The sequence below is a fragment of the Diplotaxodon limnothrissa genome, linkage group LG3 (genome assembly GCF_057381915.1).
Source record: "Diplotaxodon limnothrissa isolate DT_005_m linkage group LG3, D_limnothrissa_male_GT1.1, whole genome shotgun sequence".
In the NCBI taxonomy this organism is placed as follows: Eukaryota; Metazoa; Chordata; class Actinopteri; order Cichliformes; family Cichlidae; genus Diplotaxodon; species Diplotaxodon limnothrissa.
In genome coordinates this window covers 11,469,490-11,613,668 of record NC_140598.1, presented here as the reverse complement: position 1 = coordinate 11,613,668, position 144,179 = coordinate 11,469,490, and the positions used below count along the sequence as shown (strand labels likewise).

General features: G+C 41.4%; 2 protein-coding genes, 1 non-coding gene and 2 pseudogenes across 3 annotated transcripts; 1 reads left to right on the top strand and 4 right to left on the bottom strand.

Annotated features, from left to right (window-relative positions):
• Positions 1-25,766: 25,766 nt before the first annotated feature.
• LOC146634530 (protein NLRC3-like) lies at positions 25,767-105,771 on the bottom strand. Its single transcript, XM_085377456.1, has 6 exons — positions 105,736-105,771; positions 39,405-39,536; positions 39,143-39,292; positions 28,312-28,390; positions 27,683-27,911; positions 25,767-27,541 (listed from the first exon to the last, which is right to left on the bottom strand). Exons 2-6 carry the CDS (start codon positions 39,491-39,493, stop codon positions 25,767-25,769), a joined length of 2,322 nt encoding a protein of 773 aa, XP_085233582.1. The 5' UTR covers positions 39,494-39,536; positions 105,736-105,771.
• Positions 30,891-36,260, bottom strand: LOC146634531 (uncharacterized; annotated as a pseudogene).
• LOC146634529 (protein NLRC3-like) lies at positions 82,100-107,501 on the bottom strand. Its single transcript, XM_085349905.1, has 8 exons — positions 107,482-107,501; positions 103,953-104,040; positions 103,820-103,835; positions 102,130-102,166; positions 101,264-101,365; positions 85,768-86,003; positions 83,872-85,651; positions 82,100-82,280 (listed from the first exon to the last, which is right to left on the bottom strand). The coding sequence occupies exons 1-8, from the start codon at positions 107,499-107,501 to the stop codon at positions 82,100-82,102; spliced, it is 2,460 nt and encodes an 819-aa protein (XP_085206031.1).
• Positions 107,502-121,317: 13,816 nt separating this feature from the next.
• On the bottom strand, positions 121,318-121,426 carry LOC146634528 (5S ribosomal RNA; annotated as a pseudogene).
• Positions 121,427-121,784: 358 nt separating this feature from the next.
• On the top strand, positions 121,785-121,903 carry LOC146634527 (5S ribosomal RNA). Its single transcript, XR_014905715.1, has one exon. It is a non-coding gene; the product is annotated as a 5S ribosomal RNA (ribosomal RNA).
• The last annotated feature ends 22,276 nt before the right edge of the window (positions 121,904-144,179 follow it).

Genomic DNA, 144,179 nt, shown 5'->3' with positions numbered 1-144,179 from the left:
AGTGACAAACTGCAACTCTACAGTACATCTACAGTATATATCAAATATATTCTGTATTCAAATCTATTGAGTGATGTTTGAAAGTCTTTCCAGGTGAGTTTGATCCAGGAGGGTCTGAAGCCAGAGTCAGACAGAGACTGTGCAGAGACTGTAGAAGGACAGAGCAGCAGCAGAGCAGTCCAGATACACTGATGATCCTCTGTCAGATCCAGAGGGACACACAGGGATGATGCTGGACTCTACATTGTGTCTGACAGTGGAGCTGTTCTCAGAGCAGTTCACTCTGCAGCACTGACAGTCATCTGCACTTCTTCTCATTCCTCTGTCAGTCACTGCTGGATGAAGCTCTCCTCTCCACCTCCCAGTAACATGGCCCAGTCAGAGCGTCTCTACACACAAGCTGCTGCTGCTTCAACCTCTCTGGATCATCAGGACACAGCTCCTCCTCTCTCAGCACACACACCGTCCTGTTTACCATCATCAGCTCCACCTGCAGAGAGAAGAAGGAAGAGCAGAGGAGATAAACGAGTGTTTCCAGAGACTCTTCATCAGCTGTCAGTCAGTGATGCAGCACATCCAGTATAAAGAGCAGCAGGGACTTCAGTGCTGGGACTGTACTAGGACTCATTGTTGCTTCACTTTTTCTAATCTTTGGATTTTTATTGAAGTTGATGAAAATGTTTTTCCCTCCTAGTTTGAGTTTGGACTTTCATTCATTAGAAGAACCTTGGTGTGTCCACTCTGAGCTCTGTAGGAACCCCAACAACAAGCCCAACAATCCAGATGGACGGTTCCAGCTGTTAACTGGAGGAATTCCATCCAAACATCTGTTCTCACTAAATTCTTCCTCACCTACAGACTGTGTTCTTCACTGCTTTAAACTTGGAAATGAATGCAGTCATTGGTCTGCGTGCTGCTTTGTTCAGAGAGCTGATTGGCTGTTGACAGCGTTTGATCAGAGCGTGTCAGTTGTTACTATGGTGACCATAATGGTCAGAAACAGGAAGTGTTTGTTTCCAATCCTGAAGCCTGTCACCATTCTCCTCTCACAGCTTCACTGAGAAGCTGCAGCTTTACAGGAAACACTGGATCTTTGTTTCATACTGACTGTGTTTAGTACAATACTGCTGACAGCACCACCCACTCACTCCATCACTCTACTTACAGCAGAGTCTCCAGTCTGTAGTCTGGACTCTGCTGAAGATCAGACAGCTGCTTCACATCTGGATCCTTCAGGTAGTTTCCTCTCAGCTCCAGCTCTGTCAGATGGGAGGGGTTGGACTTCAGTGCTGCTGCCAGATAATCACAGCTGATCTTTGACAAACCACAGCTCATCAATCTGTATAAAGAATGAAAGATGTAAGTTTATTAGACAAAGTGTGAGCTTGAAATCATTCAGTGTTTCATTATCTGTTCAGAGCTGAAGAAGGTTCAGCATGTAGAAGTTTAGAAAATGGAAACTCCAAACAGCTGAAGCCAACAGGAAGCAGCTTCAAACAGGAAACTGTGCAGAGTTTCAGACTATATGTCCTGATGCAGCCAGTTGGATTTTGGAGATTTGAATCTCTGTTCTGTGACTAAGTCCTTGAATCATTTCTTCCAGTTGGTCCAACAAGACAGACTAAGTATTGGACATGTGTTGTGGCTCCATTAGGGGAGCTTCTAAATGTGATGTGATGGCCCCTCTGGGTCAGGTGTAAGCCATAGGTGTCAAACTCTGGCCAGCGGGACAAATTTGGCCCGCAGCCTAATCACATTTGGCCCGCGAAGCCACAAAAAATTACTATTAGAGCTGACCTGCCAGTATTATACAGTGCCTGTACTGCTAATACTACAATTCCCAGAATGCTCTGTTGGTGTTTTGGCGCGTCAGTCATGACAGGACCCATTAGCACCCTCTCCCCTGTTGACCATAGTCATAGCAACCATGCAAATACTGCCATGCTACCTATCCCAAAATGGGAAAAAAAGAAATGCAGAAAACAGGAGCTTTCTGGACAGGTGGGAGAATATGATGAAAATTTGATAAATGATAAAATTTAATTCAGAAGGCTGCAAATACATTTTTTATTTAAGAAATGAATTCCACTGATGTGTTATTTAATGTGTGTAATATTAAGTTATATATATGGTTATATAAGTTATATATATTGTTTAGTATTAAGCTTTGCTTGTTCCATATTCAGTTTTTCAGCAAAACTTGTTTGAGTCCATAAGAAAAGATTCCTTGTTATATTTGGAGGAAGATTTTTTTTGTCAATGAATATTAATGTTAGCCCGCGACTTTGATCCAGTTTTGAATTTTGGCCCACTGTGTATTTGAGTTTGACGCCCCTGATGTAAGCTTTCTAATACAGCTTTGATCTTCACAGTCTGCTTCATGAAACTCATTCTAACCCTGAATGTCAGAGTGTTCCTCCTTCTCTTTCCCATCATTCATGCTGGCAGTGGAGGAGATTTGGATGTTGGACTGTGTTTTGGATGATGTGTGTATGTTTGTGTTGGACTGCTGTCTGTAAAGCAAACACACATTTTGCTTTGGATTTCAGTGTCAGACAGACTTTAAGGTGGAATGAAGAGTTTGAGTTTCACAGTGAATTATCCAGTGGAGGAATTTTCTTCTTCTTTGAAGGTTTGAAATGTGAACATTGTTCTGCTGCAGTCAATGGACTAAACCAGAGAAGAAGAAAACAGACTTTACCATGAAGATCCTCAGTGTGGATCAGTATAATATCAGCCTGATCTCTGCAGTTTAGTGTCAGCACAACTTTCACATCATATTCATCTCAGCACAACTAAAACATGCTGACTGACCTCAGAGTTTCAAGTCCACATCCTGGACTCTCCAGGAAACCACACAGATGCTTCACTCCTGAATCCTGCAGCTTGTTGTTCAGGCTCAGGTCCAGCTGTCTCAGATGGGAGGGGTTGGACTTCAGTACTGCTGCCAGATAATCACAGCTGATCTCTGACAAACCACAGCCCATCAATCTGTATAAAGAATGAAAGATGTAAGTTTATTAGACAAAGCTAGCTTGCATGACAGCGTTAATATACTGCTGGGCGGGTGCTATGAAGTTACTGATAGTAAATTTTATTTTATGCTTAAGGTTAGTTTCTCAAACTCCTCAAAATCTTAACAAATTGTGCCAATCCTTACATGTTGCACCAGGCTGATTTATCATCAAAAGTGGAGAAGTCCATGACAGGAGACAGAAGAGCAGCAGAGAGAGATGGAGAGATGACTTTATGTCATCCATGAGGGATGCATTTGACATATGTTTCACATATTATAGCCCAACAAGTTACTCATAGCAATTTAAATACGAGCAATCACTTTTTGGCACAACACCGGCTATTGCAGTTAATAATACAACAGCTTCTTGCCATTTTTTGTGTTTCTTTTTACAGCTGTGTAACTGAGTTCAATTGAAAGCCTGCATGCACTAGTACCTCTTGCCACAAGTTCCCAGAATCCTTTGCGGTTTTACCCCTGAATGACGTCACATTTTTGGTGGGCCGGTCTCTAGTCAAAATGCCCGGGCCGATTTTTTGTCCCAGTCCAGCCCTGCGTTCACTCGACGGCACGTACACGGACACGCCGTCGGGGCTGAAAGTGGACAGCTCACAGATCCTGAAGCTTCAGGTTTCATCAGTGTTACGACTGTTGTCGTAATTATATGTAAATTTGAGTGTGCAGGTGCTCCTCCATGATTGGTGCATCCAGGGTGGATGGCTTGCAGCAGATAAGAAGATACAGCCAGGGACTGCCATGTCATTCATCCTTGGCCCAACCCAACCGGCAGACCGTTAACTGTGGCACTATGTTGGTTAATGTAAGAGCATGTAGGGGTGGACCGCCTTTTTGTTTGATCAGTTTTCTCCTGTTTTTGTTAGGCAGGGAGGAAAGTGATTGTCGTTTGAGTTAGTTATTTTGCGTAGGCAAGTTGTATTTATTCCTGAGATAGGCTACCTTATGTCTGTTGTTTTGGCCTTGGGTTCACCCTGAAGTTATGATATGCTCCCTTCCTTTGTTTAACTGCACTCATTGTAAATAAATCACTGTTACAAAGTATTAAGTGTGTGACGTGCTGCTTGGGGTTGGACGGGGATGGATCACCCTTTATGTTGTGGTCTGGCCGCGCCTATACGGGCCATAACAATCTGTCTCCAACCAAAACTGAGTGAACCAGCAGCAGAAGAAGATCCAAACTACGCTTTACGTTTGATGAACATCGTCATGAATTCTCTCTGACTTTGACGTTTACTTCCTGCACAGCTCTCTCTCTCTCAGTGTACTTCAAGAACAGTTTACCTTCAAAAATCTGTTTCCTGCATTATTCATTGCTTATTACGCACCAGTCTGCTGTTGTGTTCACTGCTGTCGGCCTCCGAAAACAAAGCCTCATTTCTGCTGTTCAATACTGAAGAAATTTTAACCTTTTAAAATGATGACAGATTACAAACTCTCAGCTGTGTCTGTAATCAAACCTCTGTAACTTTGCTTTCACTTCAGCAGCATCAGCTCATGTTCACATGTTGATTCATGGTTTGCTTCAGTTTTTGATGGACTGCAGACTATTTTGAAGGTTATCTGCTATAAAAAGCCAGAACAGGAAAATCTGCTTCATGTGTTTCTGTTTGATCCTCAGTGACTTTGACACAAAGGCCTCTGCTGTGATGATCACACCTCTGATCAAGTCTCACAGTGTCAGCTTTGTTTTTATACATATGGATATGTGCTGATAAATGATCAGAATTATAATATTTCCCACTGTCTGCTGTGTGCCGTGACCTTTGACCTGCTAAAGACAGTCAGCTGTGGATTATTCATTGTTGTGTCTGATACTTAGAACTGTGAGGAAGAACACTACACAGTTAATCAGGGTCCCCTCTCTCTGAATCAGGAAAGGTGGGCAGGCCGCGTGTGGGCCGCGGGCCATACGTTGAGTCTCACTGTTTGAAATGTGAACATTGTTCTGCTGCAGTCAATGGACTAAAGCAGAGAAGAAGAAAACAGACTTTACCATGAAGATCCCCAGTGTGGATCAGTATAATATCAGCCTGATGTCTGCAGTTTAGTGTCAGCACAACTTTCACATCATATTCATCTCAGCACAACTAAAACATGCTGACTGACCTCAGAGTTTCAAGTCCACATCCTGGACTCTCCAGGAAACCACACAGATGTTTCACTCCTGGATCCCGCAGCTTGTTGTTCCTGCTCAGGTCCAGCTGTCTTAGATGGGAGGGGTTGGACTTCAGTGCTGCTGCCAGATAATCACAGCTGATCTCTGACAAACCACAGCGACTCAATCTGTATAAAGAATGAAAGATGTAAGTTTATTAGACAAAGTGTGAGCTTGAAATCATTCAGTGTTTCATCATCTGTTCAGAGCTGAAGAAGGTTCAGAATGTAGAAGTTTAGAAAATGGAAACTCCAAACAGCTGAAGCCAACAGGAAGCAGCTTCAAACAAACACAACAAGAGAAAAAACTCTGAATGTTTCACATTAAAGTCGTACATTTATCATAAAAACAGGACAAAGACTTGAAAAAGTCGTGTTTTTCCTTCCAGGAACCACAAGGCTTCACTTTTAAAGGTGTTAGATTATAATATTATTTTATGCCATGTTATACCCCTAATTAAAGATTGTGAATTATTATGTAGTTTTAGTTTGCATTATTCTCCTGAATTAGAAGAAGCTGATAACTATTACATTAGTTAAACTGATTTGCATTACATTAAATTGCTGACTTGTTGTGAATGAATGATATTGTTTTATGATGCATTATATTGCTGAGTTATAAGAAATACTGTTCGCAGAAGGTTATTGTCTAATTTGTCTGAGTAGAAGAGAACAGAGTGTGCTGGAGTTTTCTGCCCCATTTCAGCAGGAGCAGATAAACAGGGAGCCAAGGTCGTAGCTCAGGCGCTGTGTGAGAGAGAGCATGTGAATGTTTAGGCTTTTTATGATAAGGTGGAGGCACCAGAGGCTATAAAAGTTTGAGCAATGCTCCACCATTTTGAGATTTGAGGCTGTCTGCATCAGTGTCCATCTCCCACGTGTGTGATCATTAAATCATCGTTTGACTCAACCCGACCGGACCAGTGTTGTTATTGTGGTTTTTCTCTTGTCTCCATCCCCAATATTTTGAACCTTAACATTTTGGGGGCTCGTCCTGTGGTATTGGGGTGGAATTTAAAAGTTTGGACGGTCCGAGGTTGTCGAACGGACAGGCACGAGCCAGTGGTCTGATTTGAGTGGACAAAAGCCGGCTTATCTAAAGGTAAGGCACTACCTGTTGAATTATTTCCAAAATGTGCCAAATTGGATATGACTAAATTAAAGTCTACTCACTGAAATTACTGGTAGAGTGTCTGTTTTGATTTTGATGAGAATCACCGTGTGTTATGCAGTTAAAGTTGTTTAAGAGTATTTAATGAAGTTGAAGAAATATGAAAGTAATAATGTTGGGTTTGAGTCCCTGGATATTGAGCTGAAGGCTCAGGTAGTTTGGTAGGGAAATTAGGACAGAAACTGTTCCCAGAAGTAACAGAGACTGGTTAATAGTTTTACAAATTAGGACAGAAACTGTTCCCAGAAGTAACAGAGACTGTTTAATTGGTCGTAAAAAAGTTATCTTTCTTCGGTGAGACCCGTTATGGTAAAATTTGTCAAAATCGGTTAGGTGAAAATTATTATAGGACGGCAGCCCAGAAGTCTGCTAAGAAGCACATAGCCCGGGGGTTACGCCCCCTCCTAGTCGTGGACGCGCGGCTTTGACCTGTCGGCGAACAGGGTTAGTTCAGTTTGGCTTATCTGTGGGGTACAGGGCATCCTGAAATAAGCTAGGAGTTACCGAGTCTCCTCACCGTTTTAAACGGTGTCATGTGCTTGTTTGGATACTGTTAAATTGAGTTAGGGATTTAGAAGTTAGGTCAGAAACTGTTCCCAGAAGTAACAGATACTGTTTGATTGATTACAAAAAAGTGAGACTTTCTTCGGTGAGACCCGTTATTTTAAATTTGTCGAAATTGTATAGGCGCTCTTTAGAAGTTAGGTCAGAAACTGTTCCCAGAAGTAACAGATACTGTTTGATTGACTACAAAAAAGTTGGACTTTCTTCGGTGAGACCCGTTATTTTAAATTTGTCGAAATTCGTTAGGTGCTGAATCTGTCAGGCCTGTCAGTGATTGTAAATATAAGACGTCTTTGTAACATAAAATAATAGAGTTTTGCCTGAGCTTTGTGTGAGACTCTGTGTGACGTGCAGCTGCAGCGCTGCGAGCTATTTTTAGACGGTGTGTTAACATGCAAATGAGCGGTGACGCGCACAGAGGACTTTTGTTGCTGTTTAGCGTGTTTTTGAGTTTTATAATTTTGATTTGCAAACAATGATACATGCCTGTAAGTAAAACGCTGATTTTGCTGATTATGATACTACAAATAAGGTGTTGAATGACTAGGGTGTGAATGACGTTGGGTTTTAAAGCTGAAACTCAGAGAGGAGTGTGTTGGGAGACTGGCATGTAGTCTGCAGTGCAAAAGTGGGCGTCTTGCCTGCTGGTCTATTTAACAGTGATGAAAATGATATTAAATAAATCTCTCAGTGTGTTGATACAGGTGGCTACGGGGCTGGACCAACTGCCCCCACAAGCACGGCGGCCGAAGCAAAATTATAGTAATGGAAACCAAACTCAGCAAAAATCAGCAGCTGTGGAAAAGACAGCAGCTAGCAGAGAATTAAAGGAGAAGTTAAGAGAAGTTTTTACACATAAAATTGCGGCCAACAGACTTGTGGAGGTTGGGAAGGCGCCTGGAGCATCACAACAAAAAGGTGAAATAAAAACACACACAAGCAGAGAAATGTGAGAGAGAGGCACATGCAAGAGGAATGCCTCGTTTGAGAAAAAAAAACGTTAAATTAGCCCATCTACAAACGCACATACACGCAATGAAGAAACAGCTTACACCCATGAACACGTGAAGATTTTCCAGCAAGTAAAGCAGTGAAACTTAACATACACCCGCCGTTAAATAATAAAGTTTATCCACTACTAACAAATAAACCCTCTGGGTTGCAGGACAACAACTTAACTTCAAAAAAAAAAAAAAAAATCACAACCAGTGATAACACGACAAATTTAGTGGTTAATAAAAGTCAAATTGTGACATGTTTTCTTCCGATTGATTAATACAAGTGATTACTGAATGAAAAAAAATTCCATTTTTGTGCTTTAAACATGATCTTAAGAATTTTAACATGTACCTGTGTTGTCCTGTCAGCTTAGTGGGCCATGAGAGGATTATATGGAGAGAAAAAACAAAAAAAGGGGGAGAGAAGGCTGACACAGGGCCTGGTCCCGTTGTTTCTCCCCTCTCTGAATAACACAGCCAATACAACATCATTTTCCTGTTCCTTTGTTTTTGTTTTGTTTTGTTTTGTTTTTTCTCTTTATGCTTGATTACAGGCTGCTTTGTCGGCCCGGAAAAGCCGAGGCTGACCCTGGACTCCTGCTCTCCTCTCTACCATCTTTGCTCTCTCCTCTACCATCTTTGATGTGACCCTGACCAAATGCTAAAGCAGCTGAACCCGCAACAACAACTTGAAAATGTCAACAGTGCTGCAGGAAAATGATCTCATGCAGCAGAGACGGAGAGCGGTAATCCAAGGCCCGTTTCACTACACGGGGAGATTTCTGTCAGCGTCTTTTCTTTCTGAGAAGACTGAGAAAGGCCCGGCTCCCACCACCGATTCTGACCACCTTATATAAAGGAACTATTGAGAGCATCCTGAGCAGCTATATCACTGTCTGGTTCGGGAACAGCACCATGCCGGACAGACAAGCTCTACAGAGGGTTGTGCAATCAGCTGAGCGCACCATTCGCTCCGAGCACCCTGACCTGCACTCAATCTACAGCAGGCGGTGCTGGACCAAGACCAGGAAGATCGTGAAAGACCTCAGCCATCCCAACAACAGACTGTTCTCTCTGTTGCTGTGTACGTGACAAATAAACATCTGGATTTGGAAAACGAGGCACTCGCAAAGCCACCAGCATTGTGCCTGATCGGACACACCGCTCACACACACTCTTCACACTCTTGCCATATGGAAAAAGACAGCTTCAGCTGCATTAAAACTGTGCAGGACAGTGACGGACCAAAAATGATCGTCGGGCAGCAAAAAGGGCGTGCCAGAAACAGGAGGAGTAACTGAGGTCAGGAGGCACCTCAGAATGGACAAAACACCAGGAGAAAATAAGCTGAAGGCACAGGTGTCGGGGCTCGGCCAGGAGCTGACCTCTGAGAAGAGCCGAACAGCAGAGCCGCAAAAGGACGTGGAGCAAAGCAAGGAAAACATCGATGTACTTCAATCTGAAGTGGACGGAAAAGATTGTGAGGTTTCTGCCCCTCAGTAAGAACTCAAGACATCAGAGCAGAAACTGAGCATGGCTCAAGAGGAGCTGGCTGATAATGGAACCCATCAGACTTGCAGTCCCAGACGCTGGACGTGAAGTCAGGCCGGAGCTTGCCGGGGCCAGATGAGCATCCCAGAAACGTCCTTGAGGCCTTTGTTAAGCTAACAGAACAAACACTGAGGTCTTCCACTGGTGAAGTTGCTGCTGCAGACTCTCATTTACACCCTCTGGATGTCAGCCGTTTCTGCCTGCAACAAATGGACAGCAGCTGCAATTGTACAGGCATAGAAACGGACTCCTCATACATGTGATATCTGCGACTGAGGGGCGAGTGTCGTGGAGGTATTGACACGGTGAGGAGGAAGAGGAGACGGTGTCTGGACTGGCAGATCCCAGCAGCTCAGACCCCCAGACTTCAGGAGTGATGGAGCACTGGGAGCTTCTGCAGGCTCAGGACCTCAGCAAGGAGATGACAACAAAGCAGAACGAGCAGCAGTGACAGCAGCTGAACTTTGACCTGAACAAAATCTTGACTTGGCTGGGAGAAACAGAGGAAGAGCTGGAGCAGCAGCGTAGACTGGAGCTTGACACTGACATCCAGACGATTGAGCTGCGTATCAAAACCCTGAAGGAGCTACAGAAGCAAAAGGGTCAAGCTAAGGAGGAGTGGAATAAGGAGAAGATGCAGGATACTGGAGAAAAGCACTGCCCTAATTGGGGCAAGAACCAGTATGGACAGAACTTTGAGCAGCAGCACCAACAGATGCAAACGGACTGAAAAGGAGGAGGGCAGGACCCCAGGGCACGCTTCAGGCCGTGGTTTACCCAGAACACCAGAACAGGAAAGTGATGAACACAGACACCCACACAAACACACACATCTACATGCATTGACTCAGAATGAAGAGAAACACATACGAACATATGCACTCGTTGATTGAGTGAGAAATGACACACACACCTGCAAAAATCAATATGCTGATTCACTTCACTGAAAAGTGATCCACACACACACATCTACAAGCTTGTGCAATAAAGAGTGACACACACACACGCTGATGCAATGAAGAATGCTTTACTAACAAATGCTGCACACAAACATCCGAATATGGAGTCGGTTACAACAATAAGAAGCCATTGATTGTTTATGGGTTAAATGCATTTCATGCCACACAGAGGGCATCTGTGTAGATTTAGGGGACAAGGTTTAAAGTAGTTTGGTTGTGAAAACAATGTCTGTGCGTGATGTCTGTTTATGGCTTGAGGCCTCCACTGAATTGTGTACTGTGCTTCACACACCCCGATAAGGAGCAGTGGTACAGAGTGAAAATGATGAGTGAATGATGTGAGTTTTATTTCGGAGAGAATATCAAAAGGTTGTGTTGATTTGACTCAGTTGTTTAAGTTTCCGCCAAAGCAAAACATTTGTGTGTAACCAGTGTCTACTATTGAATCAAGTCAATCCAACATGTTTTTGTCAGTGAAAAAAAAAAGGAGTTACGGTGCCTGTAGGCCTACACAATACAGTGTGTGAAGTTTTGGTTGATTTTTGGGTTTTGTTTGACACTAGGTTGATTCTATCAGTGAGGTTTGGATTGTTCTCTTTCTCTAAGAGAGAGAAAGATGGTTTGAACTTTGGACATGTTTGCAATGGGCCCCAGTATCTGTTATTATATGAGTGTTTTATTGTTTACGTTTCTTTTTGCTTTTGTTACAGTGCACTGAGATAAGAACATCTGAGAGGTGTGATCCACCGGTGGTGATATTTTGGTATTTTGTGAGTTCCTGATTTAACAAATCAGCTCTTTAATCCAGGCCTGAGAGATTGAACTTTAAAGCGCTATAAAATATTCTTACCGAAAACAGTCGCAAAGTGTTTTTCTCCATGATTATAATGAGCTTGGGAGAAATTCACTTATATGGGACACTGGTCGGATGAGAAGTCCTGAGCCTAAAAGGATTGCAGCGAGCCAATCCGGTCCAAAAAACAAGTAACTGTTTTCCTTTAAAATGATGACGTCATCTTGCTGGTGATGGAGCCTTGAATAGGCTGCGCGTGAGACTCCATTATCAGCAACTTCTGGTATGAATGTGTGTGGATGTATGCATATGACTGACGACTAAAAGTCATGGACTGACGACTAAAAGTTTAACTGACTTGATACTGAGACAAAAACGGTGCTGACTTTAGGATTATTGAATGTCCACAGACAATTCACCCAGCCTGTAAAAGAAGGGTGGATGTTTTGTTTTGCTTTGTTTTGTCTGCAAGAACAGAAGAATGACAGAGACTAAAGAGCTGTAGCTTCACAGCAGTGTGAACTGCAGACTGAACCCTTTGGTTGCTAATTTTGAGCTACTGATGTTTGCATTAAGGAAATTGTGTTTTAGTAGCTGTGTTTTAGTTAAGGTATCACATTATATTGTTGGGAATATTAAATGCTAAAGTGAAGAAAAGGTTTGATTCCACTCATGACTGAGCATATTATAATTAACCATAGTGGGTCACTGTAAAGAGTCAATTAATTGTATAAAGAAAAAACAAACAAAAAGCCCTCCACCGAGGTCTATGAATAATAGGGGAATGATAGACAGCCACACTCAAAATGGAGATATGTAATGATAAACACTGGTCCCCGTCTTTTGGGCGCTCTCTTGAAGTAGTCAACAATTTAAAAGTAAGATAAAATAACAGGGGCATGTGCTGAGGGGTGGTGCTGCACAAGAACAAGAGTAAAATAAAGAAAATATTGTTTTTAGGTTTGAGAAGTGCAAATTAAAATGTACCATTACACTCAGAGGATCAATATGAAGCTTGATATTTGTTAATTTTGAATGAAGTACATGACTGGTGACTGTTCTGTCCTGAGCTTTTGTTTTTACAGCACCCGCTTGATCACACCAATGGTTTCTCGCCACCGAGGAGGGGTACTTGCAAAGAATAAAGAACGGGGAGGAATATCATCAAAACTGGAAAAAGGTCATCCCCAAAGGGGGTGATAACGCCATAACTTTCACTTATGGTCAAATTCTCAAAATCTGACCCCGAACTCGAAAAATTCCTCAAACATTTAGAGACAAAGTGGAGATTTAGATAAATATAATGTCGTAAACCACATAAGGATGAAGTATTTGATTCAATAAGATGGTGAAATAACAAGCAGCAAAATGTTGATCATGTTGATTAGGTTTATTCAAGGGTGCAGAGAAGATTATTATTAAAGACAACAAATGAAATAACGAAAACTAGAAGTGGAAAAAAATTTTGCGTTAATGGTAATAAAATCAAAACAAAAAGGAATACTAACTAAAACTGTACTGAATGTTTACAAAACTAACTAAAATTAACTAGATTTATAGCAAAATGTGTTTGGTTGCATTGATGTGTGCGTGCCCTGCAATAGTAAAGTTGAGGCAGTACGTTAGTCGAGTCGTCTGTGTTGCTGCTCCGTCCACGCGCAGAATCAGGTCAGGAAAAGTCGGGAAACAGCGCCAGAATAGAATTGAGGATGATTTTAATATGACTGTTTTGTAGACATGACAAGAGTCTTGTAGTGGAGAGGGACGTAATGTCCTCCTGAGACCCAGAGAATAAGAAAAAACAGGGAGAAAATATTTTCGTTTTTTCTTTTTTCTTTTTTTTTCTTTTTTCTTTTAAATGAATCAAGTGTTATTAAAATAACAATCTCATAAGATGAAGATCAGGGACCAACCCAGAAGTCACTGACACTTCACTAGCTGTAAACTATTGGTTTAGGAATAAGTGATGGCACTGAACTTTCTATTTCACAAAAGTCAATTTATTTAGGATATCTGAGGAAGTACTGATTTTATTTGGAGACACAAAGGAACATTTGGCACTTCCCTCATCTCACATCTGTTTCATTGTTGTACCCAATCATTCTACAACTGAAATGCCTTGGACTGCTAACCATTTCAGGCAAGTGGAGTGAACCATATTTTGCTAGACTCTCATCAGATTGGGGCTTCCTTTTATTGATCTTTGGAGAGAAGTCTTCATTACTGGTATTATTCAGGTCTTGTTCACATGTTTGTCCCAGGTTTCTCAGCTAAGAGGAGCTTAAACCCCAGATACTGTGAGTTCTTTTCACACATTGAGATCACTGATAACTCTCAGCAACGACGTGATCTCGTAGAAACAATTAGGTGTCATGGATTCAACTATAATTGCGACTCTTATTTTTTACTTTACTGGAAAAGATTTCTGCATTTTACCCATATTTTAGTTTTAACTCAAAATCAAAATTCCAGATTCTACTACATGTTGGTTTTGCACCAGATAGGATGACAGATTTCAGGTGGCCCTGTGTCTTTCTCTATTACATCTGCCACTGCATCTCGATAATCTTTGTGTGGCTTCTAGTGGGTCCTGACCCTCTCATATTTTGAAAAATCTATGTTTGAATCTCCCTTAATAATTGTGTTAAGAATTCTCTCCGCCTTGGTCAAAAGTTGGGTATTAGGAAAAAGTGAAATAAATATAAATATAAAGTCCCAATGTGTAGAGCACACATTAATAAATTAGTCATGTTCCCTGTGAAAGTAAATGAGCCTAATTCTTAAAGACCCCTGAAATTATTTACTAGATGTTTATTTTTTGAATAAAATAAGAATCTGAGTTTAACAAAACATTTTAAATGTAAATATCAAGCTTACCTTTCTCTCTTCCATAAAATGTGCTTGTGGGCACGCCAGCCATTTTGAAAAGGTGGGAAAAACAATTGGCAAGGCCACACCCCCACACATGTGACATAATTTTAAAGGTACTGTTGTCCTCTCTAAGAAACATCAGGACTTAGAGGAGTGGCAAGTAGAGTATGAGAGCTACAAGCAAAAAACTAAATGTGTACTACAGTGCGCAAAAAATGAATTACTGGGCCATCAGGGGGTCTTGAGGGACATTTATAAAAAAAAAAAAAAAAATCCCACAAACCTTAAAAGTGCACTTGAAAAGCTCACACAAGAAGGTTAACCTAGCTTACCTAGAAGACCTCATCAGGGGGAGCACACTCCCCCTCTTTGAAGAGCTCACCCACTTAACTCGCATTCCAAGAAAATAGCTAACCCCAGATAAGGCAGCGTGATGTATCCCGAGATAACAGGACTGGGACATCTAAATAAAGGTGTGAAACAATCGCATGGAAAAGGTTATCAATTGACTTCAACCAAAATTAGGAACACTCGGTGCGGCAAGAATTAATAGCTATTAGTCTCAACACCCAAGGATAAGCAGAAGAGCATGATTGATATGATGGAACTGAGAGTTTGTTACACTTAACTTTTGCAAAACACAAATAAAACTAAATTGAAACTAAGGATTTTCAGAAAATAAAAACTAGACTAAACTAGCAAAGAATTGGTAAAAACTAATTACAACTGGCAAAAAATTGAAAATCTGGAGTCGAAACTAAATAAAAAATAAAACCTAATGAAAATGGCGAAACGTTTAAAACCCTGGTGCAGAGATTGGCAAATCTGACCAGGAACGTTATAAAATGGATTGTCAGAACAGTCAGCGTTAAAGCCACATTGGACAGTCCATACTAGGATGGCATTGGACATCTTGGGGGTGGAAAGGGGTTGGTGTGACCAAGGTGTGGTTTGGCTTGTCGTATGTATATTTGAGATCATATGGCTCTGGATGGACCAGTTACCAGGGCATGGAAGGAGGACAGACTCATTAAAGGAGGAGAAGGCATTTCCTGGGATTGGAGATCCTCTGGGTGAGTGGTTGATTAAAAGCATGCATAAAATAGAAGTTATCTGTTGTTATTGATTGGTAATAGATTGATAATTGGCCACATTTACAGCTGTATTGACTTGTTGTGGACGTAGTCGACTTCAGGTTTAAACACTCTCATTAACAGGTTGAAAATAGTGACATTAAAGGAAGAGTATGCAGCGCCACCCTGTCAGACGCCAGTGATGGTGGAGCTCACTGATGAATCAGGTGAGCTGGATTCATGGCTGATTCAAAACTAAGATCCCCCTGCTGTGGTCAGTAAGGGGAGAAAAGGGGGAAATAAAATCAAGAATAAAAGAGGCATTTATAAACGTTTAGGTGTCAAGTGAAACGGGACAAAAGGGGGTGTTTTACTGTTATTTTAATGTCAGCATTATTATTGTATGAGAATCATGCGACAAGCATTGCATCGATGATCATTTATTGAAGCTTTTGACCTTATACTAACATCTGTGTTCCTGTGATTGTTATAACCTCTGATGAATCTTCTATTTACAGGTGTTAGGATAATGATATAATTTTTCATTGCAGGTGTAACCATGATCATTTTCATACATATTGCAACTTGTTGCTCATTGTAGAGTTGTGCTCAAGTTAATAAGGGTTAAAAGCTACAGTCAGCGCGAATGTCTGACTGATCTATTGAGGGGAAAGGCTTCGAGCATAGAAGGCCACACGCGCTTACATAACATTGATATCATGTTATTCTTTGTGATCTTTTCTTCAATTATGTCTTTAAGGTTAGTTTAAATAGTGGCAGTTAATTAAACGACATTTATTAAAATATTAAATACCTGAGTCAGAACGTTACACGCGGATCACCTTAAGAGTCTGGGAAACTTTGTAGCTGCCTAACTTTTTTTTTGAATGTTCTAGCTCCGTTGATTTGACACATTGGAATGTGTCAAAAAAGGGGGGGAAGGTTGAGCTTTAACATCAAACAAGGATTATTTGAACAATTTATAACTTCATTTGTGTCTTTAATAATTTAGGAATGGTAAAGCTTAAGCTAATAGCGGTCCGAGAAGACGGACCTTTTAGAGAATCAGTGAAAAAGCATAAACTATCACTTTCATGTTTAATCATTACTCATTGAAATGAACTGAATAGCGCTTAGAAGATTTGTTAATTTCTTTGTCTTTTGTTAAAAAGAGGGGTTTCAATAATTTTCAGACACACCTTGCAAATGTGCTTATAACGAGTTGGCACTCGGCCTTTTGAAGGTCAGAAGCTTCGTTCGGCGTGACTGTCCGGACTGATAAAGTGTAGGAAATGCCTTGAGTGCAGAGGGCTAAATGCAAACACGCTTACACACACATAAGATATGATTAGAATAAGTCCCTGGGACATTCTGAATGTTTAGACCAATTCTGAATCACTAGAAGGTCAGTACATAACAACATTAGATTATTAGGGTTAGGAAGAGGGGTGTTTTGGTTTTCTGTCTCTTACAGAGAAAGGAACAGACACCAGACGAGGTCACAGAGATGCGAGGATCCTCCGTAGTAGAGTCAGACACAGTGACTGCCGAGACATCAACTGGGTCCAAGGGTCATGGCGTTTGGGCTCCAGCTAGTCACCACAAAAGGATGGATCCCATAAACACAGCAATAACCATGAAGGGGTTGGCGGAAATCCGGGAACACCAGACCAATGAAGTTCGAGAGGCTTTTGGGCAAAAAGGGGACACCTTCCTGTTCCTTTTTCTGGAGAATACACAGATCGTTGTTTGAAATCGGGGCAGAATAATCCCCTGATCTGTGTTACGACTGAAGGGTTGTCTAACCCCTAAGGTTGAAGAATGAAGAGCAGAGGATCACCCAACTGGACGACACTGGTAGCTGCAGCAATAGAATAAAGGCTGAAAGCAGTGGGAGACAAGGAGAGTGTCATCTGGACCTGCTACTGTTGGAATCATAGTTTTTCTTGCATCTGAATTGCGCAAACACAGAGGTCATCCCACATATGGTTCGCCCCTCAGGGGGACAAAGGACCTCAGGAGTGAGGAGAGATGAACCCGGCCACACTGAATTGAAGGGTGTTTGTGAGGTCATTATTCTAATGACCTCATCAGGGGGAATTGTTAGATTATAATATTATTTTATGCCATGTTATACCCCTAATTAAAGATTGTGAATTATTATGTAGTTTTAGTTTGCATTATTCTCCTGAATTAGAAGAAGCTGATAACTATTACATTAGTTAAACTGATTTGCATTACATTAAATTGCTGACTTGTTGTGAATGAATGATATTGTTTTATGATGCATTATATTGCTGAGTTATAAGAAATACTGTTCGCAGAAGGTTATTGTCTAATTTGTCTGAGTAGAAGAGAACAGAGTGTGCTGGAGTTTTCTGCCCCATTTCAGCAGGAGCAGATAAACAGGGAGCCAAGGTCGTAGCTCAGGCGCTGTGTGAGAGAGAGCATGTGAATGTTTAGGCTTTTTATGATAAGGTGGAGGCACCAGAGGCTATAAAAGTTTGAGCAATGCTCCACCATTTTGAGATTTGAGGCTGTCTGCATCAGTGTCCATCTCCCACGTGTGTGATCATTAAATCATCGTTTGACTCAACCCGACCGGACCAGTGTTGTTATTGTGGTTTTTCTCTTGTCTCCATCCCCAATATTTTGAACCTTAACAAAGGTGAAGTGTGAAAGAAATGGACATATTTGAAGTCCAACACCTTTTTCCAGTCACATTATTAAAGCAGACAAACTACAAGCTCATTTTCATTCCAACAAGTCATCTTCTGACCAGGGCCCTGTTTCAGGAAGCCGGTTTGGAAAACTCAGAGTGAAAAACGACACTCACGGTTGAGTAACCCCGAACTGTCCAACTCGGAATATTCCGTTTCAGAAAGGCTGATAACAATTAGTTCAGTCAACGCGGAGTTGCTTTAACCCCAAGTGAAGCGCGCGGACGAGGATACATAAAGCCCTGATAAGCGGAGCACAGATTAAGCGAGTCACCATGGAGACGGAGGGAAAGAAGGCGCGGTCAATGTATTTCACAGCGCTTGAGGCCGAAATTCTGATGGCAGCATATGCCGATAACATGCAAATTCCGCGGAAAAAAGTAACACAGCCACAGCTGCAAAAGCATGCATGGCAAAACATAGCCGACAGAGTCAATGCGTGAGTGTTAATTTAAACATTGATCGAGGGATTTCCACCCATTTAACACGTTATTTTATCATATGTTATTTTATTTGTTATTTTATACATTTTATTTTGTGATGTGATGTGAGCGCAGGTGCAACCCAACAGGCCCCAAACGTGCCTGGCAGCAAGTAAAAATGAAATATAAAAATATAGTCCAAACAGGTAAGGTGTAATTGTATTATGAGCCATAGTGCTTGGTCTGTTTGTCCCATGTAAATCAATTGCAGTTAGAGGCTACATTAATTTTCTTTCTGTAAGCACTTATTGAAATTATCTGAGCACATTACAAGTACATATTTGCTTACTCTGTATGCTCAAATGTGGCCCGTTATAGCCAACAGAAAAAAAGCGGAGGCCCGAAAAACAGGTGGGGGTCCTCCACCACCACCACTCACAGAGGCTGAGCAGTTGGCCCTCAGCCAAAACAGTGGGCGCCCTGTGGCCGAAGGCATCTCTGCAGGGACATCCTCTGAGGCAATAACCCCGCAAGACACAAGTGCCTACATAAGGGGTAAATTCAAAATAATACATGATGTGCATACATCCTTTCTTCACAGTCACCTTTGCAGTGCGACACATTCATTTGATAAACTCTTTACCATAATGAATTATTTTGTAGTGAAGTTATTTTCCGACTGATTTTGCCTTCCCTCAGCCTTGGTTGTCTTTGAGAGCATAATGACAATGAAGTGTAAGGTGCTTGGTATGTTTGTTAATTGCCATTTGGTCCCTTGTAAGTTATAAGTGACCTGTATAAACCTCATATTCTATCAGTTGATGGTGATGGTGTACTGCATCTGGTGCAGCCTCCTGTTGAGCCAGACCAACATGCAGTTGTGAGTAATACTCCACAGATTATATGAGTTTACAGTAGAACAGCAATGTTGTCTATTTCTTTACTACAGGAAAATAATGAAGAAACATTGACAGCTGTTACAGAGGAGGAAGCAACAGAGACACTTTATGAGGTTTACATCTTTTAATACTTTGTGTACAGGAAATACAGGCGACCAATAAAGCCAGTTGAACAAAAAATCTGTTTATTCTTCTTTCAACATGTTGAGGTGATGGGTCAAAAGAAATGATTGTGACATATGGTGTCTCTGACTGCTCTTCCATCTTGTATGTCCGTGGGAGGGTCAGGATGTTCATGGTTTGGATCACTGCTGATGTTTGGTTCAGAAGGACAGTGTTCTCCTCTAATTGTGGCAATGTTGTGAAGAATCACACATGCCACAATAATGTCACATGCCGTTTCTGGGGTGACCCTGAGTCTTTGCAGGCACTGGAACCGGGCCTTAAGCATTCCGATAGTCATTTCAATTCTGGCTCTTGTCCTGCAATTAGCCAGATTATATCGCTGCTGTGGGCCCGGTTCAGGGTCAGGGTAAGGGGTAAGCAAATAGGGTAAACATGGATACCCCCTATCACCAAGCAAGTAGCCAGTGAACTCTCCTAAGACAGAAGGGTACACTTCAGTTCAAATGTCCCTGAAGCAATTGGTCTTTATATATTTTAAAGTATTCTCAACTCACCATGTCCAAATTTTGTGCTCAGTGTACATTCACGGAATATTTGTGAGTCATGGACAGAGCCTGGCCACTTGGCTTCCACATTTGTGATAATGTTGGCAGCATCACATATGATCTTCACAGTGCAGAGAACACAAATTAGCATCCATTACTATAATGAAATAATTTGTTAGTTTGAAATGCTACAGGGAACTATGTACCTGCACATTAATGCTGTGGAAAGACTTCCTGTTCACATAGTCTCCTTCATTTACTGAAGGAGCAATGATTGGAATGTGAGTGCCATCTGTACAGCCAATCACGCCTGGGAACCCTGAAAATAAATGTGCAATTTAAGTAGTAGTCCAAGTATCACCACATCATACATTAAGTTTTGGTCATCCTGATACCTGCAATTTTGTGGCATCCCTCTTTGATAAATCTTGTGGGTCTGTGACCGGGGAACACCACAGACGAGTACAGGAGACGTTTCAGTGCAACTGTAACATTCCTGACTGCCCGACAGACGGTAGCCTTGGAAACGTGCTCAGCGTCACCAATATTATACAGAAAGCTCCCGTTTGCAAGAAACCGAAGTGCAATACAAATAATATGCAATGAACTGAGAGCATGTCCGCGATGTGTCACATGCGTAATATATGGCCTGAGGATGTTATCCAAATAAATTATAGATTGTGCTGAGAAACGGTAACGTTCGCACAGAAAATCATCAGGAAATGATAAAATGTCCAAACGCGCTCTGATCACTCTCTCCCGGCGGAGAGCTCTGCGGAGAATTTGGGCTTCACGATCTACTGGCTCTTCAAGGAAGTGGCACGCCATGTCCGACACTTCCTACTGTCAGGTTTCCGACAAAGGGGCGGAGACAGTCAGGGTTAGTTGTAGTAAACCTGCTAGGGGGCAGGTTAGCTTCACGGAGTGTGTCGTCATAGTGACTCACTCAGGCTGCAGCTGAACTCGCTTTGTGAAACCGAAAACCCAGAGTTTTCGTTAACTCAGGGTATACTTACTCAGTTTTTCCACTAAACCGGCTTCCTGAAACAGGGCCCTGGACTAACAACCCTGGTCTCTACGTGCAGCTGGCTGTGAGACCAGTGCTCAGGGAGCGTCTACAAAGTGGAAGGTGGAGGAAGAGGAGAAGAAGAGGAGAGGGAGGCCACCCTGACCATTACTCCAGCTGAAAACATCACACTTCCATTAAAGTTGGTGAGAAAATGTTGAGCAGGATGAGCTGCTGGCTAATCTGGAGGCTGTAGCAGCAGCTCACAGTCACAGTGGATTTCCACTCATGAAAAAGCTCTGGCTGCTTCATTTCTCATCTCATATCAGAGACTTTAATGCTTCACTGAAACTGTACTGTGATGCTTCCATATTCCAGTGAGGCCTCCATAATGATTTCAGCTGTTCTGTACCAGTGTTAGTCAAGCTACTTGAAAAAAGTAATCAGTAACGAATTACTGATTACTTCCCCCAAAAATTAATCCCGTTACTTTACTGATTACTTATTTTCAAAAGTAATTAATTACTTAGTTACTTAGTTACATTTTAAAAAGACGATTTACAACCTGAATAGGTGATAAAGCGATACATCTTTCAGCCCAATTCTACTTTTACTGCATAATCCATCATACAAAATGTAATCAAATGGAAAAGTCTCTTTTTTTTTTAACTTGTTTTATCAGTTTTAATCTTTTAACTTTATGCATCAAGCAAAAATTTAATTATATGCAACATTCTCTGACTTGAATAAATTAGTTTAACATTTAAACCTATTTTCTACACATTCCAGCACATAAAATAAAATATTTGTTGTGTTTACACTCAGTCTTTCAAATAGATGCAAGTAAAACACCGCAGAAAATAAATAAAGTCAAAGACTCAGCGGTCCTGTTGCTCTATTTTCACCTGTAAAGCAGGACTGGGGAAGGCGGAGGTTTACCCTGGTGCAGGTGTGCAGCGGTCAATGGAAGAATCCGCGAGTTTCTCTGTGAATTTCCCATTACGTCATTGCGCACTCGGTGCTTGCTTGGAAGTTTAGGGGGTTTTTTTGCTGTAAAAAGTTTTCTTCCCATGCACAACGGACGCTAATGCTTTTGTCACTTTTTATGGAATCAAACTCAAAGTAAGGTCAGTACTTCCACGCTTTAAACGCCCACAATCGATATGTGATCCATTGTTGATCTGCACACAGCTGTTGTCACGAACGTCGCACTTGCTTACGTCACTGTCACGAGACATTCTCGCAAAAAAACCACGGTTTTAGTAACGCAGTAACGGGAAAGTAACGGTAATCTAATTACCGATTTTGCAATAGTAATCCCTTACTTTACTCGTTACTTGAAAAAAGTAATCAGATTACAGTAACGCGTTACAAGTAACGATCGATTATAAAAACCCACCCCTAATATAAAGGTACAGTGATTATATTACAGTGATTTTGACAAAAACAAAACAGAAGTTGATGGCAGTGTGTTTTTCCATAACATACCAACCAAATTAGTGCGCATGCGCCAACCAGCGTGCAGCCTGTTACAGTCGCTCCTGCTTTTCTCTTAGTTTAGCTCTTTTTTCTTACGTATTCTTTTTTTTTTTCTGACTTGTATTTTCCTCCGTTTTCTATCTCTTACTCAATCATGTGGATTGAGAGAGTTTTTGTTCTTCTGGTGGCCGTGGAACTGTTACTTTTATCATGGAACGGGACCGCGGCACATCTCCTACAAGCACGGACTGTTTACTCCAGAGATCAGCTGATCGCCCTGATGCCGGCCGGCTCGCTGGCCAGGCCCGCAGAAGTGCCCGCAGAAGTACCAGCTGAAATTTGGAGGAAAACACATCGGGGATGCAGAGGTCAAGGACAGAAGAGAAGAAAAAAGGTGACGGTGAGACAGCGGAGGCTCGAAGCGAGGAGGAGGTTTAAACCGTGTCTGCCGTCTATCGTGATGGGAAATGTGCGATCGTTGGCAAGTAAAATCGACGAGCTCTCAGCACTGGTACGGAGTCAGAGGGAATACCGAGAGTGTAGCCTGATGTGTTTCACCGAATCATGGCTGCACCAGGTCATTCCCGATGAGAATGCTTCCGTGGAAGGCTTCCACACTGTTCGGGCGGACAGGGACAGCATCGCTAGCGGTAAGCGTAAAGGAGGTGGGCTTGCTGTTTTAGTTAACAACCGGTGGTGTAACCCTGCCAACATAACAATCAAAGAAAGGATTTGTTGCCCGGACACTGAACTGTGTGCTGTTGGACTCAGGCCGTATTATTTACCCAGGGAATTCTCTCACGTCATCTTGGTGGCTGTTTATGTTCCCCCCTCTGCTAACCCCACAGCTGCATGTGACACTATCCACTCTGCCATAGCTCGGCTACAGACTCAGCACCCGAGTGCCTTTATTGTGATCTCGGGTGACTTCAACCATGTATCACTGGACAATACACTACCAACATTCAAACAATATGTGGACTGTCCCACCAGGGGAGAGAAAACTTTAGACTTACTGTATGCTAACGTCAAGGATGCATACAGCTCCTCCTCCCTCCCCCCACTTGGTAGGTCAGATCATAACCTGATTCACCTCACCCCCCGCTATGTGCCAATTGTGAGGAGGGAACCTGTGACCACCAGGACTGTTAGGAGGTGGTCAGAGGAGGCAATAGCGGAACTACAGGGCTGTTTCGAGGTGACCGACTGGGAAACACTCTGTGAGCCTCACGCCGAGGACATCAATGGGCTTACTGAGTGTATCACAGACTACATAACTTTCTGCACCGACTCCATTGTTCCAGCTCAGACTGTTCATTGTTACCCAAATAACAAGCCGTGGGTGACTAAGGACATCAAAGCCCTCCTCAACAACAAGAAGAGGGCTTTCAGAGGGGGCAACAAAGAGGAGGTGAGGAAGGTCCAGGTGTTACTAAAGGACAAGATCAGAGAGGCTAAGGACAATTACAGGAGGAAGCTGGAGTGGAAACTCCAGCAGAACAGCATGAGAGAGGTGTGGAGGGGCATGAAGACCATCACTGGATTCAGGCCAACCAACAGCAGGGGAGCTGAGGGAGGTGAGAATAGAGCCGACGAGTTGAATCTGTTTTTCAATAGATTCGACACCACAGTGTCTGCTCCCACCCCCACAACCTCACCTGCAGTCAGCCTGGAATCCAGAGCCACACCACTGTGCCAGCCTCTCTCTTCACATGTTGCCTCCTGTGAGATTCCTGACACCCCTCCCCCACCCATCACCTTCACTCAATACCAGGTTGAGATGCAAATGAGGAGACTTCACTCAGGCAAGTCTGCTGGACCAGACGGAGTGAGTCCCCTTGTCCTCAAGGCCTGTGCCCCCCAGCTGTGTGGAGTCTTTCATAAACTGTTTATGCTGAGTCTGAGTCTGCAGAGGGTCCCGGTGATGTGGAAGACATCATGCCTCGTCCCTGTACCAAAGACGCCTCGTCCCAGTGGCCCCCAGGATTACAGGCCCGTGGCACTGACCTCCCACATCATGAAGACCCTGGAAAGGCTCATCCTGGACCAGCTGCGACCCATAGTAAGACCACATCTGGATCCCCTTCAGTTCGCTTATCAGCCTCGTCTCGGAACAGAGGACGCCATCATCTACCTGCTCAATCGTGTCTACACCCATCTGGACCAGCCGGTGAGCACTGTGAGGGTCATGTTTTTTGACTTTTCCAGTGCTTTCAACACCATCAGGCCGACCCTCCTGGGTGATAAGTTAGCAGCGATGCAGGTGGATGCTTCTCTGGTGTCCTGGATTGTTGATTACCTGACAGGAAGACCACAATATGTACGTCTCCCACAGTGTGTGTCTGACAAGGTGATTAGCAACACAGGGGCACCACAGGGGACTGTCCTCTCCCCCTTCCTCTTCACCCTCTACACCACAGACTTCAGCCACTGCACAGAGACCTGCCATCTTCAGAAGTTTTCTGATGACTCTGCGGTGGTTGGATGCATCAGCAGGGATGATGAGACAGAGTACCGGGCTGTGGTCGACTCCTTTGTCACGTGGTGTGAGCAGAATCATCTGCAGCTCAACGTGGCAAAGACCAAGGAACTGATCGTGGACTTCAGGAAGACCAGGAAACACTTGACCCCTGTTTCAATCCAGGGGGTCAGTGTTGACATTGTGGAGGACTATAAATACCTTGGAGTACACATTGACAATAAACTGGACTGGGCTAAAAACACCACAGCACTTTACAGGAAGGGCCAGAGTCGTCTCTATTTTTTGAGGCGACTGAGGTCCTTCAACATCTGCCAGAAAATGCTGAGGATTTTCTATGAGTCTGTGGTGGCCAGTGCGATCCTCTATGCTGTTGCATGCTGGGGGAGCAGGCTGAGGGTCGCAGATGCCAACAGACTTAATAAACTGATCCGTAAGGCCAGCAATGTTGTGGGGATGGAGCTGGACTCCCTCAAGGTGGTGTCGGAGAGGCGGATGCTGTCCAAGATAAAGACAATGTTGGATAACACCTCCCACCCACTCCATGACATGTTGGTCAGTCACAGGAGCTCGTTCAGTGAGAGACTGAGATTACCGAAAAGCACCACTGAACGACACAGGAAATCATTCCTGCCTGTGGCCATCTCCCTGTACAACGCATCCACTTAACACACTGTTTGCTGCTACAACTACACATGTTTCTTTTCCAAATATTTATTTATAAGTGACTTATGTATGTATGTATGTATGTATATATATGTATATATTGTACTATTCTTAGTTAGCGTATTGTCTGTCTTGTCTTAATGTTGGTTTAAAATGGAGCACTGTAACAAAAAATAATTTCCCCCAGGGATCAATAAAGTATTCTGATTCTGATTCTGATTCTGATTCTGAAATTAAATAATAAAAACTTTATAACTTACAGAACTTTTTTAGAGACTTTGACCACTGGCAGCAGCCTCAGAAGAGCCTCCTCTGAAGCAGAGTATTTCTTCAGGTCAAACACATCCAGATCTTTTTCTGATGACAGTAAGATGAAGACCAGAGCTGACCACTGAGCAGGAGACAGTTTATCTGTGGAGAGACGTCCTGAACTCAGGGACTGTTGGATCTCCTCCACTAGAGAACGATCATTCTGTTCATTCAGACAGTGAAACAGATTGATGCTTTTCTCTGCAGACAGATTCTCACTGAGCTTCTCCTTGATGTACTGAACTGCTTCTTGATTGGTCTGTGAGCTACTTCCTGTTTGTGTCATCAGGCCTTGCAAACGAGTTTGATTAGTCTTCAGACCCAAGAGAAAACGAAGGAACAAGTCCAGGTGTCCATTGGGGCTCTGTAAGGCCTTGTCCACAGCACACTGGTAGAAGTATTTCTCTGTCTGAGAGCTTGTTTGTTGCTCTTCCAGCAGATTGAGTCCAGAGTTGATGAAGGTCAGGTGGACATGAAGAGCAGCCAGAAACTCCTGAACACTGAGATGAACAAAGGAGAACACCTTGTTCTGGTACAGTTGTTTCTCCTCTTTAAAGATCTGTGTGAACACTCCTGAGTACACTGAGGCTCCTCCGATATCGATGCCACACTCTGTCAGGTCTGGTTCATAGAAGATCAGGTTTCCTTTCTGCAGCTGATCAAAAGCCAGTTTTCCCAGTGACTCAATCATCTTCCTGCTCTCTGGACTCCAGTGTGGATCTGTCTCAGCTCCTCCATCATATTTGATCCTCTTGACTTTGGCCTGAACCACCAGGAAGTGGATGTACATCTCAGTCAGGGTGTTGGGCAGCTCTCCTCCCTCTCTGGTTTCCAGCACATCCTCCAGAACTGTAGCAGTGATCCAGCAGAAGACTGGGATGTGACACATGATGTGGAGGCTTCGAGCTTTCTTGATGTGGGAGATGATCCTGCTGGCCTGCTCCTCATCTCTGAATCTCTTCCTGAAGTACTCCTCCTTCTGTGGGTCAGTGAACCCTCTGACCTCTGTCACCATGTCGACACACTGAGGAGGGATCTGATTGGCTGCTGCAGGTCGTGTTGTTATCCAAAGGCGAGCAGAAGGGAGCAGGTTCCCTCTGATGAGGTTTGTCAGCAGCTCATCCAATGAGGTGGACTTTCTGGTTTCAGTCAGGATTTTAGTTTTGTTGAAGTCCAAATTAAGTCGACACTCATCCAGACCATCAAGTATGAACACAACCTGGAAGTCTTCAAGCCTGCAGATTCCTGATTCGTTAGTTTGATTAAAGAAGTGATGAACAAGTTCCACCAAGCTGAACTTTTCCTCTTTCAGCACATTCAGCTCTCTGAAAGTGAATGGAAATATGAACTGGATGTCCTGGTTGGCTTTGTCTTCAGCCCAGTCCAGGCTGTATTTCTGTGTTAAGACTGTTTTCCCAATGCCAGCCACGCCCTTTGTCAGCACTGTTCTGATTGGTTCGTCTCTTCCAGGTGAGGCTTTAAAGATGTCTTCTTGTCTGATTGTTGTTTCTGGTCTGTCTGGTTTCCTGGATGCTGTTTCAATCTGTCTGACCTCATGTTCCTCATTGACCTCTGCAGTCCCTCCCTCTGTGATGTAGAGCTCTGTGTAGATCTGATTCAGGAGGGTTGGGCTTCCTGCTTTAGCGATCCCCTCAAACACACACTGGAACTTCTTCTTCAGTTGGGCTTTAAGTTCACGTTTACAGAGTGGAGCAAATATTTCTGAAGGTAAGAAATTCAGAAACAAATATTATACAATAAATATCATAGCCTTTCAGTACCCTGAAAGGATGAATGTCTATTGGTCCATTTCTTGAGCTATTAGGAAAGATCAATATTCAGTCTTTAGAGAAATTCTCTTACTGCTCTGCAGATGGTCAGCCATCTCATGCTGCTTAAGTCTCCTCAAGAAGTGGAGTGTGATCTTCAGAAATGCTTCTCTGCAGCTCTTTCTTTCATCTTCATCCTCACCTTCAAACATCTCCTCATCCTCCATCTGGCTCTTTAAAGTTTCTGGGTGATCTGGACTCAGAACCTTCTGGATCTTCTTCAGCTCGTTCTTCACAAACATGGTGATGTTGTCCTCCAGCCGCTGGAAAAGAAGACTATATGAATTACCCAGTGGTAAATGGACTGGTTCTTATATAGCTCTCTTTGATACTCTGTGCACACAAAGCAGTTTATACAACATGCCTCATTCAACCAAGCACATTGTTCTATGCTTAAATACTTTCGTTCACACTCTGATGGATGCATCAGAGGGCAGCTTGGGTTTAGTACGTTACCCAGTACATTTGCCAGCCAGGGTTTGATTCACAAACCTTCTGACTAGTAGCTGACCTGCTCACCTCCTGAGCTACAGTCACCCCAATCTGACTGAAATCATGGAGCCCAAACTCTGATTTATGTTGGACACACTGACAATCCTCTGGTCCACAAAGTGCAGCATAGAGGTGACTGAAAAGAACAAATGTAAACGTAGTACTACAAACCATAACCACAGAGTCCAGGTGTGTTTGATGTTGCTGTGCAGACTGACCAGTGGAAACCTCTGCTCTCTCCTGGTCCACTCTGTGGAGTAGTAATGTATAATTAGCTCATGTTATGTCTGTCCACACACAGACACAAGCTTAAGGTCCATGAAGTGATGTTTGGATGGGTTCAGTCAATCAGATGACTGTCATGGTGAAGCTTTGCTAGTCCTGCTGATCCCACTGAGAATTAACAACTCAGTTTCCAGATGTCTGTAGTTTTCTGCTCAGTTTCTTTAGTCCAAACAGCTCTTACCATCTCCTGCATAAAGCTTTCCCTCCATGCTCAGATGCCCTGGAACAAGGTGCTCTCTTTATATCAGTGACTGGTTTAAAGTGACAACTTGCAGTGCTCGCCAAACTTTGTGTCAGCAAAAGTAGTTCTAATGTTTCTTACATTTTTTACATTACAATTTGTTACAAATCTCAGTTCAAAGCTACACAGTCTGATTTACAAGTACAAAATATTGATGACCACAGTTTGAGCCGATGTATGTCCTGAGTCTGTGGACTCAGTAGTTTTGTTTTGATTGTTCTTGTCTTTTGTTACAATTTCATTCTGATTAAGATTTTCTAGTTCTGAGGTTTTGGTTTCTGTGTTCCCTCTGTACTGTGTTAGTATTGTGTCTCTGTGTTCACTTCCTGTTTTATTTTGTCATGTCCTATGTTAGTGTGTATACTTTTGCTTCCCCTTGTCTGGTTATGTCCAATTAATCCTGCTGTGTCTCCCTTTTCTCATTCCCTGATGGCTCTTTTGTGTATATGAGCCCTTTGTTTTCTCCTGCTTGTTGCTGGTTCGTCTGTGTTGTCTCCCCGTGTCTCCGTTTAAGGTTTCAGGTTAGTTTTTTAGTTTTTCAGTAGAGGTTATTTTAGCTTCTGCACAGGCCATCTCCACTGCACTTCACCGTTTCAATAAAGGTCACTCACTTCACAGCAGTGTCGGCATCTTGGGTCCTTTATTAAATTCAACATGGCTCGCCCCGCTAGCCGTGACATAAGATGTGAAAACAATATCCAAAAAACATGAGGGACAAACAGGGAATAGTTTTAAGGTGCAGGGCCAACAAACTGAGTCTAGCCATGAACTCAGAGTTGATTGAATTAGAATTTTGAATTGGCTGATCTGAGTTACTTCAATCAAGTCTATGTTCACTTTGAGTTAAGATTATACGTGATTAATGTAAAAGAAAAAAGCCATCATCAGCAACTGATTCTGATTTAGCAGGTTTTCAAATCTAAACGGTACCCATCCCTAGCTGGCTGTAGTTAAACCTTTACTTAAAAAGCATCTCTAGACCCAGCTGTCTTAGCTAATTATAGGCCGATCTCCAACCTGACAATCCTTGAAAGAGTAGTTGGGGAGACAATCAGAGGGGCAGTGTGGCCTCCAGTAACGCGGTGAGGAACCTTGGAGTCATTTTTGACCAGGACATGTCCTTCAACGCACATATTAAACAAATATGTAAGACTGCGTTCTTCCATTTGTGCAACATCTCTAAAGTTAGAAATATCCTGTCTCAGAGTGACGCTGAAAAACTAGTTCATGCATTTATTACTTCCAGGCTGGACGACTGTAATTCATTATTATCAGGAAGTCCAAAAAACTCCCTGAAAAGCCTTCAGCTGATCCAAAATGCTGCAGCAAGAGTCCTGACAGGGACTAGAAAGAGAGAGCAGATTTCTCCTGTTTTGGCTTCCCTTCATTGGCTTTCTGTTAAATCCAGAATTCAAAACCCTGCTCCTCACATTCAAGGTCTTAAATAATCAGGCCCCATCTTATCTTAATGACCTTGTAGTACCATATCACCCTATTAGAGCACTTCGCTCTCGCTCTGCAGGCCTACTTGTTGTTCCTAGAGTATTTAAAAGTAGAATGGGAGGCAGAGCCTTCAGTTTTCAGGCCCCTCTTCTGTGGAACCAGCTTCCAGTTTGGATTCAGGAGACAGACACTATCTCTACACAGCAAATTCTGGTCTTTGGAATAAACTCTCTGGGAGTTCAGATTAACTACATTTGAGTGTACATGCGTGACCATCGAATAAACTCTAGTGCAGAGTTAGAGTAACTCTTTTCTGGGAGTTGATTTTTCAACTCTTTATAGGAGTTAAAACTAAACTCTCATGGAGTAAAATTTCTACTACCATAAAGAGTAAAATGTAACTCATAACTAGAGTTCATTTTGATATTAACTCTTTTATAGTGTTACTCATCAAATGAAAAAAGGTTTTGGGTGACAATTACTACAAAAACACAATACTGATTATTATGAATGTATGAATTTTATTTATCAAAAGTATCATATTCAAAATTCAATGGACTAACATACATTCTGTGTAACAGCACTATAATAGTGTAACATTCGACATTAAAACAGCAACAATTATGGCAGCTAAACAGTTGAGACATTGTGTGGTCAGATAGGCCTAATATTGGGGGAAAAAAACGAATTAAAGAAAAAAAAAAGACTACAGAATAAGCACTTATTGTAATGCAGTGTTAACATGAAAAAGACTCTATAAGGTCTCCATTAAGCCAACAAATTAAATAATGCAACTGTCTGACACGACATACAATTGTGAATCACACCCATATGACATTTGGCCATCAAAACTTTTGAAATGTCTTAACTTCTCCCTTTCTAGGACCAGTATCTTCTTAGGAATGGTTTCATTTACCTGATAAGCATGAAAATGATCATGGAAACACGTTTCATGCTCAACCATAACAAAAACAGCTTTACCATCATGTAAAATGATTGAAGTTATCTTGCTGAAAACCGGCATGTTTTCATAAGTGCCTGTGCAAACAAAAAGCCCAACACGATATTCAACTCCACTACACTTTACCCAGTTTGTGAGTTTGACAGTGTTCTGTAAATCAACATGAAGATATGGAGATATAATTTCTGAGTATTCTTGTGTTTCAAGTGAACGCATTTTAACTGGACCAGACTCAACTTCTTTTAAACTCATACATTCCCAATGATAAGCTAATGCAAACTGATGTTTCCTTGCAAGTGATACAGTCAAATTCTTAAAGTTCTTAACACAGTCTTTGAAAAATTTGTGTTTGGCTTCAAATCTCATGGTCCAGATATGAATGAGAGGACCAATCTTTCGAATGCACCTTGGATAGTGGACCATGAAATGATGTTTTGGAATTAAGTTGTTTGATGGGTATAGTTCCTTAAAGAGTCTATGGTGTTCAATAATCAGGTGCTTTAAATACACAGTCATTCCTTCAGTGATAGAGTATGAGAAAACTATGTTTAGAATGTGCAACAACAAAAGCAACAAATGCCAGTGCAAATCATCCTCTGGTACCAGGTCACCAAATATCAAAGGTATGTTTGTGATCAAGCAAAGTGTTTGTGATGCATTTAAACCTATTCCATGCCCTGCACGATCCAGGTTAATATTCGTTGGTTTATTTTTCTTTTCCATATAGCCGTAATTAAAAGCATATATCCTATTTAACAAGCTATCTTTAGAGATGAAGTATTCGATTAAATATTGAAATAGCAACTTGACTTCATATTGACCAACCCCTTCCAAAATATCATGCATGATGTCAACGGCATAATTTTCCGCAATATTGAAATATTTTAATGAATTAAGTATGCTCTTTCTTTTTATGCCGAATGAAGATGTTAATATTGGATCATCTACCAAATTATTATAATGTTGGTTATTCAGAATTGGTGATCTAAGAGTTAAACATGGGTCGTCCTCTGAGAAAACTAATTGAGCTGAAGACTGATCAATTAAGCAAAATCTACAAAAATAATTAGCTCTAAACGATTCCAAAAATCCAAGAATGCTATGCATCCCCAAGTTATCACCTGTAATTTGTGCCAGAGTACCAAATACAGGAAATTTAGCAAATGGAACAGCAATCCCACTCGTCTCTAATATTTTCAGGTCCTTTACTAGGGGCTTCAGGATTTCATCAATTCCATATTTTTTTGCGTCTTGTGCATAAAATAATGATACCAGATGAATGTTCATTAAAGCCGAATTCAGACTGGGAAGAAGATTTCTAAGGATGAAGTAAAGGCAGCCAACTTTGTGTATACCCTTTTTTGAACCTAAAGGATTTGCACACTCAAATTCGTCATAGTACAATTGGACTTGGATAGCAAACTTGCTACCTGAAAACAAAGGATGACTTTTGAAGTAGCTTCCATCACAGAAGTCCTGATATGTGTCAGACTGGGTGCATATTTGCATCATCTCACAAATACTTTCATTCTTAAAAATGAACTGGAGTGTTTTCAATATGGGAATATATATGAATTTGTCATTTACTGGGACTTGCTCATAGGTTCTAGTTTTGGTACATCGTCTAGTATCGTATCTTACTCCTAGGTGCAATTCAACTGGCTGTACCATTTCCCACTTATCTCTAAAATATTTTTTACATTTGCTTTCAGAATTCAAGTGACTAAACGGATTGTCCAAATTTTTAAATAAATCTGCAATGGCTGATCTGGAGGGACTGTCATTTGGTAATAGGGTCAATAATTGTTCCTGAATATTAGATTGCCAATCTCCCACAAATTCCTCTAAGTTCTGAACTGTAGAAAGAACTACAGTATTTGGTACACCACTTCCTAAAAGTCTGGCAATAATGGAGGCAGACATGTCCTTGCTCTGATTTGAGAATGAAGGGCCTGCTTCAGAATTTTGGCACTGAGATGATGTGGATGGTGTTTCATCATTTAAGCACTGAGAACTACTAAACTGTTGGGTATCATGGTCAGAAGGGGTCTCATGAGGAACACATGTGCTAACAGTAGCATGTATCTTATTCAGATGTCTTCTAAATCCAGAATAACTTGAGAATTGTAAACAACATCCTATCTGACCACATTTTAGTTTCAAATTTTTGCCAGGATACATTCCATGAACTAGTTTTAAATGTCTGAACAAAAGTAAAGCTGTAGCAAAGGATAAAGCACAGAGAAAGCAGGTCAACATTTTGAATGCATAACCTGGTTACTACTTATTCAACAGCTTTGCTCGCAACTCTTTGACTCTTGGACTTTCCACTGTTGTGCCTACATCAATATTGTACACAGTGGTCTGCAAAAATGTGTACAGGCTGGACAGAGCGTCTTCATATTTCACACTGAAAACAAAGTGGCACTTGAACAGCTCATCAAATGCACCCAGTGATGTGCCTGACTGACATGGAAGAAGCTTTCGATCCAAGACTATGTAGAAGCTGAAAACCTGTGCTTTTGAAGTCCCTGTGGCCAGGAGATATGGCTGAGGGTTTCCTTCATTGTTCATGAGGTGATCCTCAAGGCTCTGGCAAGACTGAAACACAATAAAAAGCATCACTTTATAAACCCTTAGGTTAAGAAAAAGTGTTCCATGAACCACAGTATCTGGAACTGGATCACATTATCTTGACAAACCTTGTGAAATTTAACCAGATGATCTATTGCCTCTCCAACACTCATCTTCTTTGGCCGTTTCCTTCCAGCTGGTTGTGGCGTGAGAAGGTGCAGCAGAACAAGAAGAGAAGCCATGTCGCTGTCCCACTCTGCAGACAGTGTTAAGGAGTTAAATACTAATGCTGGAAAGGGGAGACAGAACTGAACTTCACTAACATATAAAAACTGGTTGAGGGTATGAGCAGAAAATAAGTGATCCATACACACATTATCCACACTGCTGCTTTTTTGATAACTTTTAAAAATGAAAACTAAAATTACTACACTAATAAAGTGTTACTTTAGGACACTACCTGGCTCATCAGCATCATCCATTTCTTCGTTCAAAGCAGATTTCAGCAATCTTTTCAGAAGACAAGTCTCTTTAAGGTTTCTGGCTTCCCTGGCAACCTTGTCTTTAAAACTGGTGTTCCATTTTTCCAGGAACCTGGAAGCAGTCTCTACTCCAAACATCATTGCAAAGTCCTACAAAATCTAACAAAGGAGAAGTATGTCCATTAAAATCAATTTTTTTAAGTCAAGTATTTTTCAGATCCCCATTTGTTTACCTACCAGTCCTTTAGTGTCCAAAAACTGAGGAAACATCTGAAGAATGTTTGCTGATTCTTGTGGGTCATGGAGTATCTGCTGACGATAGTAGAATGTCTCTCTCATCTTCTGGAAGACTATATCTTGGTCAGTGGTGTGATGAAGAAGAGACATGGCTTCCATACATTGATCTCTTGTTTGCTGGTCATTAGTGAAACCAAACTTCCTTCGTGATGTGGGCCCTCCTTTCAGTTCCACCCTGTTCTGTGATGCAGTGGGGGGTTTGGATTGACGTTGCACAGTCTTGATACGCCACTCAAGAAAACCTTTGTTGCTCTGAATGTCATAGAAATGCTCCTACAGAAAGAAAGAAATTGCATACATTGTAGAGTGTGTATATATATTTATATATATGTGTAGGGAGAGAGACAGAGAGAGAGAGAGAGAGAGAGAGAGAGAGAGAGAGAGAGAGAGAGAGAAAGAGAGCAAGTCTTATTACACACTACAGTTGCAGAGCAAACTCACATATCCCTTTTTGGAGTACGGATCCTTCAAAGATGGGAAGAGTGACACGATTCCAAGTGCATGAAACTCCTTCGTTGCTTTACTTACAGTTCTCCTGCAAAAGCAGAAGTGTTTTTTGATAAGATCCTTGCCAGTTTTAAAAATGAATAGAATAAACATCATTCCTCTTACCCTTCCTTTTCACGCATGTGAGCTACAATGATGTTCACCATTAATCGCCTGGTGGAATCTTTCAAACTCCCAGTTTTTTCATACTCATGGATGACAGTCACCCCTGCTGGTTTGGAAGTCAGAATCTGCTCCACTGTCTAAACACATTTGATACAAAGAACAAAAAAATTGACAAAAAATGAGACTATTTTAACCCAAACAACAATTTCAATCTGTGGATTATACATATGAACTACATGAAATACTATATCAAATTATTTTTCTCTAATCTGTTTTATCTTCGTGTTTAAGCTTTTTCAAGTAATGACAACTAAAGAGTCAAATACAAGTCTATTAAGTAATGTATCTACATTTCTTGCATGTATGCTGTCCAATAGAGGCTGAACCATTTGAAGTCCGGCATCGCTTGTGTCACTGCTCTGACTGCTGGTGGTTGAGACAGACAATGTATCTGTTAGACTTGGAGAGGAGGGCTCTTCTACATGTTGCTTCAGGACAGTCAAATCTGAGGGTGACAAACAAAAATATTACAATATAAGGCATATACAATCAAAAATCAACCACAACAAAGCTACCATTTACGCACATAGGCACATACGTAAATTGTATGCTTTGATTAAATTATACTTTCTCCCAGGAGAACAGATGGTTATTTTGTATTTTATTATGGTAATATACAATTTACATACCACAAGGTGTGAGTGTCACATAGTGTGTTAGGTCTGAGCAGTCACGCAGCTTCTTGGATGATTCTGTTTCCAGGATGTCTGAAATGCATGTGATAAATCCAACTTACTGTTGAGCCATGAAAGCAGCATTTTGTGATTGTTACCACAGGATATTAGACAAATTAAAAAAGGTTTATTTAAGAGTAACTGTAGAAATCAAATCCCACAAAATCTATCAGAGCATATATTTACTTACCTTCAGCTGTATAGATGACAAAACACACCTCTTTGACTCCTGCAAGTTCAGGAAAGACATCCTCATCCACCTCTATACCCTGCTCATCTGTGACTTTCAGTGCTGCATTTTCTGGTATGAGAAACTTCTGCTGCACTGAAGTAAAATCATCACTTAGTTAATAACAACATTATCATTTCCTCTTTAATGACTTGGTACAAACCATGTATAACTTACCTGCACTCATAAAATCTGTGAAGCTGACTTCTTCCAATTTGACATATTTCTTTGTCTCTCTGTGTTTTACTTTTATCAACATCTTGGCCACCTATGGAAAAAACCTTTACTAATATGAAACATAACATGTGGAAGAAGAAGAGGCTGTTTATGATAACTTTATGTGAACTGTGTATAACGTAATCCATAAACACTTTCTAACATTGAGCTAGCCTGTCCACACTAGCTACTGCTTAAAATCTATTTAGCTAGGCTAGGTTTAGCAGACAATGTGACCGCATGTTTGCCGCGTCCTTGTCTTTTCAGGTGTGGCGAGTGGCGACAGGGTTGTGTGCATATCTGTGAAGCAGGACTAACTAACTTATGTTAATGGTACCTTGATATCTCATTAATGCAGGCTGCACCTCTCTTTGGTTAAATACGGCCATTACCATGAGTCTAAACATAATATTACTGTAGTTAGCTAACGTTAAATGAAACATTAGTGTTTAAAAAAAAGAAATACAAATGAACGTTTTCATTGACAACGTGAAATGTGTATCTTCAAATACAGTAAGATAAGTTAGTTAGCTAACTTTTGACTAATGTTAGCCTAGCTGCTATCAACGAATCAGCGTAACATGCAGAAAACACGTGTAGTGCTAGTTAGTTAACTTTATATTTTACTTATGCATCCATGTAACTGAATATATATATATATATATAAATAACATTACTACACTCACAGAAAATTCCAAAATAAATAAAGTATTTTTACCTCCTACATGTCGGAGTCCAAGAGACAAGCACAGATAGACAGGGTAACGGTCGACAGACAAACAACACCAGCAATGTGTTGAATTAGACTCCTTAGCACTCAGTGAATGAACACCTAAATATTACACCGCTTGAGAGTACTCCCCAACACTAACTGTAGTATAAGGTGAAAAATAAACTCCTGGAATGTAACTCTTGTGCACTTTTATGCCTTACTCCAAAATATTTAACTCCAGAGATTTGCTGTGTACTTTCAAGATTAGGCTTCAAACTTTCTTCTTACTTAACGATTAAGTCCCTGTATTCCACCGTTATATGGAAATCAGCCATTATAACTTGTGTCAAATCTACTTGTACCTCACAGTTTTCTAAGCACACAGAGAGCAGTAAACCTCAGAGCAGCAGCACATCAGACTGTGCAAAAAATCTAGAAGAGAAAATATTTCGACCCATTTCTAAATGATTGTTGTGACCATGCTGCACCACAACACCTGATCTCTGGTTTCCTCACCTCTTCAATCCCACTTTAATACTTGACTAAACTCATTTTCCTGTTTAGGTGTTGAGGCAAAGCTGCCCATCTACAATGCAGGCAACAGCAAATGGAGCTATTTTTTATTCCCTTTGAGTTTTTTCTACTTTTGTGCTACAAAATGTTCAAGCTGATTAAATTCATTAGAATAAAAGTTCAGATAATTTTATCATATTAATGTTGGAGGTAGAAATTCAGTGAACTTTGCACAAAAACTGACAGAAATTTCCTTCAAAGATGGAGTTTTTACTTTAATACTGTGAGTACATTTCAGAGCCTGTACTCTTTTACCTTTACTTGAGTAAAGAAGTTGAATCAGTATTTCAGCTTTAACAGGGTATTTTAATACAAACATCAGTCCTTCTACTTAAGTATGTTTGACACTTTGTTTACGCCTAAATTAACTTTACTGTTAACGAGTTTTCATGTTTCTGTAATCCACCAGTGTGCTCATGCTTTTTTAAGTGAAAAGAGATTTTTAATGATCAAATATAATTATTTTTGTTATTTGTGGATTTTAAATGTCCTTGACAGAGACAGATGATAATCATTATCCTGCACTGTGGTCTCAGGTTTGGTCGAGCTAGCACAAAGAATGGCTATGTTGAACTTCCTCCTGGGATCCACACTAAGAAGTGAGTCCAACATTAGCAGGGTCTCTTTCCTTTATCTGGATTCACTTTAGCATTCACAGTCACGTGAAGCTTGTTATTAACTCGATAAGTCAACCCAGGGTTTCAGCTGAGCGCTCACATGAAACACATGGTGTTGGCAGCATCTGATCAATCATATTCATGGAGACGTGTATCAGCAACAGAGCAGCTGAGTTTGCAGAAGGAAGTCAAACTAAACCACAGGAACAATATGAGGAGATTACACACATAATAAAATACTAGCAGTAACACAGCTGCTGCAGACAAATCAGTCGTGTGATCGTGTGTGAGAGGAGAAGGACTGTAAAGGAGTTTGGTGTTAAAAGCTCTGTATGAATGTGGGAGACTTTGAAGGGCTTTAAAAAGGCCAATATAAAATAAAAGGCAGCAAAATTGCTGAGTGTGAAAGTCACCAGACTTATCAGACCTCTGTGATTAAGACCTGTAAGAACACCTATTTGTACTTGTTGGCATTATATCAAACACACACGTATATTAAGCCTTTGTTTGAACTCTGGTTGAATTTGTTACTTTCAGACTGTGAAACATCACAGAGGCTGCAGCTGCAGATCTATTATTCACCTGGAAATTTACTTTAAATGTTAGATGGAAAATGTATTGCTCAGTTTAACCAAAGTAAGAACAAGAATCCATAAACATTCATAAAGACAAACATCTCCCAGAACATTGAGCTGCTGAAGTGTCACTGAAGGGAAAAACTATTTGTCCTCCTCCATCCAGCAACACCTGAGTGGAAGCTCCTCCCTACACTGTGTTTGAAGCAAAGCACAAAGGAGACACCTGCTGGAGCAGCTGGAGTCCTACAGACACTCAGCCTCTTCACTACACAAACACCTCCTACAACATCCACTCTTTCCACTCTGACTGCTGTGTTTGTGGAAACACTCCAACACACACCGCTTCACATACCAACATAGAAATGTGTGAAAAAGAGCTGAGCTGATATTAAACATGAGGATTTATTCAAAAATACAGAGTCAGGAAATACATCTAGACACACATTACCTCTCAGCAGCAGAAGAACAGCCTTTAAAGTAAACACCAACACCCTTCGACACGTTGCTCTTTAAGGAAACACAGCTGGGTTCAGGTCCAGGCTCTGGATTAGTTTCAGGGTTATGTCCAGCTGAGCCTGGTACGCCCCACAGCTCTGGGCTTTAAAACAACACACACAGAGGTATGAGTGTGAATAATGATGGAGCAGTGATGTGAGTGCTGAGCTGTGACATGGAGAAGAGTCATGGACAGTTAGAGATGGTCATCTCACCTCTGAGCTTTGGTCTGGCTCTCATGTTCCCCACACAGAGTGCTTTTAGAGGGAGGGACTCCCTCCTCTCTGTCCTCACACTGATCCATGCTGCTCAATTCACATCAGCTCACACACACTTTCTACCTTCACCTGCAGAGGAAACACAAATCATTCATGTGCACATCAACTGAGAGCTGCAGAGGTCGTGTCTGATGTGTTGGACTAACATCCATCTGAGACGCAGCTTTCATCAGTTCACTACAAAAAGTGTCACAGAGCCCAGTTCAGCCTCCAAATCCTCCATTACTGTAGTCCTACAAAGCAGCAGGTCAAACATGGCTGCAGAGAGCAGCTTTATGTCAGTAACCATGTCCAGGACCGAGCTGACTGCTTACAGAGTTCATACTCTAACTGCTAGCTGCTCTGCTAGCTAAGCTAACTCAGTAACAGTGACTCTGACAGCAGTTACTGTGGAACAGCGGCCGAGCTCAGGACACATTCAGTGTGTTTAGTCTGAGTCCTGGACTCTGATTCAATGGATTCAATCCAGCTCAGAGTTTCATGTGTTCATCAGAATAAAATACATGTACTAATATAACAGAAGTAATGCTCTGAATGCAGGACTGTAATGGAGGATAAATAAGGTTTTTACAGCCTGAAAGAAACATTCAGTTCATATATTTAATGCATTTAATTTAATGCAGATCTGTTAATTGATGATGGGTATGTTAAGATAGTTAAAGAGCTCCTCCATAGCATTTACAACAATGTAACAATTGGCAATTACATACATAGATGGGATTTTTTTTTATTTAAAGTTAAAGAATTTTCAATTATGTTTAGTAAAATGAAAAGTAGACAATAGGAGGAATTTGAAAGTAAAAGAGTTTTTCTTCAAAACTATTAGCGAAATCATTAGTAATGAAATGTTGGCAACGACAATGAAACAATAATTCAAACGGTATTTTGGTTTTATTTCCCCAAAATAATTTTCGAGAAGCTCTGAATTTCTTTTAAAGTGCGACTTTGAAATTTCCAAATTAAATTATCCAATTTTCAGAAACAGGTTCTCCAGTACTGGAAAAAGATATTAGCATATTTTTTCTCCACATACAAATTCGATTTGGAACAACAGATGTATACGATGAAAGAAAATCCATATTTTATAAGGATTGGATGGATCATGGCATTTGGACGGTTTTACACCTTTTAGACAATGACGGAAATGTGTTAACATATAACAAATTCATAGATAATTATGGCATATCATGTACTCAAAGTAAATTCATTAAAGTTGTGAAAGCCATTCCCCCTGCAATGATTCAGATGTCTTCCCCAGATTGAACAACAACTCGTCAACAACATGCTGAGCTGTGACTCTTCTTCCCTCTAAAGTCCAGGGCCCTATTTCAGGAAGCCGGTTCAGTGCAAACTCTGAGTAAGTATACCCTGAGTTAACGAAAACTCTGGGTTTTCAGTTTCACAAAGCGAGTTCAGATGAAGCCTGAGTGAGTTACTATGACGACACACTCCGTGAAGCTAACCTGCCCCTTAACAGGTTTACTTCAACTAACCCTGACGTTCTCCGCCTCTGTGTCGGAAACCTGACTGTAGGAAGTGTCAGACATGGCGTGCCCCTTCCTTGAAGAGCCAGTAGATGTTGAAGCCCAAATTCTCCGCAGAGGTCTCCGCCGGGAGAGAGTGATTAGAGCGCGTTTGGACATTTTATCATTTCCTGATGATTTTCTGTGTGAACATTACCGTTTTTCAGCACAATCTATAATTTATTTGAATAACATCCTCAGGCCTAATATTGCTCATGTGACACATCGCGGACATTCTCTCAGTTCTGTACATACATGGATTCTGGACACAGTCTGTTTGGCCTGCTCCCCTCAGGCAGGAGGCTCCGGTCCATTCGCACCAGAACCTCTCGCCATAAGAACAGTTTCTTCCCCTCTGCTGTTGGACACATGAACAATAACCGTATGACTGTTCCCACCACTAACACATGACCCTACGCTGTGTTCACTGCATCATTCCATGTTTGGCACTTATCACCACCTGCACTCATGTATATATCTTTCTACTTAGCACTTTTAATTCTTATTCTTATTTTTATTTTCATGTCTATTTAAGCGTAATTTATGACAGTATGTTTGCACTGAAGCACCGCAGCAATTTCCTAATGTTGTAAACCTGCCCAACATTTGGCAATAAAACCCTTTCTGATTCTGATTCTGATATTATTTGTATTGCACTTCGGTTTTTTGCAAACGGGAGCTTTCTGTATAATATTGATGACGCTGAGCACGTTTCCAAGGCTACTGTCTGTCGGGCAGTCAGGAATGTTACAGTTGCACTGAAACGTCTCCTGTACTCGTTTGTGGTGTTCCCCGGTCATAGACCCACAAGATTTATCAAAGAGGGATTCCACAAAATTGCAGGTAGCAGGATGAACAAAACTTAATTCATGATGTGGTGATACTTGAACTACTACTTAAATTTTACATTTATTTTCAGGGTTCCCAGGCGTGATTGGCTGTACAGATGGCACTCACATTCCAATCATTGCTCCTTCAGTAAATGAAGGAGACTATGTGAACAGGAAGTCTTTCCACAGCATTAATGTACAGGTACATAGTTCCCTGTAGCATTTCAAACTAACAAATTATTTCATTAAAGTAATGGATGCTAATTTGTGTTCTCTGCACTGTGAAGATCATATGTGATGCTGCCAACATTATCACAAATGTGGAAGCCAAGTGACCAGCCTCTGTGAGTGGTGGTGGTGGAGGACCCCCACCTGTTTTTTGGGCCTCCGCTTTTTTTCTAGTGGCCATAACGGGTCACATTTGAGCATACAGAGTAAGCAAATATGTACTTGTAATGTGCTCAGATGATTTCAATAAGTGCTTACAGAAAGAAAATTAATGTAGCCTCTAACTGCAATTGATTTACATAGGACAAACAGACCAAGCACTATGGCTCATAATACAATTACACCTCACCTGTTTGGACTATATTTTTATATTTCATTTTTACTTGCTGCCAGGAACGTTTGGGGCCTGTTGGGTTGCACCTGCGCTCACATCACATCACAAAATAAAATGTATAAAATATAAAATAAAATATAATAAAATAACGTGTTAAATGGGTGGAAATCCCTAGATCAATGTTTAAATTAACACTCACGCATTGACTCTGTCGGCTATGTTTTGCCATGCATGCTCCCTTTCTTTTGCAGCTGAGGCTGTGTTACTTTTTTCTGCAAAATTTGCATGTTATCGGCATATGCTGCCATCAGAATTTCGGCCTCAAGCACTGTAAAATACATTGACCGCGCCTTCTTTCCCTCCGTCTCCATGGTGACTCGCTTAATCTGTGCTCCACTAATCAGGGCTTTATGTATCCTCGTGCGCGCGCTTAATTTGGGGTTAGAGCAACTCCGCGTTGATTGAACTACTTGTTATCAGCCTTTCTGAAACCGAATATTCCGAGTTGGACAGTTCGGGGTTACTCAACCCTGAGTATCGTTTTTCACTCTGAGTTTTCTAAACCGGCTTCCTGAAATAGGGTCCTGGTGTTAACACTCACCCTGCATCAGCTTCACCTATTTTTAAATTGTTTTTACTTTTCAAACCGACGGATCATTTGAAGCCAACCATCGAAAAACTGCTTCAGCTGTGTTTGATGTTTATGCTACAGCCTGTTTACCAATATAATCAATATCAGATATCAGAGCAACAGAAACCTCGGTGATCAGGACGCTGGGACTGAGAACAGGAAGTGGCTCCAACGTCACAGTTTCATAACGTCACCCTGAACTCCACTCACGGAGTTTCTGTCGCCATTGTAGTTTTTAAAGTCCCGTGATAAAGGCGGGTCTTTCTGTGAATCCGCACGCTCATTGGCTAATAGCTCGAGATTGACACATCGTTATCCAATGAGCGTGCGGGAACTTCCGACATAAAGTTGTTTCCTTTGAAAAACCAAAGTCTGATTATTTTTGCCTCCACTGACGGAGCCTGTTGTTTCCGCCACAGAGACACAGTAATGTCAGAGCGGTGTTAACACTCACCCTGCCTCAGCACAGCTCTCACTCTCCTCCTGCTCTCTCACACTAAACGGAGGCTCAGCTAAACTCACTTCCTCTCTACTTACAGGAAACCAGCGCTCAGAGGAGCCGACCGGCCTCACATTTCACCCACAGACACGAACAGCGTGGAATTATTTTATGTCATAAGAAGAAACATATTCATGTTAACACTCACCCGCCTCAGCTCCACCTTCCTCCTCCTGCTGCTCTGAACGGAGGCTCAATACTTTCACTTTCACTACTGCTCCCTAAACACAGAGGATGTTGGGACTTGTAGTTGTTTCCTTCCGGTGCGGTCTTCCTCTTTGTTTGTGTGTGTGTTCAAGTTAATTCGATCATGTAAACATCAACAGAACACGTGAAGCCACACAGAGTTTGTATGTCGAGGTGGGTAGGAGGGTTTGGGGAGGGGTCAGAGGGAAGAGGTCTCGGCAGTTGCAGGATCTCTAACATTAGAATCTAAAAATGTGTCTCATATAGGTGTTATTTTGGTACTTTACACATCACACAGTTTCAACAACTCCTTATATGGTACAAGTTCCTCTTTTCTGTCTGGCTTCCTGTATTTATTAATATGCTTGTATATTTCTACACTAACTTCCTGTTTTTCAGTCTGGCTGAGCACTTAGTTTGTGAGTCAAAAGTGGCCTTGCTTTACAAACCTTCATTATTAAAGTACATAAAATAATATAATCAGAAAATAAGGACTAAGAATATATTAATTACATGACAGTTCTCCCGCTTTTCCTAAGAAACACGACATAATTCCTCATTTATCCCATTAAGTTTACCTGCATGTTAAAAGGCTAAAATATAACAAAAGAGATTATGTCTGTGAAGGTTCTCAGTCATCCAGGTCATCGTAGTCAAAGGAGCTTGCAAAGAAAAGAGATTATGCTAAACAAAATGACACCTTTCAATTGCCCAACCCTATCTGTCCCCTCAACGGGTTGTATGTTTTCAATGTTTCCTTATTATTCCGTCATAATTACTGTCAGGTTTTGTATTGTTGATTGTCATTTATGCTTAGAAATATTTAACTACATATGCTTAGAAGTGTATAATCAATTGTAGATTGAAGGAATGTCTCATCCTATTAACTCTGTGTAGAGGGGGGTGCATACATTCCTCTACTCAGAGTGTCCTGGCATGGATCACACTCCCTAGGAGAGTTTATCTTTTCTTATTGATTTATGGTATAGCAAGCACACATATATTTCTTTAAGTATAAGAGCCTTTTGTTCAGACGTCCTGGCACCAGCTTTGGGGAGTCTTCACAGGGTCACATCTTGACCTCACACAAATCACACACACACACACACACACACATACACACACACACACATACACACACACATACTCGCTTAAGTCCCGTTTGGGGTCGCATATCTTAACTCCCCCCCTTTGGGGACACCACTTTCTGTATGGGTTAGAAGCAAGCTGGCAACTCAGTTTTACTCCTCCAAGACCACAGAAATAAAAAATCACTTGAGATTTTCATTTTAAGCAACTTTTGTCCAGACAGTATTTTTACCTTCCCATTGGGGACTGGGAATGTTTAATGTCCCCTTTGGGGTCTTCAGCGATACACAGATTAAAAAAAACTATTTTATGCCACTTTTGGGGACCTTACTTCCATTTGGGGTCTTCGGCGACACACACATACACAAACTATTTTATGCCACTTTTGGGGACCTTACTTCCATTCGGGGTCTTCAGCAATACACACATACACAAGTTATTTTATGTCAGTTTTGGGGACCATACTTCCCTTTTGGGTCTTCAGCAATACACACATACACAAGTTATTTTACTGTATGTCAGTTTTGGGGATATTACTTCCCTTAAAGGCAATTCCTTCAAAGTACAATGTAATGTTAACTACCCAATCTAACCATAATCTAAACAATAATTAAGGTCTCTATTTATCTTGAAGAAATCAAAACTATGTCCAATGTCTCGGCCACAGAACAATTTAAATTTTTGACTGCATTTATTACTACTGTGTTGTTTTGGGAGTTTATATGCACATCATTAATGCAGAGAAACTTGGATAAAAAAAAATCATCTGTACTATTGAGTGTTTGTTACCAGCAAATTGTAAGGCAAGAACTTTGCTTCCAAATATGTTCACTGGGAAGAAGTCCCTGGTCCCCTGTCTTCATCTTGATCCGTTTTCTTGTTCTATTGTGTTTTTGTTGGCTCCATACCTGACAGAAGAGACTCAATCTCATTGCTTGAGGAATCTGGATTTTTTTTTTACATTTCAGGCATTTCTCATGATGCTGCTTCAGCTTGGTTAGTCTTGAGTAGATAAACATCAGTTAAATAGGCAAACATTAGACAGTTAAACTAGTTTTTATATTCTATTTAAACTAAAAGAAATTTCTAATTTCACCTATGAATTGTTAACACAGATAATTTGAACACAATTACCAAGAGTTCATTTGATTTTCAGAAACTATCCAAACCTATCATAAAAGATTTAATTTAATTATTAATAAACACACTACTTTAACCTACATTAGAAGCAATCAAAATATCCTTTACACCAGGGCACCAATAAGTACAGTATTAAAGATCTGTGAGTGATAAGACAAGCTGTACGATTTTAGAATGGATATCTTAATTTTAGTTTTCACTGATGTTACGAGTAGATTTAACATGAATAACAAATAGACAAGCGACAATTAAAAACTGCCAAAGAAGATGACTCTTATGACTTCCGGGGACATTTCTAACAAAAATGCACTGCATTAACCTGAACGAGGACAATCAAAAGGATATACATAAATGAAATTGAATTGATATAGTACCAGAGTACAGTGATCATTAACTGATCGTCATTAACGATCAGTGACCATTAACGGTTTTGTCACTGATCTCAAGGGTAGATTAATACTAAATACAGAAATATACCTCCATTTAAAAATTGCAAAAACATATGCAACAATAGTTATTGGTATACCTGACTCTTATGACTTTTGGGGATATTTCTAACACAAAAACACTCCGCTTTAACCTAAATGGGGACATTCAATGGGAAACTTTCCTTAGGGAACTGGTTAATACAATAAACTCTGATTATTAAACATCTGCATATGTTAAGGTATGTGTAACTACTTTTCGGATGGATTTCTTTATCTTAGTCCTCATTCTGATTGGTATTTGTTCCGTATTTTTAAATCTTAGACATAGTGAAGGTTTTTTTTTTTACATAACCCTTGAGTCTGGGGATCATTGATAAATTGTTTAGAGACTTCATGGATAGATTTATACTGAAAAAGAACATGATACTATTTTTAGAAAAAAATTATGAAACATATCCAACTATAGTCATTAGTATGCCATATACTTATGACTTTTGGGGACGTTGTTAACACAAATACACTCCGCTTTAACCTAAATGGGGACATTCAATGGGAAACTTTCCTTAGGGAACTGGTAAACACAATGAACTCTGATTATTAAATATTTGCTCATGTTAAAGCATGGGTCCCCAATCCGAGTCCACGAGGGCCGGTGTCCCTGCAGGTTTTAGATCTCACCCTGGGTCAACACACCTGAATCACAATTCAAGACATGTTGAGAAGGTAATTTATCCATTTAAATCAGCTGTGATGGATCAAGGACACATCTAAAACCTGCAGGGACACCGGCCCTCGTGGACAGGGATTGGGGACCCCTGTGTTAAAGTATGTGTAATGATCTGGAGGATGGATTGCTGTATCTTAGTCCTCATTCTGATTGGTATTTGTTCCATATTTTCAAATCTTAGACATAATGAAGGATTTTACAACATAACCCTTACTTGAGTGTGGGAATCATTGATAAATTGTTCTCCGACTTCATGCATAGATTTATACAGAAAATAGGGACATGATACCATTTAAAAAAAAATGCAAAGCATATCCAACTATAGTCATTAGTATGCCATATGCTTATTGGTATTTGTTCTGTATTTTTAAATCTTAGACATAATGAAGGGGTTGTTCTTTTTTTTAACATAACCCTTGCTTGAGTGTGGGGATCATTGATAAATTGTTTACAGACTTCATGGATAGATTTATACTGAAAAAGGGACATGATACTATTTTTAGAAAAAAATTATGAAACATATCCAACTATAGTCATTAGTATGCCATATACTTATGACTTTTGGGGACGTTGTTAACACAAATACACTCCGCTTTAACCTAAATGGGGACATTCAATGGGAAACTTTCCTTAGGGAACTGGTAAACACAATGAACTCTGATTATTAAATATTTGCTCATGTTAAAGCATGGGTCCCCAATCCGAGTCCACGAGGGCCGGTGTCCCTGCAGGTTTTAGATCTCACCCTGGGTCAACACACCTGAATCACAATTCAAGACATGTTGAGAAGGTAATTTACCCATTTAAATCAGCTGTGATGGATCAAGGACACATCTAAAACCTGCAGGGACACCGGCCCTCGTGGACAGGGATTGGGGACCCCTGTGTTAAAGTATGTGTAATGATCTGGAGGATGGATTGCTGTATCTTAGTCCTCATTCTGATTGGTATTTGTTCCATATTTTCAAATCTTAGACATAATGAAGGATTTTACAACATAACTCTTGAGTGTGGGAATCATTGATAAATTGTTCTCCGACTTCATGCATAGATTTATACAGAAAATAGGGACATGATACCATTTTAAAAAAAAATGCAAAGCATATCCAACTATAGTCATTAGTATGCCATATGCTTATTGGTATTTGTTCTGTATTTTTAAATCTTAGACATAATGAAGGGGTTGTTCTTTTTTTTAACATAACCCTTGCTTGAGTGTGGGGATCATTGATAAATTGTTTACAGACTTCATGGATAGATTTATACTGAAAAAGGGACATGATACTATTTTTAGAAAAAAAATCCCGCAACATATCCAACTATAGTCATTAGTATGCCATATGCTTATGACTTTTGGGGACGTTTCTAACACAAATACACTCCGCTTTAACCTAAATGGGGACATTCAATGAGAAACTTTCCTTAGGGAACTGGTAAATACAACGAACTCATTACACATACCTCAACATATGCATATGTTTCAAAATGAAAACATAACCCTTGCTTGACTGTGGGGATCATTGATAAATTGTTTACAGACTTCATGGATAGATTTATACTGCAAAAGGGACATGATACTATTTTTAAAAAAATTACAAAGCATATCCAACTATAGTCATTAGTATGCCATATGCTTATGACTTTTGGGGACGTTTTTAACACAAATGATTTGGGGGGTGGATTGCTTTATCTTAGTCCTCATTCTGATTGGTATTTGTTCCATATTTTCAAATCTTAGACATAATGAAGGATTTTACAACATAACTCTTGAGTGTGGTGATCACTGATAAATTGTTCTCGAACTTCATGTATTGAGTTATACTGAAAAAGGGACATGACACTATTTGTAAAAAACAATACAAAAACATATCTGACTATAGTCATAGGTATGCCGTACAGTATACTTATGACTTTTGGGGATGCTTCTAATACAAATACACTCCTCTTTAACCTAAATGGGGACATTCAGTGGGAAACTTTCCTTAGGGAACTGGTAAATACAATGAACTCTGATCATTAAACACATGCATATGTTAAGGTATGTGTAACTACTTTTCGGATTGATTTCTTTATCTTAGTCCTCATTCTGATTGGTATTTGTTCTGTATTTTTAAATCTTAGACATAATGAAGGGGTTGTTCTTTTTTTTAACATAACCCTTGCTTGAGTGTGGGGATCATTGATAAATTGTTTACAGACTTCATGGATAGATTTATACTGAAAAAGGGACATGATACTATTTTTAGAAAAAAAATCCCGCAACATATCCAACTATAGTCATTAGTATGCCATATGCTTATGACTTTTGGGGATGTTTCTAACACAAATACACTCCGCTTTAACCTAAATGGGGACATTCAATGGGAAACTTTCGTTAGGGAACTGGTTGATACAATGAACTCTGATTATTAAACATCTGCATATATTAAGATATGTGTAATGATTTGGGGGATGGATTGCTTTATCTTAGTCCTCATTCTGATTGGTATTTGTTCCATATTTTCAAATCTTAGACATAATGAAGGATTTTACAACAATAAACCTTACTTGAGTGAGGAGATCACTGATAAATTGTTTGTTGACTTTATAGGTAGGTTTATACAGAAAAAAGGAACATGATAACATCTTTTAAAAAAATCCCAAAGCATATCCAACTATAGTCATTAGAATGCCATATACTTATGACTTTTGGGGACGTTTCTAACACAAATACACTCCGCTTTAACCTAAATGGGGACATTCAATGAGAAACTTTCCTTAGGGAACTGGTAAATACAACGAACTCATTACACATACCTCAACATATGCATATGTTTCATAATGAAACATATGCATATGTTGAGGTATGTGTAATGATTTGGGGGATGGATTACTTTATCTTCGTCCTCATTCTGATTGGTATTTGTTCCATATTTTCATATCTTTGACATAATGAAGGATTTTACAACATAACTCTTGAGTGTGGTGATCACTGATAAATTGTTCTCGAACTTCATGTATTGAGTTATACTGAAAAAGGGACATGACACTATTTGTAAAAAACAATACAAAAACATATCTGACTATAGTCATAGGTATGCCGTACAGTATACTTATGACTTTTGGGGATATTTCTAACAAATACACTCCTCTTTAACCTAAATGGGGACATTCAGTGGGAAACTTTCCTTAGGGAACTGGTAAATTCAATGAACTCTGATCATTAAACACACATTGTTTCTTTTTCTCTTTTACCATGAAATACCATATTACCTTTAACTCAGTACTGTCATTCTCAAAGTTTCATTATCATTACTTCAAAGCTTTACTTTATTCTAAAGAATTTAGTTCTACCACTACTGAGCCAATTTAATAGTTAAGATCGTCAACTTAGCGAACAGATAATTTAGAATTCAATATGCACAAATGAGCTTTTTCTTTGAACAGGTTTGTGCCTACTTTTAAATCTTTTTAGACCGGTCTCCTGTTCGCCTCATATCAGATCCAACCTTCGGCCACATTTGTTCTCTCTGTTGCAAAGGGAAGCGGGCAGGAAACACCAAATATTAAAACCCGATTCTTTGATCCCCATTATAGAACAGAGAAAACCTGACTCATAGTGGTCAAAACATTTATAATTCTTTTTATTCAATCATCTTCTGGAAGAGAGAGCCCTGCACAGCCCAACGGCAGTTGCAGGATCTCTAACATTAGAATCTAAAAATGTTTCTCATATAGGTGTTATTTTGGTACTTTACACATCACACAGTTTCAACAACTCCTTATATGGTACAAGTTCCTCTTTTCTGTCTGGCTTCCTGTATTTATTAACCCTTTAAGACCTACCATAGAACCAAGTTCGCCAGAGATTATATTATATTTTTACATGCTGTGGAGCCATTTTTGGGAGCATTTCAAGTTGCTATACATCAATACAACCATTATAGCCCAAACTTTAATAATATGTCTGCATTAGGTGCATAGTAATTACATAAATTGCAAAAAAGTGCAATAAACTACAAAAAAATTGAAAATCGTTTTTGTTTTTTTAACATATATTTCTAGTTAGAGAAATTTAAGAGGCTTATCCCTCAAAACTGTAAATACAAAAAAGTTACACAAACTAGTTTCCCACCACAGGAAATTTATTTTGAGTGTCTTCATAGTTTTATTTTTGAAATACACCAATTTTTATATACTGCAGGAAAAACGAAAATAAATATTATAGTGCAAATTTGCAAAATAACAGCATATGCATCAAAATAAACTATTTCCAGCAGTGCAATATGAGTCCTCTGCATCCCAGAAACGACACAGAAAGTCATAAACTCAAACATAACTTTTTAAAACACATAACAAGTAAAACACAAGCTCATAAGGGCCCGATAGTAAAAAACTACATTTCCGCAAAATGACGTCACTTCCGGTTTCGGGCAGGTCATGCGGTCATGTGATAGTTCGCGCTGATGGACGTAGGAAGTGTTACAAACAGCTGATGGATTGGCGAAGCGTGTTTCTGGAATATCATGTTTTTGTTGCTGCAAGTGATTTTTATGCAGTTTTTGCAAAGCTATATGTGGAAGGAAACTGTGACCTAGGACAAGCTGATGGCATAAGATGTAAGTACAACTCCTCTGGTTTCATATGCAAAAAAAATTATTGCGCTAGCTTACGTGGTTGCAGAGCTACCGGGATTTAAAAATAGTTACGCAAAACAGAGCGTGCCCGCTCCGATCGGCTGTAAAGGGTTAATATGCTTGTATAGCTCTATACTAACTTCCTGTTTTTCAGTCTGGGTGAGCACTTAGTTTATGAATCAAAAGTGGCATTGCTTTGCAAACCTTCATTATTAAAGTACATAAAAAAATATGATCAGAAAATAAACACTAAGAATATATTGATTACATGACAAAAGCAATGACCTGTTTGTATTCTCCTGCTGCCTATTTAACCCACTACTCCTCTTAACTTCTATTGTGTTTTGTACCCCATGTCTCCCTTTTGTTCCATTATCCCATGCCATTCTCCAGAAATTCTTACTTTGTCTCCAAACTATTCTTTTCCCTCAGATTTCAACAATGGTATCTGCACATCTATGTCTACTTTTTTAACAGCTGCTTTAGCCAACCTATCTGCTCTTTCATTACCCACAATACCTAGGTTAAGGGGGTCAGACCAGCACAGTCTCTTTCAGCACACATGGATATTTCATCAGTCGTATAGACACTGAGAACAATTTGTGTATGAGACTAAAGAAACAGTCCACACATAATTGAACAAAAGGCCTCTAAACTTCTGTGGTTGCCACATTTCCACATGACTGTTTAATTACAGCAAAAACCATCATTATAATTATCTTGATTGATATTGTAATCTCAGTTTTCAACACAATTGTTCATTAACTTAAACAATGTTACAAGATAAATATATATTCTTAGTGCTTATTTTCTGATTAGATTGTTTTATGTATTTTAATAAGAGAGGCCTTTATAAACCAAGCCCAGATGTGAGAAAGAACTAGGTCAGAGGGTGACAGGTTGCCTAGCAACAGAGGCTTTAGTAAGGGGAGGTTAAAAAACAGGAAGTTTAGTGCAGAGCTGCAGAGGCATATTAATAAAATACAGGAAACCAGACAGAAAAAGCAGAACTAAGTAACACACACACACATTAGTCAGAGCAGAAGGAGTTGTTTTGATGGAAACTGTGTGTGTCTGTGTGTGACCTATAGCAGAACTATGTATGCGTATTTTGCCTGGCAATGCTTTTAGTACTGGGGTACGTGCTCGTGGCTGCAGTTCTCCGTTTCCGGAAATGTAAAAATAAAATCATTTTTTGAGCTTTGACTACTCTGAGTCAGAAGTCTTTCTCTGTCGCCAAAAGAATTCAAAAGAACAGAATTTAATAATTGGTGCCGTGACCTGGATTCTTTTGCGGCTGAGAGGACAAATTCGTCTTATGGTGGGATCTGATATGAGGTGAACAGGAGACTGGTCTAAAAAGATTTAAAGGTAGGCACAGCCTGTTCAAAGAAAAAAGCCAATTGTGCACATTGGATGAATTCTAAATTATCTGTTCGCCGAGCTGATGATGTTCACCATTAAATTGGCTCAGTAGTGGTGAAATTAAAGTAAATTATAAAATCTGTTAAGTAGATTTTGGGTGACATGTCCATGGTGAGTTTGGGTAATTTGTGATAAATAAAAAGTAAAGTCTGGGGAATATTTGATGAAAGCTTATTGTTGTTAATGCTGGGGTGAATTTTAAAGTTGATGTGACGTGTGCTTAAAGTTGATGTGTTATGTGTGTCAATTGTGTTACATCAGCCAAGAAAAGAGATTAGATTAGGACATTCGGTTAAGGGATTTAATTCCCAAATTGATTATAGGGTTGTACCCGAGCAGCAGATAAATAAACTGGCGATTACAGTCCACAGTGGTGCTTCTAAATGTATTTAAATTGATCTAGGACTGGGGTTGGACTCCTAGGAGCGCAGTGTTCAGCGTGTGGCAACGACTCCTGATCGTGGACGCGCAGTCAGGCCTGGCGACATCCAGTTAGCCCGGGTGGTTCCTGCGGGGATTCGAACTCCCGTTAATAACCACGTGGTCGAGGAACACTTCTTTCCTGCGCTGTTTGAGTGAAGCGCTTGGCTCAGGCGTGACCATTTCAATGCGGGTGACAGGTAAATCTTTAAGTAAAGCTTCAGGCACCAGTTAAATACCGAGACGCTGGTTAAGTGGAGTTTCCGGTCAAGCTGCGGGGAGCACTTTTAAATTAATATAGGGCCTAGAAATTTGACCATTATCGGTGACGGCGTTCCCGAAGCGGGTTGATTGACCAGCAAGGTTGGACCTGGGCTTAGAGGCTTTTAAATTTGTCGAAATTATGTAAGAAGGTCTGGTATCAGTAGAAGGGGGCATAAGGGTTGGACCCGGGCTTTGGACGCCAGAAAACCCCCGTAGGGATCATGGTGTTTGTGTCTGTGTGTACTTGGGTTGTCTGATTATTGTGTATTGTACAAGTGTGCAAGAATTCTGCTAACCACGCTGAGGATTTTGATGGATGTCGTTTGGTTAATGTTTGCAAATGGAAAGAGCTTAGTACATGTGTGTGTGTGTGTGTGTGTGTGTCTGTGTGTGTGTGTGTGTGTGTGTGTGTGTGTGTGTGTGTGTGTGTGTGTCTGTGTGTGTGTGTGTGTGTGTGTGTGTGTGTGTGTGTGTGCTGAGGGTGCATTCTTTTTATATTAAAATTAGTAGAGTTACAGAGGGTATATAGAGTGTGAACATAAAATAAGAGCTCGATTAGGCTGTAGAAACGGATGAAAATCCAGTAAAGTGAAGAGTGTGTGTGTGTGTCTGGCAGGAAGTGAAGCAGGAAGTCTGAATGTAGCTTGTGAGCTTGTGAGAGACGTTTCAAAATGAAAACAGAGGAATTAGACAATGAAAGTGCTAAGTAATAGTAATGAAAATGATATTAAATAAATGTCTTAGTGTGTTAATACAGGAGCATGGACTTGCTCAACCTCCTGGAAGAATACAGCAGAACAATAATAGATTAACAGAATTGGGACGAAAACAGGCTTTGGAAGAGAGAATGAACAGAGAAGAAGAAACAGCTGATTTGGGCCTGTGTTTGATTTGGGAGGCCACACAGGAAGTTGAGAGAAGAGGGGACGAGGACCGGTGAGAGGTGAAGGCTGGACGTGTTAAAGTGACAGCATAGGAAAATTGGGTTGAACATTGAGGCTGAATTTGTGGGGTTTAGAAACATCCAGAGCATCACAACAGAAAGGTAAAGAAAAAAAGAGAGAGAGATAAAGAAATAAATAAACTAATAATACATAAATGAATAGAAAAATAGAAAACACACATGTAGAAATTGTCACATGTGAAATTATTTTTGGAGAGAATCAGAAGTGAGACAGTTTGAATCCACAGTTCAGCGCAAAGATGCAGGAATTAAATCTGATTATAAAAACACATCGAGGCAACGAAGACCAGCTTACACTCAATATTAATATGAATACACAACATACACGCAATGAAGACACGCTTACACTCATGAATGTGAATACATGACATAAATGCTAAATGGTGTAGATTTAACACACTTAAAGGCTGAAGCTGAGGAATAACTCAGGAAGCTGCAGGACAATAGAGTGACTGTTGTGAAGAGGAAAAAGAGACTGGGAGGACCAACCAGGGATTAGAAGCTTAAAGCAGGTTTAAAATAGTGAGTTAGAAGTGGTTTCCAGCTGATTGAGCAAAAGAAGTGACGACTGTAGAAATAAAAATAAAAGAATAATAATTGAATTATGCAGCAATGTTTGAATATGCATTTCTGTTGTCAGGGCAACTTCTCGAGATATGACTCAATATGCAAATTAGTTGAATGAGTGGGGACAGAAAAAAAGAAAAAAGAAAAACTCAAGTTTCCTGTCTGAGACAAGAGTGAAGTTTGCATTGAGAGAAATATATCTGTGACTGTGTGAGAAGAATTGTTTGGTAAAATATATGATAGCAGCCGCAGGACAATTAAATAAAGTCTGTGACTAAGTGCAGTCGTGCAGATTTGGAGAAGAAGTTTATAATTTAGTGATGACACATTGTTATAAAGTGTTTAGAAATGGCTTAATGGGAATATTACTGTTGGGCAAACTGTGTGGCTTTAACAGGATTTTCTGTGTATTTAGCAGGTGAAACTCTGTCAGGTGACTTCAGACTGTCAGGAAGCTGAAGAACCTGAGGCCAACCACTAAAATATGATGTGGGCAAAATGAACAGAGGGAGTGATTTTAAGTCTGATTTCAGACTATGTAAGTATTAGTTAAGCCAAGAGTCGGCAAAAGCTTTATGGCCCGGAAAGTTCTAATTCCCACAACATATTGTTAGATTAGTAAGCAAAACTTTTCTGTGATGAAGATTTTTGGGGTTGTTGCTTTAGTGATGGGTTAATTGTGTCAGTTAGGTTTGGCTTGTTTTCTTATTTCAATAGAGGGAGTTTTACTAAACATGGACATGTCGAGGAGCGGCTCATTATTTCTGTAACAGTGCACTTAGAGAAAACTGTCAGGTGTCGCCCCCTTTGGTGATGATGTTTTGTGCTCTGATGAGCTAATAATCAGCTCTCTTTTTCTCCTTTTTTGTTCTAAGCAGGCCTGAAAGATTGAATTAACAGCGCTGTAAAACATTTTTGTGAGAGCAAATATAAGGTGAGCTTTTCCAGATTACAATGGGCTGAGGAAAAGGTCACCTGTGGGAACCTGCGAGTTCCTGTCTAAAAGGATTGCAGCGAGTCAATCCAGTCCAAGATCATAAAGAACTCTTTTTCTAAAAACAAAAGAAACAACAAATAAATGAGCTCATATTGATGAGGGTGGAGAATCTGATGCTTTGCGCGTGAGGCTCCACTATCAGCAAGATCTAGTGTGAATGCGTGTGCATGATGTGTGTGACTGGACTGTGACTGGACTGACCATGTGGACTAAAGTGTTGACTGACTTGACACTGAGACAAAGACTGGACCAACGTTAGGATGAGTAGATGCTGACAAACAATTCACGACGCCGGTAAGAAAAGGGTGGATGCTTTGCTTTGCTTTTGGCAGGAGCAGGAGCACAAGAGAGAGAGGGAGACCGAAAGGTTCACATGAGAGTGGAGCTGCAGACTCCACCTTTGGGCGGCTAATTTTGGGTTGCTGATGTTTGCTTTAAGAAAATGTTGTTTTATTGACTGGGTTTAGATGATGGTGTCACATTATATTGTTGGGAAAACGCCAAATGCTAAAGGGGAGAAAATGTTTGATATTACTGATGTTACCATTAACCAAAGCAGGCCACTGTAGAAGTCAATGACATTTTATAGAAGGAAAATAGAACCAAAGCCAAATTTAGGAGTTATATAGGGGATTGGTGGACTTGTCACATTCCAAATCCAGTTATGGAATAACAAACACTGGTCCAAGGGAAAGGGCATGTGATACGAGGTGGTGCTGGAGGAAAACGAGCAAAGTAAAGACAGCAAACCTATTTTGGTTCGATTTGATAAAGTCAAATTAAAAGAAGTACCATGACACTCAGGGGATCAACGTGAAACTAAAACATACGCAAATTTTGTATGAAGCACATGACTGATAACTGTTGTGTTTTAAGTTTAGTTTCTTATAGCACAGAGTGGATCACAGTGAGGGAAGGACAAGGGGGGAACTGAGTTTTAAATGTGAAGTTGATGCTAATATACAGGTTTTGTTTCTAGGTCGTTCTGGGGATGCAGGTTCTGGGTGGAGCCAGGAGTTGAAAAGATCGAACATGATAATTAAACTGATTTTATTATTTAAACCTTTTTCTTTTAATTTTCTAGTTGTGCTTTTGTTTGACACATGAAGATGTGTCAAAAGGGGGAGTTTTAGGTCTGATTTGAAACAATGGATTGTATGATCAGTGTGTGACTTTTTGTGTGTTTGATCATTTAGGTACGGTAAAACTTAGGCATAAGTAACTGCTTTTATGCTTAAGCTTAACTGATTGAAAATGTTTGTTTTCTTTATGATTTCTTTTACTAGAATAAGTGCTTATAATCATTTTTCATACACACATTGCAATTGCACTGATAGGAGTTGCCACTCAGTCTTGTGAAGGTCATAAGTTTCGTTCAGCGTGACTGTCTGGATTGAAATATGGTAGGAAAAGGACTTAGAGTGCTTAGGGGTGAATGCAAACACGCTTACACACAGAAATAATAATTTGATTATTGAGTCCCGAATGTGATACTTTGAACCAACTTTGAATAATCAGGAGAAGACTTGATGAACATATTAGATTATTGAGGCGTAGCAGAGAGAGGTGTTTTCCTTTTCTGTCCTTTACAGGAGAAGATTCCAGAACCACAGCAAAACCACGAAGGGGTTGGTGAGAATCCAGGACCCAAGAGGAGGGGCACCCAAAAGAAGCACAGAGCAGAGAAACCTCTCAGAAAATGTGTTGTTCAGATTGAAAAGAACATTAAAAGCTTGTTAGACAGAGGTTATAATGTGAGCACAAAGTAATGAAGGGTAATGGGAGGATTAGCTTTAGTAATAGTTTGTATGATTTTTATGTCAATTGCCCAAACACAGTGTTCAGACCGGATATGCTCCACCCGTTAAAGGGGGCGAAGGGACAAATGAAGTGAACTGTAAGTGTGTGCTTAGAAACCAGGAGGAAATGTTTAAAAGAGGAAACGTTTCACTGTGTAGAGATCGTTTCCATAGACTGACAAAAGTAATGTTGGACCTTTTTACCAGGACAAAGTTAATTATATCTGTTTTTAGTTCACAGTAGTTATTGAGGGAGTCAGTTCATTAGGTTAACTCATAAAATGAGTTCAAAAGGGGGAGACTGTTACGAAATAAATATATATTCTTAGTGCTTATTTTCTGATTGGATTGTTTTTTGTGCTTTGTAATAAAGTCTGTGAGAGAGGTCAGAGGGTGACAGGTCGCCTAGCAACAGAGGCTTTAGTAAGGGGAGGTTAAGAAACAGGAAGTTTAGTGCAGAGCTGCAGAGGCATATTAATAAAATACAGGAAACCAGACAGAAAAAGCAGAACTAAGTAACACACACACACATTAGTCAGAGCAGAAGGAGTTGTTTTGATGGAAACTGTGTGTGTCTGTGTGCGACCTATAGCAGAACTATGTATACCCATTCTGGCTTCTAATGCTTTCAGACCTGAGCGTGTGTTAGTGGCTACAGGTCTCTGTTTCCGGAAATGTACAATAAAGATCATTTTTTGAACTTGACCACTCTGAGTCGGAAGTCTTTCTCCAAAAGAATTCAAAAGAAGGGGATTTAATAGTCACATAGCATCGATTTGTCACATGGCATCGGTATGTTAGGTTTTGGGATGAGAACGAGTTGGATGGTTACCTGTCTTGGTCTGGTGGAGGTCTCTTCCCATAAGAAGACTGATGACTTTTTCATTAACACTGAAGTGTTTCTTTCTTCTCTCCCCTCAGATGACTTCACACTATAACCAAGGACACCTCATAGGGGATCATCTGATTGTGGCTTCTCTAATAATCTTTCTAATAGTAATATTGTTCACTGTTATGTTACAGAGTGAAGTGAGATTAGTGCTGTAAAACCTCCATAACACTGAACAGATGCCACCACAGATATGTTGAAATCTCAGTCAAAACTAGCAAAAACAAATGAAATCCATGAATCAGAAATGCTGATTGTTGAACAGATAGTTCAGTCTGTACATGAGGAGGATCCACTTTAGACTAAACTACATACAGAAACACAGGAACCAGGGCACAGTGTAAATCCAGGAGCTCTGTGTGCAACAGCTGACCTGTATGAACACAAAACACTGATTGAAGTCCACGTTGATGCTTTCTGTCTGTTTAACTTTTACATTTGAAGCAACACATTTTACTTCAAACACATAGATCAGGTAGAAAACTGTGGATTAGAAAACAAATTCATCAAGAAGGTCCTGAAGCAAGAAGTTCATCATTGCATAGAGTAAGAAAAAGGAGATGAATCATCCCACGGGTATGTGCAGTCGTTATATTATCATCACCTAAATCATGTCTGCATACTGTGTGTGTGTGTGTGTGTGTTGCTTTTTTAAATCTTCTACTTAGAGTTCAAACTTGGATAGTGATAAAAACATTGCACTGCTTCATTTAACATTTAATTGAACACATCTGTGGTTGAATTTGAATCTTAAATGTTTTGATTTCAAAGATGTGGTTCTGATATGAAGGAACAGAAAGTAAATTGTTGCCATGGATACAGTGAGACAGACGCCTCAGACCCTTATTTTTTATTTCTTTGACTTTTTATTTTATTGATTCATTTCTTTATTTTTACATTTTAAAAGGTGTATTTGTCTGAATGAACTAATCCCCATTTCCCATGCTTTGTATCACTGGTCATACTGGGAACAGCCATAGAAAATGTTTGTAAAGAAGAAATCTTAAACATGAGCAGATTCTCAGGCGATTTCTGTTTCCTAACCATTGTTTCAGTGCACACGTCCCATCACTACATGTGTGTTAAAGATTCCTTTGGGATCAAAATAATCCACTGACAGTTATCAGTACAAACAGAATGCAAAAATCAAAAGTTCCGACTTCAGAGTTACTAAAACAGAGATCTGAGGAAAACTGGTTCTTCACACGACTTTTCATGTGTGAACAGTAGAGGTGGTTTCATTTTCACATGTAGGTGTTGCAGTGAGGATTGCAGGGAGACATTTGCTGAATAGCTGCAGCTCTGCTCCTGTAGACTGCCTCTGAATGTGTGTGTGGTAATAAAGTCACTTTAATTAAATGTCACCTGTGAGGGAAAACTTTGTGTTGACTGAAGAAAGTTCACTTCTCTTTCATTGCAGCTCCACTCTTATTTTGGATGCACTCATTTGTTTAATAAATGATTTCAATGATTTTGCCACACCTCTGCATTGTCAGGTCGGAGCATGTGTGCTTTTGATGAAATGCTGATATGATGACGCTTGATTGGGGAAAGATTTCCACAGGTGGTGTTGTTGGTCTCCTTCTTCGAGTTTTCTTGTTGCTGCCTCTCTCCTCGCCTCAGTTGCTGCAGCTGTATCATGTATGTTGTTATGTTACATACAAAGAGGAATTTGTGACATTAAAGAGTAAAGATTCTTATTCTTAAATGAAGATGAATACAGGTTTTGTGAAATAACTACTGAGTTCTGGTGCCGTCTCTGGATGCCTCGACGAATAAAAGAACCGGAGTAAAACTGATTTCGTAACAATTTATACCTATATTTCTGTATTTCTCTATTTATCTGAATATTTATTTATCATAACTGTTTCTACACTCACTTTATATGAGTGCTTGTTGTTTCTTGTATATTTGCTGCTATGACAACTCAGTTTCCCTCCTGGATTAATAAAGTTTCTCTGATTCTGAAATACAGTGAGCCATTATATTTGTAGTTTCTAACTAACAATATAAAGGCTCAGCAACCGATAGAGCCACAGCACGTCCCACTGGCAGCTGAAGGAACTTTTAAACAAAGGACTTTGTAATTGAAGCTTTATTTATACAGGTCGGCTCATTGAGACTCAATGTCTCATTTACAAGAGAGACCTGTTCCAGACAAACATATTAAAATTACAACAATAAAAGAAAAGTTTGTGTAATGTACTCAGTCACATTAAAAACGAGAACAAGTTCCCAGAGATGGTTTCACAAAAACATGTGTACGTCTTTTGAAGTCTGCAAGTGAAATCAACGGAGAGCCTTAAATCCTTCGGTTATGTTTTCCATGAAGACGGAGCAGAAAAGGAGAACGCCTTCTTCCCAAGCTCTGCATGAACTGATGGAACAGTGGATGTAATGATGTCCTGAGACTGCAGGCTGTGACTAAACTGTTTGCCTAACATGTACTCTGATAAATAGGAGGCAGTAACCCAGAAACAGATTGATAGATAAAATGATACTAATGGACCATCCTGTGTAAGACCAATGAGGACCAGTTAACCAGAGAACACAGAGTACAGTTGTGTGTTAAAGGTTTACAGACAGTTATAAATCTTAATGCCCCATGATGGACAAAATCCAACAGATGAAGAGAGCGAGCAGAGTCATTCATATAAATCATGTCACTGTAATCCAGGGCAGGTAAAAAAAAGGTGGCAGCAACAAGCTTTTTCCTGTGAAACATGATCTGTTCCTGGAAGAGAAGCCCAACTTCAGCCTCAGTGTCTTTATTAGATGTTCAATGTGTGGCTTATAGGAACGACTGTCATCAACCACAATACCGAGGTATGTGTACGAGGCCACAGTTTCAATAGAAATACTTTGAGCAGATACAGGAGAAGGAAATAAAGCCGGACCCTCTTTCTGTTTGTGAACAACATGACTTTGGTTTTTTCTACATTTAAAGCCAGTCTGAGCCAGCTGAGACTGAATACTATCAACAGCTGCTGTAATGGTTTGAAAACTATGTTGATGGTATAAAATGAACAGATGCATCTAGATTATGTGCCACACCGTTGACATAAGTATCCCAGGACAGAACCCTGTGCACTCGTTTAGTGACATTTAAAAAGCTGGAAGAGAGACCATTGAGCTGAACGCACTGCTGATGTCCAAAAGAACATTAGAGAAGCAGCCAGCTGCTCGGTCTGAAAGGCCTATTTCCAGTAATCTATGACATAAAATGCTGTGGTCAGCAGCTCAGCTCATAAACCAAGGGACTGGGAGCAGCTGCTGCTGAGTGTTGCTGGAGTTCCTGTGCTGTTAGATCCTCATCCTCTCCACGCAGCTTGGAAGTAGGTGAAGTTGTGCCAGAAGAGTTTTTGTTGTGGTCAACAGTGTCAAAGACTTTGATAGATCAATAAAAAGAGCTGCACAGTAGTTCTTTGCATCCAGCGCTTCATAGACGTCTTTGAGAACTTTTATCGAAGCAGTTCCAGTACTGTGCAGTTTCCTAAAACCAGACTGGAAGGGAGATAAAATCATATTTTCATCCAGATAACTTTGAAGTTGATTTACCAGCCTTCGAAGAACCTTGGATAAGACACAGAGTTTGGAAATTGGCCTGTAATTACTAACTGTTGAAGAATCACCAGCTTTCAGTGGGGGAGTACAGAGGCACACTTCCACATCTGTGGTAAAGCCTTCTGTTGTAGAGAAAGATTAAAAATATAAGACACTGGCTCAGCTATGATATTTGCAGCCAAGTGCAAGAAGGAAGGAGAACGATTGTGAGGACGAGTTTCTGGTGTTGGGGCTATTCAAAGCCTTACAAACCTCTTCTACTGTGACAGGTGTGAAGGAAAAGGTATCAGTAACCAGGAACTACGAGCAGAGTTGTGTGCAAGAGGTTTACCATCAGATACTGTGTTGAACAAAGAACAAGAAGCAACAAAATGTTTGTTAAAGCAACATTTCAGTTTTGTCTGACACAGGAGTGGAGTCGATATTTAAGTGAGGAGGAAGCTCTGAGGAGTCACAGCTGGCAGAGACACTTTATAGTTTGCCAAAACCTCCTACGGTCGTTTGGACTGTCAGTCGTTAAAGTAAAAAATAGTTACATTGGATCTTGATGATGGAGACAGTAATCCGATTACACAGCTAATGAAAACGTAGCCAATCAGCATCAGAGCCAGACTTCCTGCCCAGGCCTGGTTTCTCTCATGTAGGAGATCGGCCGGTACTGAACCAAACCAGGCCTGTCCCGACCTTTCACCCTGACCTGGCAAAAAGGGGCGTGTCTGTCCACAAAGTAGACACAACTCTCCTGTAAATGTTCCCAAACTGACATTGTCAGCCTGTTTAATACGACCCCAGTTCAAACTGATGCGGGCTCGGAGCGTGAGATTTTAGTGTTTCTCACAGCACCAACTATGCAGTGATCACTCAGGTCGTTGGCAACAACTGCAGATGTGGAAAACTTACGCAGCATATTAGTTAAAAAAAGGTCAATAAGAGCAGATTTATCTGGGTGTTTAGGATCAAGGCGTGTGAGGCTTTAAATAATTTGAGTCAGTTTTAAAAACAAGCAGCGTGCCTTAAAATCATCAGACACAGAAGAAAGCCAGTCCCAATGAAAATCATCCATCTGAAAGACGTCATTAAAATGCAGCTCAGATAAAAGTTGAACCAGAGACGGTGATGTGCTGGGGGAAGCAGGTGGAGGCTGATAGCAGCCAACAACAGTCTGATTTCCAAACAGATCAATAGTTAAGGCCAAGATTTCAAATGGCTGAGGTGCAGATGGAGAGAACAAGACTTGAGCAGCAAGACAGACCTTCACATAAACTTCCAGACCTCCGCCTTTTCTGGGACAGTCTGAGTGCTAAATGTTAAATCCATCAGTTGCTACGTTTTTATCCAGTAAAGATTTGGAAAGTCTCAGAGACAACAATGATACCAGCACCGCTTGAACAGGCCTAGATTCCAATCATATCCATGTTAGGAAGCACACGACGTGATGCACGTGTAACCCAGACAGTTTTTAACATCTGCTGGTGTTTCACATTCAGCCAGAGGCCCAGGGTTAGGTTGGATACCAGACAATAATAAAAGCATCGTTATTAGACTCTAGAGCTCGTTTATAGCTGACACCACATGTAGAGTTTAAGTTTACACAGAGACGATGACATTTTTCTAAAACCAGCAAACAATAAACAAGAAATGTAACAAGAGTTTCAGAAGAAGCTGTTTTACAGAGAAATGATTCCCTGAAGACAAAATTATTATTATCATCTTTATTTCTCCAGGTGAAAATTTAATTGAGATTAAAAATGTTGTTTTCAAGAGAGACCTGGCATCATGGCAGAAAGAGTCAGAAATACATCATAATTCAAACAAATACAAAATCGGAAAAACATCCTACATAAACTTCATAAAGTTTCATTAACAGACTTTGAACAATGGACTTCAAACTTCCCCCCAAAACAACAGAAACACATTTGAAGATAATGAATGACATTTATCCCTCTAAAGAAGGACTTAGACTACAATTTAATATGAATGAGAACATGTTCATAAATGGATGCAACCAAAGATTTCATCAATCCCTGATTTAGAAACAACAGAACATTTGGTTTGATTTCACAAGATAAGAATGACGACTGAGTTGGAAGATTGTTTTATGTTTAGTAAAATCTTTCATACATAAAGTCGGATTACAAAATCATCCCCTAAGTTTGTTGTTTTATTCAAGGAACTGAAATTATAGAGAAAATCTGTGAAATGACTTAAAGAAAACAAACCACAAAAACTCTATGATATTCTAAACCCCCTGGTTTAGGTCGGCAAAACTTTCCTAGATCCGCCCCTGCACAGTTACCAGCTGTCAGCTACTTAGAAAAGGATCCTGGTGTTATTTGTCTCTCAGAAACAGTTCATAACTTCCCATCAACTCATTCATGTCACCTGAAAGGTAAACCGGTTTCTCCATCACCTGTTCAGCTCTGATGATCCAGTAAGGACATCTCCTGGTTTCATCTTCATGTTTCCCTCTCACCACATATACAAACCGACATCATGACCAGCAGCTTTACAGCTGTGGCTCCAGCAAACATCAGCTGATACTAGAAATTAATGTTAAATAAATTCTAACAACAGCTGATCAAGCTTAAACGTGCTGCTGTTGTTTAGCGCGACATCCGCTGGTTTCCTCTTTCTGGCGCAAAGTGGGCGATAAACAAACAAGAGAGAAAAGCCGATCAGCTGATCATTGATCAGTTTCATGATTGAAGTAGCAACAGGAGAGAGAGGGGAGAGAATGACAGTGTAAAGACACAGAATAAATCCAGCTTTGTTCAAGTTCACTATCAGTAACATCATAGCACCACCCAGCTGCATAGAAACTCCGTCATGCTAGCTAGTAGCAGTACGAGTTATTGTAACTGATGGGTTTGTAGCATAAACCTATTCGCTGGAACGTTGAAGGCAATATAATTACACCGCAAAGCAAGACACGAAGTAGGCAAGCTTCATGTTACTCGTGCACGGGAGAGAACCGGACAAACGCCGTTCCTTCGCTTGGCCCCAGTTGCTCTCGTCCGTTCTCCCGTATCAGTCCTTTTATTGAGGTTACATGAATATGCATAGGTTCATTAACATATGACGTCTACATACACAAAGAGTACCTTGTGTGTGTGTGTGTGTGTGTGTGTGTGTGTGTGTGTGTGTGTGTGTGTGTGTGTGTGTGTTACTGCTGATCAAAGGGTCATAAAAGCACACAAGCAAACATCCTTGGTCAGGAAGAGGGTAGACCCCCCCTCATCCTAGATAACACAGTAAGGAAGTCTAGCAGTTCATTTATACACAAAAAGCACTTAAACTAAAACAAATGTAACAACGTTAATCCTACCATAACAATTAAACAAGGTACGAACTTTCCCATGCTCCCAGTGTGGAATGCACACCAGGCCTCTGTAGCCTGTTAAAGATCACACAACTTATCACTACACAATTGATTATACACTTCTAAGCATCTATGGTTAAATATTTCTAAGCATAAATGAGTAAATGTTTCTAAGCATAAATGACAATCAACAATACAACTCTATCATTCCCCCCTTTTCGACATTTATGCTAGAAAAGTTCCCAGTTATGAATACCTCATGTCTGACAGCTTTAAGGCAAACATTGTTATATTCAGCATATGTCAAATCACCCTAAATTACTGAAAAAGTACACAGTTTAACAAATGTATTAGCAGTTATCCCATTCCTCATTGATCTCATCTCATGGCAACTGCATCCTATAAGCAACCAAAGAAATTGTTGATTTAATAGTGAAAATAAAAAAGTAACATTTTCAAAAACATCTCAGCTTGGTAATGCTTCCTCCAGGTGTGCAAATCACATGTCTCTCTGTAGAGTTGTTTGAGTTCTGCAAGGCGTCATGAATGTCTCTTCCAGTTGTTTCCATCATTGTCCATAGGACCAGAGTCCAAATGTATGTAGAATAAACATTCAAACATACCAGTTGGTTTTGTTGTTTGTCAACATGGGTCTCAGCTATTTCCAAAGCTGCAGACCTCTCAGCACTCTAGTTTTATGGCCTCCACCAACCCCCATCACCTCATTCAAGCCTTCGTCCTGTGAGGGGGATATTTATGACTCCTTCATTGTCCACGCTCTGCAGAGAAACATCTCTGTGGAAAGGGTGCTGGGTTGTCTTACTGCTGTTATGATCCCAGCAGTTCATAGGAAACTGCTGTCATCACCACCATAGCTTCTGGTTCCTGTGCTTTCACAGAATCATGATGTCATCCTCGAACTCCTTCTGCGCTGTCGATGGAGCTTGGCACGCTCCTCATCCCTCGAGTTTTCATGTTCCAACGCTGCTGAAGGTTTAAGGCAGAGCACGTCGTACACCTTAGTTGTCTTCCTCAGCGTCAATATTGAATCTTTCATTTTATTTAAAATCTTGCTGTGGGACGTCTCCTCTTGATCTCCTGGAAGCTTAGTAGCACAGCTCTCTGTGTCCTGTCTGCTGTGCTGAAGATGATCTCTGATCCTCCTGAAGTCTCTCTCCCATCTTGTGGACGATCCTCTCCTCTATTTTGCAGGCAGTTTCATGGTCCTTGCTGTGGCTCCAAGGTCTGATTTCATGATGGGCCCCAACCAGCTTGATCTTTGACCTCAACCACTGCCTGGGCTATGCCTGGAATGTTTCTGCTTCTCACTGGGCCTCTGAAGATTTCCCAGGAGATTACTGCTGCACCTGTATTTTAGAAAAACTTCTATTTGGAGAGCATGTCAACAATCATCAAACCACATTCTTTAGTTCAGTGAACTTATAGACCATCAAAGCCTCATCTGAACATGGATGCACCACTTGCATAGATTTAATACTTGTAAATACAGCTAATCACACAAATCACTCCAACAATAATAGTAAACATTGTTTAATATTAATTCTGGACTCCACCTCTTGACGCATTTTCACGCTCATGCGTCAACTCACCAAACCTGGATCCCTGTCTTAAAAACTGGCTCCACCAGGAGCCTGCATACACAAGATCTGGAAATAAAATCAAACTTCACACGTATAAACAATTATATCAAAAGAGTAACAAGCATTCAGCACGGGCAAGACAAGTGTCATGTGCATGTTTTCTCAAATCATTAAATCACTATTATTACCATAATTCGCCTCAAACATGGATCATCCCATGTGCTCAGTTAACATTAACGTAATCGGTGACTTCTCTTAAGCAAAGTCACTCCACTCACATATTATTATTATTATTATGGGCTCAAAGTGGCCAGCAAAGAGCCCACAATAAACTATTCCATAAACACGCAATGTCACTTGTCCGTTTCAGCTGAATCTTCCACATGCAGTCCCAGAAAAAACAAACATAAGCAATACACATTGACTGTGGTCAGACGGAGGTCAGACACAGGTCAACAGGTTCCAGAGGTGCCATAAAAACACCATAAAGTCAACCCTAGCTGTGGAAAGAATGTCAGTCACATGTAAACCCAAAAATCCTATAGTAAAAAAAACCATTAACTAATCCTCTTATAAACCACATAATCAAACACATAAAAAACTGTAATGCTGTAGAAAACTGTAATGCTGTAGAAAAGAAAATACAAATGTTAGCGCTGCGCAGATGTATACAATTTCTCACAGTGACCTCTGAGCAACACAAAATAGGGAATAGCACCCTTAGTAAATGCACAGACAGAGAAAGTGGCATTTCACAGGTTAAATCATCATGCACCCTCGAATGTTGCTGTCATCTTACTGCTCCTGTAACAAAAAACACATATAGATTCATCCACCCTTTGTCCTGTCTAGGTGGAGATTAACTTTGAGTCGTGATGAAGTCTTGTCAGCTTTCACCAGTCGGTCAGTCAGTTTGTTTGTTTTTATTTCCATTCATTCATTCACTCATTCATTCTTTCTTTGTTTGTTTCTTTGTTTGCTGATAGTGGAACCTGTAGTCGCATTTTAGTTTCCACTTCCAGCAAAATGACGTCATCTCAAAAAAGAAAAAAGAACTTTAGATAGGATTACATCGCTGAATCCAGTTTTAGGCTGGGACACTTATAAGTGGCCTTCTCCAAAACCCAATTTAATGTGGAGAAGACTCACTTGTCACAATTTTCTCGACGACGTGTAGCACTTTTAATTCCCGACGTGTGGATCTGCTTAAAGAAAAGAAAATAGACAAACAAAATCAGTGCCTGTTTAAAAGATAAAAATGGAAAATAACAAATTATCAAACCAAACTTTCAGTGCACTGTAAAAGTATCAAAATAAAAAGGCCTTGTTAAGTTATGACACAAACTCCTCATCAGCTTCACACAGAAGAAGAATCATCAGCTAGATTCACTCCAAACCAACCATCAGCTGCACAACACACACATAAGCCTAATGTGTCTTATTAGCTATGAGTTTAATCACCAGGTCTGTGCTCTTCACTCATCTAAATCACAGATCTATTTTATTCAATTTTCCTTTTCCCTTCATCATAAAACATGTGACATGCTGTCATGCACTTCATAAAAAAAAGTTTGTTCTGACGTATTCAGAGTTGTATATCTAAATACAGAATTCACTCGCACATCAAAGCAGGAACTCAGTGTTTTAGAGTTTCCACTCAAACACATCTCATTCACTCGTGCTAGAATTCAGTCACCTTTCATTAATCTAAAACCGATCAACTAATTTGCATATCAGCTATTAACCCACTAAGTTGACAGGACAACAGGAAAGCATGTTCAAAATATTATCACAAAAGACAATTTCCCTCATACAGTAAATTACTTGTGCTGCATCAATCAAGCAGGAAGCTTCTCCCAATTTACCATTTTAACACTAAATTTATTGCCTGATCACTGATTTATCAAACCAGGATTTTTTTTTCCCACAAAAGTTAAATTGTTGTCCTGCAACTTGGAGAGTCAATTTTTTTTAGGATAAATTCAGTATTTGATAACAAGTGTCTGCTAAATTGACACTATTTTAACACTCATGAAAGATAACAAACTAATTTTCATTGCATGTGTGTGGAGCTGTATATCCAGCAGAGCATGCAATGTGCTATGAGTTTCACTGGTCTTTACATCACACGAGGTGACTTGGACAAGATAATAAACAGACTCACACACTTAAAATGTTGTCTAATCTTCATAAGCTATTTTGTGTTTGGAATTGTTAGTAGGGTTAATATATGTTCTGTTTTTATGTATCCTTTCATGTACCTTCCCCCTTTCTTCTGAAACAGGTTACCATCGGCAACCACACTGTGTGTTGTTAACCCCTTCTACAAATACCCTCTTTTAATGAGTAACACTTTGTGTATGGTCTTGTGTTATCTCTGGTGGATATTAGCTGCATGTGTGGTGTCACCTTTCCATTTTCTAACAGTACACTTGCATACCTCAGTGCTTGTCCTCTTCCTCCTTTTGTGGTGGTCTGGACACTGTGTCAATCCTCCACTTCCAGGCAGTCGCTTGTCTCCCCGAATTCCTTAACCTAATTTGATTGCCCACACTAAAACAGCAGCCTCAGCCCTCTTCTGCTCCTCTCCTTCTCTCCCACTTTTCAGTCCAATGGCAGTCAGCTTTTTTTTTTTCCCAGCTTTGTCCCGTGTCTCTCTTTGTCCCACTGTCTCTTTCATTGCCATCTCACTCCAAACATGGCAAATGTCAAACTCAGACAGTCTTCTCAAAAGTCCTTCACACACAGTGAGGTTGCAGCTGGCTGGAAACGCATCTCCATCCATCCAATCTAGATGGTGGTTCTTCTCTTTCTGATGCCGTTTGCCCACAGTGCTGCTGGACCTCTCTGCTCAGATTGTCTCTTGGACTCCTGTCCACTGTTAAATGTTCATGCTCGTGCTTCTGAAACTGCACTCGGTGTCTTCAGGGAGAGATTCGTTTCCTTGGAGCTTGCTTGTTCAGGATGAGGACGGGAAGCTGCAAAACAATTCAGCCAAAAATTCTGGCTGAGTGTTTCTAATTTTTCTAATGATTTCAACCTATAATTTTCTTACGACTGCTACCCGTGTAGGATTGATCCAGGTCCGTTCCCCACCTGTAAACGACAGACTGAGAGACTTTCATTATTATCATCACTGCTTAATATCACACATCTCTCTCTGTCTGTGTTTGTGTGAACAATCCTTTCTTAAAAGCAGAAAATGACATTGTAGTTGTTTTTCGGCTGATCAACACAAAACCTTTTTCCTATGATTATTTTTCTTTGTCTACAATGTAATTTGTCTCTTTTTCACTCTTTTTTTTTTTCTTCACAATAGCTGGTGGTCTGCAAAATCACTGCTCTCACTCACAATCAAAGGCAATTACTTTTGCACAGTGCACAAAAACACTGTGATGTCAGACACATTCACACTCACTTTTTCATCTGCATAAATAAATCATATGGCTGGAGATATGTGCCATGGTGATCCATAAGCATGATCACCAGTTTATTTAATTATTTTTAATCCAACAAAACAAATAAACAAAAACATGATGCTGATGCTACACACACACACACACACACACACGAGTCAAGGTGCAGAAAAACTGCTCATGGAAACGCTGCACACTCTCTGTTTCCCTCTCTTTGAGTAGTTCTCAGACAGCTCTTGATCTGATAATGTGTAGCTTGCTCATCAGCTCAAAAAACAAAAACAAAACTGCAACGCGACATCACACAGTAGTTGCATGCTCTGCCCACAGTGGCAAAGTCTTACACTTACATATTCAACACAGCTTCTCCATCATGTATTTTTAGATGTTTCATACAGGGTTGAGCATATTAGTTGTTTTCACAGATGTGCTCTATATCTCAACAATGGCTCATAATAAGACGACCGTCTTCCACACAGGTCAAGTGCCTCTATGCACTTCATGAGTTTAAATATTTACCTATATCACTTCTCCTCACATGTCATTGTACTGAATTTAAGCAACCACAAGTTTAATGTAGGTTACTTTTAACAACTATCCACCTCAATGGTTTGGCACACAGGCTGTTAACATTTTGTGTCAGGAAGGGGTGGGGGGAAAGCCACCCACCAGAGCACAGCTGCTGATGTGGGCTGGCCTTTTCCACACACTCTTCAAGGCTGGTGTGTTTTCTGAAAACTTCTAACATTTGAATCTCTTCCATTTATAAGCCTGCGATTAACCGCACGGCTCAGGTCCGCGTGAAACCCGCGCGACCGCATTCGCGTGCACCCACGCAGCTGTGGAGCCTTCGCTCTCTCTCTTTTATACATAAATACTTTGTGCTGCCAGGAGCAAAGTCCAGCACAAACGTCTTTCTCCCTCTAACTCACTCTTGGTTGCTTAGAAACCCATAATAACAACAACAACTGCTGACGTCACACACCACGCGTTCTGCTCCGCACACACTCACACACAACAACAACAACGAGACGACGACGAAAATGACAATAACACAAAATAGGCCTACTCCGGACTCACACCGGACCGCTCGGGACCTTGACCCAGCTGTGGGACGCTCACCCACTCGCGCGACAAAACCCAATGAAGGGACGCTCGGGACACACACCCAGGGCGATTTCAAAACCGGACACACACCGGACGCTTGGGACCCTTGGGCGATTTAACCAAAACTTCTTTTTCGGGACACTAACCCAGTTATCGCTCCACAAAGCAGCGAACTTCTCAACGCCTCACAAAATGGCGGAGACTGCACAACGACACGGTTATAGAGTCGGCCTCTTTAAACTTACTTGGCGTTGCTTAGCGTGTAATATCAGCCTGAATCCCGCCGATCGCCATTCATCGAGGAGAAGGACAGACAGCGAATCCACAGGAACTTCCTGGCTGACGTCAGTCTTTCAGCGTGTCCCTCCTCCCCTCGGTGAATGCGATTCCAGGGCTCCGGCATCGAAGGACCAATTAATGATGGGTTTGTAGCATAAACCTATTCGCTGGAACGTTGAAGGCAATATAATTACACCGCAAAGCAAGACACGAAGTAGGCAAGCTTCATGTTACTCGTGCACGGGAGAGAACCGGACAAACGCCGTTCCTTCGCTTGGCCCCAGTTGCTCTCGTCCGTTCTCCCGTATCAGTCCTTTTATTGAGGTTACATGAATATGCATAGGTTCATTAACATATGACGTCTACATACACAAAGAGTACCTTGTGTGTGTGTGTGTGTGTGTGTGTGTGTGTGTGTGTGTGTGTGTGTGTGTGTGTGTGTGTGTTACTGCTGATCAAAGGGTCATAAAAGCACACAAGCAAACATCCTTGGTCAGGAAGAGGGTAGACCCCCCCTCATCCTAGATAACACAGTAAGGAAGTCTAGCAGTTCATTTATACACAAAAAGCACTTAAACTAAAACAAATGTAACAACGTTAATCCTACCATAACAATTAAACAAGGTACGAACTTTCCCATGCTCCCAGTGTGGAATGCACACCAGGCCTCTGTAGCCTGTTAAAGATCACACAACTTATCACTACACAATTGATTATACACTTCTAAGCATCTATGGTTAAATATTTCTAAGCATAAATGAGTAAATGTTTCTAAGCATAAATGACAATCAACAATACAACTCTATCATTAACTGACTGTAAAAAGTCAGCACAAGGAAAATAAACTCCACCAAACTTGGTTTATATCTGACCCAGATAGACTGCAGGTCATAACTGGCCGCCTCGGGTCTCTGCTCCTCCTGGGTTGCCGACCCCTGCTCTAAAGCATCTGATTTGGATTCCTGAGATCAAATATATTTTCCTTTGGGTTTGTTTTCTTCCCATTTGTGGCTTTAATGTAGTGTTACATCCTGTTTGTTTGCTTCCATCTGTATACATATCCAGATTCACTGTTATGTTTCTATTCTTACATTGCTGTGTGATCACTGTTCCCTCTGCTGACTGATGTGACCTTTTGTATCTTACACTGATACTTGTCATATTTGTATCTGCGCCTAAAAGATAAAAAGTTTTCCATGCTAAAACACAGCTCCACCTCCTGCAGTTCTCCCTCTGAACCACTAAATGTCTCTGTTATCTAAATGAAGACGTGCAGCACAGCAACCACAGCAGCGCTCAGATCACACGTGTCCTGTTATTATGTATAAAAGCATGAAACAGGTGAGACAGGTGGGATCAATATTAATGTTGTGGAAATATATGAAAAAGCAACAGAAGAGTGAAAACATTTCGTGTTTCTAGAAAGATCTTTCAGCTCACAGCTGCTCACAGACTGTATTTACAAGTGACAAACTGCAACTCTACGGTACATCTACAGTATATATCAAATATATTCTGTATTCAAATCTATTGAGTGATGTTTGAAAGTCTTTCCAGGTGAGTTTGATCCAGGAGGGTCTGAAGCCAGAGTCAGACAGAGACTGTGCAGAGACTGTAGAAGGACAGAGCAGCAGCAGAGCAGTCCAGATACACTGATGATCCTCTGTCAGATCCAGAGGGACACGCAGGGATGATGCTGGACTCTACATTGTGTCTGACAGTGGAGCTGTTCTCAGAGCAGTTCACTCTGCAGCACTGACAGTCATCTGCACTTCTTCTCATTCCTCTGTCAGTCACTGCTGGATGAAGCTCTCCTCTCCACCTCCCAGTAACATGGCCCAGTCAGAGCGTCTCTACACACAAGCTGCTGCTGCTTCAACCTCTCTGGATCATCAGGACACAGCTCCTCCTCTCTCAGCACACACACCGTCCTGTTTACCATCATCTGCTCCACCTGCAGAGAGAAGAAGGAAGAGCAGAGGAGATAAACGAGTGTTTCCAGAGACTCTTCATCAGCTGTCAGTCAGTGATGCAGCACATCCAGTATAAAGAGCAGCAGGGGCTTCAGTGCTGGGACTGTACTAGGACTCATTGTTGCTTCACTTTTTCTAATCTTTGGATTTTTATTGAAGTTGATGAAAATGTTTTTCCCTCCTAGTTTGAGTTTGGACTTTCATTCATTAGAAGAACCTTGGTGTGTCCACTCTGAGCTCTGTAGGAACCCCAACAACAAGCCCAACAATCCAGATGGACGGTTCCAGCTGTTAACTGGAGGAACTCCATCCAAACATCTGCTCTCACTAAATTCTTCCTCACCTACAGACTGTGTTCTTCACTGCTTTAAACTTGGAAATGAATGCAGTCATTGGTCTGCGTGCTGCTTTGTTCAGAGAGCTGATTGGCTGTTGACAGTGTTTGATCAGAGCGTGTCAGCTGTTACTATGGTGACCATAAAGGTCAGAAACAGGAAGTGTTTGTGTCCAATCCTGAAGCCTGTCACCATTCTCCTCTCACAGCTTCACTGAGAAGTTGCAGCTTTACAGGAAACACTGGATCTTTGTTTCATACTGACTGTGTTTAGTACAATACTGCTGACAGCACCACCCACTCACTCCATCACTCTACTTACACCAGAGTCTCCAGTCTGTAGTCTGGACTCTGCTGAAGATCAGACAGTTGCTACACATCTGGATCCTTCAGGTTGTTTCCCCACAGCTCCAGCTCTATCAGATGGGAGGGGTTGGACTTCAGTGCTGCTGCCAGATAATCACAGCTGATCTCTGACAAACCACAGCTCATCAATCTGTATAAAGAATGAAAGATGTAAGTTTATTAGACAAAGTGTGAGCTTGAAATCATTCAGTGTTTCATCATCTGTTCAGAGCTGAAGAAAGTTCAGAATGTAGAAGTTTAGAAAATGGAAACGCCGAACAGCTGAAGCCAACAGGAAGCAGCTTCAAACAGGAAACTGTGCAGAGTTTCAGACTATATGTCCTGATGCAGCCAGTTGAATTTTGGAGATTTGAATCTCTGTTCTGTGACTAAGTCCTTGAATCATTTCTTCCAGTTGGTCCAACAAGACAGACTAAGTATTGGACATGTGTTGTGGCTCCATTAGGGGAGCTTCTAAATGTGATGTGATGGCCCCTCTGGGTCCGTCAGGTCACAGCACTGAAGAGAGCTCAAACTGGGCACACAGTTGTTCCAGTCTGGACCAAAGACTCTATACTGGGACTGAGGGACTGCTTTGACTGCACCCACTGGGACTTTTTAAAGGCTCATGTTCTCACTTAGATCATCGATTTCTACTTACATTTCTTTCTGGGAAAAATGGGGATTACTTTTGAAACAGGAAGTATTTTCCCCAATAAGCAGCCCTGGATTAGTAAATCACTCCAACATGTTCTCAGGCAGAAGAAGCTGTCTTGTTATGAGGGAGAGAAGAAAAAGATTGAGGCACAAAAACTTGTTGAAAGAGAGATAAAGCAGCTAAAATCAGGTGTAAAAGTAAAGCAGAGGATGAGCTGAATAAATGACACTCAAGGCTGGCTTGGAAAGGAATGAAGTCCATGGTGGGGATGCAGAACAAGGAGCAAAGATGAATGTGATGCTGAATCAGCAGAAGACTTGGACTCATTGGATTCCAGCTTTGATATCATTGATTTCAATGAAGAGCTTTGTGATTGTAGCAAAGGGCTGGTAGCTCTGAGAGTCCCACTGATGAGGTGTTTGTGTGGAAATCTCTTAGTGGGACCAAAGAGAGAAAAAGCCCTGGTCCTGATGCTGTGGGAGGGGAATGATTGAAGTGTGCTGTGAGGAACTGACTGGGAGATTTTCACACATTTTCCAGTCCTCCTTGGAACAACAGGAAGTTCCCAGCATATGGAAACAAAGGTTAAGTGTCCTATGGCACTCAGTGATGATGGTGCTGTGGCCCCACCACCTCCACCTCTTTGTAAAGGAACTAACTGTAATCTGAAGCTTCAAGTGGAACTAAGACTTCCTCCACTAGGTGGCAGTGTCTGATGAGAAAGTGTTAGTGGAGCTGGCCTGGAGTCAAAAACAGGAAGATGCAGGATTTGGGCTGAAATGGGGAAAAGTGGTTCGCACTAGTGCCTTAAAGCAAGAAGGTTGTAGGTTGAAGCTTGTTGGCCTTTCTGTGGAGGTTGGATGTTCTCCCACAGTCCAATGAAATGCTGCTTAGGTTCATTGGTGCTTCTAAATTGGCTGTAGGTGTGGATGTGAGAGAGTGCTTCTCTGTCTCTCTCTGCTGGCCCTGTGATGGACTGCTCACCTGTGCAGGTGGACCACGCCTCTTGCCCTATGACAGCTAGAGCACAGGCTCCAGCCCTGTGAGCCTAACTGAAAGTTAGCAAAAATGATCCATAGATGGCCTGAAATTCCCCAGTTAGCAGTTTGGTAGATAGCTATGACCTGCTAATCCCATCCAGCAGCTGTATTCTACCTGTAAGCTGATCCCTGCTGAGCCAAAGCACTTTTTCATATACAAATTACAACCTTTAATAGAAACCTATTGGTCAGCATCTTATTAGCCTGCTGTTAGCTTCATTCCACAGAAAACTGAGAGAAACTAACAGAGTTGATAAAGAATAAAGAGAAATGTGCTGATTTAAAGCCTTTGAAGTGCTTCAGATGATCTCTGTCCACTTCTGTCCACTCATTCATTCATGTAAGCTTTCTAATGCAGCTTTGATCTTCACAGTCTGCTTCATGAAACTCATTCTAACCCTGAATGTCAGAGTGTTCCTCCTTCTCTTTCCCATCATTCATGCTGGCAGTGGAGGAGATTTGGATGTTGGACTGTGTTTTGGATGATGTGTGTATGTTTGTGTTGGACTGCTGTCTGTAAAGCAAACGCACATTTTGCTTTGGATTTCAGTGTCAGACAGACTTTAAGGTGGAATGAAGAGTTTGAGAGTTTCATAGTGAATTATCCAGTGGAGGATTTTTCTTCTTCTTTGAAGGTTTGAAATGTGAACATTGTTCTGCTGCAGTCAATGGACTAAACCAGAGAAGAAGAAAACAGACTTTCCCATGAAGATCCTCAGTGTGGATCAGTATAATATCAGCCTGATGTCTGCAGTTTAGTGTCAGCACAACTTTCACATCATATTCATCTCAGCACAACTAAAACATGCTGACTGACCTCAGAGTTTCAAGTCCACATCCTGGACTCTCCAGGAAACCACACAGATGCTTCACTCCTGAATCCTGCAGCTTGTCGTTGATGCCCAGGTCCAGCTCTCTCAGATGGGAGGGGTTGGACTTCAGTGCTGCTGCCAGATAATCACAGCTGATCTCTGACAAACCACAGCCCCACAATCTGTATAAAGAATGAAAGATGTAAGTTTATTAGACAAAGTGTGAGCTTGAAATCATTCAGTGTTTCATCATCTGTTCAGAGCTGAAGAAGGTTCAGAATGTAGAAGTTTAGAAAATGGAAACTCCAAACAGCTGAAGCCAACAGGAAGCAGCTTCAAACAAACACAACAAGAGAAAAAACTCTGAATGTTTCAAATTAAAGTCGTACATTTATCATAAAAACAGGACAAAGACTTGAAAAAGTCGTGTTTTTCCTTCCAGGAACCACAAGGCTTCACTTTTAAAGGTGAAGTGTGAAAGAAATGGACATATTTGAAGTCCAACACCTTTTTCCAGTCACATTATTAAAGCAGACAAACTACAAGCTCATTTTCATTCCAACAAGTCATCTTCTGACCTGGACTAACAACACTGGTCTCTATGTGCAGCTGGCTGTGAGACCAGTGCTCAGGGAGCGTCTACAAAGTGCAACACTGAAAGAACATCACACACTCATTTGCTTCCAGCACTTTCACACAAACATCTACTGTCATTATTGTCACCAAACTCTGTGGATCCTTTATTGCAAATTCAAATGGGATCAAATGGTCAGACAAAAGAGGGTTATGAGGAAATATGATGAAATGTTGTGTATTAGCAGCAAGTTATTGAATCATTTTCCTCAGAAACCAAACAAAATGATTGACAAACATGTTTTTACAAACTTAGTGTTGGACTTGGATCAGCAGGATAAGCTGATGTTTAAAGGCATTTGAGTCTCGCTGTATGAGAGTCCAGTTATTACTCAGTATTTATGGATGATGTTCTTTCAGTGTTGCACTTTGTAGACGCTCCCTGAGCCTCACAGCCAGCTGCACATGGACCAGCTGACATTACCCAGCATTAGAGGCGGCTGTAAAAAAATGGATTTTCCTATTTAAATGGTTTTAATTTGAATAAAGCGATGTTGATTCATTCAATCCTGAATCGATTTTTAATATAAATGTATTTTGCCAGAATCTCAGGTTAAAGCTCCCAAAAGTATTTCAACAACAAGCAAACAGATAAAACAGTAAATGAGAGCAGCTAAACACACAAAGATGGAAACACAGAGCGTGGATCGTTCACTCGACGGCACGTACACGGACACGCCGTCGGGGCTGAAAGTGGACAGCTCACAGATCCTGAAGCTGCAGGTTTCATCTGTCTCCAACCAAAACTGACTGAACCAGCAGCAGAAGAAGATCCAAACTACGCTTTACGTTTGATGAACATCGTCATGAATTCTCTCTGACTTTGACGTTTACTTCCTGCACAGCTCTCTCTCTCTCTCAGTGTACTTCAAGAACAGTTTACCTTCAAAAATCTGTTTCCTGCATTATTCACTGCTTATTACGCACCAGTCTGCTGTTGTGTTCACTGCTGTCGGCCTCCGAAAACAAAGCCTCATTTCTGCTGTTCAATACTGAAGAAATTTAAACCTTTTAAAATGATGACAGATTACAAACTCTCAGCTGTGTCTGTAATCAAACCTCTGTAACTTTGCTTCACTTCAGCAGCATCAGCTCATGTTCACATGTTGATTCATGGTTTGCTTCAGTTTTTGATGGACTGCAGAATATTTTGAAGGTTATCTGCTATAAAAAGCCAGAACAGGAAAATCTGCTTCATGTGTTTCTGTTTGATCCTCAGTGACTTTGACACAAAGGCCTCTGCTGTGATGATCACACCTCTGATCAAGTCTCACAGTGTCAGCTTGTTTTTATACATATGGATATGTGCTGATAAATGATCAGAATTATAATATTTCCCACTGTCTGCTGTGTGCCGTGACCTTTGACCTGCTAAAGACAGTCAGCTGTGGATTATTCATTGTTGTGTCTGATACTTAGGACTGTGAGGAGGAACACTACACAGTTAATCAGGGTCCCCTCTCTCTGAATCAGGAAAGGTGGGCAGGCCGCGTGTGGGCCGCGGGCCATAGGCTGAGTCTCACTGTTTGAAATGTGAACATTGTTCTGCTGCAGTCAATGGACTAAACCAGAGAAGAAGAAAACAGACTTTACCATGAAGATCCTCAGTGTGGATCAGTATAATATCAGCCTGATGTCTGCAGTTTAGTGTCAGCACAACTTTCACATCATATTCATCTCAGCACAACTAAAACATGCTGACTGACCTCAGAGTTTCAAGTCCACATCCTGGACTCTCCAGGAAACCACACAGATGCTTCACTCCTGAATCCTGCAGCTTGTTGTTGTAGCTCAGGTCCAGCTCTCTCAGATGGGAGGGGTTGGACTTCAGTGCTGCTGCCAGATAATCACAGCTGATCTCTGACAAACCACAGCCCCTCAATCTGTATAAAGAATGAAAGATGTAAGTTTATTAGACAAAGTGTGAGCTTGAAATCATTCAGTGTTTCATCATCTGTTCAGAGCTGAAGAAGGTTCAAAATGTAGAAGTTTAGAAAATGGAAACTCCAAACAGCTGAAGCCAACAGGAAGCAGCTTCAAACAAACACAACAAGAGAAAAAACTCTGAATGTTTCACATTAAAGTCGTACATTTCTCATAAAAACAGGACAAAGACTTGAAAAAGTCGTGTTTTTCCTTCCAGGAACCACAAGGCTTCACTTTTAAAGGTGAAGTGTGTGTGTGTTTCTCAACAGGTGATCCAGGTGATCGATATATGCATTTTTTATTTTTTTTTTATATTATTATTCTTTTTTTCCTGCCCATTCTGTTGGTTTTTGTTTTTTGCCCTTCTCCCCCGTCCCTCTTCTCAGCTGTTTCTCTTTCCCTCTTTCTTTCTCTACTTCTTTCTCCAGTCAAGTCTGTCCCGTATACAGCAAGTGAAAATAAAATAAACAATAAATGGTGAATCAAATGGACCATTATGGCAAGGCTGGGATGGTCAATTTGGTAAAGTAAATCCGTTGGGCATCTTTCTTTGCCTTTAGACAATAATTCTGATGGCAAAAGAGCCAAACGGGACAGGCAAAAAAAAAAAAAAAAGGTGAAGTGTGAAAGAAATGGACATATTTGAAGTCCAACACCTTTTTCCAGTCACATTATTAAAGCAGACAAACTACAAGCTCATTTTCATTCCAACAAGTCATCTTCTGACCTGGACTAACAACACTGGTCTCTATGTGCAGCTGGCTGTGAGACCAGTGCTCAGGGAGCGTCTACAAAGTGCAACACTGAAAGAACATCACACACTAATTTGCTTCCATCATCCAACCTAAAGAGGAAACAGAGACGCCTCCCCTTCAAAGTAAAAGCTGCTCCTTTTGGACACAGTATCAAAGAAAGTCTACAGTATAACATAGAAAAGACAGAACAAAGTTTTGGTTGTTTTTAAATTGTGCAGAAATGAAACTACACTAAGCTCAATTATGTGACAGACATTTCATCCCATGTCAGTTTGGCCTCATCCTGGGCCGGATTATCCAGCACACACTCTGACCACAGGCCCAGGGGCCACGCACAGCTGGGCTCCATCCAAGAGACAGGAAACAAACCAACACAATAATAAAAAGCACCATGTGATCTTCTTACATCTTCAAGACAAACAGTAAAAACATGAGCATATTTGTTTCCTGATAAAATGATGTGACAGGTAGAACAGAGTAAAGTGGTGGTGTTACAGCCTTTCTCCCCTCTGCTGCCGAGGCTGTTAGTCTCTCCCAAACTCAGCTACAGGACTTCCAAATGAATGAAAGCAGCAGAAGTGGCTTTACAAATGAAAGAGGAAGATGAGAAGAAGAGGAGAGGGAGGCCACCCTGACCATCACTCCAGCTGAAAACATCACACTTCCATTAAAGTTGGTGAGAAAATGTTGAGCAGGATGAGCTGCTGGCTAATCTGGAGGCTGTAGCAGCAGCTCACAGTCACAGTGGATTTCCACTCATGAAAAAGCTCTGGCTGCTTCATTTCTCATCTCATATCAGAGACTTTAATGCTTCACTGAAGCTGTACTGTGATGCTTCCATATCCCAGTGAGGCCTCCATAATGATTTCAGCTGTTCTGTACACACACTGTGTGCCCTGTATGGCTCAAAGTCTCTGCAGCCTGTTTTTATCTGCTATCATCAGATCTTCATCATCCTCATTCACATCCCTCACACACTCTACAGCCTCATCAGTACTGACTTCATCTTCACTGACTGATGGAGCACAACATGAACCTGTGGAGGCTGAAACACTGTCCTGTCAAACATCTCCCCGTCACCACTCCACTTCTGTCAGCCTTTAAATGAACCCTGCTCAAGTCTGTCACTTCTGTTTGGAGCCAAAAGGAAAAACTGTTGTTCAGTCGTTTGGAAAGACAACATTTCTGAAAGCACTCAAACTTCTTCACATTTGTCTTCAGACACATCCTGAACATTTAGGAACTGAAGAAAGTTTCAAACATCAATCAAAGACCTGAAATATAGAAAAACTACAACAGCTGCAGTCAGTGAACTCACCTCAGAGTCTCCAGTCGACAGTTTGGACTCTCCAGTCCAGCACACAGAAGCTTCACTGCTGAATCCTGGAGGTCATTATTTCTACTCATGTCCAGCTCTGTCAGATGGGAGGGGTTGGACTTCAGAGCTGAGGCCACAACTTCACAGTGAGACTCTGAGAGTCCACACTGAGTCAGTCTGTGATGATAGAAAATATAAAATGTGTTATTATAAAAGCAGAAAATCTGCATTATAAACACAGACTAAATGTATATGAAGTCAAAACAGAGTGAGGTCATAATGTGATGAATCTGCTCTTCACATCTGTGCTTCAGCTCCTCTTACTGTGTTTGACATGACACAACGATTGAGTCTCTCTCAGACCTGCAGACTTTTAATGAGAATCTTTGTTTGGCTTTAATCTGCAGATGAAGGAGGAAGATGGTGTCACATTTAGGCTTCCATAATGTCCACAGTCTGTCACTGAGATCTGATCCAGAGTCAGAGTGAAGACACACATTTGGACTGTTTCCTGTTTTGACTCCAGAACATTTTGAATGAGTTCAGCTCAGTGAAGAGTTCCAGCTGGAAAGATGATCTCTGTTTGCTACCTGCTGTCAGGTACGACTGTTCACGTCCACACGCAGGAAAAACCTGCTGACTGTTACCAAATGGAGCAGAAATCTCATCACTGGACAATAATGATGAATGAACTCAGAGCTGCTGATATCAGATCTGATTTCAGGGGAACTAAACACAGAAATGATTGGCTCATTTGAGCTTTCTGAGCCATTATCTGCTGGTGTGTCGCTAGTTGGCAGAAAATGATTTGTATTCCTGTTCAGGGCTTCAGTGTTTATGAGTCCAGATCCAGGTGACAGCAAGTCAAAATGATGTTACCTGTCTGTGTCCAGCAGCAGCCTGTATTCACTTTGAATATTGTTATAACCTGACATGGATCAGTTTGTCTTTGATTGGTTTGTAAATGTCACTGTTTCCATTGGACCTGAGTGACGTACAAAGACAGAGAGGGAGAGAAAGGAGAGAGAGGATGGAGACAGCAAAGAGAGAGCAAACACAAACAGGTGAGAGTGGACAGGTGACCAAGGTCAGCAACCAATCAGAGAGCTTCTGTTTGACCCACAGTCACTGATGATGACTGCACATAACCAAGCAGTGTGTTACTCTGATATCAAATATGGATCCTGCTCTTATAATAATGATCATCAGATGATATTATCGTGTTATTTTGTAGCTGAATACGATGTTTGTGTGATTATCAGTGAAAGAAGCAGTGAGGAGGATGGAGAGAGAGAGAGGACAGAGGGTGAAGTTAGAAACACTAAAAGGATTTTTCATGGATGATTTGAGTGATTTCCAGCAGGACACTTAAACATGTCAGTGGACGTCCTAAAGAACATATTCACTGATATGAAACGTGTCATTGAACAGGATTAATATCAGTGGAAACATGGCGGAAACAGCTGTGACTGCATGGATGTGACACACTTCAAATCTGTTCTCCACTCTTGGATTTGGGATCCATGGAGCTGCTGCTGAGTCTGTACAATAAAGGAATGGTGTGGAAGGTTGCAGCGTACGGACACAAACACTTTGTGGTTACAATCTGATTTTATTTTTAACATTAAACTACTAACCTACACTGATCAATGATGCTAATGATCACATCTGGACTCACCCACTTTGTGGTTACAATCTGATTTTATTTTCAACATTAAACTATTAACCTACACTGATCAATGATGTTAATGATCACATCTGGACTCACCCAGCCTTTCTGCAGTTCCTCACAGCTGGAATCAGTCTCTGTCGTCCCCGCTCTGATGTTTTGTACTTCTGCAGGTCCAACTCATCCAGAACCTCCTCTGACATCTGCAGCATGAAGGCCAGAGCTGAGCACTGGATCTCAGAGAGTTCCTTCTCTGACTTCAGGAACTCTTGGATCTCCTGAAATAATGAGAGGTCGTTCATCTCCATCAGACAGTGGAAGATGTTGATGCTTCTGTCAGGAGAGACTTCATCACTGTTCATCTCCTTCAGGTTGTTGATGACTCTCTGGATGGTTCCTGGACTGATCTCTGTCTGACCCAGCAGACCTACTAAGAGTCTCTGGTTGGACTCCAGACAGAGGCCATGAAGGAAGCGAACAAACAGGTCCAGGTGGCCATTTTTACTCTGGAGGGATTTCTCTATGGCTCGTTTAAGGAAATCATCCATAGAGGACTCGTTGTATTTTTTTCCCAAAAAGTTCTTCAGCACCTTTGTCTTCCTGCTGGTGTGACAGTGGAACATGTAGACTGCAGCCAGAAACTCCTGAACGCTCAGATGAACAAAGCAGTAGACTGGTTTCTGGAAGATCACACACTCTCTTTTGAAGATCTCTGTACAAACTCCTGAGTACACAGATGCCTCTGTCACATCCAGACCACACTGCTCCAGGTCTTCTTGGTAGAACATGATGTTTCCTTTCTCCAGATGTTCAAACGCCAGCCTCCCCAGCTTCAGAAGAACTTTCCTGTCAGCCTCCATCAGCTCCTGTGGATTCGTCTCACGTCCCTCATGGTACTTGTTCTTCTTCCTCTTTGTCTGAACCAGCAGGAAGTGTGAGTACATGTCAGTCAGGGTCTTGGGCAGCTCTCCTCTCTGCTCTGTAGTCAACATGTGCTCCAGAACTGTAGCAGTGATCCAGCAGAAGACTGGGATACTACACATGATGTGGAGGCTCCTGGATGTCTTCATGTGGGAGATGATTCTGCTGGACAGCTCTTCATCACTGAATCTCCTCCTGAAGTACTCCTCCTTCTGGGCGTCAGTGAAGCCTCGTACTTCTGTTAGCCTGTCAACACATGTAGGAGGGATCTGATTGGCTGCTGCGGGTCGGGAAGTTATCCAGACGAGAGCCGAGGGAAGCAGATTCCCCTGGATGAGGTTTGTCAGCAGCTGGCTGACTGATGACTTCTGTGTGACATCAGACAGCAGCTTCCTGTTGGTGAAATCCAATGAAAGTCTGCTTTCATCCAGGCCGTCAAAGATGAACAAAAGCTGAGAGACAGCCAGCTTCTCTGCTGTGACCTTCTGTAATGTTGGATGGAAAACATGGAGCAGCTCCAGAAGACTGTACTGCTCATCTCTGATCAGGTTCAGCTCCCTGAATGAAAGCAGAACCACCACACTGACATGTTGGTTCTCCAAGCCCTCTGCCCAGTCCAGAGTGAACTTCTGCACTGAGAAGGTTTTTCCAACACCAGCCACGCCGTTGGTCAGAACCACTCTGATGGGTCTCTGTTGGTCAGGTAAGGCTTTAAAGATGTCCTGGCATCTGATTGGAGCGTCATGGAGGGCGTCCATCTTGGAAGCTGTCTCCAGCTGCCTCACCTCATGTTGGGTATGAACCTCTTCACTCTGTCCCTCTGTGATGTAGAGCTCAGTGTAGATGGTGTTGAGGAGGGTTCTACTTCCTGTTTCATCACTTCCTTCAGTCACACGTTCACATCTCCTCCTCAGACTGATCTTGTGTTCATCTAAAACCTCCTGCAGACCAACATCTGCTGAAAGAAAGAAAAACAATGAGACTAAAGAGAAAGAAAACTCTTCAATGTCTGAACAACACAAGAAGTCCAGTTTTCAGAAATGAGTCCATCAGTAGACAGATGTTCAGTCTTACTTTGTACACAGCTGCTCTGACTGGCTGTCTGCAGTCCAGCTCTGCTTCTGGATCTTTCTCCACACTGGGGACAGGAGGAGTCTCCTGATGAAGCAGACTGGTCCCAGTATGAGGAGATGCACTGTCTGCAGAACCAGTGTCCACAGCTGGTAGAGACTGGATCCTTCAGGACGTCCTGACACAAAGCACAGGAGGACAGCTGGTCCTCCTCACAAACACCACTCCTCTTCCTCTCTCTGTGAACACATTTCTTTATCACTAAAACATTTACTGTCAGTGAAAAACATCCAGATGTGACCAAACTGCAGTTCCTCACAGTTCCTTTGATGTCATCAACACTAATGAGCTGCTCTTCCTGTCTGCCTGTCTCATTAAACACTGAGTGATGAATACAAACTCAACACTTCCTGCAGACTTCCTGACTTCACAATAAAAGCTTTCCATCAGAGAGACAGTTATGACTTTCACTGTTTTACAGCCGCTGTGTGCAGATTATCTGGGTCAGTTCACTCTGAAGCAGCTTAGAAGTGTCCGTGTAGAGCCGTGGTCTGACACACAGAGACTTCTGATTTTCTCTATTTAAACAAACATGATGAAGATGAGCAGGTTTCTCTTCTAGTATAAACTCTGTGTCTCTCTGGCTGGCTCATGATGGCTTTTCAGGTTTTATGTTTTGCTCTCTCCTGCTATGGTTTTGCCTGCCTGGGTGGAGCTTGTAATGGCCTCTCGCTCTTGGTCCACACAGCTATGATGATTACACCACCTGTTGCTGACTCACCTGGGCTTACCGGTAACCATTTAACGCTGCGGCATGAAGCAGTTTGTCGCTGGGACATTGACCCTCCTGTGTTCATGATCTCAGCTCCTTGCTAAGAAATCTCTCTCTAAATTCACCAGTTGGGTTAACTTTGTGTATACTTTGAGTAAATATTTCCCTGGACCTGGTTACAGATGCTTACAGTGGGGCAAAAAAGTATTTAGTCAGCCACCGATTGTGCAAGTTCCCCCACTTAAAATGATGACAGAGGTCAGTAATTTGCACCAGAGGTACACTTCAACTGTGAGAGACAGAATGTGAAAAAAACAATCCATGAATTCACATGGTAGGATTTGTAAAGAATTTATTCGTAAATCAGGGTGGAAAATAAGTATTTGGTCAATAACAAAAATACAACTCAATACTTTGTAACATAACCTTTGTTGGCAATAACAGAGGTCAAACGTTTACTATAGGTCTTTACCAGGTTTGCACACACAGTAGCTGGTATTTTGGCCCATTCCTCCATGCAGATCTTCTCGAGAGCAGTGATGTTTTGGGGCTGTCGCCGAGCAACACGGACTTTCAACTCCCGCCACAGATTTTCTATGGGGTTGAGGTCTGGAGACTGGCTAGGCCACTCCAGGACTTTCAAATGCTTCTTACGGAGCCACTCCTTTGTTGCCCGGGCGGTGTGTTTTGGATCATTGTCATGTTGGAAGACCCAGCCTCGTTTCATCTTCAAAGTTCTCACTGATGGAAGGAGGTTTTGGCTCAAAATCTCACAATACATGGCCCCATTCATTCTGTCCTTAACACGGATCAGTCGTCCTGTCCCCTTGGCAGAAAAACAGCCCCATAGCATGATGTTTCCACCCCCATGCTTCACAGTAGGTATGGTGTTCTTGGGATGCAACTCAGTATTCTTCGTCCTCCAAACATGACGAGTTGAGTTTATACCAAAAAGTTCTACTTTGGTTTCATCTGACCACATGACATTCTCCCAATCCTCTGCTGTATCATCCATGTGCTCTCTGGCAGACTTCAGACGGGCCTGGACATGCACTGGCTTCAGCAGCGGAACACGTCTGGCACTGCGGGATTTGATTCCCTGCCGTTGTAGTGTGTTACTGATGGTGACCTTTGTTACTTTGGTCCCAGCTCTCTGCAGGTCATTCACCAGGTCCCCCCGTGTGGTTCTGGGATCTTTGCTCACCGTTCTCATGGTCATTTTGACCCCACGGGATGAGATCTTGCGTGGAGCAACAGATCGTGGGAGATTATCAGTGGTCTTGTATGTCTTCCATTTTCTGATGATTGCTCCCACAGTTGATTTTTTCACACCAAGCTGCTTGCCTATTGTAGATTCACTCTTCCCAGTCTGGTGCAGGTCTACAATACTTTTCCTGGTGTCCTTCGAGAGCTCTTTGGTCTTGGCCATGGCGGAGTTTGGAGTCTGACTGATTGAGGCTGTGGACAGGTGTCTTTTATACAGATGATGAGTTCAAACAGGTGCCATTCATACAGGTAACGAGTGGGGGACAGAAAAGCGTCTGACAGAAGATGTTACAGGTCTGTGAGAGCCAGAGATTTTCCATGTTTGAGGTGACCAAATACTTATTTTCCACCCTAATTTACGAATAAATTCTTTACAAATCCTACCATGTGAATTCATGGATTTTTTTTTCACATTCTGTCTCTCACAGTTGAAGTGTACCTCTGGTGCAAATTACTGACCTCTGTCATCATTTTAAGTGGGGGAACTTGCACAATCGGTGGCTGACTAAATACTTTTTTGCCCCACTGTACCTGTGACTCCCGTGTGTGGCTGTGTGAGTGCAGAGCAGGACAAGAGTGACTGAAGAGGTGGACTCCCTTCCCTCTTTTCCCTGGAGCCCTGGACCCCCTCCCCAACTCACTGTACATATATAGAGCACTGTGGTTCACCTCTTTGGTAAATAAACTGTCACCTTTTTGTTTGTCAGAACTCAGTCTGTGCTTGAGTTCCTCTGTTAGCCATGACATTTTGTTGGTTCTCTCTCTTCAGGTCCCTGTAAGTGTTTGATCTAAAACATTAAATTTATTCTGCTTTGATTGTTTTGTGTGCTGAGCGACATTGTTGCATGATCCACTTTTTCTTATCACTCAAATATCCTGATACTTTCAGAAAGTTGGAGAGCTCTCCTGGCTTGCTTAGTCTTTGCTCTGTACTGCAGTACTTGCATTGGTTTCGCTGGACAAGTCTGCATGTGAATCTACAACTGATCTGACATTGTGGCACAAACACAGTAAACAAACACTACGAGCACCTTGTTTCATGTGCAGTGGCTTTCTTCTCATTCTGTTACTGAACACTGTATGAAAAGCCTCTCACTGCCAGCATCCTTCCAGCCCCACGACAACAAGACCAACTCACGTCTTCACAACACCAAGAATTTTTCCCCTTTTCTTTGGAGAAACTGAGAAGCCAATAGGATTGTAGCTCAAACTTGCCCACAGTCCTGCTTCATCACTGCTCACTCCTACCTGTGTTGGTGCTCAGTGGACAGTCATTAGGGTTGCCAACTCCCTGAAAAACAAATAAGGGACACCTCGTGGCCAGGGCCGGGCAACCTAGTTGTCTTCACCCTTCCCAGTGTGGTAGCTCTTTTTTGTGTGTGTGAAATTATTTTTTAACCATTTGACTTGAATTTGATTTAAGCAGATGCATATTCTTTGTGATATGACCATATAGGAAACAAATGATCATTTAGCCATTTATTTTTAGCTCAAAATGACAACATTAACACAGTAAAACAGGTCTCTTTCTTAAACAGAAGCCTGTCATGCTTAACTTTTGAGAATATAAGTAAATCTTTCTTTAAAAGAACTCTGTCCTGCTTAACTTAAATTAATAGAAAACAATAGAAAGAAAAATATTCTTGTAACTGTGCACATTTAGTGCATTTAGTACAATTGGCTTCAGTTGAGGTATTATTTCAGCTTTTCTAAAGCCAATCAGCTGCTCCTGTTTGTAAACCCGCTTGTTCCCATGATTACGCATCATAACTCATCATTGAAGGAAATTGCCGTCCCGGGTTTCCTCCGTGGCGTGAGCGATAAGCAGAGTTTTGTCCTTTCCTTCTAAGATTCCTAATTATTTAAAGTAACACTCAGGTATGCCATTCAGCGTGTTAGTACGAGCTCGGGAGCAGCTTGGGAGAACAAGAAAACAGAGACTGCTTTAGGTTGCCTTCCCAATCGACTCAAAGGTTTATTTGATACACAGCAGTTTATATAGAGGAAAAAAAGGTTCGTGTGTCAGCAAGTTCTCAGTTCAAACCAGTACAGACCAAATAAGGAAACGTCTTCCTGCCTTGTGAGCAAAGAAGTATCCTGTGTGTAGTTTATCAGTTCAGCCACAATTTATGATCATCCCAGCAAAATACACAGAATACAGAGTTCTTTCATTAGTGAATTCTGAAACAAACCACCTGGCCTTTAACGAGCCTTTTTCTAAGAGATAAGGAAGGGAGGATGGGAGTAAGGAAGTGGTCTCGTCTCTGTGGTGTTTTCGACCTTGGGGTACCAGCCTGTGAGTCTTACACCTTAATTCTTGGGTCAGAGAGAAAGAGAAAAACAACTAGTATATGGGCCTTATTGAGTAACAGTTTTCCTGTATAAAACAATCTTCTGTAAATGCTAACCGTGGTATCAAAATATCATAACAGTTCTCCCCTTTTATCATGAAATGATAACATAGTATAAAGACAGAATGTAATAACATAATATAAAGACAAATCATAAATGTGAAACAAATCATAAATGTAACTAGTCCTTTGAGGAAGCTTAATATCAAAATTTTAAAAAGAAGAAAAGAAAGAGAAGAAAACGTCATCCTCTTCTTGAACAATCGAGTAATTCACAATCTAATGCTCAATACATACATCAGGATCATCATCGATGACATCTGACACATAATCTGGGTCAATTTGTGCCAATTGCAAATACATTGAAGTATCTGTACTAGTAGCTATACGGGTCATCATTGAACGTACACAGGGTACCACACAACAGACAATAATCATCAAAAACATGCTGCAACGGTTACAAAGGCTACAATTAGTTCCTTCCATCTCCCAAACGTGTCCTGTAGCCACTTATGTAGCCACTGACCGTGACCTGTATTGGCAATTAGTTCTATCTGCAATGCTTCAAGTTTATTCATAGCTTGTGTGAATGAACCGTTAGGGGCGGTGTTATTGGGAATGAAAGTACAGCATACATCAACGGTTACTAGACCACAGGTACCGGTCCAATTAACAGGTAAAGCTAATCTAAGGGTATTATTGCACATCCAATAAGCATGTGGGATTGGTCTGGTCAGGCGCGTGACCATGTGTGATTTAACTAACTCCCCCCAGTCAGTATCATTTAAGACACCGTCTGGGGGAACAATGATCGAGTCTCTGCTCGAACTTGAACTGTGTGTGTGTTCCTCCAGATATGATACAACTTCAGCCACAGAGACAGCTAGCCATGTCTCATTACAGCGTGCACCTGGGGAGTCAGAGAAGAATGTATAGTTATCCTTTGTATAATCTATGTGTGTGTCTGGGCCAGTTAACTTTAGTCTGCGCAGACATATCATACTAGTATTAAAATGGAGAGGGATCTGTCCTAAGGGCAGTGAGGGTTTTAACCTATTCTTAGGGCGTTTCATTGGGGCGCAGGTCCCTGCGGTGTCATTAGATAACTTCAATAATTCGCCTAATGGAGTCTCAGGGTTAGTTGGTGTGTGTGTGTGTCTAAGTAGGCAGTCGAGAGGGCTCAGAGTCAACTGTAAAGCGTCTTTAAGGAGAGCATTATCTCCGCCGATTTCCTCTAGTCCCTCAGTGAGGGGGAAACCGGATATGGGGTATCCTACTATTACCTGTTCTGGATTAGCCTTTGAACAGACATAACAGTTACTGTTTCCTAAATCACGAGTGGCTGTTCTGGCATTTTCATACCAGGCGTTAGCTCCTGCTCTAGAGGGTGCATAAAATGGTTCATTAGTGGCGTCTATGTTGCTATTTACTGATTTTAGGGAACGTGAGGAGTGCATTAAGTAGGTGTCTTGCAAAATAGAGCATGAGGTATAGTCAGCAAAATATGACCTGCAGAAATGTGAACATGGTTGCAGTTTACAATACAAAATAGCAAAGAGAAATCCTAAGGTTAATGCGATAGATATGATAAATAACCTAAATATATAAGAAAAACAGTTCTTCAGTCGTCTCCTGGCCTGGTCCCAGGTTCGAGAGACATTGAATAAGCGTCGTATGATGACAATGGGCATTTCATTTTCTCCATTATCAGGATGGAATGAGTCTAGCTTTATCAGGTTAGACATCATGTGGTACTTTTGGCTTTCTGTTCCTGCTGGATGTTTGAGTACCTTGTTGTTGTTCTTTCAGGCGTTGTGTGTTAATCAGTGATTGTGTGTGTATGTACATTGGATCCTGGCGCTGGCTCGCCGGAGATGTCATCTACCCGTGTGTGTTTATTTGCTCTAGTTCCGGGCGCTGGCTCGCCGGAGATGTCATCTGCTTGATCCGACGCCTGAGATGGTCCGATTGGGCTGGTCTTAACCCTGCTGGCATGAATCCACTGAGGTTGTCCGTCTGTGAGGATGCTGGTTCTTCGTCACTGCCAGTACAGTCTGGGGCTGGAACACGCGCGGCCTCCCAGAGAGTCCTTGGTTTTAGTGGCTTCTCCAACATGCATCTCCTTGTCTCCACTGGTGGAACTGTGGAGGGGAAAGGCTGAGAGAGACAAACTTTCTGATAGTTATTATTCAGTTTTTCTACCAGGTTGTGAACATCAGTGGACAATGCAATATACATCACCTTCTACTAGCGGTGCCCCTCTGGAAGCTGACCATGGTGTTGGAAATAGTCTTATTTCAAATGGAAATAATTTGGTTACTGTAGATTGAGTCATTCTAATCTCACACAGGACTTGAGTAAGTAATTTGACCCAGGTCATTAAAGTTTTAGCACACTTTTGAATTACTTCTAATGTGAATGAAGATCCTCTATCACTGTTAATCTGGTGAGGTATTCCGAATCTGGGTATTATTTCATTGCTCAACTTTTGACAGACTACTTCTGCAGTTTCTTTTGAGGTCGGATAAGCTTCTACTCATTTACTAAATTGATCCACTATTACCAGTAAGTACTTGATGCTTCCTTGCGCTGGCATATGTGTAAAATCAATTTGTAATGTATGAAATGGAAAATCTGGTTGTGGTAAATGCTGATGTTTTGCTTTTGATTTTCCTACATTAGTTCGTGCACATGTTAAACAGGTTGCTAATATGCTTTTTACTGCATGTGATGTTTTCTCAATTACAAATCTTGATTTTATTGCCCCTATTACCCCTCTTTGTCCGACATGACTCACACAGTGAAAATGTCGGGCAAGGACTGGCATCAGGGAATATGGGAGGGCAATCAAACCCTTAAGATTTTGTATAAGCCATCTCTGTCATCTAAGGTACAGTCATTATTCTCCCAATAGGTGTAATCACATGCAGAGGCTTGCTCTTGTATGAATTTTAAATCAACATTTGTTCCTAAATAGTCTGGGAGTTTAACAAGTGACAGCTGTAGGGGCACAGATAATACTTCCTGCGGAGGTGGGAGCTGTGATGCAGCTGCAGCCTTGGCTGTCACGTCTGCTAAGGCATTACCTGTTGCTTCGTCTGTGTCAGCTGTACTGTGTCCATTCGTTTTTACAACTGCAACGGCCGATGGCAGCTGTATAGCCTGAAAAAGTCTTTGAACAAAATCATAATTTAGCAATTTATTTTCCATCAGCAGATCTAAATCCTCTTTGTCTCCACAATGTGCCAAAGTCATGCACAACGCCAAATGCATAGCGGCTGTCTGCGTAAATTGTCACATGCTTATCCAAATGTAGCTCACAGGCGCGTATTAAAGCCATGAGCTCTGCTTTTTGTGCTGAGTGAAATGGTAATGAGTGAGCCTCTAGTATGATGTCAGGCACTGTTACCACTGAATAGCCACAAAGAAATGAGTTGTCATTCGGCCTTGAACAGGACCCGTCCACATAAACCGTGGCTGAGTCTGGGATAGGTGTCTGCTCTAAATCTGGACGTGGTGCTGTCGATTCCTGTATACGTGTCATGCAGTCATGATCGTCAAGCCTGTCTGAGCCATCCTGTCGGTCAGAAGAACACAGCATAGGATCAATAAATGTGCTGGCGAATTGGGTGTGCTGCTCGCTTTTATAGTGAGATTTGCATATGTTGTGTAGTTATGTTTGCTAGAATGGTCGTGACCTGGTAATTGGTGTGTAGAATAGTGTCATGTGAGAGTGTGAGCTTCTCGCAGTCCCTTATCATGATAGAGCAAGCTGCTACTGCCCTCAGGCAGGCCGGCATTCCTGAACAATTCAGGCAGCACCTTTGAGTGGCGGAGGTCAGCACTCCCTGTAATGCATTGAAAGAGGCAGTCATTTCTGTGGACCACAGTATTCGAGGAGGCTTGTCTTTTTTACAACAGTCACGCAGAATGTGGTCATGAAAAGAACAGTCTGGTATCCACTGTCTGCAATAGTTCACCATGCCCAGGAAGGACAACATTTCCTTCTGTGTAGTGGGACGAGGGACAGAGGTCACAGCTTTGACCCTGTCTGCAGTCATGGAACGTTTTCCGTGAGACAGTGTGAATCCCAAATATTGAACAGAAGTCTGACAGTACTGCATTTTCTTTGCAGATGCTTTGTGGCCAGTCTTTTGGAGGTGCTTGAGAAGCATGTGTTTAGCAGTTTGACATAGTTTTTCACTCGGAGCACAGAGGAGGAGGTCATCCACATGTGGATCAGGGTGCAGCCCTGGAGGAGTGAAGCACCATTGAGAAAGCAGCAGAGCTGTCTATCATGCCTTGGGGCAAACGAGTCCAAGTGTACTGCTTATTTCTATGTGTGAATGCAAATAACGGCTGTGTGTCTTACTGAGAAAAAGGAGCGGAGCATAAATCCACCACGGTAAAGTGTGTATGCAAAGCATGTCAATATGCTGTGAACATCTGAAACGAGAGGTGGCAGAGGAATGTTGACTGCATTAATTTGCCTTAAGTCTTGTATGAAACGCCATACGCCAGGTTTGTTAGGCTTTGGCACAGGATTGACAGGAGTATTATATGGAGATACTGTAGGCTTTATTACTCCTGTAGTCTCTAAATCTCCTGTCATGACATCTAGGGCTGCGGCTTTTTCGGCAGAAATGGGATGTTGCTTGACATATACTGGCTTGTTGTGTTTTAATAGGTGTACGTGATAAAGTGTACAGTCAATAAATCCTATATCATTCTCACTTTTAGACCACAATGTCATATTCTGGTATTCAGCTGGCAATGTAACTGCAGAAATAGTACAGTGGATAGGTTAGGTTAGATCTATGTGACGACATGGTGTAGTTATGTCATAACCTATGTCTGAGTTATGTGACAAAATCACTGTTTGACCTTCACTTGTGTGAGCAGTTATCATGTTGTTGAAAAGTGTGAGAGAAACAAAAGTCTGGCTCCCAGTCATGGGATTACCTGTTAGTGGCGTCTGTACACGTTTTTTTGGCACAGTGTGTGACATAGAGTACCGGACAAAAAGGATGTTGAGTTCATTCTCTGCTGAGGGTCCAGCTGACACAGAGGATGTTCCTTCTCCATCATGTCGGTACATAGGGCAGAGAAAACATAAGCTGTTATCAGTGTCAGCAAACATTTCACCCTTTATGTTAAATTAAATACACAAATTCATTTTTGCTTTGGGTGTCTGCGGCTGCTGGAAAACTGAGCTAAATTTGCACCTCTAGCTTGTCCAACAGTGCATAAAGCGTTTTATGAATACTAGGATAGATTCATCAGGCTTCTGTTTACACATAGTTACTGCATTTAAGTCAATTTTGTCTCTGGACATTGTTAGCAGGAATTTCTTTAGATTCTTAAAGAAATTGGTGATTTTGTCATTATTTACTCACAAAAACTCTGCAGTTGTGGATGCTTTATCATGCTTTGGGTCTGTTTGTTTACTACCGCGAGTGTTGGCGTGAGGACCTTTGTCATTCCGGCTTTGTTTTTCCTTTTTTCCTTTTAGATAAGTCTTTATTAAAGTTCGGGTAACAGGTATTTCTTTAGCTACCTCTAAACCTCTAGCTACGATATCGTGGCGTTTCATGTGGGTGTCTATTGTGGACACTGCCTGATGCAAAAGTTTTTCTTCATAGTCGTCTAAATTGTTTTTCATAAGTTCCTCACATTCTTCTTTCAAAAGTTTTTCTCTCTTTTTTTTATGTTCTGCTAATTCTTCCTCGCGGCGTATATATTGTTTTTCCTGATCCTGTTTAAAGAGATGGCTAAGATCCGTTGCATATGATTCAGGTTTTTTGTCACTGTCTTTTAAGCTGGTTGGATCAAAGCGCTGACGTTGTTTGCATGCGACTGCGGCAGCAACTATTAATTCAGTCTCATCTTCGTAAGGCGGTGGGGCTGTGGGCTGAATGGCTGAACATGCAAGACTAGCTTTTCCTGCGGTAGGTTTATGTTCTTTGCTAGAGCCTGCACTAGTTTTATTTGATGTTAAAGCATCTACGCCTGGTTCCGGTCCTTTTGTCCATAGCGGTAACATTTGATGCATCACGTCGCGGCATTCTATCATATTTTCTACAGGACTTTTTAAGCAGACTACTTTTCTTATCACAAATGATATTCAACATTTCTACTGACCTGGTTTCTGGCGATAATCGTTCGGGATAAGGCTCCGGAAATAAATTAGAATGCATTGAACTTCTTAAGTTGTAAACAAAGTCAGTCACATAAGCACTCCCGCATGTTCTGGATACGTGATCATGGACGTCTTCACCGATTCGCGGACGTAGGTTACACGTAACCGGAAATGGGAGTTATACTGAGCCGTTATTTGAGACTTTAAATTTAATTAATTTTTTTTGGTTTTACAGGTAATTTTGATTTTTTATCGGACTTGTCTGTGGTTTTTGAATTATTCTGACCCATGTTCAGTGATTTCCAGAGGGGTTTACACGCTTGAAGGATTTATGTTAGTATTTCGCTGCGGCACAGCTGAGGTTACTTTAAATTTATTGCTAGCAATTTTTGTTTGCGTGAGCAACTCTCACTTAGCGAGCAACTTCTCGCTTAACGAGCAACTTCTCGTAAAACAACAGGCAACTTCCTGTGTCTTTCTGCTTTTAATTTACTGCTTTTAACCCTTGTATGGTAATCGGGTCTGTGAGACCCGTTTTCAGTTTTCTTTCGTTTTTTTTTTTTTTTTTTTAACAAAATTAAATTTAATTATTTACTAGCTTTCTGTGAGTGAGCAACTTCTCACTTTTTAACGTACGTTTCAAGATAACAGGCAACTTCCTGTGTCACTCTTTGGTGAGCAACTTCTCACTTAACGAGAAGTATTTAAGACAACAGGCAACTTCCTGTGTCACTTTTTCTGAGTGAGCAACTTCTCACTTTTTAACGTACGTTTAATTAAACAATTAATTATTATTATTATTTTTTTTTTTTAAACAAAATTAAAATATTCAAGACAACAGGCAACTTCCTGTGTCCACCAACACCACACAAGGGTTAATTTACTTTATTCGGGGACTGAGGAAGTCGTCAGTGTATCTCTCTGGATCACTAAGTGAAACTTCGTCAGCATATCCCGTTTCTTTATGGATCGATCACTGAGAGAGGTATAATACGGTCTTTATATAAATATGAAAGACGCATATTTACCTTCTGTCAGTCATCCCACTTCTGACACCAAAACTGAAGGAAATTGCCGTCCCGGGTTTCCTCCGTGGCGTGAGCGATAAGCAGAGTTTTGTCCTTTCCTTCTAAGATTCCTAATTATTTAAAGTAACACTCAGGTATGCCATTCAGCGTGTTAGTACGAGCTCGGGAGCAGCTTGGGAGAACAAGAAAACAGAGACTGCTTTAGGTTGCCTTCCCAATCGACTCAAAGGTTTATTTGATACACAGCAGTTTATATAGAGGAAAAAAAGGTTCGTGTGTCAGCAAGTTCTCAGTTCAAACCAGTACAGACCAAATAAGGAAACGTCTTCCTGCCTTGTGAGCAAAGAAGTATCCTGTGTGTAGTTTATCAGTTCAGCCACAATTTATGATCATCCCAGCAAAATACACAGAATACAGAGTTCTTTCATTAGTGAATTCTGAAACAAACCACCTGGCCTTTAACTAGCCTTTTTCTAAGAGATAAGGAAGGGAGGATGGGAGTAAGGAAGTGGTCTCGTCTCTGTGGTGTTTTCGACCTTGGGGTACCAGCCTGTGAGTCTTACACCTTAATTCTTGGGTCAGAGAGAAAGAGAAAAACAACTAGTATATGGGCCTTATTGAGTAACAGTTTTCCTGTATAAAACAATCTTCTGTAAATGCTAACCGTGGTATCAAAATATCATAACAATCATCATTATTCATCTATGTATTACTTTTATGTATTAGTCATCTATTTGTTGTAATCATCTATCCTTGCAGTTGTTTATTACACAAAATAAATTATATTATCACACTTCTGGCCACATAGCACTGATATTCACTGCACATGCCCATTTTAACCTTAACCAGAGGGTTTAAAAAACAACCCAGTGTTTACATACCATATCTGCTTCTGCCGTGGCCTGGTGGACAAGAAATTGGTTAAGGGTTCCTCGAGCTTTCACGCCCCTTCTTCATGTGCCCACCATTAGAAGCATGCCTATGGAAAAAGTGCGCTGGCACACAGTGCAGTGCGCTTTATAGGTGTTATGGTGACCTTTTCCAGCCAGGTGTTTCCCTTTTCCCATTCCTCCCTGTGCTTTTGCAGCCTTTTTTTCTTTCTCTGAGCGAACAAACATTGCTGCTCTAATGCTGGGCTCACACTGTGCGATTTTTGGCCCATTTTGAGACGATTTTTGAGTCGTGCGACCGATTTGGTGATCGGCCTAATTTTGGCCTTCATCGTGCATCGTGTAGTATACGTGGGGTAACGAGAAGCGATTAACACCTGAGCAGCTCCCGATCATCAATCGCTCGTGAGCCGCTCACACTGCTCACACGCAAACACGTAAACGTCGGTGAAAAAGACGGAGCAGCACAGCTGTGCAGCGTGTGATCTGGACACAAGCGATGGAGGCACAACTTGTAGAACTTTGGAAAGCTCATCCGAGCCTTTTCGATGTGGCATCACAAAATTATCACGACCACAACAACCGTGAAAATAGTTGGATTTACACTGCTGCTCATTCACAGCTGCCTGATCAATGTTTTTCATTAGCAAGTTAGCAAAGTTGATGGTGGTGGTGTGTCTGTGTGAGTGAAAGACAGAGAGAGCGACAGATTTTCTGTTATAACCTTCATGTTATGGAGGCACAGTGTGAGCACTCAGGTCGCATCAGAGCATCGGGCGGTATAGTGTGAGACCTGCATCGTGACCTACCAACTTCTAACCCCTGCGAGTCAATCGTGCAGTTTGAGCAGGAGCTGAATAACGTGACTGAAAAAATCGCACAGTGTCTGCCCAGCTTTAGGTGTACTGTCGTCCGAGACTTGCAGTGTCGGCGTTTGTTTCCCTGTTGGCCATGCTTCTTGTTGTGGTCATCTGTTGTCTTCCGGTATTTTCTCCGCAAGCGACCTTTCCTCGACCAATGAGATGAGCGGTAATCTGAATTGTCATACTCGAATTGTCATAAGTGTGCTGTCAGCTCATTGGTCACAAAGCAGGAGAGGGGCTGGGAATTATGTTTTCCAACAAAGCGTTAATTCCATTAACATTTATAGACTACTTTTGATTCTCACTGTATTACGGGACAAAGTGCGTCCCTTATTAGCTCAATACGGGACGTGTGCTTTTGTTTCTAAATACGGGACGATTCCGTTTTTTAAGGGACGGTTGGCAACCCTAACAGTCATAGCCTGCTGCTAGCATGAATGCTAAACGTACTGCTGTGGATGATCAGCAGAAAAACATGTGGTCAGTTTGACTGTTTGCTGTATTTAAAGTGTTTTTCTCAGTTCGTCTGTATTCAAAGTGCATTCGGGGCTTTAGCTGAAAGCTCTTTGTGCTAACAAACTAAACTCTCTTAGTTTAAGCCAGCAGACTTTACCAAACACAAAGCCTGCTGCTGCCTCCATGGGTTAGCTTGTGTGACTGGTGTTTACAGCAATGAAATCTAAATCACACTAATGTGTCCTCCAAGGTGTTTGGTGGGAGCACTGAGTGAAACATAAGAGCTCTGGTTAAGCCTCATCAGCTGCATGGCTGTCCACCCTAGTCCAGGCTTTAACTCAAATCTCTGATTGGCTTTCTAACAATTACCTTGTTAGAACAAGACAGAGACCATGATCATAGCTCCTCCTGATCTATATTCTAAAATCAGTCAAGTTGTTGCCCCTTTCGGTTCTTCTGCTAAGCCAAATATTCGAAATCTTGGAATAATATTTGACTCTTCTTTGGGCCTTGACTCACATGTAAAGTCTCTGTCTCGTTCCTGTTTCTTTCATTTAAGGAATATTTCTAAACTGCGACATATGGTCTCCTTAGCTGAACTGGAAAAAACTGTCCATGCATTTGTGTCATCGCGTTTAGATTATTGTAATTCCCTGTTTACCAGCTTGGATAAATCATCTCTTTCTCGCCTCCAAGCTGTACAAAACGCAGCAGCCAGACTACTAACTCGCACTACCCAGCGAGCTCACATCACTCCTATTTTATGTTCTTTACATTGGCTCCCAATAGATTTTAGAATTCGTTTTAAATGATTGTTTTAACGTACAGAGCACTAAATGGCCCCAGATTATTTATCCAAGCTTCTCACTAAATACACTGATGCTCGCTGTCTCCGCTCACAGACTCAGAGTTTGTTGGTTGCTCCCAGAACACGTCTGAAGACGAAAGGGGGCGGAGCCTTTCAGTCTGTGGCACCAAGGCTGTGGAACAGTCGACCTCTACAACTACGTTTGGTTGACTCTGTGGAATCCTTTAAAAAACAGTTAAAAACTTTACTGTTTAAACAAGCTTTCTGTTGACCAATGCTGTTTACATTTTTATATTTTTCATTTACATTTAAACTCTATATTGTGTATATTGTGCATTTTGCTATTTATCGTACTGTTTATTTTAATCTCTGTGTGCAGCACTTTGAGACTACCTGTCTATGAAAAGCGCTTAATAAATAAACTTCACTTACTTACTTACTAAAATAACAAACAGGGCTGTGAGAGCAACTGAAGTGATAAAAATACTGTTTGAAGATAAAAAACACTTTGATGTTCTCTCGTCACCTAACAAAGTCCAAACCCTGTGAACTATTTTAGCTTTAATAATTGTGGATTCAGGTATCCTGAACCCATCTTTGGACATGTGTAATTAAATATTTTAAAACTCCATCAGAGACTCCTGATGTGGCTGTTTGGAGAAGGAAAAGAGGGACAAAGTGGAGCGTCGAGCTGAGGCTTCATTCACTGCAAACCTACAGTTATGTTTCCTTATTTCTGCTGTTTGCATGTTCACAGCTGAAATAAAGCTGCCTCTTTGACTTCATCCTGTTGTGTTTGGGTCCAATCCTGCCTGCCACACAGCGCTACAGGACAAAGTCTAAGATTTTTATCTTTTTAATGAATCTTTGGTCATATTTATCCAGGAAAACACAAACATGTAAAGGAGTCATCACAGGTCTCTGACCTCGTTGGTCCAGGTTCAGCACTGAAGTCTGGAGGGTAATGTTTGGACCAGTCACTCCTCACAGACGGACAGCTGGATCCTGCAGACTGTGACCTCTGACCTCTGCAGACACAAACATGTTTTATTCAATGATCAATTCTCTGATAAAGTGATTGAAGCAGCTGTGATCACACAGACTGCAGATAATGCAGCTGTTTCCTGTCAGTAACAGTCCTCTTAGATTAGAGTTCAGCTTTTTACAGGAAAACAAATGTCCCTGAATGCAACAGTGAGACACAGTCTGCCTGTGTGGCTGTGATAGCTGCCGTTAGGAGCGCTCATGTGTTTGCAGTTAGACGAGGAGATGTTACCATCATGGACACGTTAACAAATCCTGCAGCATCACGTGGCACAAACACTTTGTGTTCCTGTCATCTGCAAGCAACAGGAAGTTCATTAATAAAGGCGGGATGGAGACGCGACTGTGATGGTTCTCCTTCATCCAGCTGTTACACACATCTGGGCTCACACGACGAGCCTTTGTCTAATACAGCAGCTGCTCTCTGAACACTTTTCTGAAGAGGAGCTGCACAAACCTTTGTTTGCTTTCTAGAGCAGCGTATCAAAGTCAAACTACCCACTGCTAGCAGCTGTTTCTATCATAGTTTAGGATCCAGATGTGTGAGCTCTAAATTTACACCTCTGATTAAAATACATAGTTAAAAACAGCCAATTGAGTCCAAATGTGTCTTAAACCAGATAAACTGACAGTTACAGCTGAGCCTGTGTGTCCTTGGAGACACTGCTCTGCTACAGAGATGCATTTTAGAAACCAGGAAACATCAAAATCATTTAAATCAGAGAGTTTATTGTTACTAACAGCTCACCTCTCTGCAGCAGAGACTTTAAAATCAATGATAAAATCTTACGCCTAAATTAACTTTACTGTTAACGAGTTTTCATGTTTCTGTAATCCACCAGTGTGCTCATGCTTTTTTAAGTGAAAACATATTTTTAATGATCAAATATAATTATTTTTGTTATTTGTGGATTTTAAATGTCCTTGACAGAGACAGATGATAATCATTATCCTGCACTGTGGTCTCAGGTTTGGTCGAGCTAGCACAAAGAATGGCTGGCTATGTTGAACTTCCTCCTGGGATCTACACTAAGAAGTGAGTCCAACATTAGCAGGGTCTCTTTCCTTTATCTGAATTCACTTTAGCATTCACAGTCACGTGAAGCTTGTTATTAACTCGATAAGTCAACCCAGGGTTTCAGCTGAGCGCTCACATGAAACACATGGTGTTGGCAGCATCTGATCAATCATATTCATGGAGACGTGTATCAGCAACAGAGCAGCTGAGTTTGCAGAAGGAAGTCAAACTAAACCACAGGAACAATATGAGGAGATTACACACATAATAAAATACTAGCAGTAACACAGCTGCTGCAGACAAATCAGTCGTGTGATTGTGTGTGAGAGGAGAAGGACTGTAAAGGAGTTTGGTGTTAAAAGCTCTGTATGAATGTGGGAGACTTTGAAGGGCTTTAAAAAGGCCAATATAAAATAAAAGGCAGCAAAATTGCTGAGTGTGAAAGTCACCAGACTTATCAGACCTCTGTGATTAAGACCTGTAAGAACACCTATTTGTACTTGTTGGCATTATATCAAACACACACGTATATTAAGCCTTTGTTTGAACTCTGGTTGAATTTGTTGCTTTCAGACTGTGAAACATCACAGAGGCTGCAGCTGCAGATCTTTTATTCACCTGGAAATTTACTTTAAATGTTAGATGGAAAATGTATTGCTCAGTTTAACCAAAGTAAGAACAAGAATCCATAAACCTTCATAAAGACAAACATCTCCCAGAACATTGAGCTGCTGAAGTGTCACTGAAGGGAAAAACTATTTGTCCTCCTCCATCCAGCAACACCTGAAACACCTGAGTGGAAGCTCCTCCCTACACTGTGTTTGAAGCAAAGCACAAAGGAGACACCTGCTGGAGCAGCTGGAGTCCTACAGACACTCAGCCTCTTCACTACACAAACACCTCCTACAACATCCACTCTTTCCACTCTGACTGCTGTGTTTGTGGAAACACTCCAACACACACCGCTTCACATACCAACATAGAAATGTGTGAAAAAGAGCTGAGCTGATATTAAACATGAGGATTTATTCAAAAATACAGAGTCAGGAACAACATCTAGACACACATTACCTCTCAGCAGCAGAAGAACATCCTTTAAAATTTAGACCAAAATCCTTCGACTCGTTGCTCTTTAATATTTCCAGTTTTTCCTTCCTGTCTCATGAAGCTGTTACATTTATTGTTTTTCTTTTAGGATCAATAAGAGGCCAGAATCTCCTGGACCTGAACCCAGCTGTGTTTCCTTAAAGACATGATGAACAATCTCATAAAAATAATGTACTTACTCTTTGTCACATAACAGTCTTTTCTTAAAGTTTACACGAATATCCTTCGACTCGTTGCTCTTTAAGGAAACACAGCTGGGTTCAGGTCCAGGCTCTGGATTAGTTTCAGGGTTATGTCCAGCTGAGCCTGGTACGCCCCACAGCTCTGGGCTTTAAAACAACACACACAGAGGTATGAGTGTGAATAATGATGGAGCAGTGATGTGAGTGCTGAGCTGTGACATGGAGAAGAGTCATGGACAGTTAGAGATGGTCATCTCACCTCTGAGCTTTGGTCTGGCTCTCATGTTCCCCACACAGAGTGCTTTTAGAGGGAGGGACTCCCTCCTCTCTGTCCTCACACTGATCCATGCTGCTGAAAACGTCCAGATGAACAGAATCAACTTTTTGGGGATTTACTGGATGATTGAGCATCAAGACACTTTTTAATATTTTACTCATTTCTGAAGCTTTTTACCAACTTTGTTCAAATTGGTCTGCTGTCATTTTATTGTTGACAAAAAGAGATTTTGAGTTTGAGTGTTGACGTTTCCATGTGGGACTGTTGCTGCAACACCAGGATGTTACTACAGAATACACTTTATATTGTGAGCACTTGGATGTTAGTCCAGTGGTCCTAAACTGACACACCTGCACCTGGATTCATTCTGACCAGATTTTAGCCCAACAGTGTTTCATACTTAATACATCAGACACAAACTCTGCAGCTGTCATTGTGTGCAGTGTGTGTGCAGTGTGTGTGCAGCGGGACACTGTGTCCTATGTGTCCTCTGGAGTTCCCTGTATTAAGCACGTAAACCTGTGACACAAAAATCACCAAACTCGGACGACCACAGACTGTTTTCCTTCCTAGTGATGAAGGAAAACGCTGGGCTGGCATGCAAAGGGGCATTTATTCCCTTCAAGGACCTGAAGCTTCATAAAGAACCCCTCCAATAGCCAAACCCACCTGTTCTCTGATTGGATTGTTAAATTTGTGATTGACATGACACTGGCCAATCAGATGAAAGGAAGAAAAATAGGGACGTACTTGAAGGAAAAAAATGTCCATCCCGGTTTTCCCTCCAAGGCACGAGCGATAAGCAGAGTTCTGTCCTTTCCTTCTAAGATTCCTAATTATTTAAAGTAACACTCAGGTATGCCGCTCAGCTGGGTTAGTTACGACGTCGGGAGCAGCTTGGGAGAACAAGGAAACACAGACTGCTTCAGGTTGTCTTCCCAAATCGACTCAAAGGTTTATTTAGTACATAACAGCTTATATAGAGAAAAAAAGGTTCGTGTGTCAGCAAGTTCTCAGTTCAAACCGGTACAGACCAAATAAGGAAACGTCTTCCTGCCTTGTGAGCAAAGAAGTATCCTGTGTGTAGTTTATCAGTTCAGCTACAATTTATGATCATCCCAGCAAAATACACTCCTAGACATAGAATACAGAGTTCTTTCATTAGTGAATTCTGAAACAAACCACCTGGCCTTTAACGAGCCTTTTTCTAAGAGATAAAGAAAAAGGGAGGATGGGAGTAAGGAAGTGGTCTCGTCTCTGTGGTATTTTCGACCTTGGGGTACCAGCCTGTGAGTCTTACACATTAATTCTTGGGTCACAGAGAAAGAGAAAAACAACTATTAAATCGGCCTTATTGAGTAACTCTTTTCTGTATAATATCACAATAAAACAATATCCTGTAAATGCTACCATGGTATCAAAATATCACAACAGTACTTGTAACTTGAAACTTGAGTGCAGAGTTTCACACGTATTGCTTGGCTAAGTCCACACACAAATTCTTTTTCCACCTACAAATCCTGATTTACAAGTACAAAATATTTATGACAATTTGAGCCCATACAGCCACAGACTGACGGAGGCAGGAGAAGCTGCCTACAGACATCAGTCAGTGGATCCACAGTAACATCGAGTTCAGCTGCTGATCATCAACTGTTTCTGTCTCGTTCCCAGACTCTGATCTCACATAAAACGAAGCAGATTTATGCTGAAACTAAGCTGCACACAGCTGATGTCAGCCAGGAAAACAGTACAGACTGCTAACGTTACCTTAACTTCGAGACGATCAACTGCGCCACAACATTCCACACTGGCTGCAGCCACTGTGGAATGTGGAGCGCCACAGTAACCGGAAACACGTGACCTCCACAGTAACCGGAAACACGTAACTTCAGTTAAATCGACTTTGACAGCGAAAACTAAATTGCGTTTTTGTTACTATTGATGCTGCTGAGAAATAAAAATGGTTTTAAGTGGGTTTTTTTAACACTCTGGGTTTGTTCATAAAAATTCCCCTAAATTGTTCGTGGCCAAAAGTGACACTTGCTGTTTCGCTGATTTATTATTTTTTTTTACAGTACATCGTGTTGTGCGTTCTGATTGCTGTAGACCATTGTCAATCAATCTAGTCCAGTGTCTCCTGTACAGGAGCGGTCCCTAATAGGCCCACGGACCGGTCCCGGTCCGTGAGTCTTTTGGTACCGTTCCGCGAGAGTTGATCCTCCGGTGTGAAATGTATGGTTGTAGTTGTGTGTCTTATTTTGAAAGAACTATTTACGCGTTACCATAGCAACCAGAGAGCATTAAAAAGCAGAGAGGAGGATGTCACTGTCATTGTTGTTGGCACACAGCTCAAGTCACGTTTATTATTATATTTACAAAATACCACAGTTTCTTTTTTTATTCTTTTGTTGTATTTATCCGCGACACCTTAAAGGTCGTTCCCTGAAAATATTGTCTGACATTAAAGTGGTCTGTGGTGCAAAAAGGTTGGGGACTCCTGCTGTACAGTACAGAATGCGTTTAGCTTGTCGAATTTACATAAATCTTCGATCGCTAGCAGTGTAACTCTGAAGTGCTGTACTGTATGTTTGTAAATTTTCTCCCAAACAAACACAACAATGCCGACGAAACGTTTTGCACCCTCAAATGCACCTTTAGGTTTCATTCCATGATACTGGACTTATGTTTCTACGAAGGTTTGAACTCTAAGAGTGTTTAACATGATAGTGATTTATTGATTCTAACCCTAAATCTATCTAGTAATGTCTGGACATATTTTCAGTACTGATTTTAAAGTGTTTTAATCCTTCTGTCACTCAGGGAACCCAATAAGGATTCAAATACTTCAAAAGTCAACCAATGACATTGATGTGTAAGACTATTTAATAATTATTTATTTTTTATATTTCATTTATTCATTCATTCTTTGCACTGTGATTTAACCCATCTTTGTGTAAAGCAGGGGTGTCAAACTCCAGGCCTTGAGAGCCAGCGTCCTGAAGCTTTTAAATGTATCTCTGCTGCAACACACCTGAATAAAATTATTAGGTCATTAGCATGACTCTACCCTACTCAAGTAAATTTAAATAAATGTAAGTACATACCACCAGGTAGCTCCACTCGTACCCAGTGTAACGGGAAGTGAGAGGGTTAGGTTTTGGCACTTTGAATGTTCAGTTGTGTGATGCAGCGATTAACGTTTGAGTAAAATATTGGGCTCCCTCGTGTCTTCCCTACATTCCTCCACAATGTCCGTTTTTGCAAAAATGTACTTCTAGAAGTACTTTTATTGCACGATGTTCATTCACTCATGAGCTGCTGCAACATGAATCAAATGCCTGAACTGCCACCTTGGCGTGCAGTCAAGTTCTACAGTCTGCTAATGATCTAATAATAAGTATTAATATTCCTCACTCACCTTACTAAATGTTTGTGAACACAGCCAGAAACATTTGCATCACAAACACAGACTAGTGTTTATTAGCAGAAGCTTTTGGGTGGTTGCTCTCAAACCTGTGTACAAGTTTAAGCATTAATGGTCCCTTCACTGATTTCCAGGTATCCAATGTCAGGGCTAACAGATGGATTCAGACGCAGGCAGCGTTCTGGCAAGCAAAGGGTTGACAATTTATTAACACAGAAGGGAAACCACAGTGATGTGTATATACAGTGAATGGGGTAGGGCTTCAGGGCTCCAGGGGAACGAATCCACACTCGCTCTCCACTCGGCCCAAACTCCGCCACTCCTCTTCTTACGCACACTCGCTTCTCCACAGCCACTCTCGCTCCAATTTCCACTTATGTTGACACACACAGGGATCACAGGTCAGGGTCCGCCACCAGTTCCGGGGAGATCTAAACACAAAGAGTCCAATTAGATCGATACGCCACACAACACTGAGAGAGTTTGTCTTAGGAGAGCTGAGAGCACGAACATGGGAGGTTCAACATTTCAGTGCCGAATACTCCGTGCCGCAGCGTTAAATAGGCAAGGGGGACGCCGCCTGATCAGCAACAGGTGTAGAAATCACCGCTGATACGTGGGCCAAGGGTGAGAGCCCACAATGAGCTCCACCCAGGGAAGCAGGAGAGAAAACAAAACAAACCTGTGGCCAACATGAGCGAGCCGGAGAGGCACAGGGACCATGACAGCCAATACCAAGTGCACAAGTTCACCCCAGATGGTTCCTCTTCTCTGTAACTTGGAGGATGTGGAGTAGGCTGTATTTTAATCAAAGACATATCAATCAATCAATAACCATGTCTAAAAACAACACAGGTTGACCAAAGTGCTGTACACAGTAAAAGAAAAAGTAAAAAGTAGAAACAAATACACACAATGAACAAAACAAAAAATAATCCCAAATTTCGTTTTTTTTTTCAGAAGGGGTCAAACACTTTTATGCAAGAATGACAGCGAGGTGAAAAACCTTCACCCGCAAGAAAACTCGAGCTGTGACTCATAGTACGAACACACACCTCACAGTAACACACTTTAATTGTTTAATGTGAACTTTTTGCCAAGCTAGCTAATCCTGACCAACACACCAGACACAGAAGATAAAGGAACGATGTTTTACTGTTAGAGACAGAAAGGTTAAAACATTTTGGCAGAGGGCTAAAAGGGGCTAAAATTACCCAAAAAGAAATTCCATTGGACCAAAAACACTTAATTTTAAAAAAATTAAGTGTATAGTTATGAATAATGAACAAATAATTAACAAACTGGGGTTTATAAATCGTGTAACACATCCTTATGGTAAGAAATTTTACCTTAATGCGTTACATGTGTTAGAAGTCAATGTATCTTTAACAATATACTCCTTATTTTATATCTCCTGATCCTTCACAGAGCTGCATGAACCTGTTGTTGATGTCAGAGAGTCAAACTCTGCTGAAGAGTGGGTTGTTTCCTGTTCAGCCACTGGTCGACCTGCTCCCACTGTAACACTCAGTGTCTCACAACAACACCTCAGCTTCTCACAGTACAACACTGTCAGTGTGTCCAACACCAACGCTACATTCACTGTCACCACTACAGCTGTGCTCTCAGGTTCACGTAAACACAGCACACAGGTGGGATGTGCAGCACGAGTGCTCTCTGCTCCTCACAGAGAGGTGATGGAGACGATTCCTGAGGTCCAGCAGACGTCAGATTATCAGTGATGGTGAGAAACTGAGATGCAATAACAATGCATTGTGGTAGTATGCATTTTCTCTTTGATCAATAATTGATGTATTCATTTTGATCAGTGTCACATTTTTCCTGCTTTTTCAAGTTTCCTCCTGGATCATTGTATTAGCTGCAGTATTGGTGATGATGGTCTTTGTCAGTGTTGCTGCTCTGCAGTAGGCTACTCTTTAAAGAAAAAGACCAGATAACTTTCATTTTTGATTTCTTGTCATTTTTTTCTACACCAAAATCTATCCAATAATATCTGCATAACATTTTCTACTTGTGATTTAGTTATTAATTCTTTGCTTCATGATTCAATCAGTCTTTGTCTAGTATTACATTTTATGTTTCCCATTTAATCCCACTGGCTTTAAAGTGTTTCACCAGATTTTTACGAAGTATTTCCAGTCTTTTGTTGTCTCTGTCCCAAATGTTCTGAAATGTGTTGCATGTATTAAAAGAAGTTGGACCAAAAAATGTACTATGTACTTATAAACTTACATTTATGAAAGCTGAACAAACATTGATATACTTGACTTTTGTAACAGTGAAAAGGCGATCTGTTTTTATTGATAATTATATATGTTTGCATTACTGTTATTTAGATTGCCATGTTAGAACGTAGCAAACAACATTGTTTGTTCCTCTATGGTTTCTTTATTTTTACAAATCTAAATGTTTTTGTCAAAAGATTAATAATTTCATATTGAGGTCAGATGGTCAGCAGTTTTGATGTTTTTGCAGAGATTTTATTTTTTGCAAAATAGCACAAGTAAACATTAAAAGTAGTTCCTAAATCAAGGCATTTATTATTAAGGCGGCCATTATTATGGCCCTGTGTGGAAAAAGTGATTGCCCCCTAAACCTAATAACTGGTTGGGCCACCCTGAGTAGAAACATCTGCAATAAAGCGTTTGGGATAACTGGCAATGAGTCCTTTACGAGGTGGTGGAAGAATTTCTGCCCACTCATCTTTGCAAAATTGTTGTAATTCAGCCACACTGGAGGGTTTTTGAGTATGAACCACCTTTCCAAGGTCACAGCACCTCAATCAGATTCACGTATGAACTTTGGCTAAGCCATTCCAAAGTCTTTATTTTGTTTTACTTAAGCTGCTTAGAGGTGGACTTGTTGGTGTGCTTTGGATCAAGTGCACTTCAGCTTGTGGTCGTGAACAGATGGCCAGACATTCTCCTTCAGGATCCCAGAAACTGGATTCTGTTCATCTTGACGTTGCATCTCCAGACTGAGAGATCTCAATTACTTTGTTTCTTATTTGCTTCTGAATTTCCTTGGATTGCGCCATGATGTGTAGTTTTTGAGGATCTTTTGGTCTACTCTACTTTGTCAGACAGGTCCTGTTTAAGTGATTGATTCAGCACAGGTTTGGCAGTAATCGGGCCTGGCTATGACTATGGAAAAATTGTATATTTTCTATTGATAAATGCAAATATTTTATGTCTGTTATGTGCATTGCCGTGTGGAGAATATAAGGAAAAAAATTGTGTGGTTTACATTGTTTCGTCCTCTTAGATTTCTTGATTTTTTTTAAAAATTGCAATAACTTTATGTTAATTTCAGTGCACTTTCACATTTCTTTAAATTCAAACTACAGTCCTGTGAATAACTAGAAACACTTCTAGCAGCACAAATGTGAGGTAATTGTTTTCTGCTTGACTTTATCAGTCTCTCATATTGTTGTGGAGGAATGTTGGCCCACTCTTCATTACAACGTTGCTTCAGTTCTTTGAGGTTTGTGGGCATTTATTTAAGCACAGCTCTCTGAATGTCCCAGGTTGAGGTCTGGACTTTGCTTTTCAGCTATTCTGCTGTAGATTTGCTGCTGTGTTTGGGATCATTGTTCGACTGCAAGACCTAAACTTTACCTATTAAACAGTTAACTCTGTATTTTACACTTTATGTGAATATTGTTGCAGATTTCAATTATTAATGTTTTTATAACTTTGTTCTTTCTTATATTTAATATTATACAATATTTATACTTCATGTCTCTGTCTTCTTTTGAACACTCCAGCACAGCATCACTATAACTTTGTCCTCACTGACAATAAAGCTGTTTTATATATTTCATTGCAAATGTTTCAAGCAATTTGTAGCTGTATCTTAAGATATTTTGTTAATAATATAGTATTTTATATTGGTTTTTTCCCCATATTTGAGAAATATTTAACATGTAAAAGTCTGTTTATGTACAATTTGGTGATATTAGCCCTTATTATTGGAGGAACTTGTACATGAAGCAGATTTCTGAGACTTCAGATTTGAAGGTTGTTGTCATATAATCTAAATGATGGCAGATTAACGTTCCCTACCTCTGTCCTACAACCACAGGACTCCTTTGCATTCGACTGATAGAAATTTCAAGCTCAGTGTTAATGAAGATTTCAGAGGCCTTAGTGCAGGGGTAGGGAACGTCTAAAACCTGCAGGGACACCGGCCCTCGAGGCCTGGAGTTCCCTACCGCTGCCTTAGTGTGAAAGGAATGAAGCTGTAGCGCCTCCCAGTGGTTGAAAAGAGGTACACAAGAGGTTAGAAATAAGAGGCTGTAGAAATAACATTACAGAAAAGCAGGACATGCTCAAGCAAAACATTATAGAAAGTCTGTCACGGTTCTGGGTCAGTTTGACCCAGTATTTTGAGTTGTCATGTTTTTGCAGGTTTAGTTTAGTTCCATGTGTCATTTTCTGTCTCTCTCTCTATGTCGAGTCTGCGTCTTAGTGTGATGGTTTCTTGTTCCTGTTTTATTGTGAAGGTCTGCGTCTCATGTGAGTGTGTTCAGTTTGACCTCTGTCTCGTCTTGGTGATTATTCCCAGCTGTGTCCACCACCTGTGTGTAATTCCCCTGTGTTTCTCTGTGTATTTAAGTCGTGTCCTCTGTCATTGTAGTTGCTAGTCCGTCTGTGTATCCACCATGTCTCACCCGTGTGTTCTCCCTGCTGGCCATCTCCTCTGCTTGTTCTTGTCCAGGTTTGTGCTCTGTAGTTTAGTTGTTTCCAGTCTAGTTTAGTTCGTGCTTCATTTGCTGTTTGTCCATATTTATTTTTGTGTTCAATAAACCACCTTCACTTCTCCACTACTGCCTGCGATTGGATCCTCATTTATTATTTTCACACGGCTCTCCTCACCCGCCGTGACAGTACGGACCAGCCAGATATGGATCCAGCGGCAGTCACCCCACCTAGGGAGCTTCAGGAGGCCGTTATCGACTCTGCTTCTAAATTGATTTACCAGCTGTTAGAGCATGAGGGAGAAGTGTCTCTTTACACTGTGGAAGCCAACCTACAACACCTTATTTCCAGTTACCCCTGGTTATTGGACTCACTGCGTCCGCTCGTACAGAATTTTGTTCTTCACGAGCTTCACCTACACCCCCCCGCCGCTACCGCTCGCCTGCTCATGCAGTGATATCATCAGTGACAAGTCAGGTGATAGAGGCTAATGCAAAATGGTGTTTCAGTGAGGCAGAATTTATTATGACAATACATTTTTTTAAATACTCAGTATGAATTAAACAGGTTAAAGGTCAATGCTCTGTTGTAATATAAAGACAAAATGATTGACAGCAGCCCAGCAATATCAGTAAAATGCAAATTAGCCACATGGTGCAATGTAAGCAGCTCTGTGATTGGTTAGGAAAGCACAGACTGGCCACCTCGATTTTTCTTCACTGCACATTGATCCATAGCTTTGCTCTGTAAAGGCTAACAAAGTGCTTTTGCTTTACAAAGACATTCAGCGTCGGTATTCACTCTTTTAAAATGCCACTGAACACTGGAGTGAAATGGAGCCCTGATCCTCAGAGTTTTATTGTTGCTAACATTTCTTATAGATAGCACAGATAGTGCCCCACTGCAGTAATCACTCATGTCTAGATATTCCTGTTAAAAGGGAGTTTTTCCTCCCCACTGTAACATGGCAAACATAGCAAACGGATAATCCAGCTGAAGCTTCAGACAGCCGTCAGACAGTGAAACACTGCCATCTGCTGGACTCGAATAACAAAGGCGCTGCTTTGACGGGTGAGGGAGTTTCAACAAGTCTGCAACGACTCAAGCATCAAACTACAGAACTATTATAGCGGACATGGTGCTCTAATGACTGCTTCATTAATGCAGCTCAGAAAGGATCAAACATATCAATAAATTATAAAACACAAAACGTCTCTTATTGCTCAGGGCTCAGGAAGTGAGTGACCACTTAAGTGTGTTCAACAGGAAGCTAAAGACTGGTGCTGTTAAAGTGTTCAAAAAACAGCAGGAGCTCGGTGTGAGGCCACAGTGGGCCAAAAAACACAAGATGACCTCCAGCAAGGACAAAATGTATCTGGACGTCTCTGTGAGCATCTGTCTCACTGTGTAAGTGTAGCACAGTGTCTGTGTGTGCATGGCTGGGCAAGAGAGACAGCACAACTGAAAGCCAGCACTCAGACGAGGACCCGGTGCATCGTCTGTCTCATCTCAGCCAGTTTACTTACAAACTCTTTAAGTTTGAATTTTAAAGCCGACAATGTGCACAGGGCAGTGATATTTAAAATGAAGGTAAACTATTCCAATCTCTGCAGCCCCAATTGTGTATCTCACACACACACACACAGTCCTGAATTCATTACTGAAGTCTCATCCAGACGTTCAATGTGCTCTGTAATTAAATTGAGACGTGGGGTCAAAATTCCCACCTAGATTGAGTGAGATGAAATAGAAACCGGCTCTCCTCTAACTGACTTTATAGAAATAATTACATAAGCTGCATTTATAACTGTTATTAAATAACAGCAGCACACAAGAACTAAAGTGTAATCCCAGCACATTTCGCTTCGCTTGCACTGATTCTTTAGAGATGACGACCGTGGTGGGTAATTAAGGGCAAACAATATACAAGTGGCGTGAAAAATGGAGGCTGCATTACCTTTCCAAAGCTTCCTTTCCCGATGGCCCGCAGTATCTGGAAGTGGTCAAAGTTTACTGTGGAGAAAATGAGAAGCAGAGTTAGTGAGAACGTGTCAGTTTGAGCTGAGCTATAAAACAGGGAACATGACATGTACAGCACTGTGCAAAAGTCTTGAGCCATCCCTCATTTGCTTCCAGGGATCCGGACTTCCCTGTAATCTTTAAAGTGGTATTAAGGAACAGCTCTCCAGGCTTTTTAAAGTGTTTCTGATTTTTAATCCAGGGCTTGTATTTGACCACTTTTTGTCTGTTAAGACCCTTCACACTAATCTCTGAAACATTCAAACATAAACAGACACCTAAGTCACGGAAAGGACCAGAAAACTTAACAAAGAACCAATTTTAAATTGTATCTGTACACATTTACTTGCAGCCTATTGCAAAAAAACAAAAGCCCACATCATTTGTTCTCACTTCTTTAGTTGAAGAATGCAGTTAATAACACCGTTAACACAGACTGACCTGGCAAAACACGAAAAAATAAGGGGGTGGTTCAAGACTTTTGCTCGGTACTGTATGAGAAATGGAAATGTGCACTTCACAATGTATCGCTGCACTTCGGCAGTACTGTGCAGATTAAATGTTTTTTCCTTCCCGATGCATGTGAAAGGTTAAGACTTACATCTCCAAATGTACTGGAACTGATTTGAACCAGAGGACTCAGCCACACTGTTACTATGTACTGCATAAACACGTTTACCGATGAAGGTAAATCAGACGCTGTCCTGACTGTGTGGCTAAATTTTGTGCTGAAAGCATCAAATCAATTGAATATGATTAACTTGCTATGAGAGGTTTTTACTCCAAGTGTGACTTTTTCTGGCTTCATACACCTTTCAGGGTCAAATTCAAGCACTTTGTGAGCACGTTTAATGTCCATTTTCAACATTTTCCAGCACATTACCATAAAAAGGATGCATATTTCACTTCGCATCACCTGAGTAAGACCACGTGAAAGGCCAAATTAATAAGTCTTCTCATCAGATATTGATGCTTCTTTCTTATGTGACACAAAAAACAGGAGGAGACAGATCTTTGCTTGTGTTGTTTTTTAAGTTCATTCATTCAAAACTAACTGTAAGACGCTTAACTACATTGCAGTCTGTGTTATTGTTGTAGACCTAATTATCACCTTTAAAGTGTTTGTGCTAATAACATCATGTAGAGTAAGACAGGCATAGAGAACAGCACTGACTGGGAGAGGCTTTGAACAGATGACATACTCAGATCAATTCAACACTTTAGACTTTAAAAATGCACAAGCGTCTTTCAAAAACCCATTTATTTAATCTATCATCATTGATATTATTATGTACAGTTATAATGTTCATCTCCCTTAAATAAACAGGCAGCCTTAAAGTGTGAAATAGTCACTTGTCTACTGCCTCAGTGGCTGATAGTGCCCCACAGGCCTCAATGTGAGCTTGAAGCCATTATGTTTCAATTGTTTAATGATAAACAGATTTTGAATGAAAGCGAGGAAACTTCGGTAGCACAAAAAAGTGCCTATTCTTTGTTCCCATATGGTTCAGTCATATTACCGTCATTTCCCCCTAAGGTGTTCCCAAAGACACCAGGTTAATATTTGAAAAGGCTGCAGCGATACACAAAAATATCATCAATATTCTGTTTACTTGGTGACAACGTCGCTTTTAGCCTTCAATCAGAAAGCCTGACGTTGGCTAGTTAAGCATCGGGCTAACGTTTAACGCTTTCACTTGAGGGAAGTAAGTCGTATTACTGCTACTGCTGTGTAATCTTGGTTCAATTCACAGCATATTCTACAAGTTACCCTGCAATAACTAACTGTTAGAATAGCGGCACCGTATTGTATCGCACTGAGTGCACTTCAATCCTTTATCCCGCGAGTTTGCTAGCTAGCAAAATAATAATACCAATTTTAAACAAATAACATGTGTAACGTACACACTCGAGAAAATTATTTACTAGTACTTACGCAAACTCCCCCGTTGTGAAAACATACAAATCCTTCTTGTATTTTTCGTTTTCCAGCAAACACTCATTAAAACGGCCTCCAGGCACATTAGCGCACTCACCCCCGACTGATCAGGGAGGGGGTGAGGGGTCACACACTGAAACAGACTAACGTGCAGAGGTACAGCCCAGGCAGAGAAATGTTGCTTTTAGACTTTGCGACTCGTTTTATTTCTCTATCTGATAAGAAAACTATTCAATCAGATAGTTATTTGTGGTGAATGAAATACGGTTACAGTTTCAAGAAGTTTTAAGCACCAAATCCGAAATCCAAGCACTGCAATATTAAAATCCAATTCAATTTCTTGTTTGCTCCGAAATCTACGACATGACTATATACAGAAAAGCTTGACATGGTATGCAAAAAAAACCCCGAAGACAATACAAATACAAATACATGAACAAAAAATGTTTTAACTGTCAGTTATGTCATTTTAAAATTTTCCAAAACTAACATTTTCTTTGATTGACTGATATTAAATTGATTAGGGTCAAGTTTAGTGTGAACAATATTACACAAACAAGCACGTGTGTGCGCATGCGCACATATTAGAATCCTTCGATCGCTTCTAATATGTGCGCATGCGCACATATTAGAATCGCTTCGATCGCTTGTGACGCGGTAACTTTGCTTTGATCCTTTCTGACGTCATAACTTTGCTTTGATCCCAAAACCCATAAATAGGAGCGCTCACCTGTTACTTTATGCTTAACGGACGTTGACCTGCAGCAACTGAAAACCTTTCGAGAAGTTTTGAGAGCAATTTACGAGAGAAACCAAAACAAGTTCAGTTTTGTTTCTCACCAATCCACAGCGCAAACAGACACATTACACCATGTCAGCCAACCCATCCTTCGGCTCAGATGAGCTTGGAATATCTAAAGGGACCATTTTGGGAGATCACCACATGGTGGAGGCTTTCCTTGGAGAAGGAAGCTTTGGTGTTGTAACGAAATGTCGCGATACAAAAAAGAACCAAACTGTTGCTATTAAAGTCAACAAGAGCGACCCTGAAATTCTGCTCCAGGCAAAACTGGAAATTTTCATCCTGGAGCAGCTACGACGCTTGGATCCAGACAGGTGCAACATTGTCGAATGGAACGGCTATTTCCTCGATGGAGAGCGCATTTGCTTGAATTTCGAACTCCTTGACCAAAGCCTGTCAGACTACATAGGGGACCGGAATAACCAAGATCTCCCAATGAGAGAAATCAGGCCAATTTTGCATCAGCTCGCAAATGCTCTGTTCCACCTGGGTTCTGTGGGAATAGTGCATGCTGACCTCAAACCTGGAAACATCATGGTTGTGAACCGCAGTGAGTCTCAAGTCAGAGTCAAACTTATAGACTTTGGCATCGCATGTAACACCTCTGCAGTGATTCCTGGTGACTGTGTGGGGACAATTGGTTATTGTGCACCTGAGATTATGCTTGGCACTCCATATGATGAAGCAATTGACATGTGGTCTCTGGGGCTGGTAGCTGTGGAGCTTGCTACAGGGGTGCCTCTCTATCCTGGGGAAGACGATTATGATGTTTTGAAATTCATAATTGAAACTCAGGGTCAGCTACCAGATCATCTTCTAGAGTCTGGCTTGTACACTGACAGCTATTTCATCGAGGATAACCACAACGAACAGCGCTGGACATTTAAGACCCCAGAACAATTTCAATACGAGACAGATTATCGATCCAAGGAAACTCGATCGATAAAACTTAAGTGTCTCGATGACCTCGAACAACTGCTGAAAGTTAGGCGAGGACCGGAAAATGGCCAATCATTATTTGTAAGGCTAATCAAAGAAATGTTGGCCTTGGATGCAAATCAGCGCATAACACCCTCGGAGGTTCTGAAGCATCCCTTTTTCGACCCTGGCCTCTCAAGGAGAACCCCCTGCACGGACATGAATAGTACAGGGGGAGAACTCCTTGTGCTCTCTCTCAGCTGGAAAAGTCATGGATCGCAAAAATTCAGCTGCAGTTTCCAAAACTCAGTTGAATTTCCTCAAAAAAGAGACATCAACACCTTAGCCAACCCATCTGCCTTTGAAGATGATCTTCAAATAACGGAAGGGACCATTTTAGGAGATCACCACGTGGTAGAGGCCTTCCTTGGAGAAGGAGGCTTTGGTTTGGTAACCAGATGTCGCGATACAAAAAACAACAAAACGGTTGCTATTAAAGTCAACAAGAGCGACCCTGAAATTCTGCTCCAGGCAAAACTGGAAATTTTCATCCTGGAGCAGCTACGATGCTTGGATCCAGACAGGTGCAACATTGTCGAATGGAACGGCTATTTCCTCGATGGAGAGCGCATTTGCTTGAATTTCGAACTCCTCGACCAAAGCCTGTGGGACTACATTGGGGACCGGAATAACCGAGGTCTCCCAATGAGAGAACTCAGGCCAATTTTGCATCAGCTCGCAAATGCTCTGTTCCACCTGGGTTCTGTGGGAATAGTGCATGCTGACCTCAAACCTGGAAACATCATGGTTGTGAACCGCAGTGAGTCTCCCGTCAAAGTCAAACTCATAGACTTTGGCCTCGCATGTCCTGCTTCTTCAGTGATTCCTGGTGACCGTGTGGGGACAATTGGTTATTGTGCACCTGAGGTTATGCTTGGCATTCCATACGACAAAGCAATCGACATGTGGTCTCTGGGGCTGGTAGCTGTGGAGCTTGCTACAGGGGTGCCTCTCTATCCTGGGGAAGACGATTATGATGTTTTGAAATTCATAATTGAAACCCAGGGTCAGCTACCAGATCATCTCCTAGAGTTTGGCTTGTACACTGACTGCTATTTCATCGAGGATAACTACAACAAACAGCGCTGGACATTTAAGACCCAAGAACAATTTCAATACGAGACAGATTATCGATCCAAGGAAACTCGATATATAAAACTTAAGCGTCTCGATGACCTCGAACAACTGCTGAAGGTTAGGCGAGGACCGGAAAATGGCCAATCATTATTTGTAAGGCTAATCAAAGAAATGTTGGCCTTGGCTGCAAATCAGCGCATAACACCCTCGGAGGTTCTGAAGCATCCCTTTTTCGACCCTGGCCTCTCAAGGAGAACCCCCTGCACTGACATGAATAGTACAGGGGGACAAAACCTTGTGCTCTCTCAGCAGCAATCATCGTTTGGGTGGCCAGAATTCTAGGGGAGCTAGAAATTCTTGTGGAAAAAAAGCCCAAAACAATAACATCAACAAAAACAACCAATGAATGTGGTCTTAAACTTGGGCACAATTTGGCTTGAAATCCATCAACTAATCTCTCAATATTCAAAGCGGAGCAGCAGACAACTTACCATCACATCAGTCCTTCAATCAGACCTACAACAAACGTCTTCCTTCTCTCACCCCAACCGGTCGCAGCAGATGGCCGCCCCGACCTGAGCCTGGTTCTGCCGGAGGTTTCTTCCTGTAAAAAGGGAGTTTTTCCTTCCCACACAGCAAAATCTCCAGTGTTAAATTAACACTAGAGAGTGTCTATATGGGTCCACACCTCTGAGTGTTAAATACAACACTGTTGAGTGTTAAATTAACACTTTTGACAGTGTTATATGTTTAAAAGTAACCTAGTCAGTTTTGAAGATTAACAATGGCTAACACTGAGCAGTGCTGATTTTCTAACACTGGAATATTTCTAACATTTTGAGTTATTTTCCAGTGTTAGAAAATCAGCACTGCTCAGTGTTAGCCATTGTTAATCTTCAAAACTGACTAGGTTACTTTTAAACATATAACACTGTCAAAAGTGTTAATTTAACACTCAACAGTGTTGTATTTAACACTCAGAGGTGTGGACCCATATAGACACTCTCCAGTGTTAATTTAACACTGGAGATTTTGCTGTGCACTGTCGCCAAAGTGCTTGCTCATAGGGGGTCATATGATTGTTGGGTTCTCTGTATGTATTATTGTAGGGTCTACCTTACAATAATACATACAGCCTTGAAGTGACTGGTGATGTGATTTGCTGCTGAATGAATTGGGAACTAATTGGAAATCTGGATATTAATTAAATAAACCTGCTTTGAGCATCAATTAATTGTTGTTTGAAATTCTTTATAAATATATAAATATAGTGCCACTCTTCTACTGTTTAAATTGCAACTGTTTAAAACTGACTAATTTATTCATACACTTGAGCATAAACACACGCACAGTAAATGGCCTGTATTTGTACAGCGCTTTACTTAGTCCCCAAGGACCCCAAAGAGCTTTACACTACATTCAGTCATTCACACATTCCCACACACATTCACACACTGGTAATGGCAAGCTACATTGTAGCCACAGCTGCCCTGGGGCGCACTGACAGAACATTGCAGAACCTTCAGCACCTCGTATGAAAAATATTTGACTGTGTGCATGCTTTTAGCACTGTTTGGATTTGAGAAAATCTAAAATAAATCGAAATTTGCTTTTAGAAGTTGTTTTATAAAGTTCAGTGGTATATTATGCATACAATAGGACATCTATTTAGATTTACATCTTCCACAGAAAAAACTGCACATTACTGAAACTTAGTATACTGGACTTTGTTGTTGTCCCACACAGGTTCAATTTCGAGTGGTAGATGGCTCAGTGCTCAGTCAACCAAGATTTTATGATAGTGGGCACAATGAGATAGATAAGCTGCTTGTAAACAGCACTTTTATGCTCTCTTTTTCCATTTGGATAAGAAAGAAAGAACCAGGAAACAAAGGCAAACAAATAATCTGTGCCTTTATCCCAGATTCACATTATAGGAACAGCTGCTCAATGACCACTGTAGTCTTTGCTTACAGCACTTTTATCTAGATCTATGCAAAGTGATCCACTACACCTACTTTTACAGTTAAATCATTTTATGAGCACTGATGCCATTTTAATCTGAGTTTCTACTCAAATACAATCAGTAAAGAAAAACACAGTCTGTGACGTTTGTTTTGAAGGAAAAGGTATTCCCTGCAAATGTTTATCTGTGTGAGACTATTCAGAAAACAGTAATTTTGTTTTATAGGTGAGACACTTGGCCTCTTTTTTCCTTGTTGTACGTTTGTCTTTTGTCCGATTACTCTGGAACACAAGATGGAAAACTAATATTCTCATGTTAAAAATATAGAAAAAGGATTTTATCACCCATAAATGTTAACTTCTCATGCCTCTAGCACAAGCAGGAGCAGAAGTGCCCTCTGCAGTTTGTGTGTGGAAGTGCAAAAGCTTACAGCACCTGGTATTCCCAGGCAGTCTCCAATCCAAGTACTGACCAGGCCCGACCCTGCTTAGCTTGCGAGATCGGGCGTGTTCAGGGTGGTGTGGCCGTAAGCAATGGAAGAGTTGTGAAAAAGACCTTTTATTGGTGGCAAATGTCACACAGTTTGATATATATTATTGTGCTAAACGTCATATGTTACAGCGACAACATGCAAACCTTCGTTATTAACTGCAGCTTCAAATTGAGCTCCAAAAACGCTTTTCCCGCAGTAACATCACGATAAGAAGACATGTTCGTTGATTACAGCACAGTGTTAAAGTGACAGAGAGAAAACAGTGTGTTGGGTCGATTTGGAAGTCCAACATTTTTGTCGTTTGGACATTTTAACGTAAATATAGAAAACAAAAACGTAAGCGTGTATGTGTCATTACAGCATGTATAAAAACGCCATTTCAGAGCTGCCCTCCCTTGCTTACGGCCATACCACCCTGAACACGCCCGATCTCGTTTGATCTCGGAAGCTAAGCAAGGTTGGGCCTGGTCAGTACTTGGATGGGAGACCGCCTGGGAATACCAGGTGCTGTAAGCTTTTGCACTTCCACACACAAACTGCAGAGGGCGCCGCTGCTCACTCAGTGGAGGCAGCTTGAGGAAAAGCTTCATGACAACGCTCCTGATTGCATTTCGCTTTTGTGCAAAACAAAACAAAAGAACAACAGGAACGAAATATTTAGGAAATACACGAACTTATTTATTCTGTAAATGTAGAGAATGTCTACAGCTAGTCTGTCTGGGCTCAGTAGTGAGGAACTTGTTAACCTTGTAGCGTGCAGCGGGCACAGTGTCAACCTGACACTCATGTGCAACGAGTTTTAACTCTTATTGGCTGCCGACTGCGGCCCCGAAGAATACTGAATAAATGCGCATCAGTGTGCTACCCTGAGCAGGGAACACGATATCATGGAGTTTCTAACATGGAGCAAGGTGAAGGTGACGCGACTATGCAGGACCGCCCCTGCTTAGCTTCAGAGATCAGATGAGAACAGGCTGGTATGGCCGTAAGTGAGAGGCTTCCTCGACAACGGGGTTCATGTAGATACTGTAACCCATTTATTGGGATTTAAAAAACAATTTAGAGTGAAGGATATTGATTAGTTTCTACTTTTATTTTTAATAGCTGCACATGACAGCACAGTTATAATGTGTGTGCAGTTTTCTCTGTGGTGGGGTTGGGTGGACTGTCCCGGGCTCTGTGGGGCCGGGAGGCGCTGCTGCGCTGGGCCCCGGTCTGGATGGGCCTGGGCCCCCTTTCCCTGGCGGGTCGCAGAGTATGGGAGTGCCTACTGGGGTCAGCGGGGGAGCTGGCCCCAGGGAGGGGTCACCTGCCCCTCCCTTCCTTCCCTCCCCATCTCCAGCTGCCTCCCTCTTCCCGCTCCACCACAACCACCCACACATGCAGGGCCTTGGAGTAGGGGTATGTCACCAGGGTGCAGAGGAGGCTACCCCCCCTCTGTCCCCTTCTGGCTGCCTCTGCCTCAATTTTATCCCACAACTTAGACATTCACATCACTCACACCCTCATTACACATAGATATAGGATCTTGGGGGTGGGCAAGATACACGGAGTCCAAGTTACCATCAGGGTGTACACCTCACCCCTGGCGTCGTTGCCCACCTCTCAATTTTAAATACACGTAGACATTGAGGGCTAGCAGGAGGGACTATGCGCTTACCTGCTGCTCTCTGGCAGGTAGCTCCATGCCCTCCTGGGTTTTAATTGCACCTTAGAACACACATGCATCAACACTACAATGAGCGGGTGGAGGGAGGTTTGGAGTCTTCTCTCACCCCCGTTCTCTGCGGCCTGCTGGAGCGGGGGGGCTAGGAGGAGTTGGCCGTCCGGCTGCGGTCTGGGGTGTGGGGCCTCCCTGCTGCTGCGGAGTCGGGGCGGTCTGCCTCTCCCCACCGCAGGGAAAAGGGTAACACCACCTGGGTCTGGGTGCAGTTCCCCCCTCCAGGGGCAAGGGTACCTAGACCCGGTTCGTAGAGTACGCTTGGGGAGTGTGATCGTGTGTACAGCGTCTCTTTATGTCTGTCTCCACGTCGGTTGAGTGTGGAGTAAGTGCATATGAGAGCATGAGGGTGGGAATGGATGTTTGTATCTGTGTGTGCCTGTATGTCTGTGTCTATATGTCAGGTTGGGTATCAGACACCACCTCTCTGGGGACATCTCAGGCCCTCCAAGGTTTGGAGGCCTATCTCCACCCACCACCACTTCCCCTGCCAGTGGCGGACTCCCTCAGGTGTCGGTGCGTTGGTGGTTCTTTGTGTCTGGGGGTGGGCGTCCGGGTACACACCGGCTCACTCCTTGGCGGCCGCTTATTGGGGCCTGGAGCCTGGGGCTCGCTCGGGCCACTTCGGAGGTGGGGTGCCCCCGGCCTCTCGGCCTGGGGCTCGGTCACTCAGGCACAGCTGGCTGCCGAGCTGGCTGCCGGCGGAGCTCACGGGCGCGTCACTGCAACTCCCCCTGGCTTCTGCTCCGCGGCTGCTGAATGAGCCCTCATCTGGGACTCTCCTCAGCTGTTACTGGGACAGTGGCGCGGCTGCCCCTCTGTGGGTCTTCCTTGGTCTCTTGTGTTCTGGGGGCCTCTGGATGTCTGGAGTTTTGATCTCCTCCATACCTGCTTCATACCATAGAGGACGGGGCTGTGGCTCCCCACACTCCCTAGCAGATCATTACATGGAGAAACCTTTGGAATGCAAGCATGCTGATCCACACAGGTATGCACACAGGTGTACACATGGGTATTCAAAGACGCAAACTACAGCTTTCTTGGCTGCTGCCTCAAAGCACACTGTGCGCTGTCTATCTTGCGTGCTGCACAATATCGTTTATTATTTAGTAACTATTGATATCTACTGCTAGCTAGTTTATTGTGATGGTGCTTTTTTTTTCTTATTATGTTGCTCTTTGTTGTTTGCTTTCTCTTCTGTTTTTTTCTCTCCATACAGGTGACCCAGGTGCTTTGTTTTTTTTGTTTGTTTGTTTTTTTTCTTTCTTCCCCCCTTCTCACCATCTCTTCTCCCCTTTGGTTTTCTTTCTCTCCCCCTCTTTCTTTCATTCTTTCTCCCTGTCCTATCCCACAGTCATGTCTGTCCCGTTTGTAGCAACTGAAAATAAAATAAATTCATTATTATAATAAAGGTCAATCAAATGAACCAACATGGCAAGGCCATGATGATCCACTTGGTAAAATAAATCCGCTTGGCATCTTTCTTGGCCTTAAGACAACAATTCTGATGGCTAAAGATCCAAACGGGACAAAAAAAAAAAAAAAATGCATATTAGGGCTGGCATCGTCACTCATGTCTAGAATCAATTCGATTCAATTTGATTCAATGTGAATCGGGGAAATTTTGCCTCAGACAGTCAGAAATATTATAATTCAGGTCATGCATCAGTACATTTCTATATTTTTATATATATAAAAAGAAATCTGACACTTGCGAGACTTTATCAAAGGTGTGAGCGTCACAGCAGATGCCTTTGTGTCAAAGTAGCTGAGGATCAAACAGAAAAACATGAAGGTTTTCCTGGCCTGGGATTTTATACAAATATTCTGCAGTACATCAAAAACAAAAGAAAACCATTAATGAACATATGAACATTACCTGATGCTGCTGACGTGAAGCAGAGCAAAGTTACAGAGGTTTGATTACAGACACAGCTGAGCATTTTGCAATTTTGCATCATTTTAAAAAGTTTAAATTTGTTCAGTATTGAACGGCAGAAACGAGGCTTTGTTTTCAGAAGTAAGTAAAAGAAAAAAAAAAAACAGCGGCCGACAGGCTGTAAGAACGGTAGACTTGTGCGTAACAAGCAAGCGAATAATGCAGAAAACAGATTTTTAGACGGGAAACTGTTCTTAAAGTACAGAGAGAGAGAGAGAGAGAGAGAGAGAGCTGTGCATGAAGTGTGATTTTATCCTGGTGGCAGCAAAACAATCAGAGGGAATTCATGACGATGTTTATGTGAAGCGTAGTTTGGAGCTTCTTTTGCTGCTGGTTTACTCAATATTGTTTGGAGAGACATCAAACCTGCAGCTTCAGAATCAGCGCAAAAAGGGCGTAAACACAAAGCGCGGAGCCGCCGAAACATCACAATCAGCGAGCTGTCGGCTTTCAGCTCGTGTCCGTGCAGTCAGGTGAGAAAGTCACATCTCACTGATTCTGATGCGTCGGCGGCTCCGCGCTTTGTGTTTACGTCTTTGTGCAGAATCCGTGTTCCTGCTCTCATTTACTGTTTTAGTTGTTTGGTGGTTGTTGAAATTTTGGGAGGTTTAACCTGAGATTCTGGCGTTTTGGCCAAAATAAATTTATATTAAAAAATCGATTCAGGATTTTAATGAATCGATATCACGTTATCCAAGCGCGAATCGATTTTAATCGATAAATCGATAATCAAAACCACCCCTGATGCATATACACGGGTCACACTGCTTATTGAAACCCCCCCAAACATCAGATCTTAATCAGACAGGTTTTTGTTTTTTGTTTTCAAAGTTTAGACTTTGCTTCTATTGGACTTTTTATCAGTAACACGTGCTTACTTTTTGCAGGAACAGTTGAAACTAACATAAATAAATAACTCCAGAGGTGATAGTCAGCAGGGGGTTTACAAGTTGTGTGCCGCGTTGTCGGCGGTATAAACTCGACCACTTGCAAGGTGAGCTGGCAGACATCACTGAACTCATCAGAGATGATTAGGTTCATTTTGACAAAGTGAGCAGATATTTAACCTCCTAGGACCTGGCGTCCACATATGTGGACATCACATTTTGGATTGTTTAGACCAAAATACTACATTTTGCTCTACAAGGGCCTGATATCCACTTACGAGCATGTTATACTGCCACTGTGCTATCGACATTTTAGACAAATATCCTCATATGTGGCTCTCATTTTTCTCAGAAACAAAAATTTGGTAAAAAAAAAAAAAATCTGGTAATTCTTTGTTTTTACATTCATCAGGTCCCAATCAGCCCAAATATCAAAGAGAAACTAAAAATGAATGCCACGGAGGAGTTTGGGTCTTAGGAGGTTGTGCCACTACATTCTTGTCTAGAAGATATTAAAGTGTATTTGGTGACACACAAAAGGGTAAAGTTTAAGTATAGTTTGGGTCCACACATGTCCAAACCCTGGTGTGTAGGCCTACTTAGTTTTGAGGAATTGTCATGGGACCGGGGTCTGGGTGACCCAGGGCCTGTAAGAAGTTATGGACATGTGTGTTTTTGGTGCTGCTGTCTCCTGTTTCCATGTTTGTGTATCTAGGTGTGTGTGTGGGTGTGTCAGCCAGGAGCCTGGCCACACCTGCGGAGGAGAATTACTCAGGGGCGGAGCGTGGGGGTGGCTTACTGGGCTTAAGCCCGGGTTGTTTTGTCAGAAGCCCGGGGTCTTTTGGAGTGTAATTTTTTCATAGTTAGATGTCTGGCTGACAACTGTATAAAACAAAAAGTACACACAATATTCGAAGCACATAGTGCACACTGTGGGAATTTACGACTGTGCGTGAATCCCCCCCTGATATTGGTATGATCCGAGCTCAGACACTGAGCGACTGAGCGAGGGGGCGGGGCAGCTGCTGCCTGTGAGTGCGCTGTTGGAGAAACGGAGCCAAGGAGAGCCAAGCTACCAGGTACCAGAGCAAATCATTCGTACCGTACAAATAATGTAAATATGACGGTGAATCACGAAAGATTGATATCAAACTGATCACTTGACCAATATTACGTTACTTGCTCTTCAAGTGAATCAACAAATGGCAAAATGAAAAGCCGAACAATGCTATTTTTTTAGACAGTCTTAGCTTACGTGTGTTTATTTCATATTTTCAGTTCTTACCCTCCCCGACTAAATCGGTTTCAGTTATGCACTGATATACAAGAATGGACATTAGAGGCTTCTTTCAAAGAAAAAACTCAGGTAAATGTTATTTTATATATTATGCTTTGTATGTTGTTCAGTATATTTCTATGCAAAACAAGAGGGATTTCAGTACACAGCAAGATATTCACATTTGTAACCAGATATTTACATACACTTTAGAGATAAAACATAAAACATTTTTACTGTACAACATCAATTTAGAGTAAACTTTTGTTTTAGATAAATATTGAAATATATTCTGAATTAGTTAAATGTCAGAATAAAGAGAGAGAGAGATCGGTCTATTTATTATAACTTTCATCAAATTTAGGAGTACATATACACTAAGTTTATTGTTAATTAATAAGAAAACTCCAGACGATTCCATTCTGAGCTGAAGAAGCTTCTGATAGGTTAGTAGAGTCCATGTGAGTAAATTGGTGGCACAGCTGTGGATGCATATAAGGCAAAACACAGAGCCTGTTTCTGTGACATGGGAACATCAAGAGATGTCAACCAAAACACCAGGAAAAGAACTGTGGAGCTCCATAAGTGTGGCTCAGTTTTGAATACAATTTGGTGCCATTTGCAATTAAGAAATACAGATAGTTTCTCTCTTTACTCTTAAATTTAACAAATATAAATTAAACAGTTTGTCTAATTTGAGGTTTTACCTTAAATAAGTGTTTGTGTTTTTATCTGAAGAGCATGTAAATATCTGGTTTCAACTGTATATTTGATGATGTTGGTGTTTGGTTTGATTGTCAGCACAAAGAGGGTGAGAGAGGGAGATGGAGAGGAGAATGAGGACAGAAGAGAAATGGAACAAGAACCAGGTGAGACAGACATGTTAGTCAAATGGTTGTTTGCCAAAACATCAGAACACATATCTAGTACCTAGTGTATCTTTTTAGGTTTGTTATTTTTCAAATTCTATATTTATTAAGTTATGCAAACTTATTTGCACAACAAGGCTAATTAGTTATATAAACTTTTCTGAATCTAAATAGAGTACTTTGGTAGAATTAAAAATAATATGGCACAAACTTGTCACTCACAAAGACAAAAACAGAGGGATCATTAATTAGTAATGATTCTCTTTCTGATCATTCAGAGAGGTCAGGGGAAATCATGAAAGCAAGAGAAAACCAAAACACAACAGCATCACAGCAGGAAGCAGCAGGTGGATCGTTAAGGACAGCTGAAGGAGGTTTACTGGAAGGAGCAGCAGTAGATGATTTAGGAACTCTAGAAAGTGGTCCAAGACAAAATGTCCTCCCACAATATCCGCTGAGCCAGTTTGGAGCTCAGCAGAGGGCGTTTAATAAGAGTTGGTTTGAACAGTTTACATGGCTGGAGTATTCTGTTGTGAGGAACTTGGCTTTCTGTTTTTCATGTCGCATTTTTGGGAAGCAGAATACTTTAAAAAAAGATGGCCTCAGTCATTCAGGGTTCTGCAATTGGAAGAGGGCTTTAAATGCCTTTAGGGAGCACGAAAAGATTTCCAGCCATTCGTCTTCTATGATCTGCTGGCACAGCTTTAAGACCACAAAAAACCAAGGTGACGTTGTTGAGCAACTTAGATCAGCAAGCGCAGCAGAGATTTCAGAGAGACGACAATATCTCCACAGGATCTTAGCTGTAACAAGTTTCCTTGGAAAACAAGGAATACCATTCCGTGGCCACGATGAGCAGGAATCCACCAGTCATAATCAAGGGAACTTCCTTGAGTGCCTGAAGCTGCTGAAAACATTTGATCCATTTTTGAAAAATTACAGTCCTGTCTCACATGCTACCTATCTGTCTCATTTTTCACAAAATGAGATGATAACCAGTATTTCACATGAAATAACTGGAAATATAGTTAAAGAGATGAAGGAAGCTAAGATGTACTCTGTTATGGCTGATGAGGCTAGAGATGGGCACACGGAACAGCTTGCAGTGTGTGTACGTTTTGTGTCATGTAAAGGCCATGTCAAAGAATGTTTTCTTGGTCTACGGAAACTAGAAAGGTTTGATGCACAGTGCATTACAGACACTATTGAGGAGCTGTTGCAGTATCACATGCTCAGTGACTTACTTTGTGTTGCTCAATCCTATGATGGGGCATCTGTTATGAGTGGTGCTGTGAGTGGTGTGCAGTCCCGTTTCAGACAGAGACACCCTGAAGCAGTATATGTGCACTGCTATGCACATGAGCTCAACCTTGTCCTTTGCCATACATGCAAGGCTATTCCAGCTGCTTCTGACTTCTTTGGACTTTTGGAAAATGTCTACACTTGCAGGACACATAAGCAAGCCACGCTTGTTCATATTAGTGAATATTCACACACATAGTCAGACTTATGGAGCCTCTCACCACACTTCTTTTTCTCTTTCTATTTACAAACAAGTGATGTTTCCACATCCTCTCCACCTGTCTAAACGAAACACCCAGCGTACATCATTAGACATACACACACAATTATGGGCATGCTGAGGTTTGTCACATGGAATGTAAATGGAGCTGGCTCCAGAGGAAAGAGGTTAAAGATATTTAACCAGCTTAAAAAACTACAGGCAGATGTTGTTTTATTACAAGAAACTCACAGACCTGTCACAGGTTTAAACGAACTTAAAACACCTGAGTTTCCTAACGTGTTTGCAGCCTGTTATAATTCTAGACAACGGGGAGTAGCAATTTTAATACATAAAAATGTTAATTTTACAGTACTCGATACAGTTATAGATCCAGAGGGTAGATTTCTAATTATTAAACTATCAATATTGAACAAAAAACTATGTATTGTAAGTATATATGGTCCAAATGTTGATGAACCCTCATTCTTCCACGGATTTTTTAGTGCACTCTCTGAACACCTTGATTGCACACTCATTCTTGGCGGTGACCTCAATCTTGGACTAAATGAAGACATGGATAGGCTCAACACAACAGGAACTCAGCGCAATTGGCAGTCCACAAATATAATCAATCAGTATATGAGCGACTTTGGTCTTTGCGATGCATGGCGCTCTCTTCACCCCACCAGTAAGGAATATACTTTTTTCTCGCATGTCCATCACTCTTACTCTCGTTTGGATTATTTTTTGGTCAGCAGCTCACTGCTGTGTGACATTTCAGACACTGAGATTCATCCTATAGCTGTCAGCGATCATGCTCCCGTATCCTTAACACTAATACACAAGAATAACACTACGCCAAGAAAAAACTGGAGATTTAATATATCACTACTTAAAGATGAAGACTTTATTAAATTTTTTAAAAAGGAATGGACTTCATATTTAGACTTTAATGACACTCCCGGAATATCTGCTTCTGTTCTATGGGAAGCAGGGAAAGCTGTGATGAGAGGTAAAATAATTTCTTTCTCATCACACAAAAAGAAAGAAGAAAACAAAAATATTCAGGAATTAGAAAAAACCATCAAATCACTAGAAGAAGCCTACGCGTGCAACCAAGATCAGGAAACATTGAACAAAATATGCAAAACAAAACTAGAATTAAATGAAATTATTAATAAAAAAACACAATTCCTTATACAAAGACTACGCTTGCAGAATTTTGAACACAGTAACAAATCAGGTCGATTTCTAGCTAACCAGCTAAAAATAAATAAAGAAAAAACAACTATATGTGCTGCTAAAGATTTATCGGGGAACACAATATATGATCCTGGAAGAATAAACAACATTTTTAGGGATTTCTATGAAACTTTATACTCACCACAAATAAACCCATCTAAAAATGAAATTGATCTGTTTCTTGACAACGTAACTCTTCCAAAATTACTAGACAGTCAAGCAATGGAACTGGATTCGCCACTGACGCCAAGTGAACTCCAGGAAGCCCTGATAAGTATGCCCAATAATAAGGCCCCAGGTCCAGACGGTTTCCCTGCAGAATTCTACAAAGAATTCTGGACAATTTTGGCACCAGTATTCCACGGCATGTTGCAGGAAATCGAGGAAAATGGCAGACTACCACCAAATATGAATTCTGCCAACATTAGTCTCCTGCTAAAACCAGGCAAAGACCCTTTATTTCCCTCAAGCTATCGTCCAATCTCTCTTTTAAATGTAGACCTTAAAATAATCTGCAAAGCTCTCTCAAAGAGATTAGAGAAAATGACCCCCCTCTTAATTCATCCTGACCAAACTGGTTTCATAAAAGGTCGGCACTCCTCAACAAACACTCGTAGATTACTTAATTTAATAGACTACTCATACGATAAAAACATCGAAACCATAATATTATCTCTAGATGCAGAAAAAGCATTTGACAGAGTTAACTGGAAATTTTTATTCGCAACTTTACACAAATTTGGTTTTGGAAACTCTTTCATAAACTGGATAAGAATATTATACAATTCCCCAACAGCTCGTATCAGAACAAATGACCAGACATCCTCCAGCTTCTGTCTCCTGAGGGGCACCAGACAGGGATGCCCACTCTCCCCTTCACTTTTTGCAATTTTTATCGAACCTCTAGCAGCAACATTTAGACAGGCTACAACAATTAAGGGCATAAAATGTAAGAACATAGAACATAAAATCAGTCTCTATGCGGATGATGTGTTGCTTTTTCTGCAAAACACACAAACCAACCTCTCTGAGGTAATTACTTTAATAAGCTGGTTTTCAAGAGTTTCAGATTATTCAATTAACTGGCCAAAATCTACAGTTCTCCCCATTAACTGCTCCTTCCATAATTCTTCCTCTGCCCCACTGCAATCCGGAAATATTAAATATTTAGGTATTAATGTCTCTCCTAAGCTTTCAGACTTAACTAAATTAAACCACATCCCACTTGTAAAGAAAGTAGAAGGCGATCTGACTAGATGGAAATCTTTACCCATATCACTCATGGGAAGGGTCGCCACTATAAAAATGATGATCTTGCCAAAAATAAATTACTTATTTTTGATGATCCCTAACAAACCATCACAAGATTGGTTCAGATCTCTGGATTCATATATTTCCAAATTCCTTTGGAAAGATAAACCCCCGCGTATCAGCTTAAAAACGCTACAAAGAACCAAGGATAGAGGAGGATTAGATCTGCCTAATTTTTACCAATACTTCTTAGCCAACAGGCTTCAGTTCATCTCAGAATGGTTAAAACATACCTTCTTAGTTGAGCCCTGGCTAGATGTTGAACAGGCACTATGCAAGGATCTAGAGATTTCAGACCTACCATTTATTAGCTCAAACATCAAAAGACATGAATGCTTTAAAAGTATCAACATCAGCTTTTCTCTGACAGCATGGTGGGAGTTTCTAAAAATAACGGAGTCTTCATTAATTCCATGCAAACGTACACCTATCTGGAATAACCCTGACATATTACAAAACAATAATATGATTAATTTCCCAGAATGGAGTTGTAAAGGAATTAAATACTTAGAACATATATTAGAGGGAACAGAATTTATTCCATTTGACAGACTAGTTGCACAATATGGGATCAACAAGACAAGATTTTTAGAATATCAACAAATTAAATCCATAGTAAAAAAGAAATTTAACCTCAGTCAAGTTGAATTACAAACACCACTAAGTGCGGCACATTTTCTTACTCTTAAATCCCCCAAGTTATTATCTAAAATATACAGAACACTTTCTAAATTAGATGAATCAATATCCCTTCCTATTGCAAAGTGGGAAGCAGATTTATCAGTCAGCTTAGACCAAAACTTCTGGTCTGAGATTTGCTTAAAAACCTTTAAATTAATTAAAAATCCCAGTCTGCAATTAATACAATACAAAATACTACATAGAGTGCACTATACAGGTCATCGGATGTTCAAGATGGGCTTTACATCCTCCAACAACTGCTCACACTGTCAAGGCAATACACCAGACAATTACATCCACGCTCTTTGGTTCTGTCCACCAGTGCAAAAGTTTTGGCGCGAGATATGTGAAGACTTATCAAAGTGTCTGAAATGTAACATTCCAACTTCCCCCTTAGTGTGTTTGTTGGGCAGCTTAGATAATGTCACTTCAGAAAAGAATATAGCCCATATGGTTTTCACTGCCCTATGCATAGCCAAGAAAACAGTCCTCATGAACTGGAAAAATAAAAATAATCTTAATTCTAACCAATATAGAAATTATCTATTAGATTACATTAGTCTTGATACAGCCTCTGCCACCACATCAGATCAATTGCTCTGGGCTCCTTTTATCAGCTCCATCACCTAGTGGGGGTGGGGGGTCATAGTTTGGTCCCGCCTTCACTGTTGTGATTGGTGTGGGGGTAGGGACAGGCTTAGGGCGTCGGGGGGTTCCCCGGAGGCATCTTCCTTGGGGGCTCAACCCGGGGTAGCGGTCATGTCCGGGTGGGGGCTCTGTTGGCTCTCAGGTGACTGTTTCCTCGCGGCTGCGTGCAGCGGGGCTAGGGGAGGGTCTGTGCTGACGGACGTGGGTTACTGACCTGGTAGCTTGGCTGCCCCTGGGTGGGTCCGGGATGGGCGTGAGGTTCTGGGGGCGCTCCGTCTCCGGGCTGGGGCCCGGGCCGGGCCTCGGGGGCTTGGGTCCTGGTTGGTGTGTTGCCGGGGTTGTGGGCGGGTGGGTGCATGGGGGCCCAGCCCTGGAGCAGGGTGCCGCCGGTGCGTCGAGCCACCTGGGGGGCTCTTCAACTGGTGGGGGAGATGGTCACATCTGCAGGAGCTTTCCTCTCTTCAGGGACTCTCTCTGCAGGAGGGGGAGATACAGGAGAGGTGGAGGAAGATCTCAGCCTGGGCGTTTACTGTCTTATGTAGTCTGGAAGATGAGTGGATGGTGGGGTGGGTGCAGTTTTCTCTGTGGTGGGGTTAGGTGAACTGTCCTGGGCTCTGTGGGGCCGGGAGGCGCTGCTGCACTGGGCCCCGGTCTGGATGGGCCTGGGCCCTCTTTCCCTGGCGGGTCGCGGAGTGTGGGAGTGCCTACTGGGGTCAGCGGGGGAGCTGGCCCCAGGGAGGGGTTACCTGCCCCTCCCTTCCTTCCCTCCCCATCTCCAGCTGCCTCCCTCTTCCCGCTCCACCACAACCACCCACACATGCAGGGCCTTGGAGTAGGGGTATGTCACCAGGGTGCAGAGGAGGCTACCCCCCCCTCTGTCCCCTTCCGGCTGCCTCTGCCTCAATTTTATCCCACAACTTAGACATTCACATTATTCACACTCTCATTACACATACATATAGGATCTTGGGGGTGGGCACAATCACCGAGTCCATATTACCATCAGGGTGTACACCTCACCCCTGGCGTCGTTGCCCACCTCTCAATTTTAAATACACGTAGACATTGAGGGCTATCAGGAGGGACTATGCGCTTACCTGCTGCTCTCTGGCAGGTAACTCCATGCCCTCCTGGGTTTTAATTGCACCTTAGAACACACATGCATCAACACTACAATGAGCGGGTGGAGGGAGGTTTGGAGTCTTCTCCCACCCCCATTCTCTGCGGCCTGCTGGAGCGGGAGGGCTAGGAGGAGTTGGCCGTCCGACTGCGGTCTGGAGTGTGGGGCCTCCCTGCTGCTACGGAGTCGGGGTGGTCTGCCTCTCCCCACCGCAGGGAAAAGGGTAACACCACCTGGGTCTGGGTGCAGTTCCCCCCTCCAGGGACAAGGGTACCTAGACCCGGTTTGTAGAGTACGCTTGGGGAGTGTGATCGGGTGTACAGCGTCTCTTTATGTCTGTCTCCACGTTGGTTGAGTGTGGAGTGAGTGCACATGAGAGCATGAGGGGGGGAATGGATGTTTGTGTCTGTGTGTGCCTGTATGTCTGTGTCTATATGTCAGGTTGGGTATCAGACACCACCTCTCTGGGGACACCTCAGGCCTTCCAAGGTTTGGAGGCCTATCTCCACCCACCACCACTTCCCCTGCCGGTGGCGGACTCCCTCAGGTGTCGGTGCGTTGGTGGTTCTTTGTGTCTGGGGGTGGGCGTCCGGGTACACACCGGCTCACTCCTTGGCGGCCGCTTATCGGGGCCTGGAACCTGGGGCTCGCTCGGACCACTTCGGAGGTGGGGTGCCCCCGGCCTCTCGGCCTGGGGCTCGGTCACTCAGGCACAGCTGGCTGCCGGCGGAGCTCACGGGCGCGTCACTGCAACTCCCCCTGGCTTCTGCTCCGCGGCTGCTGAGTGAACCCTCATCTGGGACTCTCCTCAGCTCTTGCTGGGACAGTGGCGCGGCTGCCCCTCTGTTGGTTTTCCATGGTCTCTTGTGTTCTGGGGGCCTCTGGATGTCTGGAGTTTTGATCTCCTCCATACCTGCTTCATACCCTGGAGGACGGGGCTGTGGCCCCCCCCACACTCCCTAGCAGATCGTTACATGGAGAAACCTTTGTAATACAAGCACGCTGATCCACACAGGTATGCACACGGGTGTTCACTGCTCGTAGACTTAAATTACACCCTTCTTGGCTACTACTTCGAAGCACATCTGTCCTGCGTGCTGCACAACAACATTGAATATTTAGTATTTACTGCTGTTTACACTTAGCTAGATTAATGCGATGGTGTTGTGTTTAGTATGTTGCTTTGTTTTTTTTTTTTGTTTTTTTGCTTGTCTTCTATTCTTCTCTCAACAGGTGATCCAGGAGATTTTTATTTTTTTTCTCCCCCCCTTTCTCACTGTCCCTCTCCCCTTCTGTTTTTCCTTTCCTTCCTCTTTCTTTCTCCCTTTCCTATCCCTCACTGATGTCTGTCCCGTCTGTAACATCTGAAAATAAAATATAATAAAAACAAAGATCGACCAAATGGACCAATACGGCAATGCCACGAAGATCCATTTGGCAAAGTAAATCCATTGGGTATCCTTGTTGGTCTTCAGACAACAATTCTGATGGCTAAAGAACCAAAAAAAAAAAAAAAAGGAAAATGTCTACACATTTTTTAACACCTCCCTGGTAAACCATACAAAGTTTAAGGAACTGCAAAAGGACCTTGGACTGTTTGCATCTGAGCTTGTTCAGCTCTCTAACACAAGATGGGCCTGCCAAGTAAATTCCATCAAAGCCCTTCTCAACAACATTTCTGCAGTTTTAGCAACTCTCGAAGCCACAAACACTCCTATTGCTAAAGGGATCTTGTCCAAGCTGTCAAAACCCAAGACTGTGTACATGTTAATCATGTTCTCACAGCTGCTTGGCACCACTGAAGGCCTGCACCGCTACCTGCAGGGAGAAAGGCTAGACATGGGCAAAGCTGTGGAGTACAAGATGTCGGTAGTTGATACACTAAGTAAACTGCGCACAGAGGCTGCTGCTGAGGAAATATTTGAGAAGGCCATGGACATTTGTGGAAGCTACAACATCCAGATTCCTCAGGGGGCACGACACAAACAGAAAAGACTTGAAGGATTTGTACTTGAGTCCAGCTGTGGTGCAACACCAAATCTCACAAGCTCAGCAGAGTTTAGCAGAGATATTCTTTCCTTGTTTGGACCGAATGTTGCAGGAGCTAGCAGACAGATTTTCTGCGGTAGGACAGAAAATAATGGAGGGCATTCAGGCATGCAATCCATCCTCCCCAACATTCCTTTCCGAAGATGCCTTAAAACCCATTGCGGCACACTACCATGTCACGATAAAGCCTGAAGAACTTGTTGTGGCAAAAAACTTCATGAAAAGAAAAATGGAAAAAGAGGACATTTGCGACATCACAACTGCCTTCCACTTGCTTGACGAGGACATGTTCCCAACTCTGAAGGTCATCTTTAGAATTGCACTAACCATTCCTGTCAGTAGCTGCAGCTGTGAGCACTCTTTTAGTGCCTTGCGTCGTCTCCACATGTGGCTAAGGAGAACCATGGGACAAGAGAGGCTGAATGATTTGGCCATATTATCTATTGAAAAGGAGTACTTGGATAATGTTGACCCTGAAAATGTCATTGATAGGTTTGCAAAACTCAAGCTTCGAAGATACAATCTCATGTTACCACAATAAAGAGGTGTTGTCAGTGTAGTGCAGATCTGTGATGATTTTCAGTGCTACTGTCTAGAGATGGCACAATACCACTTTTTTATGTCCGATACCGATACCGATATCATAAATTTGGATATCTGCCGATACCGATATGAATCCGATATAGTGTTTTTTAATCAACAAAACTGTTTTTTTTAAATATCTTGCTGCATTTTGTATAAGTTCATACTCAAGTTTAAAACAACAACTACACTAAAGCTATTCTGTTATACCTGTATGCAAAAAAAAATATTTCATAGTTCAGCAATACTGATCAATCTAATAAACTTAAACCTACACCATCCTCCCTATTCTGGTATTTTAAACAGTACTTAGCGTAAATATTAAGCAACCTAACTAATAGGGTTCCAACTCCCAGCAACAACAAAAATAAATAAATAAAAAATAGGGAACCACCCGTCACGCTCCACCTCATGATGCTTAATCGACGTAATCAACCTTAATTTGATGCAGTGTGAAAAAAATGCACAGAAATCAATTATTTTTCAAGGAATATTAAATAGAATCAACATCTTTATTCAACAAAATTGCAGTACTATAGCTGCAGTACTATAGGGGCGATCGTGGCTCAAGAGTTGGGAGTTCGCCTTGTAATCGGAAGGTTGCCGGTTCGAGCCCCGGCTTGGACAGTCTCGGTCGTTGTGTCCTTGGGCAAGACACCTCACCCGTTGCCTACTGGTGGTGGTCAGAGGGCCCGGTGGCGCCAGTGTCCGGCAGCCTCGCCTCTGTCAGTGCGCCCCAGGGTGGCTGTGGTTACAATGTAGCTTGCCATCACCAGTGTGTGAATGTGTGCGTGAATGGGTGGATGACTGGATATGTAAAGCGCTTTGGGGTCCTTAGGGACTAGTAAAGCGCTATATAAATACAGGCCATTTACCATTTACTAGGGTATATATATTAGACTTAATAGTTACTATATACAGTAATTGACTTCTATTCATTTTACATCAAATTAAAACTTTGGGTGTAAGATTTGGATAATTATTTATTAAAAGCTAGACATTTTAAATGAGAATAAGAAAGAAAAGTCTGTCTTTGTGCCCCCTTTTCCCTGTTAATGCCCTATCGGCCCCCCTGGCTAAACTTTGCTAGATCCGCCCCTGCACAGTTACCAGCCGTCAGCTACATAGAAAAAGATCCTGGTGTAGAAAGTAATATTAAATAAATTCTAACAAAAGCTTATCAAGCTTAAACGTGCTGCTGTTGTTCAGCCGCTGGTTTCCTCTTTCTGGTGCAAAGTGGGCCAAAAACAAACAAGAGAGACGGACTCGCGACAGAAAAGCCGATCAGCTGATCATTAAGCAGTTTCATGATTGAAGTAGCAGCAAGCAGAGGCAGTCACTTGTTAAGCTTAAAAGCTATTTATTTATGAGTGACTTATGTATGTATGTATGTATATATATGTATATATTGTACTATTCTTAGTTAGTGTATTGTCTGTCTTGTCTTAATGTTGGATTATAATGGAGCACTGTAACAAAAAATAATTTCCCCCAGGGATCAATAAAGTATTCTGATTCTGATTCTGATTCTGATTAACGCAAGAATGCTTTACAAACATTCAGAGATGGACTTACACACTTGCTTTACTTCTCTCGGGATAACTTTGTTGGAGATGAAATGCCGGGTTGGTAGCTAAGCTCCAAATGCTATCCAGACCACCGACAGGTCCCGCATGCCACAGCCGCTCTATCACGTGATGCATACTGCTCCAACGTGCTAACGTTCTGAGGTGAGTTACGGCGTGTTGCAAGTTTTGTGAGGTGCTTTCGTGATATTTAATGGATCGGATTACATTTTTTATTTTTCTCCGATATCCGATCCAGTAATTTAGGTCAGTATCAGACCGATACGTAATATCGGATCGGTCCATCTCTACTACTGTCATCTAGTTTTGATTTTGGTTCTTTGTTGGTTAAGTCCTAAAGTAATCCTGATTTTGAACTGTTATTCTACTGTTTTCATTCCGGATCAGTTCTGGGTGTGGTTGAAATGGGGTTTAGTCCCCGTATCTTGAAACAGCCCTAATTTTGTTCTGCCTTGCTGTTTAAGTAGAAAACAGTTTTTAAGCTACATATGTGATATTTTTTTTCTCATATTAAGTTTTCTTTTTTTTTTTTAAGCTTACAACACAGCCTAATAAATCTTCAACTTTACAGCAGGTTTTTTTGTCATTTCCAACCCCCCGCGCGCGTATTACCCTTTAGGGCTAAGCCCCGATTGTATACAATGTCTGGCTCCGCCGCTGGAATTACTCACACCTGCAGCTGATCAAGCCTCGTCAGAGGAGCTACTTAGGAGTGTGGTGGAGCTGTCTCCGATGCTGGATCATTGCGTAACTTCACGTTAGTCTCTTGGCGAGTTAGTTAAGGTTAGTCTGCTGCATTGTGGCGTTGCTGACGGCTGCCTCTTTGTTACTCCCCAGGAGGAGTGTGGAGACGAGAGGGCAGCGAGCACGGGGTGCTCAGACACTGAGGAGCGGAGACAAAGAACACTAACACTGGCAAGAGGACATGTCAGAGTCGGGAACGCACTGGGGATTTATTGTTGTTTGGATTATTTTGCATCACTGTAAATAAACGCACTGACCTCATCAAAGAGTCCAGCATTGGGGTCCTCCTTCCCCTCATCATAGTCTGCCACGCAGGCCGTGACAGAAAAGCCCACTAAAAGAACGCCCACCAGACCAAAGCAATGGTTTTGACTTGATCAGAATTAACCCCGCCCCCTGACTTTGATGGGTGACGCTGACAAATAAAATGTATTTATGAACAGCGATGCAGGGCCAGTAGTAGCAACGTGAATTAAATAAATACATCATTAAATAATTCATTAAATGTGTCAGTAAAATAATTAAAATAGAAAACAAACCAATAATTGAGTAAATATGTAATTAACTAATTAGAATTGTATATAAACAAATAATGAAACATTTTAAATGAAATTAATGGATAATTCATTATTATTATATTTCTTTAATTGATTATGTACATTTTTAAATTAATTACTGAAATAATTCATTAGTGATGTCTTTATTTAATACAACCATATAAATACCATAAAATTGCTAATTTACTCAAAATAAATTTAAGACATCAATGTTAAAGGTTAAATTATGATAATGAATACATGCAATTATAACTGATGACATAAAAATGAGGATTTCTTAAGCTAAAGCCAAAGTGCTGACTCATTTGGTATGTTACTCTCAAACGATTTCCCTAATAACAATAACATAATTACACTTTAGCCACAAGAGGGCAGCAGCATTAATACAAGTGACATGTATATAAAGGTACAGTGATTATATTACAGTGATTTTGACAAAAACAAAACAGAAGTTGATGGCAGTGTGTTTTTCCATGACAGAATAATTACGCACACCCCACTTTGTAGTTATTTATTTGTAAAAAATGTTTGGAATCATGAATGATTTTCGTTCCACTTCTCACGTGTTCACCACTTTGTGTTGGTCTTTCACGTGGAATTCCAATAACATTGAATCATGTTTGTGGCTGTAATGTGACAAAATGTGGGAGTAAGTTCAAGGGGGCTGAATACTTTTGTAAACCACTGTAAAGTTCACTATCAGTAACATCATAGCACCACCCAGCTGTATAGAAACCTGTATAGAAACTCCGTCATGCTAGCTACCGGTACAAAAAAATAAAAAAACATCATCGGCCCATAAAAACAAAAAAACATCATCAGTATGCCCGATGGCCAGTCCAGCTATGGTCGTGCCATCAGTTAACCCTTCACGTGCCAGCTGTGACACGCGTGCCCAGGGTTGCCGACCCCTGCTCTAAAGCATCTGATTTGGATTCCTGAGATCAAATATATTTTCCTTCGGCTTTGTTTTCTTCCCATTTGTGGCTTTAATGTAGTGTTACATCCTGTTTGTTTGCTTCCATCTGTATACATGTCCAGATTCACTGTTATGTTTCTATTCTTACATTGCTGTGTGATCACTGTTCCCTCTGCTGACTGATGTGACCTTTTGTATCTTACACTGATACTTGTCATATTTGTATCTGCGCCTAAAAGATAAAAAGTTTTCCATGCTAAAACACAGCTCCACCTCCTGCAGTTCTCCCTCTGAACCACTAGATGTCTCTGTTATCTAAATGAAGACATGCAGCACAGCAACCACAGCAGCGCTCAGATCACACGTGTCCTGTTATTATGTATAAAAGCATGAAACAGGTGAGACAGGTGGGATCAATATTAATGTTGTGGAAATATATGAAAAAGCAACAGAAGAGTGAAAACATTTCGTGTTTCTAGAAAGATCTTTCAGCTCACAGCTGCTCACAGACTGTATTTACAAGTGACAAACTGCAACTCTACAGTACATCTACAGTATATATCAAATATATTCTGTATTCAAATCTATTGAGTGATGTTTGAAAGTCTTTCCAGGTGAGTTTGATCCAGGAGGGTCTGAAGCCAGAGTCAGACAGAGACTGTGCAGAGACTGTAGAAGGACAGAGCAGCAGCAGAGCAGTCCAGATACACTGATGATCCTCTGTCAGATCCAGAGGGACACACAGGGATGATGCTGGACTCTACATTGTGTCTGACAGTGGAGCTGTTCTCAGAGCAGTTCACTCTGCAGCACTGACAGTCATCTGCACTTCTTCTCATTCCTCTGTCAGTCACTGCTGGATGAAGCTCTCCTCTCCACCTCCCAGTAACATGGCCCAGTCAGAGCGTCTCTACACACAAGCTGCTGCTGCTTCAACCTCTCTGGATCATCAGGACACAGCTCCTCCTCTCTCAGCACACACACCGTCCTGTTTACCATCATCAGCTCCACCTGCAGAGAGAAGAAGGAAGAGCAGAGGAGATAAACGAGTGTTTCCAGAGACTCTTCATCAGCTGTCAGTCAGTGATGCAGCACATCCAGTATAAAGAGCAGCAGGGACTTCAGTGCTGGGACTGTACTAGGACTCATTGTTGCTTCACTTTTTCTAATCTTTGGATTTTTATTGAAGTTGCTGAAAATGTTTTTCCCTCCTAGTTTGAGTTTGGACTTTCATTCATTAGAAGAACCTTGGTGTGTCCGCTCTGATGTAACCCTGGAGAGTTACTAAGGGTTTTAGTGTGTTATGAGTGATGTTAGTATTTTGAGTTCACTGTTAAGTTTTATTAAGTTAAATTATTTTGTTGAGAATTAATAAAATAGAAGATGTCTATAATGTCCTGATGGTCCTTGAAGTATACAGGGGGAAGTACCGCCTCCTGCCGTTCACTGCATAGCAGCTACGGATATCAGGAAAGAGGGAGAGGAAGAAAAGTCAGTTTTTTCCAAGTGGAAAGCGTGGTTGCTTTTAATCAGTCGGATTGTACGGTGGCAGGGGCGGAGCGTGGGGGTGGCTTACGGGGCTTAAGCCCGGGTTGTTTTGTCAGAAGCCCGGGGTCTTTTGGAGTGTAATTTTTTTCATAGTTAGATGCCTGGCTGACAACTGTATAAAACAAAAAGTACACACAATATTCAAAGCACATAGTGCACACTGTGGGAATTTACGACTGTGCGTGAATCCCCCCCTGATATTGGTATGATCCAAGCTCAGGCACTAAGCGACTGAGCGAGGGGGCGGGGCAGCTGCTGCCAGCAGTGAGTGCGCTGTTGGAGAGACGGAGCCAGCCATACTAAGGAGAGCTTAAGTTTGACCAGGTACCAAAGCAAATCATTCGTACCATACAAATAATGTAAATATGACGGTGCATCACGAAAGATTGATATGAAACTGATCACTTGACCAATATTACGTTACTTGCTCTTCAAGTGAATCAACACATGGCGAAATGAAAAGCCGAACAAATGCTATTTTTTTTAGAGAGTCTTAGCTTACGTGTGTTTATTTCATATTTTCAGTTCTTACCCTCCCCGACTAAATCGGTTTCAGTTATGTACTGAAATATAAGAATGGACATTCGAGGGTTCTTTCAAAGAAAAAACTCAGGTAAATGTTATTTTATATATTATGCTTTGTATGTTGTTCAGTATATTTCTATGCACAACAAGGCTCAATAATTATATAAACTTTTCTCAATCTAAATAGTGGACTTTGGTAGAATTAAAAAAATAAGTGTAGTGCAGGTCTATGATGATTTTTAGTGCTATCATCTAGTTCTGATTGTGGTTCTGTCTTGGTTAAGTCCTCAGTAGTCCTGATTTTGAACTGTTGTAGTCCTGTTTTAATTCTGGATCAGTTCTGGGTCTGGTTGAATTGGGGTTTAGTCCTCGTGTCTTGATACAGCCCTGACCTTGTTCTGCCTTGCTGCTTAATTAAAAAACTAGTTTAAGGTGTCCTGCACATGTGATATATACTTTTCCCTATATGAAGTCATTCTTTTTTGAACAGAGCCTATTAATCTTTCAGTCATTTCTACCCCCCCCCCCCCCCCCCCCCCAAAAAAAAAAAAAAAAAAAAAAAATCCCACATGCATACTACTCTTTGGGCTAAGCCCCAGGTGTTTCAAATGTCTGGCTCCACCTCTGTACGGTGGAAATAAGCTATCTGGAAATTGTTGTTAACCAGAAAGGAGTTTGTAACTGCTCGGATTCTTCTGGGGTGAGTCAATTTGTTGTGAACAAGAATATTGTGAGTTTAAGCCACTATGACATGCTAGCGGCTATCGCGGCTATTGCTATTAGCCATGTGGCTGTACATGTGTGATTGTGAGGATTAAACTGTATGTTAGAGTTTGTTAGCTTCCTATGATGATGCATGTAAAAGTTGTAAGTTATATGTATGCTATAGATGTTGATATGTTGCTATATCAATCCTTAATTGTGTTCATTGTGAGGAGAATACAGTTTAAAGAAAATGGGGTTATGTTTCTTTGTAGTTGTACTACAACGTTTCACCATCGCCATTTTGAAGCTCCAGGAGAGCCCATTTTATTGGTTACTTTGGTAAGAAGTTATCATTGTCTATGTTTTGGAATATTCTGTCG

Excerpts from the sequence above, each read along its gene's own strand:
- LOC146634529 (XM_085349905.1), bottom strand. The coding sequence starts at position 107,501 with ATGCTTAAACTTGTACACAG. Across the intron at positions 104,041-107,481 it reads ATGCTTAAACTTGTACACAG|CAGCATGGATCAGTGTGAGG; the intron begins GTTTGAGAGCAA and ends GGACGTTTTCAG. Across the intron at positions 85,652-85,767 it reads TCAGAGCAGCTGTGTACAAA|CAGATGTTGGTCTGCAGGAG; the intron begins GTAAGACTGAAC and ends TCTTTCTTTCAG.
- LOC146634530 (XM_085377456.1), bottom strand. The coding sequence starts at position 39,493 with ATGGATCAGTGTGAGGACAGAGAGGAGGGAGTCCCTCCCTCTAAAAGC. Across the intron at positions 28,391-39,142 it reads TGTTCTTCTGCTGCTGAGAG|AGTGGACCAGGAGAGAGCAG; the intron begins GTAATGTGTGTC and ends ACTACTCCACAG. Across the intron at positions 27,912-28,311 it reads ACCTGGACTCTGTGGTTATG|CGGCTGGAGGACAACATCAC; the intron begins GTTTGTAGTACT and ends CTTCTTTTCCAG.